Here is a 118400-nt window from a genome sequence, read left to right on the forward strand (position 1 = left end):
GTAGGGCTGTTCGATTTTGCCCAAAAATAAAATCTCGATTTTTTTCTCTCAAAATCCGATTTTCGATTACGATTACGATTATTTTGTGAATTGACAAAAGGCAAAGCAATTATTTCAAATATGCTGTTTTTTTATTGAACATTTGCCCCATTGGGCTTTAAGTGCAAACTTTGCTCTTATTAAACCAAAAATGAATGAATAAAGTGCAAAAATCTGTAAAATAAGTTGAAAAAAAGTTTAAAAAAATATAATAAAATATAAAGTTTTATCTCTGAAAAAAAAATCAGCAAATCAGCACTTGCAAACATACAGTAAGTTATATTTCCAATTAAATAAAACAAGACATTTTCTAATTAAACTAAACTGGGTCTTTGCATGCTAAATAATAATGCAACCCATGAAGGAGGTAGAGGTGTGTAATGTCAGTCATTACATTTGTTGTTCACATTTGCAAGTTTTTTGCAAGGAACACGAGCCGGTCTACCGCATCTGGCTTGAGGGATGCCCGGTGGCATGTTACAACGCCTCCTCCTACACTAAAGAGCCTCTCCCATGGGGCACTTGTCGCAGGTATTGAGAGGTATTTCCATCAATCATTAATATGTGTGCAGACAAGGTTAATAAAAAAAAAAAAAAAAAAAAGAAAAGTGAAAAATCGATTTTCCGATTTTCACGTTTTAACATCGTTCTAATTACATAATCGCGATTACGATTTAAAATCGATTAATCGAACAGCCCTAGTTGGCGGTTTTGGCATGGATCTTGATTACCTGTGTTTTTGCTATATTGGGGTTGAGACCAAGTTTTATTGCAGTTTGTGAGAGTCTGTCCGTTTTCTCTTGCATCTGTGTGTGTGTGTATGTGAAAGGAGAGCTATGTAATCCGCAAAATCAAGATCATCCAGCTGATCCCTCATTGTCCACTGGATTCCATTTCTCCTGCCTGCAGTTGTTTCCCTCATGATCCAGTCGATTGCCAGGAGGAACAGGAATGGTGAAAGCAGGCATCCCTGCTACAAGCCCGTCTTGACCTCGTAGCTCTGAGAAAGCTGGCCTGCATGCATAACTTTGCATGAGGTTCCCTCCTATGAGTTCTTGATTAGGTTTATGATCTTGGTGGAGATACCATAGTGGTTCCATATGTTTCTGTGTATTTTAGAGGGGATGTAAAGCAGCGAGAACTAATAACTACATTGAAGTGAATGTTTCCAGCAATGGTGTCGCACTTGAAATGAACGTTTAACTTCTGTGAACCACACTTGAGGGCATTTTGGTTGTTCTAATTTTAGAAAGAGAGATACTGTATCAAACAATCAGTGTTTGCAGAGGCAACATGTGGGCCTTCCAGGAGGTGATGGGGTGGAATGTTTCTGCAGCTGACGGCTCGTACTGAGCAGCTGGGGCTTATCTGGCTGCTGTTGTCACAGTGGGAACATCCCGCCACCAAACATCTCTACAACATGTTTCTTTCCTGCTATGAATGTACAAGGACAAAAAAAAGGGATGAAAAAAAAAAACGCTGAAAGGTTCCACAATGCTCTCCTATTCTTCTATTCTCCACCATGTGGGTGCCGTGGTTTCATGTTTACCTCAAGCGACACAATACATTAACATTTAGCTGAGGCCAGAGTGAACAAAATATGGGCTATTTTTGAAGATGCAAATATGAGATTGTTCAGCCCAAAAAACTATTTTATTTACTGTCGAGGGAAAATTACCAACCTGATTTTTCCATGTAAGACAACATTATTTGCGTCATTGCATATATGAAATGCTGTATAATCACCTTTGGTCAATCATATGTGTAATCACTTTGACTTAATCAGGTCTACAATCATTTTTAGTTAGTTATTTGTACAATTATCCCTAGTTCATTTTGACAGGTCATATTGAATTATAAGAGGATGGGAGCAGAGGAGGAATCTATCTCTGCATACAGGCTATCCCCGAGGATGTGACCTTGCAGGTTGTCTCTGTCTCCCTGGGAACAGGTTGGAGCCTCTTCTCCAAACATAGATAGGACTCAGGCGCCGAGGCCCACCCAGGTCTGGCCTTCAGATAACCATATGAACTGCTATGTTTTAGGTACGGGGGAAAGCTCTGATGAAAAACCTATAACTTGTTTTCACTGCGCCAATATTTATTCAATAAAAATAAGGAACAAATAATAAAAAAGAAAAAAATATATGTGTGGGTAACATAAACTAGCCCTAACTGCTTCCACAGGAGTCTACCAGGGCAGGCTGGAGCCCGTTGGTGTTGATCATCAGCTCCTAATGGACTGATCATCAGCAGGTGTGCCGACCTCAATAAAGCAGATGTTTTCTGCTCTGGTGCATTCAGGTTAGGGTTGCCACCTGTCCCGTAAAATACGGAATTGTCCTTTATTTGAGAAAAAAATGTTGCGTCCCGTATTGAACTAATACGGGACACGATTTGTACCGTATTTTCATTAACTTTTACACCATATTCTAGTTGAATTATTGAAATAAATTAACTTTTACACCATATTCTAGTTGAATTATTGAAATAAATTAACTTTTACACCATATTCTAGTTGAATTATTGAAATAAATTAACTTTTACACCATATTCTAGTTGAATTATTGAAATAAATTAACCTTTACACCATATTCTAGTTGAATTATTGAAATAAATTAACCTTTACACCATATTCTAGTTGAATTATTGAAATAAATTAACTTTTACACCATATTCTAGTTGAATTATTGAAATAAGTTAACTTTTACACCATATTCTAGTTGAATTATTGAAATAAATTAACTTTTACACCATATTCTAGTTGAATTATTGAAATAAGTTAACTTTTACACCATATTCTTTTTTTCAGGGCGTCCCTTATTTCTATTTCTGAAAGGTGGCAACCCTAATTCAGGTGTGTGTTAACACAATGCCAAGACAGAAAGACATTCGCCAGGGTTGTCCAAGCCCAGTACTGGAGGGCAGCTGCCCTGCAAGTTTCCCTGAAACATCTAAAACCTGATTCAGGCCCCGTTTAAACATAGCAAAAACCGTGGTGTTTTCATGCGTTTTGGCCGTTCGTTTACACGAAAACGAAGCTCAAAGTCACCAAAAACAATAATTTCTGAAAACTCCAGCCAAAGTGGAGATTTGCAAAAACTCTGTCTTCACGTTTGCTTGTAAACAGAGGGAAACGGACATTTAGGCTTCAAAACGTCACATTATTCGACAGAAACGTCACCAACGCCATGTGTGCGACCTGTGTTTACAATTTGTTTGGCCACCGTCAATATTTTCTTGAATTTTACTTGTTTTATATTCTAACGTCACACTTAAAAGTAACTCCACTCCTCTGTCACTCCAAACGAAAGACTCCACCTCCATCTTGGAAGTAACTGGAAGTTACTCGTGTCATTTGTTGATATTTTTTTCCAGGATTCTGATTGGCTAGCATGACTTTATGCTTCTCGTTACACTGCCCCCTGTAGGTCTGGCTGCTCATAGCCCCTTAACAGCATGGGAAACAGGGGGAAATATCCGTTTTTGTAAATACCGGGCTATGTGTAAACATGGCCTCAGTTAAATGTGTCTTTGCAGGCTCGTGTCATTATTCTCAATGACAAGTTGATGACGATTGGTTTGAATCAGGTGTGTAGAAGCAGGGGAACATTTTAAACATGCAGGATGTAAAAAGTCTTGGTGCACATCTGTTATAGCTTTTCTCCAAAAAAGTTTTTAAAGCCATTTCCAAAAAGCTCCACAGTGAGTGACTATTTCTACGGGAACCTGTTGCCGGTCCTACCAGTAGTAGACATCGAGATCAGATTGTGAAGTTGTCAGAGAAATGCAAAAAAAAAAAAAAAACTAGTTCATTTCACACTCTACCCGCCTTCATTGAACTATTAAATGTTTAAGTATGGTTCATTGAAAAGGTTACCAGGAGAAAGCCTCTGAATATGGAAGCATAACTGAGGTTCACAAAACTGCCCCTGAACTAACTACTTGTGGAACAATATCACATGAACAGATGAGACCAAGGTTGAGTTGTTTGGCCTTAATGTTTCCCGTCTGCTGAAAACCAAATACAGCCCCTTATAGCCACTGATAAGCACAGTGGTGGAGGGATGATTATTTGTGGCTGCAACTTACAGGCATGAAGTCAACCACAAACTCCTCTGTGCATCAGAACATTCTGGAGGCGGACGTGAGGCCATCTGTCCAACACATGAAGTCTGATTAGGATCCCGAGCGCAGCAGCAAAACTACATCAGAGTAGAGCTGGGTATCATCACTGACCTCCCGATACGATACGATTCCAATACACTAGGTCCCAGACGATACGATTTCCGATACGATACGATACGATTCGATATCGATATTCTGGTTACAATAAGGGAATAACATGATCCTTCCACGCGCCACGTCCGGCCAGAGAAACCCCACCCTGCCTGGTGAAAAGAAGCAACCTGCTCACTCCTCAAGTAAGGAGGAGACTTGAGCTCATTGCAGGGCCTCCCGGGGTTGGTAGATGGAGCAATGCCCAGGATTGACTTAGGTAGGAGCACTGGGTGATTAAAATGGGGGAAAAAATCGGGATTTAAAAAAAAAAAAAAAAATTTTTTTTTTTTTTTTTTTTAATCGATACTTGGATTTATGTATCGATAATCGTTCCTACACATGCATATCGATAAAATATCGATATATCGATATTTTTAACCCACCCCTACATCAGAGTGGCTGAAAATAAAAGACTAAAGTTTTTGAATGACCCTGTCAAAGTCCAGACTGCAACCCACATGAAATGCTGATCCTCCACAACTGTGTGAGTGACTGATCAATACATACAGGAAAAAAAACTTCCTCCTTGTTCAAGTTGGACCTACAAGCTCCCGGGTCTTGAGGTTTCTTAGTACTGCCTGCATATTTGTTTTCTTTTGGCTGCTTTTTTTGCTTTGTGTGAAATCTTAGAAATAATATCACAATGTGATAGAAAAATGTGTATAATGATTGTTTAAGTGCCTCGTGTGAAGAACTGGTCCTTGTGTTATCCGTATACGATCAGGCCTTGGGCTGGACATTTGTCGAGTTCATTATCACAGCTAGAGCTTTTATTGCACAGCGAGACGAATATGAAAATTGCTTGATGATAGCACTGTCTGTGTGAGAAGAGGTTTAAGGAGAATCCTGATGTACGTCAGCTCACTCTCATGCATGTAACTGCTTGCTTGCTGCAATCATTAAAACCTGCACCTTATAAAATCTGTAGCGCTCCTGAGATTGTTACATTTTTCTAACCCAATGGAAAAATGTAAATGTAGTTGTTTGTCTGAGATTGTATTTGCCTTCAAAAACCCACTGCAGGTACATTTTTTTTTTTTTACAATGATCTTACACAAAAAAACAAAAGTTTGGTAAATCAAAATACATTTCTGTTGTATTTGTTAACGTCAACACAGTGGTGTTTTTTTGGTGTAAAAATGTAATTTTACTTTGTTAAGTAAACGTGCCGAGTAGATACTTTTCTGCATCTATTCTGCCGAGGTTTAAGCGGCTGAATCGGCTGCATCTGACATCATCACACTACAGGCCACTGATTGGTCGGGGGGTTGGAGTCAGACGTCTGAGTCAGAATGTGACATCAGAGAAAGAGCAACTCTGACGGCGGCTTCTCGTTCATTTTATTCAACCAGCAATAGCAGCAAAAGTCTGCTTCATGATCCAACTCTGAGGTACAGATGTTTATAAACCTGGTGGCTGAGGAGAGAATTAAAAAGGGATCTAGACGGGCGATAAGGAACGACCAGATCCACCAGGAGCTCTGTCACTTCATAGCTGCTCGCGGCTCCCAGCTGACTTTATAGCAGTGCCGAGACAAATTAAAAAAATTTAAAAGTGCCGCCAATTGAAGCTTCTCCCACTCTCATTTTTTAACTTGATATTGAACACAAGCCACAGACCCAGCAGCACATACATCATCTCCTCCAGGTTCTACATCTTTAGTGTTGTTGTTTTCTCCGTTTAGATCACACAATCAAATAATTCACAGCAGCTTCGCTCCAACCTCCTACTTCTGATCTGAGTATCGAAAAGAAACGAGGGGAAGGCGAGCCAAGTCGGACTGAGTAGGTAACTAGTGTAAAAGCGCCATAAGAGTTTCATTTTTTAAATGTTCCACCTCACCTTGGAAATATAAAAACATTTGAGTTGCAGGTCAAGACTGGCCCAGAGAGCCGGACCCAGATCAGGAGACCTCTGGCTGGACCAGGAAACGTCGCTATGATTAGACTCTCCAGTGTTTGTAATTATTCCAGGAGTTAATGATCCTGATTAGACAGATCCAGATCAGTTCCATTCCAGTGGACTGTATTCCCCTGCTAACCTATAGCCACCTTGCTGCCCCTAACAACAGTTTACTTTTACACAAGATAATGTTCATTTAAACACCCCTGCTTTTAAGCAATTTTTACAAAACATATTTACATCCTGGTTCACAAAACATTCTGGTTTTATCGTTTAATTTCTCTTCAGCCGACTGGGGTCAATGGCTAATAATCATCACTTCATAATCAGCAGTTTCTACTAAACCGGTGGGAGTGAAGCGGGATATTCTGCTGTGAATGCAGCTCCTACCATGTTGGTGAGGTGAAGGAGCTCCCATTACAATTGCCAGAAGCTATTGTTGACTAGGAATGGGTGATATTTTACCGTTCACGATAAACCGTCAAAAAAATTCCCCACGGTAAGAATTCGTCATCTCGCTGTAAAAACGATAAATTCCTGTTGATGACGTTTTTATGTAAAACTGATTTATGATTCTGTGTTAAATCCACGCACAACGTATGGGAAGGAAGGAAGGAAGGAAGGAAGGAAGGAAGGAAGGAAGGAAGGAAGGAAGGAAGGAAGGAAGGAAGGAAGGAAGGAAGGAAGGAAGGAAGGAAGGAAGGAAGGAAGGAAGGAAGGAAGGAAGGAAAGGGGAGAAGGAAGGGATATAACAAGGAAAGAAGGAAGGAAGGAAGAAAAGAGGAAGGGAAGAAGGAAGGAGAGAGCAGGAGGAAAGAAGGAAGGAAGGGAAAAAAGAAGTAAGGAAGGAAGGAATAAAACAAGGAAAGAAGGAAGGAAGGGAGAAAAGAGGGAAGAAAGGAAGGAAGGAAATGAGCCTGAAAGAAAGAAAGAAAGAAAGAAAGAAAGAAAGAAAGAAAGAAAGAAAGAAAGAAAGAAAGAAAGAAAGAAAGAAAGAAAGAAAGAAAGAAAGAAAGAAAGAAAGAAAGAAAGAAAGAAAGAAAGAAAGAAAGAAAAACGGATAAATTCCCGTTGATACGTTTTTGTGTAACAAACATGGTGGATCTGAGAGCGAGATAGATTTATAGTTAAAAAGGTGGAGTTGAATTGGTATTTTTTTATCGTCATTTTTATCGTTATTGGGATAAATGCCAGAAATGATCGTGATACATTTTTTAGTCCATACCGCCCATCCCTATTGTTGACGTGTAGAGAAACTAAAAGTGGTGTCCTCCTTGGCATCCAGACAGTCCACAGCTTCATATATGACCATAAACCCCCCCCAACCCCCACCCCAGACGGAGCGCTCCTCCGCTGCTGTATGCTACTCTAAAATATGCATCATCACCATTTATTTATTTTGAACAGTACATTTTGGGCAAACCATGCAAGTGCACATAAACATGAGCATACCGAAAGTGAAAACAAAGAATGTGTTTTCCAGGTACCCAGCAATAAAAATAACGGCACGTCTGGAACTATAAAGCTCAAGCATGCTTTTACATGATGAAAAACCCTACCAAAAACTCCCAACATGTAACCACAACCACAAGGTCCCCCTGCCTCCCACCACACCCCCGGCCACAGACAGACCAGAGACCCCAGAACGGAACAGATGTCCCTCTAATGCTGTCCAGCTTTGATGGTCTCAGAAAATAGCCCTGTGACCAGCAGAGGGGAGGCTCCCCCACCAGAGAGATAAATAGCCACTGGAGCTCCAGAAAACACTCTGCTTGCTGGATGACCTGACTCTGGACAATGCTGGCAGATGTTGAGCAGAGCTCCACTGTGGTGGGTGGAGCTGATTTGGACTCTACTGCCAACGCTCCAATAACAGACTAATTCCGTGTATGTACAAGTCTGGACCAAAGAAGCCATCTGTATTTTTAAGGGGCAGTAATTAAACTGGACTTTTTTTCCTCTTTTTTTTTTCAAACACAATTTGCTGAGGCATTAAATGTCTGTATCATGATTTGGTCAAAATAACATGAAGACAGTTTAGTATAAAAGCAGCATTTTTAGTCATGATCTTTCAAACATTGATGTCTTTTCCCAAAGCAGCTGGTCTTAGAAAATTAGACACACCAATCCATCCTCCTCCACCCTTGGATCAATTGAATATGTGTTAAATCATAAACAATATATTTGGACTGCAAGTAACTGGACTACCCTGCACTTATTCACTTTCAGTGTCAAGCACCCTTGAAATATTTTTACTGGGAACTATCACTCCACAAATAAAGTGAACTGGTTTCTATTGAGTCCTCCTTGAAGTGTGCAGCCTTTCAAATCAAACCTTACAGCTTTGCACTAACTTGTTCTGAGGCAGCCTGCAGCGAGTGCAGCAGGACATGAAGTCAGGCATGGGAACCTTTTGAGTTCATTATCATTTCTGCCAAACAGGTATGATCCTGAATTATTAATATTCTTTCTTAAATATATGTAGTCTTTTGAACATTTTTGGAACTTTTGGAAAATGGAACATGAGACACTTTCCAAGACAAAACATTGGAATTTATGGAGTTTTGCAAAACTATAGTTAGCCTATAGCAGTGGTTCCCAAGGCTTTTCTGGTGGGCCCCCCTTTGGTTTCTAAGAAAAACTCCATACTGTGTAATGGTATTCAACATTGCTATCAATACTTTTTATCTTCCAAAAAAGGCGTCTCTGTCCAAAATGTGTTTAAAAACTTAAAAATTAGGCAACAAACTGTCACAATTTTGGGTACAACTTTTTTATTTACATACAAATGTTTATCATTACGAATACGAATAGTTATAACTTGGAAGTAGGAATGGGCGATATTTTACCGTTCACGATAAACCGTCAAAAAAATTCCTCACGATAAGAATTCGTCATCTCGCGGTAAAAACGATAAATTCCCGTTGATGACGTTTTTGTGTAAAGCTGATTTTTGGAAGGAAGGAAGGAAGGAAGGAAGGAAGGAAGGAAGGAAGGAAGGAAGGAAGGAAGGAAGGAAGGAAGGAAGGAAGGAAGGAAGGAAGGAAGGAAGGAAGGGGAAAAAAGAAGAAAGGAAGGAAGGAAGGAAAGGGGAGAAGGAAGGGAGAAAAGAGGATGGGAAGAAAGAAGGAGAGAGCAGGAGGAAAGAAGGAAGGAAGGGAAAAAAGAAGAAAGAAAGAAAGAAAGAAAGAAAGAAAGAAAGAAAGAAAGAAAGAAAGAAAGAAAGAAAGAAAGAAAGAAAGAAAGAAAGAAAGATTCCCGTTGATGATGTTTTTGTGTAACAAACATGGTGGATCTGAGAGCGAGATAGATTTATAGTTAAAAAGATGGAGTTGAATTGTTATTTTTTTTATTGTCATTTTTATCGTTATCGGGATAAATGCCAGAAATTATTGTGATAAATTTTTTAGTCCATACCGCCCATCCCTACTTGGAAGCATCTTTTTGAAAGCTATCTTACTCCATACTCCAGGCTGATCTGCTGCTGGGGTCTGGGTCAGACACTGGCTTATGTTGCTGTAAATCTCTCCCGAATGCAGACCAATAAAACTCTCAATGGTGTGGTCTTAAATGTTAAGGGATGCAGGATCCATATAAGTATAAGTATAAAGTATTAAAGTATAACTGACTTCAAAACAGTGACATGGTTGTATAGATATAACGCTTAACAGTGTTAAGTTAATATTTGCAGAGAGTCAGTGACAATAGTTCCATTTACAAAAAAGTGGGGAAATCTTGTCATTAGAACCGCTGCAAACCAAATCAGGAACAAGGAAGGAGGCAGAGAGAATGGCAGACATTGTGAGTCAAGAGAAAACAAGCTGAAAATGCCAAGAGGAAACGCCTATTATAGCAAAATGACCAGCTGCTTGCTATATTAGTCTCCGCATCCAAGTTAGGCTGCTTCTGCGAATGTTTGTGGTTTCTGGGTGCAAGTATGGTTTGTGTTCAGCCACTGACTGAAACTGAAACACAGTTGGCAGACATTCATCTCTGTGATGATGAAAGTTTTCCCCCTAAAGGCGACAACTGCAGTCAGATGAGCAACAGCCTGTTGGTCGCTACATCTGCCCAGACGGACGGTAGTGTGCTTCACGCTACAAGGTAACTCTAAATGTCACATATGTCATTTTCTGAACAAAACAGCTGATCTGTTCAGGACTTTGGCTCCTTCATGCACCTCATTGAAGTGCAGCGGTATCAGCAGGAAACCCCCACTGATCTCAGAGCCCTCGATGATGATTAGGGGTGGGCAAAAATATCGATATGGCAATATATCGCAATACTTTTCCAGCCGATTCAATATCGATATTAAAAATTTGAATATCGATTTTTTTTTTTTTTTTTTTTTTTTTTTATTTATTTTTTTTTTTTACTCCCTATTTTTTTCCCATTATATCACCCAGTGCTGCTACCTAAGTGACAGTCCTGGGCATTGCCACTCTCTACCAACCCTGGAAGGGCCCTGCACTGAGCTCAGGTTTTATTTCACGTTTTATTTCATTTTATAATGTATTTTTTATATAACACAATTGCCTGTCCTTAAAAAATGAAAAATAATGGACAGAGGTTTATTTATTTATGGATTTATATCTATACTGACTGATCACTGTGCCTGTCCTTGGTTTTAGTACCCATCTTTCTTGTGTTTATTATCATTTGCCACATAATTAAAGCAACTCATACTAAATTTAATGTTAATTTCATATGATGTAAATAATATGAAAAACATATACAAATAAGTTGTAACTTTAGCTTGTATAGTTATAATAAAACATATATACAACTTGGATTTTAAGATGTGTAATGCATTTTTAAATTTTTCGGTGAACTATGTAGAATATAATAATCGGGATATCGCATAATCGGGATATCGCAATGTGTATCGTATCGTGGCTCAAGTATCGTGATGCGTATCGTATCATGAGGTCCTTCCCAATACCCACCCCTAATGATGATGATGATGATGATGATGATGAGAGATATCTCACAATCCAAAATCCATCCTATCACTATCAGTGATCACTCTGGTGAAGAAGGGGATCATGGGATCATGCCACCTTCCAGAAATTGGAGGTTTAATACATCTTTACCTGAAGACCCCGAATTCATTCATTTAAAAAAAAAAAGAGAATGGGACATATATTTGTAAAACAACGACCAACCTCAACCATCAGCGAATGTTCTTTTGGAAGCAGGAAAAGCAGTAATGCGAAGCAAAATAATTTCCTTTTCTTCAAATAAGAAAAAAGAAAATGTATAAATAAGAGAATTAGAATGTGAAATTAAAGCATTGGAGGAACACATTCTTAAGAGAATAAGAAAAGCTTAAATAAAATAAAATAATTGATACAAAAACAGTTTCTAATACAAAGGCTTCGTCTAGAGAACTTTGAACATGCCAATAGATCAGGGAGATATCTGGCCAATCAATTAAAAGCAAACAGAGAAAAAGCAACTATAACATCCATTAAGTATCAATCAGGGAATATCTCCCATGACCCCTGTTCAATAAACTCAGTCTTCAGAGATTTTTACACAGAGCCCGTGGTACATGCTATCAGCAGCAGAGGTTTGTGTCTCTGGTTTCCAGGTCAGATGGGAAGTTCTTGTAAGGTTCATGAGGCTGTTGTCACCTGCAGAGTTCAGGGAACAGAAATCCCATGAGAACCCTTATGAAATCAACTGGTTCTCTGCATTCATTTGCTGTAAAAGGTGATCTGATCTTCATCTTAGTCACTAGTTTGCAAGCCAAAACTCCGTTTTTTTTAAATGAGTTAGGACTTGTGTTTAAGAGCTTCATTGGTTGATGAAAGACATCAAAACATTTTAGGTTTGTGCTTTATATGAAGCGCTGCTGATGTGAACCAGGCTTCACAACAAGGAGGTCTCTGAAGACACACACTCAAGAGCAGTTGAGCTGTATAAGGCTGGACAACACACTCAATGACATAAAGAGGAGCCCAGGAAAACAGCTAAAGGCTTGTACACATCATTGGAAAAAAATCTCTGTTCATGAGTCTACTTTAGAATAGGCATCCATGGCACACCAGACATTTTGACAACCAGCACCACTGTAATCTGCAACACTGCTGTAAAACATTTTTGTAGACAAAAATGTGACTGTTTGGGAAAACACTCAGCACTGTGCATAATGCATAAAGGGGCAAAGCTTAACAACATCAAGACACCATCCCAAGGGTGATGGATGGCTGTGGGAGCGTCATGGTTTGGGGCTTGCTCTGCTGCCTCAGGGCCACTCGACCACTTGGCAACTTCCCAGGAGTAGTACAATGACCCTTAACATGACAGCTATGATTTATGATTCGCCATTGATTTTTATGATTTTTTATGACTTTTTTACATTTTAGATGATACTGCTGCTTTGTGTTGATTTTCTTGCCTTGAATGTTGTAGCACTTTGAGATTAATTGAATGTAAAGTGCATTATAAATTAAATTCATTATTATTATTAGTTAATTCATCTCAAGTGTTCGTTTTGTCAGTCTTAGTTATTAACTCTCAAAAGGCACCCAAGAACTTGGTACAATCACACCAGTTTCTGGATGGATGGATGGATGGATGGATGGATGGATGGATGGATGGATGGATGGATGGATGGATGGATGGATGGATGGATGGATGGATGGATGGATGGATGGATGGATGGATGGATGGATGGATGGAGCAGCTCCATGAACAAACAAGCCACTGACATCACCTCTGGGCTTCTTCAAACTTCACTTCAAACTTGCACTACAAAGTTGCTGAGGAGCGTAAGACAATTTATACACGTCAAAAAATACATAAATAAATTGAGTGTTTTTTCCACAGCCAGTGTCAGAATAATGAAAGTCCAGAGTCAATCAGTGCATTAACAGCACCAAGCAGAGAAGCTAAATTCAGCAGGCATAAACTCATAAAAGAATTGTATGGATCATACAAGAAGTTTGTTTTTTAGTTTGACTTTTTCCCTGGAAAAGCAAATCCTTCTGCTTGGATATCCTAGTGATGTAATGGAGAGAGAGAGGACCCATATGCTCTCTCATTTCATCGACAGAAGATTAACAGACAGGGACGAGGCAGCTGGCAAGAGAGTCCAGGGATCTATAAAACGTCCACACTGAGGCTCAGGGAGAGACTGCTGTTACTCCAGGCACCGGGAATATTTGGACAAACACTTCAGGTGCAAAGTGATAATTGGGACATAGCAGCCAGTGATCTTATGATCTCTCTGTTAGTAATGATGGAGCTGAGTCAGCATTGGCTCTGCGTGGGACCGGGATGTCTACCAGTACTGCAGTCCCTGCTACAGGAAGATGATCAAAGAAAGACTTACTGAGGGACAAATCCAGACAAACTGCTCTTACGTAACACAAAAGCTTGCAGTCTACTCACACAGTCCTTTCTTTGCCAAAAAAAAAAACAACAACAAAAAACACTTCATCAACAATAGCAATGTCAACGAGAGTGGGGCAGTGGAAAATCGTATAAACCCAAACTAAGTGAAACACCTGACCTGGGAAAAAGCATACCAAAAAAAGGTCAGAATACAAAAGATCCAGATGAACTGAAAATGGGATGTTGAGGCAGCTGAGCTGGAGCAAAACAATGACCAAGGAAGATCAAGAAGTTGAAATCATTTCTTCTCTGGACTGTCATGGAGAACGTGAGATTAGGTGCATGAGAGGGAAGAGCTTGGAGTCTTGATGAAGAAACCTTGGATATCAGAGATCAAACAGCAGCTTGCAAGTGCGTGGTTCCTGCACACATTACTGTGAAGGAGCATCCAGGCACCCTGGACACGGAGCCGATGACTTCCAGATCAACATCCATGTTGATTATTAAGAGAATTCCGGCAAGATTCCTCCAGATTTTTTGAATCATTTGATGACAGCATGCACTTGAAGGAAAACCATGGAAATTCGAGGGATATTCTTAAAAATTGGAATGCTTTTGTCATATATTATTTGATGAAGTGGTGACTTCATGAATGCTGCTTTGCTCTGAATCGCTACAGCAGTCACCAAAGTGAAGTTGATTGAAAAAAAAAAACAGCACAAAGGAACTCCTGATGTTTTTGGCCCAGAATTACCTGCCACAATGGCGGTTTACATGTTTACTTGGAAATAGTAATTCCGAATTGAGGTTTACATGGAAAACATGTTTGATTGGCTTTATCCAATTCCGCTTACGGTCTGGGGGTTGGGAAGGGTTCTGATTGGATAGGGGGGCGGACGTCTTAACGTATTTACGTCTAGAAGAAAGAAAACAAACTTACTCGATTAGCAACAACATTGAGGACCACATTATTAGCATCCTTTTTGGATTTGTTTTGATTGTATTTTTGAAGCAGCAGCACAACATCATGTCGATGATTTTCTTTCGTGTGCGGAGGAAGAGGGAGTGCCAGAGAGAGCTATTTGCCAGAGCTTTGGCAAATAGCAGAAACCGGTCAGTTCAACGATTGCTTTACCTCAGCCCACTGCCGCATCCAGCTCGCAATGCCAGACGGCAGTGGATGAAAGTGCGAAGCAAGGACTGGTGGAACCGAATTGTCCTGACCGAATTCACGGATGTTGAGTGGAAAGAGAACTTTCGGTTGACCCGCGCATCGTTTGTGAAACTGTGTGGCCTGGTGCAGGGCTTCATGTCCCCCAAACAATTTCACAATTTTGATGTTTCCTGCCATCTGTTCTTTTAATTAATTCCAGGTCCTCCAAGCTATTTATTAAATAAATCGTCTCTGCTTTTGACCACCGTTTACTGCGTGCTGCCATCTTGAAACTTTGTTTTGAAAACAAGCCCAGCGTGGAATATAAGCGTCATGGCGACAGACGGGCGAGGGAACGAGCAGCGCAGAAAGACCGGAATTAATTTAAAGCAGAATGAGTGTATACATGATCGCAGAATTATTCTATTCGGATTTAAAATCGGAATAAACCAGCCACTTACTTCGGAACTAAGTTTAATTCGGAATGGACATTTTCATTCGGAATTAGGTGTTTACATGGTAATTTTTACTCATTTTAAATCGGATTTAATTTTAATTCTGAATTAAACTTCCCATGTAAACACACTAAATGTCCGAGCCACAGGGGCAACTCAATGTGCAACATGCGCATCATAAAAACAAACTAATCTGTCACAATAGGGGACCAGAACGGGAGTCCAAATGTTTTTCTATTAATAACACGGATGAAAGAGAGTAACATTTGGACAATGTTCCCAGAAAGTAATCAGACTCCCTCAGATTTACACTGAAAACATCTTTGGATTTTCCTTAAATTAATCAGGACAATTTCAGACTGATGACTAGATGAGTGTCATTTTGACTTGGCATAAGCAACGAATATATTTCGCCACTTGCAGGTCCACTAGGTGATTTGTGAATGAGAAGTGCAGCTGACGGGCCGTCTGCCTGACCGGCTGCTCTCTCTCAGGGGGGTGGCAGGAATCCGAGGTCCTGCCACCTCATCCATACGCTGGCCTGCGGGGTCCCTGACAGCATCCCAACCCTTCCAGCAGAGGGCTGCAGCTCGGCCAATAGCCCCGCGGCTCCCGGCGGGAACACACACGAGTCCTGAGCATCTCCAGCACCGGCACCGCACGGAAATATGTCCCATCCCACCTGAGCGGGAAGCCTTCACAAAGAGCACTGGGGAGCTTTTCTCCCAACACGTTTTCCTGTGCACAAGGCACACGGAAGACGACACGTAGGCAAGGATTGAAACACACACACACACACACACACACACAAAGTGTGAGCATATCCTTTCATTAACAAAAAAAGAGAGTCAATTTCCGCTCCTGTCCTCTTTGGCCGCCTGCCAACTGAGAGGAAGTCTGTTTGCTATACAGCACAATCGGACATACAAGCCTGTGTCTCTGTGGCTGGGAAAGTCCTGCCGATGAACAACCAGGACCATCCGGGGATCTCCGACCACCTGATTACCTGGAATACTGTCACTATCTACGCGTGAAAGTGTGCGTGCACCGGAAACGCACTTTGGTAGCACTTCTTAAACCAGAAATATGAAGGCTTTGCAGGACTATTCTGATATTCAACATACCAGAATTTTAAAAACAAAAAAAAAGAAGGATTTGTGTTGTCGCAGCAAGGCCATGGAGTTAAAGGACATGTTGCCGGACACTTGTTCCAGGAAGTATAAAGACTGCAGCTACTGTGCAGAGTGGTGAACTCCTACTTTCTTCTTTTTGGTGGTTATTTGAAAGTAGTTGTGCCAATTACATTCTTATAGGAGACACTCTTAAAGTATTTTTGGCACAACTTTCTATTAATTAAACATCTGTGACATATTTTAATTTAAATATCACACAGATGCCAAACAGCCTTTCCATCCATGTCTTTCCGTCTCTAATTACAGCTAGTGTTCGGGGCTGGAGTCATCCACTCCACCCATCTCTTCTGCAAAAGGTCGGACTATTTGAAATCAAATAGTCACAGTAACTTCCCGACTTCCTGTTACACAGATACACGGATAAGGAAGCCGCATAATACTTCTGTGATGCCTGCTATCTGATTCTTTGAGTTGCAGCCCCATCCGACAGCAAAATATGTGCTCTCTCACAGAAGATTTATGACGCTCATTTTTATTCATCATATGATTGACATGGTGGCCGTGTTCCAGACGGTTTCCTATGCAACATGTCGCTGCGCATTATAAGAAAAAAAAGGCTTCAAAAGTGCTCTTCTTATAACTGTAAATGTATAATAAATAAATAATAATAATAATAATAATAATTTGTCACGCACACTGCAAAAAAGCCCCTCTAGAAATAAGCCCATTATCCTACATTTTCAAATTATCTTTCATTAAGCAGAAACATAAAGTAACAATTTATTTCTTGACTAGAATTCTTTAAACAGTCGTAGGACACTTTTTTTTTTAAAGTTATTTCATTCAACTGAAATCTATCTGTAAATTGACGGTTCTAGCAAAAAGTATTTAAAAAAAGAAAAACAAAAGAAAAAAGTTTGTTTTTAGCATACATAAGTCTGGTCGGGTCGGGTCTTTGTCGCCAGCTGGATGTTTTCCGGGTTTTCCTTCCCAGTGGGGAGCTGGAAATGTGGACATTTTAAAAACGTAGACTAAAAACTCATCTCTTTGGTCTGGCTTTTATGTAGCATCACATTTTATAGTTTTAGTTTTATTCCGTTTAAAATTTTTTTAAAGGTATCTGTTTTATTTATTTATCTATCTCTTATAATGTTTTTATTATTTTCATTGTTGTGGACTGATTTTTTTTTTTTTAGCCTTAATCTTTGAACCTTTATCTTTTTATAAAGTTATATATTTTATATTGTATGTCAGGGTGCATTGGTCTCCCAGTTTTTATCTTTTTGGTCTCCCAGTTTTTATTTGTTTATTATGCTTATTTTTCAATCAAAATGTCAAAGCACCTTGTATTTCATGTACCTGGACGAAAGGTGCTATATAAATAAAATTTGATTGATTGATGATTGATTGAGTGTGTGGGTTTTAACTACGAGTGCTGTTCGTCCCAGGAGCGAAGTGCATCACCTCTGTGCTTGACTATGGTCGGCAAACAGATATGGTTGACAATATTCGTCACAATCATTAGTTTCTTGTCGTGTTAATATCATGCTGAATAATTGTGACCGATCGGTTGGCCTAACGAGTGACATCCTCCATTCTTAGATAGGTGCGGTTCCAGCCGCATTCACTCAACTGTTGCTTCAGCAGTTCCAATGATGTTGTCCCTGATTTCATCAAAGACGAGGAACTTCCTATTTCTGCATCTCCCCAATTCTGTATTGTTTAATTATTTAGAGCGAAGAATGATGCACGGTGTAGACTCTTCTTCCCTATGCAAGTGCTGCACACTAGGAATGTGCAATATTTTACCGTTCACGATAAACCATCAAAAAAATTCCCCACGATAAGAATTTGTCATCTCGCGGTAAAAACGATAAATTCCCGTTGATGACGTTTTTGTGTGAAGCTGATTTGTGGTTCTGCGTTAAATCGACGCAGAAGGATGGAAGGAAATGAGACAGAAAGAAAGAAAGAAAGAAAGAAAGAAAGAAAGAAAGAAAGAAAGAAAGAAAGAAAGAAAGAAAGAAAGAAAGAAAGAAAGAAAGAAAGAAAGAAAGGAGTCTGAAAGAAAGAAAGAAAGAAAGAAAGAAAGAAAGAAAGAAAGAAAGAAATGAGCCTGAAAGAAAGAAAGAAAGACAGAAATGAGCCTGAAATAAAGAAAGAAAGAAAGAAATGAGACAGAAAGAAAGAAAGAAATAAAGAAAGAAAGAAAGAAAGAAAGAAAGAAAGAAAGAAAGAAAGAAAGAAAGAAAGAAATGAGCCTGAAATAAAGAAAGAAAGAAAGAAATGAGACAGAAAGAAAGAAAGAAAGAAAGAAAGAAAGAAAGAAAGAAAGAAAGAAAGAAAGAAAGAAAGAAAGAAAGAAAGAAAGAAAGAAAGAAAGAAAGAAAGAAAGAAAGAAAGAAAGAAAGAAAGAAAGAAAGAAAGAAAGAAAGAAAGAAAGAAAGAACAGGATAAATTCCCGTTGATGATGTTTTTGTGTAACAAACATGGCGGATCTGAGAGCGAGATAGATTTATAGTTACAAAGGTGGAGTTGAAATGGTATTTTTTTATCGTCATTTTTATCGTTATCAGGATAAATGCCAGAAATTATCGTGATACATTTTTTAGTCCATACCGCCCATCCCTACCGCACACGTACATCAGGAAGTTGTTAAATTGTCACACTTCTCACTCAGTTATGGGATGGGGGCTGATGTCCCTCACATACACAACCGGTCTCTCCCTTGTTAAGCCTTTTCGTCTACCCCAGGAGGTGAAACAAGGAGGTGATCGGATTTCATGCCCTTCCAGAAAGTGGCTCTTACATACAAGCACCGACACCGGCAAAATGGGGGAAATGTTCCGTAAAGACGAACCCGTATGTGAACGCCTACAGACTCACAGGCAGTAATGACTGCATGCAATACTGCCTTGCACTATTCCTGACCTTTGCTCTCTCCTGCTGCTTGACATGTTTTTTAGCATCAAAGCAAAAGAAGAAGACATGAGATGAAACACAATGTCAGACTTTGGAGTCCTACTAAAGCTCAGAGGTTGAACAGCTTGTCTCGTGGTCATCTAATTAAAAAGGAAAGTGAAAGGCATTCTTTTTTTAAACATCTTTAGGTCACACACTCGGACTGAGACTACACAGTTGTGCACGATGATTCCACATTTCTCACGGGTCAATAAACATGTTGCACTTGCTCACCTGATGTTTCAAACTTCTGACAGCTTGTTTACTTGGCTTTTTTTTTTTTTTTTTTTTTACTTCTGGTAAGTGGCTGGAAGAGTGCTGTGGACAGCATGAGTGAAGCCTCAGAGAAACAGATGTCCTCACATTTCACCTGCTACCAAGGACACTGGGATGACTGACAGATGAGGGATGAGGCACCAACCGGTGACTTCATAAGAGCAAGCTGCATGAATATCAATGTTGTCCTCCCGGGCCACGCCACCCTCAGCTGAACACAGGAACCTTTGACGGGGCCCCGTGGCAAAAAAAAGTGAGTGTGAAGATATTTCATAAAGCAGCAGCACTCCATGGTGCTTCAGGACACGCTGGGAGACTCTGTGCAGCACATGAATGTTTACCAGAGCACCACTGAACGTGTCGTGAGCTGGGTAAGGCTCACACTGGTGTACCTTTGAGATGTGCTGCTCATGTTGGGGGGGAAGAACCAGACATTCTGTGGCCATATAGAGGGTATGCATTGACGTCACTTTCCCACTGGATGAAGCCCCTTTACTCGCACCGAGTGGCAAAACATTAGCAAAAATGGCTGCAACTAGTGGAGAAGACGGGATAACAGCCGATTATCGGCTTAAATTAAAGGCAGTTGGACTTGACAGTGACCCGTACAGTTACTCAAAGAACCAATCGTCCATGGACATTAATATTTGGCCATGAATCCAGTTTACTGATATTTATATGTACTTAATTTCTACGCTGGGGAAATACACGAAGCAAAGCTTGAAGGCATACAAAAGTCTTGACGCTTGGTCCGACTACAAGGCAGGATTTGTCGGCGAAATTAAAGTGATGAGGACACCGAACTCTATGATTTGACCATTTAACGTTAGCTATCCCAAAATCCAACATTACCTGATACAAAATCGGAAACCGCAAATCCACGTTTCGGTGCCTGGAATCCAGTTGTTTCTGCGAATTGCAGCGATGCATTTGTCTCTCTTAAGCGTATTTTTCGGCAGTCTGTAAAATGATAACTCCGATTTCTTGCTCAATATACGAGTACAGTCGATCCCACAACAGCTCTTTCTCATTTTAGATGTTTTCAAGTTGCTCAAACTGAAGATTTACGCTGCCACTCAGTCTTTCTGCCACTCAGTGGGCGAAACCCGCTGTGAAGTTGCATCTGTGACGTCGTGCGCATTCCGCATTCCCTCTATAGGCAAACGTGGTGGAAGACATCTGGGCTTGAAGGTTATTGGAGCCAGAGTAAGATCATTATGTTCCACCCAAGCGTTAAGGGTGATCAGAGGAGCCCTGCACTCCAGGGTCTAGTGTGATGATGAGTTTGTTGATGCTTTCAGCGGTTGCAACAATATTGTCTGTGCTGGATCTACATCCATGTTTACACTCACGGTTCTGCTGGATCACCAAGCTTCTACTGGGTGATGTCTGGGTGCTTGTCCACCAGCTGAAGCTAGCTGGTGGACAAGCACCCAGAAATCACCTTGGGGGTGATTTTGGTCAACTTGGGGAATTAATTTCCATATACTCCCTCCTCCACACTTCACCAGTGGGAGGGTGTCTATGGGCAGAAATATGTGCCACTAGAAACTGAATTTGAATTCTTTGTATCTGCACTCGATTGCTGTTCCTCCAGAAGACCCGGATGTCTGGCACAGTAGAATTGAAATTGAATTTCAAGAACTGAATTTGAATTGTGAGAGCTGAATGTAGATTCAGTTTTTCGGAATGTAGATTCAGTTTTTCAATGCAATGATTCAAATTAAACAATACAAATTCAAATTATGTGATTCAGATTCAGTTTTTTAATGCAATGACTCAAATTAAACAATACAAATTCAAATTATGTGATTCAGATTCAGTTTTTTAATGCAATAATTCAAGTTGAGCAATTCAAATTCAAATATAAATGATTCAAATTCAGTTTCTAGTGCACATATTTCTGCCCATAGGTGTCTTTATGCTGGGCAGCTGTGGCCTTTCCTGCCAATGACATGATGCCAAATGTTCTTCCTGCAAACATTCCAGCAGTAGTGCAGGTGGATAACCAAGGTACTCTTCAGGTACCTAAAGGTACTGCATTTCTTGCATTTTTTTTATTTATTTATTTTTTGTTTAATCTCATGTCTGTCTTTCTTTAATTTTATATTCTGCTTTTAAACCATTTTGCTGTTTAATGTAAAGCACTTTGAATTGCCTTGTACATGAAATGTGCTACACAAATAAAACGTGCCTTGCCTTCAGGCACCAGCAGCAATTAATTATTTACTTATTTATTTCCTTGAGAACAACAGCTTAATATGTGTGCTAACTAAAGAAATACGCACAAACACAAGGAAAATGTTGTCAGCTGAAGCACATCATGTTTCTCTGATGCTGAGGCTTTGATGAAGATCTGATCAAACTTTCTGGTTAATTAATGCAGAAGAGCAGTTCATTCACACGGATTCAAGCACTTTTTCTTGATCTTGTATCAACGTCTCGTGCCTTAATATGAAACAATGAAAATTCAAACTATTCAGCTTCTTTTGTGGGGGAAAAAATCTATTAAATATTAAATAAAAACATAATTCTATTATTGGCAATTTCTTGTTATATGCAGCGAGAACCTATTTAAGAGACAAGAAACTCTTTTGGCTGCCAGTTTATCTGAAGGAAATATAGAAGCAACTGAGTTTTGATCATTTTCACATCATTTTGTCCAGGTCTTTCATACAGTCTCTTCTTCCAGCGGATATTTAATCAAACACTTGTATTTCTCCTTCTGTGGGGTCATTTGCTCTGAACTTACAGCACTGACCACTTTTTTTCACAATATTTTTTTTCTATCCATCAGTTCATTTTCTGTTCATGCATCCCAAAATGAGACACCAAACCCTTCACTGATGTGTCAGTTTCATGTTGAATAAAACTGTTCACCTTCTTTGTCATTTCTTTCATTCTCTTCCTTATCTTTTGTGCCTAATGACAGTTAGATAGCCAAACATTCAGTGTGCTTGTCTCTTTGGATTCACATGTTGAAAACCCAAACACGTGTCACCCTTTAGGTTTGAGGACGGATTTTTTAAAGAAAAAGGTTTAAAAAAGCATTTCATTGGCTCATTTCTGGTACATTTCGGCATATCTGTGCTCCTGAGGTCTTTCAGGTACCAAACCATAAAGGTTGTTATGTTTGATATATTTCTCATTAAGCATATTCATCTCATTCAAATAATAACTGTTTGCACCAGTGTGTTGTCCTCAGTATGTGCGCTATGCACCAGCAGGTGGAGCACTCGGCGAGCTGGAGGAGATTCTACAGGAAGTCCTTTGGGGTCAATGATCTCTCACTGAAATCTTCACAGGCAAAAGAATCAGTGTGCACTTTTCAAATATGCTAACTACACACCTTATCATACAAGAACAGAGAGAAGCTTGTCTCCAAGATACTGGTAGGGACTGTTTTCCTGCTCCCAACAACGGAAACGATTTGAGAGTTCAAAAAGAATTTTGATCTCTCACAGACATTAGGAGAGATCTTTGAGGATTTTTTTTTACTATAATACAGTTTATGAAAACAATCAAAGTTTAGCCTGTATTCAGAGATGGCTTCTAGAAAGTGAAGTTATTTTACTGCTGGGTCTGAGTTTTAACCCTGTTGTGGTGCTTTTTTCACCAATCTCATCTGATAGCAACTAAAAAGCTAGAGGCTAACGCCGGTTCTCTGTGGTACGCTGTATTTTCATCTGTTTACAATGGGTTAACCTGGTGGCAGAGAGCTGGAATTATGTTGGTTTAGATGTAAATAGTCTCCACACAACAAAAGCTGAAATACTTCCCCTATTAACTGGTGTACTGTAGAGTATGTGTATATTGTAGGGATGGGAGGTATGGACTAAAAAATTTATCACAATAATTTCTGGCATTTATCCCGATAATGATAAAAATGACGATAAAAAAAATACCAATTCAACTCCATCTTTTTAACTATAAATCTATCTCTCTCTCAGATCCGCCATGTTTGTTACACAAAAACATCATCAACGGGAATTTATCTTTCTTTCTTTCTTTCTTTCTTTCTTTCTTTCTTTCTTTCTTTCTTTCTTTCTTTCTTTCTTTCTTTCTTTCTTTCTTTCTTTCTTTCTTTCTTTCTTTCTTTCTTTCTTTCTTTCTTTCTTTCTTTCTTTCTTTCTTTCTTTCTTTCTTTCTTTCTTTCTTTCCTTCCTTCTTTCCTCCTTCCTTCCTTCCTCCTGCTCTCTCCTTCTTTCTTCCCATCCTCTTTTCTCCCTTCCCTCTCCCCTTTCCTTCCTTTCTTCTTTTTTCCCCTTCCTTCCTTCCTTCCTTCCTTCCTTCCTTCCTTCCTTCCTTCCTTCCTTCCTTCCTTCCTTCCTTCCTTCCTTCCTTCCTTCCTTCCTTCCTTCCTTCCTTCCTTCCTTCCTTCCTTCCTTCCTTCCTTCCTTCTTTCCTTCCTTCCTTCCTTCCTTCCTTCCTTCCAAAAATCAGCTTTCCACAAAAACATAATCAACGGGAATTTAGCATTTTTACCGCGAGATGACGAATTCTTATCGTGAGGAATTTTTTTGACGGTTTATCGTAAACAGTAAAATATCGCCCATTCCTAGTATATTGTACCATGTTTTATGAGGAAAAAAAAGTGGTTTGAATGATCAAGCAACTTCCAGATACTTTCCATCTTTAGAGTTTACTTCCTGGATAACCTACATGGATACTGTGGTAAGTAAATAAAAATGTAAAATACTGGAGTATAATGAATAACTGGTGGATACACTGGATCATGGACATAACTGTGTATCCAGACTAGAATACTAGACGATACCTTTTATTTCTAAATGTTGCATTTTGTTTTTAACGGACATATACATTTTTCCCAACCAGCTGTTCCACGACAACAAGTGACAGAGAGCTGCCCAGTAATTCATGTTCAGGATGACAGACTGATGCAGATAGAAACCCACCCAGCCGGGGGTTGTTACGTCTCCCGTGAATCCTTCCTCAGGCCGAGAGCGGCTTTGGGAAAAGAGACGATGATAATAAACACAGTCTCAGTTGTTGGCCTTTCCACTGAGCCGTCAGACGAAAGAAATTCCCCCTTCAAGAGCGCAGTCTGACAAGAGGATGGCAAAAATGTGAGGCCGACACTCCGAGAGAGACATGACACGCTCTGAGGCCTCAGGTCTGAGATGAATGATGTGGAACAAGACCGGCTGGAAAACAGCAACGAGAGAGCCAATATTCCCCCTCGGGCTCGACTCCTCAGACACTCAAACACATGGGAGTAACATGTGGTACGACCATCAAACACGTCTGCTGTTGCACTAAACCAGCTAAAAATACCAGTTCCAGGAAAGTTGGGACTCTGTGTAATATGTAAATAAAAACTGTACACAATGTTTGCATCATATTCTCACCACAACTGGACATAAAAGCATAAATATTTAAAATGAGAAAGTGTGCCATCTTAAGATGATCGGTTCAGCACCTGCTGCTTCTGTAAAGTATTTACGCAGCTATTTAGTTTTTAGTATTGTCTTGCTGAAAGGTGCAAGACTTTCCCTGAAGAGCACATCTGGATGGGAACTGGATGTTGCTCTCTGTATAAATCTGGTTCCTCGCCTCTTTTGTCCAGTGGATGAGGCATCCATGGTTTCCAAAGAGGATTTTAAATCTGATCTAGCCAAAGTGTTTATTGACATAGATCTACAGACGGTGAAAAACGTCAGCCTTAGTTTTACTGGATCTCAGTGCTGCAATTGATGCAGTTGACCACAATATTTTACTCAAACAAATGGAGAACTGGGCGGGTCTTTCCCTAACTGTATTAAACTGGATCAAACATACTTAGAGAACAGGATGTACTTTGTGTCAATAAGTAACTCTACATCTGAGAGGACAAGAATTACATCTGGAGTTCCCCAAGGTTCCATCCTGGGACTTCTTCTGTTTAATATCTACATGCTCCCACTGGCACAGATTATAAACAACAACAAAATAAACTACCACAGCTATGCAGATGACACACAAACATATATTACAATGTCACCACGACGGAGGCCCTGTACAGGCTCTTGGTAAATGTATTGAGGAGATTAATAACTGGATGTCCCACAATTTTCTCCAGCTAAACAAAAACAAAACTGAGGTAATTTTCTTTGGAGCCAAAGAGAAACAACTACAGTTCACCACAGCTTCAATATATACACCTAAAAAACACCAACCAGGCCAGAAACCTGGGTGTAGTGATGGACTCAGACCTACATTTGGAAAAACACATTAAGGTAATAACAAAGTCAGCCTACTATCACCTTAAGAATATATCAAGGTTAAAATATCTGATGTCTCAGCAGGACCTGGGAAAACTAGTCCAGCATTCGTCTTTAGTAGCTTGATTATTGTAACAGCATCTTTACAGTTCACCTTAAAAAGTTACTTAGACAACTGCAGCACAGTCAGACGTCTGCTGCTCCAGTCCTCCTTCCAGACACCTCAGGTCATCTGCATCTGGTTTTTATCAGTTCCCAGAGTCAGAACCAGAACAAACTCCCAGAAAGCCTCAGATCAGCTGAAACACTCAGTTTATTTAAGTCCAGGTTGAAGACTCACCTTTTTCAGATGCATTCGTGTAATGCTCTATATGCACTGGTACTTTTCAAAACTTTTAACTACTGATTTCATATTATTTTTATCTATTGTTCTTATTTCTTGGTTTTTTGTTTACATTTTAAATCTGGGACCTGGGAAAACCAGGTGATGGAGTTGTCTGGTAAAGAACCAAAGCAGCTCAACAGTCCTGGCTCTATAATATTATACATTTCATGATGAGCCAGATGTTTTCAGTTGGTGAAAGATCTAGACTGCAGGCAGATCGATTCAGGACCCGCTGCTTCTGTAAAGGATTTATTTAAAGCCGTAGAGAATTGTCTTGCTGAAAGGTGCAAGACCTTCCCTGAAGAAAACATCTGGATGGGAACTGCATGTTGCTCTCTGACCGGTATAAATCTGGCTGCTTTCCTCTTTAGTCCAGTGGACGTGGCGTCCCTGGTCTCCAAAAAGAATTTTAAAACTCAATCCATCTGACTGAGGCACAGTTTTCCACATTGGCCCCCAGTCCATTTCAACTGAGCTTTGACCCAGAGAAGACGGTCGGGCTCACATTCTGGTTCTCCTTGACACAGCTTTAACTTGTAGTTGTAGATGCAGATGTGGTATTAAAATACCCATGTGTTAATCAGTGATTTCTGGAAGTGTTCCATAGTCCCAGCACTGATACAGAATCCGGTCTGTTTTATGGCAGTGTTGCCTGATGGCCTCCAGATCCCCACCTCCCAATGACGGTCGTCTTATCCAGACAGAGATTTCTCCAGATTCTCTGATTATGCTCCGTCCATGAGGAGATATTCATTCAATTCTATTTTATTTAAATAGCGTCTATTACAACAGAAGTTGTCTGTAGGATCTTTCCAGAGACCCAGAACATGACCCCCAAGCAATTATTACATAAACATAACATAAACAATGGCAGGTAAAAACTCCCCTAGTGGGAGAAAAACCTTAAACCAAACAGTGGTGAGAAAAACTCCCCTTTAGGAGGGAAGATATTAGAGTCTATGCAGATTTTATACTGATGAACTATGTTCTGACATTGTTTTACATGGTTTTGTATATTAGCAGACACTGCTTTTAGCCGTTATGTGAACCTCTGCCTGACTTTATTTCCGACAGACTGTCTTCCCTAAAATATTTTACACCAATTGTGCCATTGAGACTCTTGACTTAATTAATATCAAGATTAATCCTCCAGGTCTTTTTAGAAACACTTTAAATTTGTCATATCATGAATAGAGTCACTGATTGTAAAAGTATACAACTTTTGCAGAGCAAAAGCAGCCCTCTGCCAGCTGATGCTTCAGGGATGCAGTTGATTTGTATTTCTGTTCTTACTTCATTGCTGCCACTATCCCCTTCTCCTCTACTGGTCATTTGAACAACATTAGTGGTTTTCTCTTGTCTTTTTTCTCCATGTTTTACCCTTCCCCTGTCCTTAGTCACCTTTTCTGTAATTGTCTTCAACTTCGTTGAAATAGTATAAAAAAATAAAATAAATCACACTGCTCACACAACATCAGTCAACTATACATATTGCTGTTATTTGTCGTCTCTTTCTTCATCATCTCTCTAGGTTGCATCAATGTATTTAATCTTTTTAGTGCCTCCTCCTTCTCAGCTTCATCTCTTTCCAGAGAAACTTTTAAAATGATCATAAAAATCTTTTTTTTTTTTTTTTTTTTTTTTAATCATAAAAATCTAAACGACCACACATCATCAGTAGGGTATGGAAGCATATGAGGGACTATATTCAAATTAAAATGCATTTGCGGAAATGCTTTTTCATTTTAAGAATGTGCCCGCATTATTTGAGTCAAAAATGAAATTGATAATATATAATCCGATTTGCATTTTCATTTTCGTATTCAACACTGCTTATTCTTGTACTTAATTCAAATTAAAAAGAAAAAGACGTTTGAGATTTAATTTTCAAATCATGCCTCAGCAAATAGTTCCCAATATTCAATTTTAAATCTAAAATTTGAAAATTAAAATGCATTTGCAGAAATGCTTTTTCATTTTAAGAATGTAGCTGCATTATTTGAGTCAAAAATAAAATTGATAATATATAATCCGAATTGCATTTTAATTTTCGTATTCAACACTGCTCATTCTTGTACTTAATTCAAATTAAAAAGAAAAAGACGTTTGAGATTTAATTTTCAAATCATGCCTCAGCAAATAGTTCACAATATTCAATTTTAAATCTAAAATTTGAAAATTAAAATGCATTTGCAGAAATGCTTTTTCATTTTAAGAATGTAGCTGCATTATTTGAGTCAAAACTAAAATTGATAATATATAATCCGAATTGCATTTTAATTTTCGTATTCAACACTGCTTATTCTTGTACTTAATTCAAATTAAAAAGAAAAAGACGTTTGAGATTTAATTTTCAAATCATGCCTCAGCAAATAGTTCACAATATTCAGTTTTAAATCTAAAATTTGAAAATTAAAATGCATTTGCAGAAATGCTTTTTCATTTTAAGAATGTAGCTGCATTATTTGAGTCAAAAATAAAATTGATAATATATAATCCGAATTGCATTTTAATTTTATTCTTTACGCTGCACATTTTACGTCATAATCAAAAAGAAAACAAAGAAGACATTGCTTTTTCTTTTTCATGCTCTGCCCGCAAAAAAGTGTACAATATTCAAAATGAATTCGCAATCCCAGCGGCGCAGGAGAGTGACGTCACGGCTACTCCTGTTCTCCAGCTGCAGCCCAGAAACCCTGGAAAATGCTCACGTTTTTTAAGGTGACATCGTATTTTGCCGATTTCCCAAAGTCTGTTAGAAAAGGTCTGATTTCCTACAACTCTAACAGAGTTCTAGATGTCAACATGAGACACAGACAGCAGCGTTTCTCTACACGGAGCGCTGGTGCCGGGCTGACTCCTCCTATTCAGACACGTGTGTTTGTTTACAACCTATGGAGCACGAAATGCAAAGAGGAGCAACGTCGACCGACAAGGTACAGTAATATTACCGGATTTTGCCACAAAAATGACTTTACTAGCATTTTTGCTTGTTTTTAGCATAATGTTTGCATGTTGAGCATGTTATTTATTCCAGCTTTGTACATAGACGAGTTGCATCAAGTCCAGGCAAGGGACACGCAGAAATTCTACCCCTGTCGTTGTCCAGCGTGACAGTCTGACCGTCAACGGTATTTTTTCATACAGTAAAGTTGTCACTTCTCAAAAGTACACTTCATTGCATGGTCAGATGTGATTATTATTGTTTTCTGAATTTGGAGAGCAGAGTTTGGCATACAGGCATACCACTGACTGAGGAGCCAGAAAATGTTTTAGAGTCCAGGTACATTTTTATGGCTAAATATTTACTCTAATCTAAATTGTATGTTTGGGTCCTGGTTATAGCATGCATTTCCTGAAAATTACTGCTGAGGAGCAGCATGAGTCTCCAGATGAGGAGGAGATCAATTATTTGAGAAAAACAATGTAAGTGAATGTTTGTGAGTCTTTTTGTCTTGTTTTGTTTTACTCGTGTGTAATTGGCAAAGTATTCAAGGCACTTGCAATGTCAATGTCAATGTCAATTTTATTTATAAAGCACATTTAAAAACGACCGAGGTCGACCAAAGTGCTGTACAGCATACAAGAAAATAAAACAATACCAAAAGAAAAACACAGTACACAGTGTAGAAACAATAAAATCACTAACATACTAAAATGATCAATAAAATAGTAATAAAAAACATAACAGTAGACATACAGTGCACAATCACTTCACACAGATGTGGGGAACTAAGTTGTCACACACTAAAAGCCAAAGAAAATAAATAAGTTTTCAAAGAAGACTTAAAAACCACTAGGGTCTGGGCAGATCTAACATTTAGTGGCAAACTATTCCACAGCTTAGGGCCGGCCACCGCAAAAGCTCGGTCACCTCTAGTTTTGAGCCTAGATTTCAGGTACGCTTCATTTTGTGGTTGATTCAAAATTAAATGTACCTGCGAATGCCTTGAATTGTTTGCCAGAAACACACTGAAGAAGGGGGATACGAAAACGTGTGACGATAAATATATATATATATATATATATATATATATATATATATATATATATATATATTTTCTTTTTCATTTTTTAATTTTTTTATTGTATTTTTATATTTTCAGCCACAAAAAGAGGGGTATACCTTAAATACATAGAACACAAACCCCCACAACTCAATTTCCAAAAAAAAAAAAGTCAAAGTCCATACATACCAAAACATATTTCATAGTGCTATAATCATGCCAAATATACTAACCAAAAATTCTACTCAATGCACTAATTGAGAATACCAGATAGTACTACCCTATCTGTTCTATCAATGACTCTGAAATAATAATTAAATAGTTAAATAATATCCCTACCTACTTCTTGATGAAGGGGACTTATAAAAAAAAAAAAAAAAAAAAAGTAGGAAACACTTAATGTCATTACTTTCTTATCCTAAGTTGGGGCTGGTCCGTTAAAGAACCAAAATGATATCCAAATATATACCCTCAAAACACAACGAAAACAAAACCAAAAAAACCTAACAAAACAAAACAGACATAAACGGTGGGAAAACCCAAACACGACAACAAAACAATACAAACCATTACACTCAGGTCTTATCATTGTCACTATGCCTTACAATTACCTACGGATTTCTTAAAATCAAATTCTGTATGAGATTGCCATATTTTTAAAAAGTCTGAGGATTTGCCTTTACTCTTGTAGTAAATATCATCAAGTGTAAGGAGCGTGAGAGTTCGTTCCACCAATGGGCTAATACTGGGGGTTTAGATTCTTTCCAATTTAAGGTTATACATTTCCTGGCTGCCAACATAGCAAGATAAATATATTTTTACACTTGGAATTGCTGTTCCTTTTATCCTTTTGAGCTATACTTTATTAGGAATTCAGCACACAGTTGAGTGCATTGTCTCCTATTTATTTTACTGGTGTGTAATTCCATTCTTATGTGTTTATGTATGCTCATCGATGATCCTGGTCAGAGGTTCAGGAAAAGGAGACGGCTCTGATGAGGAATATATTCCTCACCTTTGTTTATGGTATGCTTTACTTATTGGTTGTATATCAAGTATTTAGAAAATGTATAAAAGTACATATGTATTATGATATATACATATCATATACATATACTGTAATATGTATAGTACAGATTTTATTTGAAATGATAAAATACTATTAACACTATATGATATAAAAGTGAGTAATGTGACAGTAACAGAGCTGTTGTTTTTTTCTCAACTAACAGGACAACTTCAGACTTCGAGAACTTCCAAAATCACATCCTGATGTTTGCAGGAAATCATTTTGGCTTTAGCCCACCTGTATACACAGCTCAGACGTTGCTTGTAACACTTGGTTACAACCACCGCCTCCCTGCACGAAACCGTGATGGGACACAAGATGTAAGTTGTTGGGGTTTTTTATATCATAGTTGTCTGACACCCCAATAGATTCTTAGCACTGTTACCATATCTCGTTGTGAAATTGTTTTAAATTATGTTGTTGTTTTTTCCCAAGTTACCGATGGTTCTACAATAAAAACATGAAGAGCTGAAGTGTGTATACCCTGAAAGAGAAAAAGGACTATGGCTACTGTACATCCCTGAACTACAGAAGGCCACTCTTTCAAAGAGGCTTCAGAGTGGAAAGGGTCTTCCCAGGAGACAGAGTCTGAGGCCTGGAGATCCAAGGCCCCTGGGTCTGCTGCCATATCACAGCCACCTCCTACACATGGACTGGTAAAAACTAAGGTGTCATGTGGAGATGCAGGTCCTCATGATGACAGCTAAAACTTTGATTGCCTGTTGTTATATCTGTCTCAATACTCGGGAGCAAAGCTCCAGGATTTCAGGACAGAGTAAAATAATTCACTGACATAATTTCTTGTTCATGTCTTGTCACAATCCCTAAATAAATGTAGCTGTAATTGCAAATGATCTGATTATCATAACCTATTTTCTCATAACTTCTCACTTGAATCAAAATCTCTGGGAGATTCTCTGCATTTGGTGTTTTTCACAATGAATATAATTCGGAATCGGAAAGATATATATATTTTTTATTCTGTAAACAAGGACAGAACTCAACATTTCTGACTTGTACATAATAAAATGTATAAAAATAAAAACTATTTACATTGAAAGTGTAACCCAGCTAAACACTGTTATTCACACCAGCCAGTGCAAAAGAAATCCGGTGTACTGGTTGTTTGGAAGATTACAGATAGGTTTCCTGACCCAAACTACACAGCTTGGGATGACAACCTGATTTCCTTCCGCATGCCGCAACTCTCAGCTCCACTCCAGGCTTCTGGTGGTCATCGTGGCGAAGATGTTGTTCCAGGCAGCCCGGGCCGGCCACAAAACCCCCCTCTTCTAATATAAAATACTGCATGTGTGCCATATGATTACTTATGCAGAGCTTCTCCAGGTCTGTGGGCATGTCCCTGCAGTTTGTGCAGCTGGGGTTCATCTGGACCACCTGGACTTGGACGCTCAAGTAACGCCATCACATCAAATACCAGGCCTGGCAGCCTGGTCACGACCTGCCCCAGAAAGGTTTTCATCTGTGGTGGAGTCAGGGCTGTGAGGTTATCCTACACATAAAGCATTTATTTGATATTTTATGTTATTGTACGAGATAGCATTACGAGATTTCCTGGATGACATGAGTTATCTAACCCAGCTAACAAATAAATAAATGTTACGCCAGAGAGTTGCCTTTGTAATTGTCTTTCCACAGCCAAACCTTATTTTTTGACCCTTAGAAACACGTTAATAAATTACCCTCTCGATTGTAAATGCAGTGATGTAAGTTAGATGTGATCTGCACACATCAAGCCAACATTTCTTTATAAAATAACATGCTCAACATGCAAACATTATGCTAAAAACAAGCGAAAATGCTAGTAAAGTCATTTTTGTGGCAAAATCCGGTAATATTACTGTACCTTGTCGGTCGACGTTGCTCCTCTTTGCATTTCGTGCTCCATAGGTTGTAAACAAACACACGTGTCTGAATAGGAGGAGTCAGCCCGGCACCAGCGCTCCGTGTAGAGAAACGCTGCTGTCTGTGTCTCATGTTGACATCTAGAACTCTGTTAGAGTTGTAGGAAATCAGACCGTTTCTAACAGACTTTGGGAAATCGGCAAAATACGATGTCACCTTAAAAAACGTGAGCATTTTCCAGGGTTTCTGGGCTGCAGCTGGAGAACAGGAGAAGCCGTGACGTCACTCTCCTGCGCCGCTGGGATTGCGAATTCATTTTGAATATTGTACACTTTTTTGCGGGCAGAGCATGAAAAAGAAAAAGCAATGTCTTCTTTGTTTTCTTTTTGATTATGACATAAAATGTGCAGCGTAAAGAATAAAATTAAAATGCAATTCGGATTATATAGTATCAATTTTATTTTTGACTCAAATAATGCAGCTACATTCTTAAAATGAAAAAGCATTTCTGCAAATGCATTTTAATTTTCAAATTTTAGATTTAAAATTGAATATTGTGAACTATTTGCTGAGGCATGATTTGAAAATTAAATCTCAAACGTCTTTTTCTTTTTAATTTGAATTAAGTACAAGAATAAGCAGTGTTGAATACGAAAATTAAAATGCAATTCGGATTATATATTATCAATTTTAGTTTTGACTCAAATAATGCAGCTACATTCTTAAAATGAAAAAGCATTTCTGAAAATGCATTTTAATTTTCAAATTTTAGATTTAAAATTGAATATTGTGAACTATTTGCTGAGGCATGATTTTAAAATTAAATCTCAAACATCTTTTTCTTTTTAATTTGAATTAAGTACAAGAATGAGCAGTGTTGAATACGAAAATTAAAATGCAATTCGGATTATATATTATCAATTTTATTTTTGACTCAAATAATGCAGCTACATTCTTAAAATGAAAAAGCATTTCTGCAAATGCATTTTAATTTTCAAATTTTAGATTTAAAATTGAATATTGTGAACTATTTGCTGAGGCATGATTTGAAAATTAAATCTCAAACGTCTTTTTCTTTTTAATTTGAATTAAGTACAAGAATAAGTAGTGTTGAATACGAAAATTAAAATGCAAATCGGATTATATATTATCAATTTCATTTTTGACTCAAATAATGCGGGCACATTCTTAAAATGAAAAAGCATTTCCGCAAATGCATTTTAATTTGAATATAGTCCCTCATATGCTTCCATAGTAGGGTGGGAATTGTTAAGCATTTAGCAATTTCAGTTCCATTATTGATATCGCTTATCCTTTGGTTCCTTATCAGTTCTCTTATAAAACAATAAACAAAAACAAAAAAATCCTGCAATGATAGCAAAGAGAAAACCTAAGAAAAGCAAACAATAACCACACATGCATCCCGCTCATCCTCTGCATCGACATCCGAGTGGAGCCACTGATTCCAGCTCAGCTGTGGTTATGTAATGTTATGGGAGACCTCATCCTGCAGGACTGTTGCTGTTTCTCATGCATGATGTCATGTTGGATTTCTCCCAGCAGTTATGCGGAAACGCACAAGCAGCAGGGAGGCAGCTTTGTGTTGCATGTGCACCAACAACTCTTACTAGATCCACTGCCCTTCCGAAAAAAATTAAAAAAGAGGGGGGGGGACTGAGCAGGGGGAATACACGGAAAGGAAAAAAAAAAAAAAAAAAGGTGTTTTAAGGTAGAATACGTTTTTTAAGCCGTGTCCAGTCATATTCTTTTCGGGGATATCAAGCTTATATATAAATATGAATTTGCCAGATTGTTTCTTTTTTTTTTTTTTGAATGGATGCTCGCTGGTACAAAGGATGCTGCGCATCGAGCCGCTGGAGCTGGAGCCGCCTGCATCAGCAGCGAAGCTACGTTCAGGTTGGCGTTAACAGCCACTCCGCTCGTTGTTGCAGTATTCTGTCAATCGCGTCAAAACCACGTGACTTCGTCCCGTCCAAACTAAAGCCTGAATTATGGTTAGGCTGCGTTAAATCGACGCGGAGCTTACGCCGCAAGGTACGGCGTAGGGTACGCGGCAATGCGCACCTTTTAGGGTGTGCGTCGCCGCGTACCCTACGCCATATGCTCTGCGTTGGTGTAACGCGGAACCATAAATCAGCCTTGAGCCCAACTGTAGAACCACAACAGACCAATGAGACTAAGTAAATGTTCAGACATGTATTATTATTCTGTTCCTTATGTGATAAATCATGTACGATACAAATGTAACCTGCATTCATGGCTGGGCCAGGGATCAAAGAGGTGACTGGGAAATTACATTTTTGAGTTTAGGATATTAGGAGGCTAGTTTAATTTAATTATGCCTTGATCTTTGTTTGTTAATTGTTTCTGTTTTATTTTTTTATTATGTTGACTTTTCTTTCTTTTCTTATTTCATTTAAAATTTTATATTTTTTCTATGGCATATGATATGATATTGTGAGGAAGGAAACTGACTAAATAAGCGTTCTGCTTATTTTGCTGTTGTTCTTTATTTCTGGATGAGATTGTTGAATTGTTTTGCTTCTTTTTGATATTTTGACACTTTTAATTTGATGGTGATTTGTTGTTGTTCGAGACAAAGCCAACAATAAACAATAAAAAATAGTAGCCACTAAACTGCTAAAGCCTGTAACTCCAGAAGATACACTAAATGCTTTTTTTAATGCATTTTATTTTAACTTCTTTCTAAAGCTCAACATCTATTCTATTCAACATCTATTATTGTACAATTAATTTCACTTGTGGAGTTACTGTGTCATGTGTTTGTTACATATGCTGTTAAAAAGAAAAAGAAAAACTACATGACATCCATATTCTATTTCCTTTTAGTTATATTTTACTACTAGAGCGGTTTATCTTGTCTTGGAGTTTGAAGTTTTATGTCATAGTCTGGAAACCATTGAAAACTGTATGTGGAAACAAGTAGAAAGAAAAAACTCCCACAGAACTGTTAATACAATATAAAAGAACTTCTCAAAAACCAAAAAGAAGTGCATCATATTTGTCTCTTGTAGCTCTACAAGCAGTGGCGTCAATTCAGTGGAAGCTAAGGTATGGCAAGGTTACGAGTCACAGAACTTAACTAGAGTATCAATCAACACGTCCAGCAAATACTCATCACAGAAGTCTGCTATGTAGCGTATCTGTGTGGTCAAGAAAATTGAAACTTTTCCAAATGCAGTCTCGCTCACTGCAAAAACTCAAAATCTTACCAGGAATATTTGTCTTATTTCTAGTTAAAATGTCTCATTTTTAGTCAAAAAATCTCATTACACTTAAAACAAGAGTCATCACCAGAAAAATAACTTGTTATTTGACCATTTTCACCTGTTTCAAGTAAATTTTCACTTGAAATAAGTAGAAAAATCTGCCAGTGGGACAAGATTTATCTTCTCATTACAAGCAAAAAAATCTTGTTCCATTGGCAGATTTTTCTACTTATTTTAAGTGAAAATCTACTTGAAACAGGTGAAAATGGTTGTTTTTGAGTCTTGTCTTAAATGTAATGAGATTTTCTTTGACTAAAAATTAGACATTTTAACTAGAAATAAGACAAATATTCTTGTTAAGATTTTGAGTTTTTGCAGTGTAATAACTAGTGAAATCGATCATGTTGTTCTGATTTGCATTTGTAGTTATTCTATATGTATTAAGTAATAGAATAATCAATAGAAATAGACACAGAGTAATTCCATAAATGTATTTAAAAAACAAACATTTACATTTTCCCTTGAAGCCAAGGTGTGGCGGCTGCCATACCTTGCCATACCCAATTGACGCCCCTGCCGCAGGGTACGGCGTAGGGTACGCGGCGACGCACACCGTGTAACGCGGAACTATAAATCCGCCTGAGTCCAACTGTAGAACCACAACAGACCAATGAGACACGCCTGCTTTCATGCGCTGGATGGCCCTCTCTGGTTTATATTTTATGAATTTAAAAAGAAATGACAGTAAATGTTCAGACATGTATTCTGTTCCTTATGTGATAAATCATATATGATACAAATGTAACCTGCACTCATGGCTGGGTCAGGGATCATCAAAGAAGGGACTGGGAAATTACATTTTTGAGTTTAGGATATTGTAGGAGGCTAGTTTAATTATGCCTTGATCTTTGTTTGTTAATTGTTTGTGTTGTATATATTTTTTTATTATGTTGACTTTTCTTTCTTTTCTTATCTTATTTAAATTTTAAATTTTTATATTTTTTCTATGGCATATGATATGATATTGTGAGGAAGGAAACTGACTAAATAAGCGTTCTGCTTATTTTGCTGTTGTTCTTTATTTCTGGATGAGATTGTTGAATTGTTTTGCTTCTTTTTGATATTTTGACACTTTTAATTTTATGGTGATTTGTTGTTGTTCGAGACAAAGCCAACAATAAACAATACAAAATAGTAGCCACTAAACTGCTAAACCCTGTAACTCCAGAAGATACACTAAATACTTTTTTTTAATGCATTTTATTTTAACTTCTTTCTAAAACTCAACATCTATTCTATTCAACATCTATTATTGTACAATTAATTTCCCTTGTGGAGTTACTGTGTCATGTGTTTGTTACATATGCTGTTAAAAAGAAAAAGAAAAACTACATGACATCCAGTTTCTATTTCCTTTTAGTTATATTTTACTACTAGAGCAGTTTATCTTGTCTTGGAGTTTGAAGTTTTACGTCATAGTGTGGAAACCATTGAAAACTGTATGTGGAAACAAGTAGAGAGAAAAATACTTTTTTAAATGCATTTTATTTTAACTTCTTCATCTACATCTATTCTGAAGGTCTATTTTATTGTACAATTAATTTCCCTTGTGGAGTTACTGTGTCATGTGTTTGTTACTGCTGTTAAAAAGAAAAAGAAAAACTACATGACATCCAGTTTCTATTTCCTTTTAGTTATATTTTAGTACTAGAGCGGTTTATCTTGTCTTGGAGTTTGAAGTTGTATGCCATAGTGTGGAAACCATTGAAAACTGTATGTGGAAACAAGTAGAAAGAAAAACTCCCACAGAACTGTTAATATAATATAAAAGAACGTCTCAAAAACCAAAAAGAAGTGCATCATATTTGTCTCTTGTAGCTCTACAAGTCAACTTTTAATTCCAGTCAGTGGGTCACGTGATTTAGGAAACCTCTTCACATCCAACGTGAAACCAACTTCACCACGTATCTGCATCGGCCAATAACCACAAGCCATGACCAACGATACACACCTGTGTCCAAAAAACATATTTGGGGATGTTAAAAAGAAAAAATAACTATCTAAGTATATGCCCCTATGTGGTTTTCAATAATAACTGTAACTATAAAGCAATCCAATGCAGTGCACACAAAACAAGCAGTTTTTCTTCATAAAACCACGGACTGAACTGCGTTAAGCTACTGTTTGGTGTGGAGTAACAGGAAATAAGTATCCAAACTAGTTCCTTCAAAATAAAATCCCCCCACGAATTAACTTGTCTACTCGTTTGTGCCACATTAGTAGGGATGGGCGGTATGGACTAAAAAATTATCACAATAATTTCTGGCATTTATCCCGATAACGATAAAAATGACGATAAAAAAATACCAATTCAACTCCACCTTTTTAAATATAAATCTATCTCGCTCTCAGATCCACCATGTTTGTTACACAAAAACGTATCAACGGGAATTTATCTTTCTTTCTTTCTTTCTTTCTTTCTTTCTTTCTTCTTCTTTCTTTCTTTCTTTCTTTCTTTCTTTCCTTCTTTCCTCCTTCCTTCTTTTTTCCTCCTGCTCTCTCCTTCTTTCTTCCCATCCTCTTTTCTCCCTTACTTCTCCCCTTTCCTTCCTTCCTTTCTTCTTTTTTCCCCTTCCTTCCTTCTTTTTTCCCCTTCCTTCCTTCTTTCCTCCTTCCTTCCTTCCTTCCTTCCTTCCTTCCTTCCTTCCTTCCTTCCTTCCTTCCTTCCTTCCTTCCTTCCAAAAATCAGCTTTACACAAAAACATCATCAACGGGAATTTTTCTTTCTTTCTTTCTTTCTTTCTTTCTTTCTTTCTTTCTTTCTTTCTTTCTTTCTTTCTTTCTTTCTTTCTTTCTTTCTTTCTTTCTTTCTTTCTTTCCTTCTTTTTTCCCTTCCTTCCTTCTTTCCTCCTGCTCTCTCCTTTCTTCCCATCCTCTTTTCTCCCTTACTTCTCCCCTTTCCTTCCTTCCTTTCTTCTTTTTTCCCCTTCCTTCCTTCCTTCCTTCCTTCCTTCCTTCCTTCCTTCCTTCCTTCCTTCCTTCCTTCCTTCCTTCCTTCCTTCCAAAAATCAGCTTTACACAAAAACATCAACAGGAATTTTTCTTTCTTTTTTTCTTTCCTTCCTTCCTTCTTTTTTCCCTTCCTTCCTTCTTTCCTCCTGCTCTCTCCTTCTTTCTTCCCATCCTCTTTTCTCTCTTCCTTCTCCCCTTTCCTCCCTTTCTTCCTTTTTCCCCTTCCTTCCTTCTTTCCTCCTGCTCTCTCCTTCCTTCCTTCCTTCCTTCCTTCCTTCCTTCCTTCCTTCCTTCCTTCCTTCCTTCCTTCCTTCCTTCCTTCCTTCCTTCCTTCCTTCCTTCCTTCCTCCTTCCAAAAATCAGCTTTACACAAAAACATAATCAACGGGAATTTATCGTTTTTACAGCGAGATGACAATTCTTATCGTGAGGAATTTTTTTGACGGTTTATCGTAAACGGTAAAATATCGCCCATTCCTACACATTAGCATTTTTTTTTTTTTAAAGAGGGATTTTTAACACTACTGTGGACGCACCAACACACCCAATTAATCGCCAAAAAAAAAAAAACACACACACACAACAGATCTCCGAGCACTTTTGTCCTGAAAAGGACTCGTTTCCGGGTCGCCTGTGCTCAGTTTGGGCGACTTGTCGCAGCTCAACGCCACCTCCTTCTCACAGACAATGAATGAAGCCTGTTTCAGGGAAATGCACAAGCCAGAAAACAGCTCCGGCAGCCCGGCTGCCTTCCAGCGTGTTTGGTAAAGAGAAAACAGATGACAGCGTCTCATGCCAGGTCTGGTCCCGCTATCCACTCAGCGCTAGACGTCATTTTATCTTTCCGTTCACAGCAAAATAGCGACACATACTGCATAATTACTACCTGTACAGCAACACCTGGTGTGATTTTGTTATCAATTATAGCGCATTAAATGAATGGCAGAGCCTGGCCGAGGTTACCTGCAGGATGCTGAAGTTCACTTCTCTGCTGCGGCCGCGGACCAGCTGCGTCAAGCCCGACCACGTCACATGAAGCTAAACCGGAACTTAAAGTGCCGACCTTTCAAATTAAAAACGGAGCTTTTCTTCTCCTTACACTTTGTCAAAACTTGATATCAACGCGAACTCATTCTTCTTCTTGGCTTAAACAGCAAATATGTAGTTCAACATTTTTTAAAGCAAGAATGAAGCTAAAACGATATGAGACATGTTATATTATAGATATAGAGCAGAGTAGTTAATAGAGACAGTATAGTGTAAATAAGTATATTTATATAAATATTTATATGGGCATGTGTGTACAAATATATAGAATTATTCAATTAGGTATGTGTGTGAGTATATAATAATAATAATAATAATAATAATAATAATAATAATAATAATAATAATAATAATAATGTTATTTAGCAGTGTGAGTACAGTGTGTGCTTATTTATAAATACGGGTTAAATGATTAGTGAATGGGGGTAGGATTAAATAAGTTTACACTACTCCCTACTCCTTTTTGCACATGTAAATTAAGATATCAAGTGTTAAAGTATGAAATTCTTTGTTTTGTTGTTTTGTTTTCTTATCTTCTCTTGAATTGTTGTTTTTTACATGTACAAAAAATAAATAAAATAAATAAAATAAAATACAATCAAATCTAATCAAATCTAACCCACCCGAACAAGACTTTTATACGACTTTTATAGAAAGAAAGCAGGAAATAAAGCACTTTTACATATATTCACACTACTTGTCTGGTTCAAATGATGAGATGGTAGACAAAGAAATTTGAAAGCCAACGCTCTGATTGACATTATCTCTGTTTTAGTGTTTATTATATATTTTCTAAAGATAAATTTGAACATAGTTAAGCAAAGAAGATTTGATTTGATTTGATTTATTTTTATTTTTGAACATGTAAAAGAAAAACCACACTTCATGAGAAGTTTAAGAAAACAAAACAAAAAACAACAACAAATAATTTCATCCTTTAAAACTTGTTATCTTGATTTACATGTGGCAAAAAAGGAGTAGGAAGAAGTGTAAACTTATTTAGTCCTACCCCCATTCACTGATCATTTAACCTGTATTTATAAATATTCACACACTGTGCTCACACTGTTAAATAACAGTATTATTATTATTATTATTATTATTATTATTATTATTATTATTATTATTATTATTATTAGTTTTAAAAGCAAGTAAGTCAATTTTCAGATATTCCTTGTTTTAAAATATATTAAATTATTATATTAAAAATACATAAATAAATAAATTGAAAACTGTGGTCCTCTTATTTTGGCGGGCCTGCCTCTCTAGTTCCGGTGTGTGTTTCTGTGTAAGTGATGTCACCTTGACACGCGGCTGCAACCCGCAACATCTGGAGCGGGTGCGACACACGCGCGGTGCTTCAGTCCAACAGCAGCGTCTCGACGGTACCAGACACAGGTACCCGGTACCAGACACAGGTACCCGGTACCAGAGACAGGTACCCGGTACCAGAGACAGTTACCCGGTACCAGAGACAGTTACCCGGTACCAGACACAGGTACCCGGTACCAGACACAGGTACCCGGTACCAGACACAGGTACCAGGTACCAGACACAGGTACCCGGTACCAGACACAGGTACCCGGTACCAGACACAGGTACCCGGTACCAGAGACAGGTACCCGGTACCAGAGACAGTTACCCGGTACCAGAGACAGTTACCCGGTACCAGACACAGGTACCCGGTACCAGACACAGGTACCCGGTACCAGACACAGGTACCCGGTACCAGACACAGGTACCCGGTACCAGACACAGGTACCCGGTACCAGACACAGGTACCCGGTACCAGAGACAGGTACCCGGTACCAGAGACAGTTACCCGGTACCAGAGACAGTTACCCGGTACCAGACACAGGTACCCGGTACCAGACACAGGTACCCGGTACCAGACACAGGTACCAGGTACCAGACACAGGTACCCGGTACCAGACACGGGTACCCGGTACCAGACACGGGTACCCGGTACCAGACACGGGTACCAGGTACCAGACACGGGTACCAGGTACCAGACACGGGTACCAGGTACCAGACACGGGTACCAGGTACCAGACACGGGTACCAGGTACCAGACACGGGTACCTGGTACCAGACACGGGTACCCGGTACCAGACACAGGTACCCGGTACCAGACACAGGTACCCGGTACCAGACACAGGTACCAGGTACCAGACACGGGTACCAGGTACCAGACACGGGTACCTGGTACCAGACACGGGTACCAGGTACCAGACACGGGTACCTGGTACCAGACACGGGTACCTGGTACCAGACACAGGTACCTGGTACCAGACACAGGTACCAGGTACCAGACACGGGTACCTGGTACCAGACACGGGTACCAGGTACCAGACACGGGTACCAGGTACCAGACACGGGTACCTGGTACCAGACACGGGTACCAGGTACCAGACACAGGTACCAGGTACCAGACACGGGTACCTGGTACCAGACACAGGTACCAGGTACCAGACACGGGTACCTGGTACCTGGTACCAGACACTGGTACCAGACACAGCTCGTACCAGCACACATCACACACACCACACACAGGCGCGTTCATTGAAGACATGTAAATGAGCTGGTCATTCAATTTCAAGTTGTCTCTAGGCGCTTTCCAGAGACCAGAACATGACCCCCAAGCAATTATTACATAAACATAACATAAACAATGGCAGGTAAAAACTCCCCTAGTGGGAGAAAAACCTTAGGCCAAACAGTGGCAAGAAAAACTCCCCTTTAGGAGGGAAGAAACCTGGACCAGGACCTGGATCATAAGGGGGGACCCTCCTGCTGAAGACCAGACTAGGCTGGTCGGGGGGGCGGCAGGCCAGGATGTCAGCAAGCATTTAGCAGACATCCACACAGGCAGGTGGAAGCAGCAGTGGGATGATCAGAGGGGGGGACTGCAGGTCAGCATGCAGCTCCCGAAGCTCCGGCCTGCAAACATACACAAAAGAGAAAAAAGGGGGCCAGCACAAGAAACTACAGGAACGATGGACAAAAATGATGGCAATGAGATACTTATAATAAATAAAAAATGGAAGAGGAGAAGAGAAGGGAAGAGGATATTCATATATTTGTATTACAATGACACCATGTGTTTCCTGGTGACATTTTGGAAACACAAAGTAGGGACTTTGTCTGCAGAAGCTCTTTAAACCTAATTTGTGTTTAAAATAGATGAAAGAAGGAGAAGGCAATGTCCTCTCGTGGAATTCAGTTGCTGTTTATCCTATACATTTCTTTGAAAACTGAAACTGAAAAAGGCAAAAACCATTTCATCAGCAGTTTATTTGTTTAGGTTTGTGGGACCTACCCTGACATTGTTCTGCCCTCAAAGCCTTTGAAATGAATATGATCATCCTGCTTTCTGATGAAGACTACTGGGGCATCTTCTTCCCAAACCGACACCTTGCTTGTGTGTGTTTGTGTTTGAGGTGTGTTGCTTGGAGATGGGGCTCCTCGGGTGCGGTTGCGGAGGGCAGCAGCCCCGACGCCGGTCCTGTGGGGGGGCAGCTGAGACAGGAGAGCCCCGCTGCAGCCTGATCCCTAACCGGCTTATGCAACCGATGGCGCTTCACTCTGCCTTACATAACAATGCTAGGCTGCCTGCTGCTCACAGCTGGGCCGGATCACTTTCACACAAATGTGGGTCAAAAATGACCACTATAGTCAAGGATAAATATTCAACACAAACTAATGGGACAAAAATATTTATGCACGGTACTTTTTTTTCCCATTAAGAAACCAAATAATACCCTGGGGTTCCCATTTCATGCTTTCTACAGGGCTTTTTTCTAGTTTTGGGAAGGGGGGGGGGTCCTTTCCATGATTGTATTTGAGGTTTTCTTATTTAGAAAATTAAAGTACATTGGGGAGCTCAAACCCTTTCTGATGATACGTGGTGATGCATTAAGGCCTGGTTCTGGACAAGCCCCTTCTGATGTCTCCAACAGCTTTTCTAGCCTCTGTACTGTTTCTCTGCATGATTAGTGGTGGGGAAAAAAATTGATATTGCAATATATTGTTGCGCTCTCTGTCGCAATAAATAATCAATAAACTGACAGCAAATATCGATATTTTATTACAACACACATAAAGTATTTACGCGGTTGTCACCGCACTATTGTTCATGCACTTTAATTTGTCCAGCTGTACAAACTATGAGGCATAATTCTCATATTACGACTTTACTCTCGTAATAATACAACTTTATTCTTGTAATAATACGACTTTATTCTCGCAACATTATGAGTTTATTCTCGTAATTTTACGACTTTATTTTCGTAATTTCTGATTTTTGTTGTTGTCTTAGTTTGGCCCCAATACTCTGTCGTAGTTTCTCAGAGTATTTGATGTGAGGAATCTTTCCCGCTGTAAAAGTAGTTTGGAAATGGTTTTCTATCTATGTTGTATTTATGCGAACTTTTTAGGAAATGTCTTGTCTATCTGTTGTGCCTGCGCACTTCATATGTTTCACCGAGGGAAGTGGGAAACGTCCTCTCGATTCCTTGTATGTCTTGACATGTAAAGAATTGACAATAAAGCTACTTTGACTTTGATCTCTGTTCAAACTGATGTGCAGCAACAACTGCTTATCAAGTCTAATGTTTTTCTTGTTTCCTCTTAACATTGTAAACACACACACCTGCATGGTTCATGTGTACAAAATGTCAAAACATCTGCTTTTATACAAGTCTGAACACCTGTGGATCATCAGTTCGTCCAGAGCTGAGGATGAGGAGAAGCCAACTGGCATTTGTTTTTCTTAAATCCCATGGAGGTGGTGAGGGAAGAACTTAGCGTTGCCCACAGTTTTATTGTTTTGGCTTCTTTCTAGTGAAATAAATAAAGGTACAGTGAAGTCATATGGTGTTGTTCTGAGGTTATTATTAGACGAAGAGTAATACCCGCTGCATTCATATGATTTAGACAGACTAAATGTTTTAAAGGAGGAAGTTTGGCACCTGAACACATCAGGTTTGTGTTCACACTGGCTTATTTCTATCTTGTGTCTGGATTTTAGGAAAACAGGATTAAATGGGACAATCTTGTTCAGCAATCAACTTAACTATCTCTCATAAAACTAAAGTATATGTATACAGATGTGATGATGTGCCTTGTTGTTGTACAGCATGAGTCACTGTCTCAAAGATTGAATGTATCAACAGCCATTGTTTGCATAGTGTGGGTTTAACGTTGACATCATTGCACCAAAAGAAAAAAGCACTATCATCAAATCTGATTTAAAAAACAGAGGAATGTGTGGAGATGAGCTCAGCGTGAAGAAAACCCCATTTTACATGGACCTTCTGTAGGTATTTGCCAAAGTATGTTTTCTGGAGTGTCACGCAGGTGATCGGTTCCATGCAGCACTTATTCAGCTGGACGGCAGTCTCTTACACCCAAACTCCACTTTATCAAGAAATAACACAAGTTTACTTACAAAAGCATCTTTGCATCATTGCTGGAGTACAGACAAAATAGCAAGTAACAGTATGTTACCCCCTTGAAACGAAATAGTTTGGTGCATTCATTTGCTATGTCACCTTAATTGTGTCTTGCCGCTTTTAATGTTGATGCAAAGCACTTTGACTTACCTTGTGTTGAATTGTGCTAAACAAATAAACTTGCCTTGCCTTTAACTTAATGAAGACATAACCATCACACTGAGACACCAGTTAAACATTCAGTGCTTGAAGAAAAAGTAAGTGAACCTACAGAGCAACTAATGTGGAGTCCAACGAATGTGGTTCAGAGCTACTTGGACTGATAATACACATTTGAAGTTTGCTGTTAATGAGAAGCATCTTCTAACTTGAAAACAAAAAAGATCTGACGAGATGAGATCAGGAAAAGTTGATCTTGGTGAAGCGTGAAAGGGATACACAGTTCAAGAACCCGTCTCGAAACGCAGAAGCTTCATTACTGCCGTTATTCTTCCATGAAGATTAAGCAGTTAATATTTATTGGAAGGTTCAATTCATTGTGTTCAATGAAGGAATGAGTGATTGTGGAAGTTTGGCATTATGGCTTCAACATGAAGGATCCAGGTTCAGATCAATGCTGGTTAGGAAAATGGAACATTCATTTTCTCCAAGTCAAGTTAGTTCTACTCATCCATCTTTGACAGATCTTGGTCACTAATTAACTCACTAAGTAATTAACATCTGACTGAAAATAAAACTCTGAGGCTCGGGGGTTGACAAAGAAAGAAAGAAGTATTTATTGAAGATAGGAGGGACCACTAGCAGATACAGTCTCACAGGCAGCTTCCCCTGAGTCAACGTATACACCGGCTGGTTATACAAACGCCTCATGGGTTTGGTCTTCAGGATTATGGTCAAAGTGACATAAGATCATTGTAATCAGTGAGTTACCTCATAAAACTTGGGACTTTTGGACAAAAACAGCTTTACAGACTGTAAATAAACCATACTCTTCAATATGTCAAATGTTTGTTTGGTGGTTTTCAGAGGTTGAATCATGTAAAAAGGACTTTATGAAGCGCAGACTTGACAGTGAAAGCAGAACAGGATGGTCTGTGCAATAGTTTACCACCAGAGGAGCTCTGGTGTTCCTCCTCAGCGGTGAAGTCAAGTCTGGACCTCTGCCAGGTCCAAACATGACTTCACCGCTGAGGAAGAACATGGTTGTTCCTCTTCAGCTGGAGCTGACCTCACCAACCACAAGCACATTCCTCCTGCATTATTGCTTCACTGGGGAATTCTTCACAATAAATCCCATTTCAGCAGGATCATGTGACTAATGGAGGGGGGGGGGAAGAAGCTGGGGACACCTGTTCCCAGATTCTATACAAATCAGAGACTACACTTAGAAAGAGAAGGACTTGAAAAGGCACGTTTGGACAATAGCAGACAACAGCACCACCTGCAGGACAGATTCAATCCTTCCAAAGGAGGCCTGTTAGAGATTCCTGCTTGAAAATGACATCCCTAATTTAAAATGAGTGCATTTGAATAATTCTTTATAAAAATAAAAGCAAGACATGTGAGAACACAGCAGTGTACAAATATGTTTACATGAAAAAAAGTGCATCTCTCTTTGGATCAGGGGAAGACCTGAACACCTCTCACCATTAACTCCACCAAGCTGGACTGGTCTGCTGATTGTTTGAAGAGGAATGTTCAGACCCGATTTGGTTTGATACGTCAATAAAAATGGGACTGAGAGTGATTGATACCTACACGCAATTTTTACAGTCATAGATGACGGGGAGTTTGTTCTCCTTTAATGAGGACAAAGAAAAGACCTGAGGGATCAGGAGATGGTTTAGTCTCTCATCGAAGATTACGATGTATCATAACAGTCTGCGATTAAAATTGAGTTTGATGTGTCACAGAGACTTGGGACTGAATGAGTCTAATGGAGTGTTTGTTTCACTGGAACAGGATTCATGAGCTCAGAGTTGGACTGTAGAAAGTAAAGAGTTTTTTACGTGTTCACTGATCCGCTGGATGACTCTTCAAGCTTAGAATTCACCACAAAGCAACTTGGTGAATATAATCACTTAAATGGTTCCTCTGAACTGCTAAAGTGTGAAATATGATAAAGTATTTGATACAAAACTAGAGACCTGGATAAACATACAGTGAAGAGTAGTAATGGCACAACTGGCAAAAGTAGATCCCAGATATAACAAAAACAGCAACGTGGGATATAAAGAACAATAACAGCTTGAGCTTGGAACGATCATTTCAGATTAACTTCATCTTCTTCTACTGAGGTGTGTAGTGCTCTGAGGCATTTCAGTAACTGAAGTTTAAAATGAAAATGACCAGAGGTGAGCATTTGGAATGTGATCAAAGTTAAACCATCCCCTTTCTGCAAAGACACAAACTTCCCCCGCACAGAAACAAACATTTATAGAACTAGATACCTTCTGTAAAGCATATTACCATTTTCAAATAGAGTTGTAGGAATCTGAATGGTGAAAGCGGAATGATTTCAGGCTGAAGCGGGTTTTAACGCAGGTGCTGGAGGGACTTCAGCATGTTCAGTTGAAGTCTCGGTCCGGCAGCACCAGCGGAGCCACCAGGGTCCACAGGTACAGGGCCAGGCCGATCCAGCTGGAGCTGATCTTCACCCACACGGCGGGCATGGCGTCTAGGTCCGTGTTGGGCCTGCCGGGTCAGAGGAGGAGTCTGTCAGAGGAGAGTGGTGTGGAGGGAGTCCACAAAGAGCAGCGACGGTCAGACACTTACTTGTACCAGTTGGTGAGGGTCATCATGATGTAGAGAGAAGCCAGCAGGAGGCTGAAGTGGAAGAAGGAGTAGCTGTAGGTCACGCCCTCTTCTTCGTTGTCCACGGCACGATGAACCCCGTCTTCTCCAGACGCTCCATCGTAGTCGGTGGTCAGATCCCGGCCTTCCTCAGTCTGCATGAGTTTATTCACCTGAGCGTTGTTGGAGGAGCGGATGCTGGGGAGCGCAACAAGGAAACGTGACCAAACTGCACAGATTAACAACTAATCAATTCAACTTAAAACCACGACTTGAAATAGTTAAATAAAAAAGGCTGCAGTTATAGAGGGTATGCATTGACGTCACTTTCCCACTGGACCACGTCCCATTACTCGCACTGAGTGGCAAAAACAGCTGCAACTAGTGGAGAAGACGGGATAACAGACGATTATGGGCTTAAATTAAAGACAGTTGGACTTGACAGTGACCCGTACAGTTACCCCAAGAACCAGTGGTCCATGGACATTAATATTTGGCCACGAATCCAGTTTCCTGATATTTATATGTACTTAATTTCTACGCCGGGGAAATACACGAAGCAAAGCTTGAAGGCATACAAAAGTCTTGACGCTTGGTCCGACTTCAAGGCAGGATTTGTTGGCGAAATTAAAGTGATGAGGAAACCGAACTTTATGATTCGACCGTTTAACGTTAGCTACCCAAAAATCCAACATTACCTGATACAAAATAGGAACCGCAAATCCACGTTTCGGTGTCTGGAATCCAGTTGTTTCTGCGAATTGCAGCGATCCATTTGTCTCTCTTAAGCTTATTTTTCGGCAGTCTGTAAAACGATAACTCCGATTTCTTGCTAAATCTATGAGTACAGTCGATCGCACAACAGCTCTTTCCCATTTTAGATGTTTTCCAGTTGCTCAAACTGAAAGTCTACACTGCCACTCAGTCTTTCTGACACTCAGTCTTTCTGCCACTCAGTGGGCGAAACCCGCCGTGAAGTTGCATCTGTGACGTCATGCGCATTCCCTCAATTATACTATGCATCATTTAACACGTGTGACAAAGGCTTTGAGCATCGTGTGTGAGCGTCAGGCCCAGCTACGAGAAGCACTATCTCCTGGCCTACTAGCAGGGCTGCACAAGCTCTTTTGGCTCTTTTTTCTTTGAATTGAGAGCGTATTGTCAAGGCAACAACAGCCCTCGGGTGGGTTGAGGAGCATTTGAGAAATGCAGAATTATTTTCAATCGGCAAAAAGATTGTAATTTTTACACAATTAATTGTGCAGTCCTACACACTACTCATGAAAACAGCACCAGTTCAGACATGTGGTAGCAGAACATTTAACTGTAATCTTCAGGGAACAGATGAACAATCAGTCCCAAAGAAACACAGGACTTCTGTTGGAAGGAAGGATTTTAGATAGTAACCCAAAGGACTAACTTTTTCTATCTTGATATTGATGCCTGGGGTCTGGGTATTAATCATTACATATTACTGAATAAAAGACTAAAGGTATCAAGCTTGACGTTAACATTTCTTTCCAAACAACACATAACCTCCCAAAAACAAAATAATAGATATAAATGCAATTTACTCGTTGCAATAAACACAAACATGCAACAGAAACAACCAACTATGCACCATTTGAAATCAAAAGTTGAATAAAAACTGTCCCAGCTGAAACTGAACATACATAAACACAAACTCAACGCACGGATGGATCAGTTTAAGGCCACGTTTACACATAGCCGGGTATTTACAAAAACTGATATTTTCCCCTCTACGTTTTCAAAAATATCCTCGTTTACACGAACCCACATGAAAACGCTGTAAAAACGCATGAAATCGCCGCGTACCCTACGCCGCAGGCTCTGCGTTGGTGTAACGTGGAACCATAAATCAGCCTTGACTGCCAGTTACTTCCAAGATGGAACGAGAGTCTTTTGTTTGGAGTGACAGAGAAGTGGAGTTACTTTTAAGTGTGACTTTAGAATTTAAAACAGGTAAAATAAAAGAAAATATTGACGGTGGCCAAACTAATTGTAAACACAGGTCGTACAAATGATGCTGGTGACGTTTCTGTTGCATAATGTGACGTTCTGAGCCTGAAATCTCCGTTTTCCTCCGTTTTCCTCCGTTAACAAGCAAACGTGAAAAGGTTTTTGAAAATCTCCACTTTGGCCGGAGTTTTCAGAAATGATCGTTTATGGGGGCTTTGAGCTCCGTTTTCGTGTAAACGAACGGCCAAAACGCATGAAAACGCCTCAGTTTTTGCTCCGTGTAAACGGGGCTTAAGTTTCCGATCAGTGATCTGCACATTTTTGCCAATGTCGGAATCAGAACCCGACACCAATGTGGGATTGGTGCATCCATCATTTGGGATTTAATAACATGCAGATCCTGCTTAGAACTATTGTTCCATCTAATGCAACAGGAATTTCACCGACATTATGACACCTTACACTGTTGTGCTTCTGCTCTTAATCTAACAAAAGCTTGTTACTCTTGAACATTTCACAGCTGACCTTTTTTGGATTGTTGTTTTTGTGGTAGCTTCTCATTCAGAGTAATGCCTAAATCAAGTTTTGTTGAGTGGATGAATGAAGGTGAAATGTTGCAGTGAGAAGGATCTGAACGTCAGCGACTGCACTCCAGCTGAAGGAAACTTGGCAGCTTTTAGAAATCCCTTCCCTCCCGGTTAAACAAATACAACCAATGTCTGTTTACATTTCAAAATAAAATCTTCTGTAAGCTGCCATTTATGCCATTATCAACTGAAGTTTCCTTCTTTTGTAACATTAATAAAATACCTGGCGTAAAGCGTGCAGAACACGAAAATGATCAAGCCCATGATGCCCTGTGCATCCCACCACTGCACGTTTTGTGGGGGAGCAGGAGTAGCAGGACCTGGTGCTGGAGTGGGACTGTTCGGCTGGACCAGACTCAGCAGACTGGGGTTACAATGCCGGTCTGAGGACAGAAAACATCTCAACATGTCACATGACACTCATTTCAGCCGCCGTTGATGTGCTACTAAAGCCAGGGTGGATGAACCTCAGTCACTGGACTTACTGGGGTTGTTGGTCATGGCCGACCAGGTGATATACATGGTGTAGAGGGAGATGAGGGAGGCCTGCAGCAGGCCGGAGCTGGGCTGAGCTTCCTGTGGAGAGATTGACTCAGTTATAGAGGGAATGCATTGACGTCACCACCCCACTGGACCACGCCCCATTACTCACACTGAGGGGCAAAAACAGCTGCAGTAGTGGAGAAGACGGGATAACAGACGATTATCAGCTTAAATTAAAGGCAGTTGGACTTGACAGTGACCTGTACAGTTACCCCAAGAACCAGTGGTCCATGGACATTAATATTTGGCCACGAATCCAGTTTCCTGATATTTATATGTACTTCATTTCTACGCCGGGGAAATACACGAAGCAAAGCTTGAAGGCATACAAAAGACTTGACGCTTGGTCTTACTTCAAGGCAGGATTTATTGGAGAAATTAAAGTGATGAGGACACCGAACTTTATGATTTGACCGTTTAACGTTAGCTACCCAAAAATCCAACATTACCTGATACAAAATGGGAACCGCAAATCCACGTTTCGGTGCCTGGAATCCAGTTGTTTCTGCGAATGTCAGCGATCCATTTGTCTCTCTTAAGCTTATTTTTCGGCAGTCTGTAAAACGATAACTCCGATTTCTAGCTAAATCTATGAATACAGTCGATCGCACAACAGCTCTTTCCCATTTTAGATGTTTTTTCAGTTGCTCAAACTGAAAGTTTACGCTGCCACTCTTTCTGCCACTCAGTGGGCGAAACCCGCTGTGAAGTCGCATCTGTGACGTCATGCACATTCCCTCTATTTACTTCAAACACAATCTTTCACTACAGAGTAAATACAATGCTTTTGTGCTAATGCAATGTACATTTTCAGCACTGAATAATGAGAGAATATGTAAAAATTGAAGTTTAAGGAAAAAAACAACAACCCTAACCAATGAAGTCAACCTGAAGGAAAAAATAACACAGATACAACAGATACTGTTCCATATTAGCTGATATTCTCAATGTTGTCACCAATTGTTCTTTTAAAAAGTCATCAACACAGAGCAGGACTGGGAGACTAAATATTAACATTCAGGAGCTAAACATCCACCTGTGTTACCTGAACTTTTGGCAGAATGGACACGACGGACACGATGATGCAGAACAGGAAGTTGAGGCTGATGAAGACCTTGTGTTCGGTGCAGCCGTCAGGTTGAGTGTAAAACACGTAGAAGAGCACGACGGCAATGAAAGCCAGGATATAGTGGATGCCGGTGAAGGAGAGCAGAGCTGTGACACACACACACGCACAATAATCCACTTAAATGATTCAATATTTAACAATAGATATTTCCTAAATTAGATGAATTGATTGGAAAGAAAAAAACCCATTGGGGTTCAAACTGATCCTCAAAAACAGAAACTCCTAGTTGCATGGCTTTACAACTAATACATGGCTTATATTTGCTTGTGGAAAGAAAGAATCAGTATCCTCGTTTTCCCTTGAGCTAACGGCTAACACTAGGAAAAGGGTAATCGAGTAAATTCAAAAGTAAATAAGGTTTTTATACATACATTTTCAGTAAAGTACGAAAAAGTGGATTTTGTTTTCCATAATCTGTATGTAATACGTTTTTTTTGATAACTTTACTGGATTCAAAGTGAGCATGCCTTTCTTGTACCTGCAAACCAGCACTTGGAGTTTCCCTCTTCAGCCTTTTCCAGCCAGGACTGATTCCAGGAGTGAGCAAAGTCCACCAGGAGAATGAGCTGGATGATGATGAAGATGAAAGATCCCACTGCTCCAAAGTAGTACCACACTGAAAACATGCAGAAAATGGTTACAGACATGGTTTTACATTGCAGTCAGAAGTTTACCCACACAAAACAGAAATCGTTGAATGCTCAACAGAACACGTGGCGTTAAGGATCAAATGTGATCAGTTCTAGTTGTTATATAAGTCGAAGTTCAGTTCATCTCTGAATAGTGAACCTCAGAGTTTACTTCTAAAGCTTAAAAGTTCTCCCACATTGCTGTCAAAAATCACATATAGTGATGGTTACCATGCTCAAAATAATCACTATAACTCTAATTTCCAACCCAAACATTTTCAAATGTAAAGGAAGTGTGATGGACGATAATGATTTGAAACTGTTTGAATAAGAAAAGCTTAGTTTACGGTGGCACAGGTACCAAATAAACACACACAGCTGGTAAATAATACAGACAAAGACAAACATCTAAGTTCATACCTGTATTAAAAGTGCCATCTGGAATAAAGAAAGCTCCCACAGTGATGCCAACCAGCAACAGAAACTTGAAAAACCAGAAACTGAAAAAACAAAAGCAAAAAAACAATTGAATTATTCTCTGCTGCACATAAAAACAAAAATGCCCCTTTCCTCAGTGTAAGGACTTTTTTTAAGTGCAATGTCCATGTTTGACAAGCAGAGAGCGCTGTGCCAACATCAGCTGGAGCACAGACCCGTTCTGGATGGCGGCTCGGGGGTCCTTGCTGCTGCGCACTCGGATCATCAGGATGGAGAAGAGGAAGAAGAAGCAGGCCATGGAGAAGCACATTCGGTACACGGACTTGTAGCCCACGATGACGTCACAGTTCACCTTGTTTAAGCCAGGTAAGGTTGAGCCACCGTCACAGAAACCTGGAATCTGACAATGTGAAAGCAAGAGGAAATAACTTATCTAAAACAAACAAAGTGTGTCCACAAGACTGCTTCTTAAGATTTTGCCATCTTATAGTGGCCACGGTTACATGATGTTTTTTAATTCGGAATTCATTATTCTGAATTAAATCATTCAGACTAACTATTTTCCTTCGAGTTTACATGGAAATAATAATTCCGAATTGAGGTTTACATGGAAAACACGTTTGATCAGAAGTTACGTCTACCGGAAGACAACAAACAAACAAACTTAGCCGCTTAGCCACTAGAACTTTGAAAAGCTCACAATTTTTATGTTTCCTGCCATCTGTTCTTTTAATTATTTCCAGGTCCTCCAAGCTATTTATCAAATAAATCGTCTCTGCTCTTGAACACCGTTTACTGCGTGCTGCCATCTTGAAACTTTGTTTGGAAAACACGGCCAGTGCGGAATATAAGCGTCATGGTGACAGACGGGCAAGGGAACGAGCAGCGCAGAAAGACTGGAATTAATTTAAAGTGGAATGAGTGTATACATGATCGCGGAATTATTCTATTCAGATTTAAAATCGGAATAAACCAGCCACTTACTTTGGAATTAAGTTTAATTCAGAATGGCCATTTTCATTTGGAATTAGGTGTTTACATGGTAATTTTTAATCGGATTAGTTAAACTTCCCATGTAAACGCACTCAATATGTAGCTCATTTTAACTTTCCTCTTGGGGATGGCATGAGGGTTGAGGGAAGTGAATAACACTTTATACCTTTTTAAGGTGTTCCTCCATGCCAGGGAGAATCATGATGATGGACACCAGCGTCCCGAGCATCAGCATGAAGGAAAAGGCCAGCCGGCTGATTGTGGAGTTGTTGGTTGAAGGGCAGCATGAGGACAGGAGGCAGGATGCCGAGCCACACAAGCAGGATGCCTGGAGGAGGAACGAGAAAGGGAGTTATATGGATATTCAAACCGCTTCATGCTTTACCAAACTCGGGACAGGCGCTCCAGGATGTGGGATAATCAGGATAATGCATGCATGACTTATGAATACAGTTACTGGCAGAATAGACAAAAAAAAACATTCTGCATCTGCCACAAGGACAACCACGTCTGACTTTATTCTCCAAGCTATCAGTCGAGCAAAGACAATTATTTACGGTAGCTGTAATCATGCCTGTGACTGGAGCTGCCATCGGAACAAATCTCCTGGTCTGCGTTTCTTTTCAAGCGCAGTGAACCGGAAGACTGAGGACTCTTGCATGATTCAGAGGCCAGACTGCTGAGAACTCAGAGGTACTAATGACACTGGCTGAGATCAGCCATCCTTAACCTAATATGAGCGTGCACAAGCCCTGGGTACGACGCTGCAGCTGAAACCAGAACAATTCACTTTCCATGGCTCAACCATATTTTGACCTGGCAACACATTTCCCTTAAAATATCAACAACCCTCAAACAATTAAGACAAGAACCACAATTTATTTTACTCATTGAGGAATTTCCTCGGCCTCGAAGGCATTTTTAATTAAAGGAGCTGTATGTAAGAGCAATAATAAAACGAATCATAAAATGACCCCGATATGTCAACAGACATTTAAAAATCATGTTCATTTCAAATACTTATGTCACTGACAACAGCACTCAAGCCCGGATATTCCAGTTTAAAAAGAGGAGTTGCAGCCCTCAACTGATGTTTATGTTGTCATTTTTTGTTTTGGCCTGAAGCTCCACCCTCCACCTATCTCCCAATCACCAAGTCAGTATTGTTTCTGAAGCTCCACCCTCCACCTATCTCCCAATCACCAAGTCAGTATTGTTTCTGAAGCTCCACCCTACACCTATCTCCCAATCACCAAGTCAGTATTGTTTCGGCATCCGGGTTGCCAGCTCGGCTCTAATTATCGCAGCCATGGCAGCCTACGTTCCTGCTGCATTCTGCAGCCTACCTGGCAACCTCTGGTCGGGGGGAGGAGGGGGAGGGTACACGCCGCTCAACAATATTTTGAAAGTGACTGCAGTACCAGTTTTGGCCATTTCTTACAGACGGCTCCTTTAAAAAAATAAATTTAAAGCCCATGTTTTGCACGGATTATTTTTAGTGTGACAACACAAACATCCCTCCTTCCCTCATAAAGGGGTTTTTCTTGTCATTGTTTATGTTGTTGTTGGGCGTCATGTTCTGGTCTCTGGAAAGCGCCTAGAGAAAAGACGCGATATAAATAAAATTGAATTAAATTGAATTACTGGTACACGCATAGATATATATAATAAAGGCAACATTTATTTATTTATTTACATGCCTTTATTATGTACATCTATAGGTATGCATCCCCTATGAAGCAGAACAAGCCAACGGTGCACTTTTCGTAACGTGTGTGTACAGTTTTGCTGTATAGACGCCGGCGCAGAACCGAAAACAGTGACAGCAACGATGAGAAAACGCAGCAAAGCGAAAGTAAAGGCTGAATTATGCTTCTGCGTCAAAATGGCACCGTGCCTACGGCGTGTGGTTTGGGTCGACGCAGACCACACGCCGTCACCTGCGCCGTCACTGACGTGCACCTCCCGAAAATTGTAACTACGCGTCGAGGAGACGCAGACCACACGCAGACGAGAGGGCTGTGATTGGTTCACTTGGAAGCGAAGCATTTCCGGTTTCCGGTTTGAATCAGTAGTGAACTTCCAGGGCTCTTTTCTTCGTTTATATGTGATTTTTTTTGTTTTGGTTTTTTTCACAATAGTTGTCCTTATCTCTTTGATTTACTGTGACCGGAAAAAGTAGGATAAACCATTCAGAAAAAGATCGCTAACTAGCGGCCGCGGGGGGTACTGCACCGCGACCAAATGGAGTGACGGAGAAGGTGTGGTGGTGTTGGTGTGACGCAGAACCATATTTCAGCCTTAATAAGAGGACAAAACAGAAGATGGTGTGGAATCATTTTAAATTAAGAATGAATGTCACGGTCCACAGTCAAGCATTTCTGTTTAAATATATTGGTTCTGAATGTGAAGTTGAACCAATTAAAGGTAATTTAATTTATTTTTCAGTTTACTAGTTTGCACAATATGTAAATAGATGTCAATTTCTCTTATAAAGGAAACAAATTGGTTGATTTTTATTAAGTGATCTGTCTTGTTTTCTATGGTATATTTATAATTAGGCTTTAATTAAGCAAAAGTAAGTTTTATCCGATTACTCTATTAATCGTTGGAATATTCAATAACCAAAATATTCGATAGCTGCAGCCCTAGCGGTAACACAAGGTTTTTAAAAACACTACATTTGAAGCTCATAAAAAGCAAGGCTGCACATTGTAACATACAGACCTTTAATCCAATATTCTTTTTGTGTGTAAAAACATTTTATAATGTTTTGCAAATGCGACCATAGACAATCAATAAACATACACGCACTGCCCCCTCCATGCCACTACTTAATTACCAAAATGAAGAATCATGACACCCAAAAGAAAAATAAAATAAAATAAATGCACAATCCTAAGTAGCCTTAAGAGGGTAGGTTTCAGTCAGGTGTTGCAGATCATCAATCCATCATCAGCAGGTGTGCAGACCTTTACAAAAACTGTTTCCTGGGGCCTCATGAACAAAGAGTGCGGCGCACAAAAAACCTACGTACGCCACTTTCTACGCTCACAGTCGGATGTTCAAAAAGTGATTTGAACGTGGAAAGTTGCGGTCCTTCACACACACATCAAGTCTGGCGTACGCACTTTTCTGAGGTTTTGTCCGTTGGCGACACTCACTGGTGATGCAGTGAAGTGCAGAATATGAGGAAACGTGACGTCAACAATAAGTTCAGGACCACGCGTGAACAACACGACAGTCCCGACATCACCAGATAAGTTACACACGAGTGGAGCTGCAACAATCTCACAATCAACCGCATGATCTGAACAAACAACTAAAGGCAGGAGCTCAACGATGGAACCCGCAAATCCCGATGGCAGCTTTGGCTCCATTAGAGGAACCTGCTGATGCATCAGATCACACTGATCTGCTGGTCCAGGATGAAGACAGGATCATCTGCTGGTTTAGGTACCAACAGGATCCTTCTGGATCTCTGCCTTGAACTGGACCAGCTGCTCCGGTTCGGACCAACATGATGCTTTCAGCTGGAGCAGCTGACAGGTCCGACATCTCTCAGTCGCCGTATTGGACGCCTACTCGAGATAAAAGCCAGGTCCTAAAATATCCCATAACTGTGTCCGAACAGAAAAACATTAAAACCCATTTTGCAGCGAAGAACCGGTTCTGTAAAGTTGTCTTTTAAAATAAAACTAACATGTAACTGATGTGACTCAGCAATGAATGAATAAAGTTGTTATTGAATGTTTAGGCGACTTTCAGAGTCTTATATCGAGTCGGCTGCAGGACTCCAGAAAGTGTTTCTCCGGTGATGGAGGCCGGGACTCGGACCGGTCTCTCCTCCCGGTGATGGAGGCCGGGACTTTTTTATTTGCCCAGCTGACCTCCGGCAGGAGGGTCCCCCCTTATGATCCAGGTCCTGCTCAAGGTTTCTTCCCTCCGAAAGGGTAGTTTTTCCTTGCCACTGTTTGGCTTAAGGTTTTTGGCTTAAAGGGGACCTATTATGGCATCTAATCCCTATTTAAACAAGCCTTGAATGTCTTAAAAACAAGCTTTTGATTGTTTTTGCTAAATAAATTAGAAATTCAGCCTCTGAGCCATGTCTTTATCTTCCCATTCTCTAACCTCATTCTCTATGCAGGATTCTGAGTGGGCGGGGAGGCTGATAATGAGGCTCTGTGCTGATTGACTACGAAAAAATGGTGTAATCTCCAGCTGGCGGAGTTACCGTGTCCTAACACCATGTCATAACTGCATGCGATGCGAGCGAGCGTCAGCACCAACATCAATTTCATTGCTTTATTTTCTATTGGACTGTCCTAACTGGCCGCAGCGACGCAGCGCTGTGCAGCGCGGTGCGCCGTTTTGAGCTGGCTGTTTCCTGCCGCTCGCGTTGAAAGCCGGTTGAAAGCGCTGTAGGAAACAGTCATGGATGAGGAACGGCTGATCCAGTTAGTTGAAATGAGAAGTTATCTCTATGATACCTCCTCATTCACTACAAAAACCTCAATAAAGTGGCAGCTGGCTGGAGGGAGATGGACAGAGAGCGTCCGATGTCACGCAGTGCGATGCGATAGTCGGACGCTCGCATGCAGTTACACGGTTTTATAGTTGTGGGCGTGGTTTGCATTTTGGTTACGTAACGAAAATCAGCAGAATCTGAACGGCTCATAGAAGTCACATCAGACTGGATGGCTCATCCGGGCGGCTGTACAGACACTGCAGAATTTGGTTGCTTTCCTCCTTCTCTGAGTTGGCAGGCTGAGGGGAGACCACTTTATATATGTTAAAGCAAGAAAAAACGTGTTTTTCATAATAGGTCCCCTTTAAGGTTTTTCTCCCACTAGGGGAGTTTTTACCTGCGATTGTTTATGTTAGGTTTATGTAATAATTGCTTGGGGGTCATGTTCTGGTCCCTGGAAAGATCCTAGAGACAGCTTCTGTTGTAATAGAGGCTATATCACATGATGCTTTGCACTTCATTATTCCACGTGTTCGCACTGAGCTGGGAAAAAGAGCTTTTAAATTTGCTGCCCCCTTTGCTTGGAACTCCTTTCAGAAAGACTTGAAACTGACGGACCTGATATCCTTCAATGACTTTGGTTCGATCTTGAAGGACCAAAGCGTGAAAGCATTAGTGTCTCTGTACCTGATCGTAGTTATGTCTTCCTCAACATCTGCACTTTATATGATTGCTGTGGTTACCTACTGTTAACTGGCTGTGACCTCCTATGCACCTGCACTTTATAAGACATGGTTTTATCATTTTATTGCTACTTTGTTCCTCTGTTATTGTCTTGTATTCTGTCTTTTAACCTTGTGATTTTATTTGTTTTGACGTGCGCTACTGCCTTCCTGGCCAGGTCACCCTTGTGAAAGAGATCCTTGATCTCAATGGGCTACTACCTGGTTAAATAAAAAATAAAAAAAAAAATATATATATATATATATATATGTATATATATATATATATAACATTGAAAATTGAATTGAATTGGTGAAGTCATGGGGGAACTTAGCACCCACACGGCCCCGGTCAGAATTGAACCCAGGACTTTCTAGCTGTGAGATGGCTGCACTGCCAGCTGAGCCACCAATCTTTGACGGTTTCAACAGATGTGCGGGCTCTAAAGTGAGAAGTCAAAGTTTCTCGTTTTCTCTAGAAAAGTAAGCGTTAAATATGTGTCAATAAATGTCTTTATGCAGCGCTTTTATTAAGCAACTTTCAAGTTGTCTTCTTGTTTTTCTTTTTAATAAAAATAAACTAAAATCTGTGTTTAAAGTCGTTTTCCGTAGTCCATGGGAACTACAATCTGGCGGTGTTACATCGATTTCCGTGACCCATCGTACCTCGATGTACGATGGGTCACAATGTTTTGCCAAAAAGTGATTGGCTGCCAGAATCTGATTTCTTTACATTTCTTCTTACATTTCGCGCACAGCAGCCCGTTGAACGATAGCGCTAAAACGTCAGATTTTCAGATTTATGAACCTCAAGAATGAGATCAAATCATATTTAGGCAGAAACAACTTTTCATTAACTGCATTTGGCCTTCAATCAATTTTTGGCAGGTGAAAATGCCTATTTTGTGTTGTAATGGTCCTTTAAAAGAGTTAAAAGCAATCATGTGAGCTCTAGTGTTTATATTATGAAGCTCAAGAATGAGATCAAATATTTAGGTAGAAACCACCTTTAATTAACTGTATTTGGTCTTCAATCAATTTTTGGCAGGTAAAAAGACCCATTTTCAGGGGAGAAATGAGATTCTGGCAGGCAATCACTTTTTGGCACGACACCGGCTTGTGTGCACCCCTGTCAATAAATGTCTTTATGCAGCGCTTTTATTAAGCAACTTTCAAGTTGTCTTCTTGTTTTTCTTTTTAATAAAAATAAACTAAAATCTGTGTTTAAAGTCGTTTTCCTGAAGTCCATGGGAACTACAATCTTGCGGGGTTACATCGAATTCCGTGACCCATCGTACATCGTACGTGAAGCAGATAAAGCGGTACATGGTACGATGGGTCACGGAATTCGATGTAACACCTATTCTGCCAATTTCTGCTGCTTTGCCAAAAAATGCTACCTAATGGTTTTCTACCTTTGTAGAGCTACCATTTTACTGTGTTTTACTACCTAAACCACTTCCTTTTTCCCCAAGTGGTCCTTGTCGCTTGCCAGGCCGTCATTGTAAATAAGAATGTTCTTAATGACCTGCCTGGTTAAATAAAGGCGAATGACTGATTGACTATCAAATAAAGTTTTTTTTCCTCTTTATTGTATAATGTTCACAAAGTGTAATGCAATTCATGTCATGGGTAGTGTATTTTGAAGGATCAAATACTCAACATCCCATGTTATCAATTTTACATGGTGCAAGAAATGATGGGCGTGGCAAACAAACTTTGAAAATCGACTGTGCGCATGCGCAGAACCACAAAGTAGCATTTCTCGGCAGGGAGCAAGGATTGGCAGAACACCGTAAAAGCAGTTCCAACATTTACTTCTATTAATGTTTTACCAGAGCAAATGGAAACGATAAACAACCAGTTCGCCCGGTAATTAACGAAAACTGATAATAATGCAAGCCGAGCATTCAAAGCAACCCACATTCGTGGGTACGTTCACGTTATTTACGTTCACAAATACAGTAAAGTACAGTATGTCAGGAAAAAAAAACAATAAATGATCAACTATTTTGAATAATTATAATTCTACATATTCATTGACAAGGCTAAAATGACGTTTCGTGTATCATATTTCTGTGACAGTGTGTAGTGGGTAAAAGTGCGTAGTTTCAGTCATACTTGTGTCGACACCCTTTAGGGTCTGGCAAGCAAAACAACACAAAACACTTCTTTAAATTAGTCATTAGATATAACAAGGTGTTCATACACAAAAAACATTGAAACATTAACGTATACTCACACAACTTGCCAGGGAACCCAGTGCCAAACACGCACCCATTGTTAGTTAACTTCTTAGAAATCTGGGGGAAAATCGTCAACTATGAAGTGAAACTTCAGGAAGAAACAAACACAAAATGGCGACGTCAAGTTACTTGAAAGGAATAGACGGTTTCCCACTGCATCCTTCAAAATAAAACAACAGGACGATATCCTCCAGCCTCTTTCAAAATAAAAAAAGACAAATAGCCCTCAGCCCCTAGAAATCATGTAGGCAAACAAAAATCCTATGATGTTATTCTTTGGTTTCTGTAGTGAAACTGCAAGACAAACATTCTCATATGGAAACGGTAAAAAAAGTATAATACAGAGGGACTTCCGGCGTCTCAAGAACCTTCATGAGAAAATGAACTGGGTTCAGTGGAGCTAGAACCCAAACATTTGTTGTTTTGTCTTTTTGTTCTGGCATGACAAACTGTGTTACATATATTGTATGATTTGGTTTGATAGGATTAGTAATTACCCAGTGGATTCATGACTTCGTCTCCTGGAAAGACGAGTAATTGATAATACAGGATCAATACAGTAGCCAATACAGCATCAGTTGCGTATCAGAACTGCACTGAAAGTGTAATTCTTAAAAGGAGGTGAATTTAAGTAGTTTCAGCTTAGAATGAAATATGTTTGAACTTAAAAAAAAACTAAACAAAAAAACAACAATTACACTTTCAGTTCCAAGACACAGTTGATGTTGTACTCACCAAAACTTACAAAAATGTATTGAAAAAAATAACTGAAAAAAGAGCTAATTTAAGAATTTTATATGTATGAAAGTGTAATTATTGATTTTAGCCATTAAGCTTCATTGAGGACTATCTTGTGAGCCCCTACCTGGTGAACTGCTGACTTTCAGCGCACTGGGATTAATAGGAAGTGAACAGACTGTCCATAACAAGGTCTGAGTGAAGCCCAGCAGCCCCCATACATCTAAGACCATCTCAACACTTAATGTCTTATATATGTGAGCTTACCATATATCATTCTTAAATGCTTCCTTAAAAGCTACTGGTCATTAGATCAGGATTACAGGTCTGTGAGAGCAGTGGCTTGGAACTCTCCTTATTTTACATCTGTTCAGAATAGTATAGCTGACATTTGATAGTTGGCAATACCTACTAAGTACAAAGAGCCTTTATACATATACTGTATATATGTATATACAACTAACAAAGAGCATGTGCAATGTTTAGAGGTTATATCGTTAACACAGAACTTTTTTTTTTGTTAAATCTGAAATCCACACATCCAGTAAAAGACTTTCCCATCTGAGAATTATAGCAGCAATCACATTTCTAAAATGTTCCATAATTCTCTTTTCAGGAATCTTCATCTTTCATCATTGAGTTGGTGAAAGCCGCTATGCTCTGTTAGATAAAAAATGTGACAACAAAACAATCAGCTTGGTTTTTTAGCTGAACAACTGGGCAGATTTGAACTCTTGCTATGTCCGCGATAATATACAAATCCCCTTAAGAAAAGGTTCCTTCTCTTTTTACGTTGGTATATCGTTACCAATTTCCCCTAAAGTCAAGGAAACCCACTTTAAAATAGCATCAGCTATATATCCTGTTAATGATTTGTTACACAGAAGGTTCAAATTGGAAGTTAATCCTTGCATATTTTGTTCTTCTGAGGCCGAGACCATTGAACATCTTTTGTTCAATTGCTCTTTTACAAAGTCCTTTTGGTCTGACATTCATAATTGGTTATCTTTAAAAAAAAAAGATGAAATTCCTGTTTTTACTTACAATGATGCTATTTATTATATGGAGAACTTGGATCCTAAATATTATCAACCTGGTGATTAGTTTGGGTAAATATCATATTCACACTTGTAATTGAAATACTCACATTTTTTTACCAACTACTTTAAATCTATGAAAAATATTGATAATATGAATAGGGTTGCCAATAAACTGTACTCATCCATAACTCAGTCCTTGCTCTTTAGATTTTGATTGTACCTTGCTGTTCTTGTGCTTTTTGTGTGTTTTGTTTGTTTTTGTTTCTTGTGTGAATCTGTTATCTTCACCATTGTTGCTGTAATTATTTCCTAATTTTAGGATATACATGACTGGCTTCACCCAAAGGTTTTTGATCTGCAAGACTTCTCACGAAAAGCTATTATTTTTGGACTTTCAATGGACAATACCAATGATGACTTTCTGATTAATAATATCATAATTCTGGGTAAATTCCATATCCACAAAACCAAGTACACGAAAGTGAAACCTTGATTTTGTGTTTTCTACTACGAATTCCTTCAATTTTCTAAAGCCCTTAAACTCATGACAAAAAGAAATGCAATACAACAAGATGTGAGCCCATTGAAGTGGGATGCAGAGGGTTCGCAGGCCAGTCCCTCTGCAGGGCCTACAATATGCTGGGCATCACCGGGGCCAGTAAGAGAAGGGCCATCAAGGAGGCCACAGAGGCAGAAGAGGTTGCCTCACGTTGGCTGTGGATCAGGAGAGGAGATCCGTGGGTAGGGTAGCGCTACCTGGACACAAGCTGGGGGATTGATCACCCCCCGCTGGGTCGCCTGGAAGAGAGTGTATGATGTTGAAATGACCCGAAACACTCAATGACCCCAGGTAACATCACTGATGATGTGTCCAGGTTTCATCACTAGTTGATGTATGTTACAAAGCAAAAACAAAACCCATTATATTAAAAGATCTCAATTAGTTTAAGATTATGAGAATGGTGGCATTAAAGCTTTAGATTTTGAATCAATGGTGGAACTTTTAAGATTAAATGGTTGAAAACATATTTGTCACAGCCAGAGTCCATGTGGTTCCATATTCCCAGATCCTTGTTTGAAACAACAGGAGGGCTCGAATTCTTCCTAAATGTGATTTTGAGCTACACAAGGTTCCCGTTAAGCTATCTAATTTCCACAAACAAATTGTTCAATACTGGAAAATGATATTCACTCATAATTTCTCCCCACGTGGATCTGTTTTATGGAATAATAGAGTAATCATAGTAAATAGAAAATCAATATTTAAGAGAGACTGGTATGAGAAAGGCATTTTGTTTGTAAAGGATATTATGGATTCTGATGGAGGTCTATTGGACTACAGGGCTTGGTTAGAAAAATATAAAATAAATTGTACTCAGAGGGAATATAATAAGATTTGTAAAGCAATTCCCGTCCCACTCCTTCAATTAATCAAAAATACTGTTATATTCAAGTGTTAAATCGATACTACCAAAATTGGCAATTAACGAGTGTAACTTGAATGATAATAAGTGTAATAACAAAGTGATTAATGCTGCCTGGAAATCAATAGTATTTTATGATTATAACTGAGGATTTAAACCTCAAGAGAATGAGAAAATAACTGTGTCTATGTTGATAAAAGCTCATTCTAAATATATTAGATGGCTCATTTCGCCAAAGATTAAGGAAACTCACTTTAAAATATTGTATATACTGTAGTGTACCCGGTTGCAGAATTCCTTAAAAAAAGATTCAAGTACGAAGTTGATCAATGTGCTTTCTGTAATGTAGCTGATGAAACTTTAGAATGTTTTTCCTGTGTCCTGTGTCCAGAAACTTCTGGTTAGAATTAAGAAACTGGTTACTACTTAGAATAGAGGACATACCAGTCTTTGATATCTCTCATATTTTTTTCTATATAGATAACTTGAAGTCGAATGTATCTGACATAATAAATATAGTTATTCTCATGGGTAAATATCATATTCATTGTAGTAAGTGGAGGAATAGCAAACCCTCCTTTGATTGGTTTTTAAATTATTTTATATTATTCTTCTTATCCCTAAGAAAAATAGACTCCAACAAAATGTCTAAAAAGATTTGTGACGGTATGTCTTGTTTTCTGCTTTTTTGATGCATGCCTCAGTCCTTGCTCCCCTTTTGGCACTTTTGTTTGCCTGATTTTAAATACTGTGATACTTTTATAGTTTGCACTTCATAAAAAACCCTGTTTGTCTTTTATTTCAATATATAGTTAATTGTTTTTTCTATATAGTGTGAGAAACAAATAAAATAGGGAAACGGGTATATTACACTTGCTTAAGATATGTTTAGATATTTATGTGGATCTTTATGTAGTATATATTATATGTTGAGAGGGATAGTTATAATTATGTAATATATGTTATATATTAATAAGGTATGTAGCATATATATATATATATATATATATATATATATATATATATATATATATATATATATATATATATATTTATAGGGATATTTATGAAGTTTATATAGGGTATATTTATATAGATTTATATAATATCTGTATTTTCTATATATTGATAATATTTATCTTTTCTATATACTTGTGTAATAGGCATGTTTACGTAGTATTTATATAGACTATATTATATGGATATTGTGTAGATATAATAATAATAATGTAAATTCATGGAGTTATAAAGGGGTAGGAACTAGGAAAAAATGTATACTTCTTCCTATTCCTTTTTTCAAACATATGTGAATATGAAGATGTTACTGTTTTTTTTAATTATTTTTTTATATACATGTTCGAAATAAAAAAAATCATTCATTCATTCATTCATTCATTCATTCATTCATTCATTCATTCATTCATTCATTTACAGGACTGTCTCAGAAAATTTGAATATTGTGATAAAGTTCTTTATTTTCTGTAATGCAATTAAAAAAAAACAAAAATATCATACATTCTGGATTCATTACAAATCAACTGAAATATTTGCAAGCCTTTTATTATTTTAATATTGCTGATTATGGCTTACAGTTTAAGATTAAGATTCCCAGAATATTCTAATTTTTTTAGATAGGATATTTGAGTTTTCTTAAGCTGTAAGATGATGTAAGATGATCAGCAATATTAAAATAATAAAAGGTTTGCAATATTTCAGTTGATTTGTAATGAATCGAGAATGTTTGCATTACAGAAAATAAAGGACTTTATCACAGTATTCTAATTTTCTGAGACAGTCCTGTATATAGCTCTGTATTTGACAGCATCTCATATTATGTCTACTACGTATACTATCATCCTTACGAGAAAATATTTAATTACTGTTCTATGTTGTTTTATTGTGTTCAATAAAGGAAAAAAAAAAAAAAGAGACAGTGAGAGCGCGTGAACGTTGCCGCTCGTCCGTGTTGCGGCGCGCGCAGGAGCGGGTGCGCGCAGCGGCGTCGCGCAGGAGCGGTGCGGTGTCCACGCAGCCGCGGGGGGACGGCCAGGTGAGACGGACGTCCCTGAGGCGGCTCGCTGCTTCGTCCCTGCGGAGAGGATGCTATTCTAGTTCCGACCTCGGACTCGTTTGGGCTTTGAAGGTGTTTTCTGATTCTTTCTTCCTTTTTTTTTCCTTTTTTGACTCCACGACGCGCAGCTGAATCGGTGAGTGAGCGTCCGCCGTCGCGCACGAACACAGTCACCTGTTCTGCTCCACAGGTAGGACGGACAGACAGACCGACTGTCTCCAGCACGACGACAGCGGCGGCTGGCGGAGAAAAAGGCTGCTGTCAGGGGGAATTACAGGCGCGCGGAGAGGAATCAATAAAAACATGCTGGAGCCATTATCTGCAATGAAACTGATAGGCCTGTTTAAATAAGACCAACACAGCAGCAACAGCTTAGACACAAACACGGCGGCGTTACGTGACAAGAGCTGCGGGTTTTGAGGGAAATGCATGTGACCCTCAGGATAAACCTTCAGCTGCAGCTTCCAGGAGCCTGTCACCTGCTGGAGCTTCCAGAAGCCTCGTCCAGGAGCCCCCAGGAGCCTCCAGGGGCCTCCAGGGGCCCCCAGGGGCCTCGTCCAGGAGCCTACCTGTCACCTCCAGGGGCCTCCAGGAGCCTTCAGGAGCCTCCTGTAGCCCACCTGTCACCTCCATATGAGCTCCCATGGAAATTCCACAGGCTCCCAACTAGTGTCTGACCGATCAGCCTTTTTTCGATTATTTCGATCACCGATTAGGGGGAAATCAAAAAGACCGATAGCCGATATCAGCCGATACGATTATTACCCTTTTTTTTTTACCTTTTTGGGAGAAAACAAATTTCAATACAAGAATTCATTTAAATGAATGGTGAGCAATTTATTGCTTTAACTAGGAAGGACAGCAATATTCACTTTGCACGGCTCACACATCAAAAGTGCAAATTATGGAACATCAAACAAAACAAGCAGCATTTCAGTTATTAAAAATAACATTAAGTGAATTTTCTCTTTACATAAAATAAAAAAGCTGCCTATAAAAAAATAACAAATTAAGAGGGATAACAGCCTCAATTTTAGAACAGTCAGGCACAATACTCCCAATTCCCAGACCCAAACCACAGCAAGTGCCTACTTGTAGGTAGTAACAGTAAGCTAACTAGTACACATGACAAACAACCAAACAGTACAGGTTGTGAAAATGGCTACACAGGTTGTTTTTTTAAGTGCAAATATTTATTTAAGTTTACTTAAGTTTGAGCATGTTGAACATTCTTAATACAAAAAGAAAATGCAGTATTTCAGTAAATTTCTTAATTTTTCTTTAAAAAATATTTATTTTCGATTTTTTTTTTGGGGGGGCCGATACCGATTATGAATATCGAATTCGATAATCGGCCACGGCCGATTATCGGTCGCCCACTACTCCCAACAGCGAGTTCCATGGCAGCTGGATTATCTGCTCTGGTTTATTAAAAGATGTTCAATCCGTGACCTTCACATGATGAAGTGAAACTGGAAATCATTTATTACAGATCTTAAATGTGAAAAATTAACAAAGAAGGAATAATTACTATCACAATATATAAACAGTGATCAGTGGCAGTTGGAAAGCTGGGACACGTGTCAGTTTTAGATCAGTGAAGTATGGATTTAAAACCTACTGAAGGAACCCGGTTTTTGGGAAAATAAAGTATATCTCAAGTATATCTCAGCAAATCCAAGATCTAGCTGAATAAATCTTTCATCAAATGAAGTGTGATTACAGCAGTAGTCTAAAATGAACACAGCAAAAATCAAATGTCAGAATCAGAATCAGAAAAGGGTTTATTGCCAAGTTTGTTAACACACACAAGGAATTTGTTGTGGTGATTGGTGCAATACAATAAATATAAAAACAAACAAATATATAGAGATAAAATAAGAGATAGAATAAAATAAAATGTATAAACAGAAATGTACAATATGAGGTTTTAAAGTGCCGGATATGAGTCTTTACAAAAAGTGACGTAGGACCTCCATGTCTCAACCCATACTGTTTTCAAAGTACATATCTACTTGGATTCCTGTGGTGAAATCCTAAACACCTTAGACCTGTTTCACCATACCAGTATTTAATGGACCTAAACTGTTTTTTTTAAATGTTTTTTCTCTGTTGAGAGTCTTTAGTCAAGTCAATGCTGATTTTAATAGCCCATTTAAACCGACTTCAGTTGACCACGGCGGCTTCAAACTAAGACGGAAAGCTTTGAGATGTTGTTCAAGAGGGCTGTTTAGGCAAACTTTCCTGATTAGCTAGTTTTGCACATATAAACATACCTGCACTGGTGGGTTTTTTTCAGTTACCACACTTTAAAAAGTGTTTTATTTGATATATATCCCACTAAATGCATTATTCCTTTTGAAATACTATTTGGCATGTGCGCTATGTGCTGCGAGGTGGAGCACCTGGTGAGTGGGGAGTATTTACACAAGGCCATATCTGAGTTTTCTGCATGGATTTGGATCAGAGGCCCGTCTTTGAAATAATCACAGCCAATAAAATTGATGGAAACTTCACAGATCCATCAACCTCAGACATTGTCCAATCAGTGCGAAGAGAAGATTGTGTGTTTCCATGGCTGGAATATGATTTATGATGGTGAAACGCCAAAAGGAAAGACTGAATTAAGAATTGGGCTGTAGAGAGTGAAGCTGTCTTTATTTGTATGTTTTCAGCTGCTGCTTCAGTACGGTGTTTGCAGAGTGATCATCCTGACACAGTTGCATCTGTGGAGTCTTTCGCTTTTCTGTGCCATGTCACAAACTAGTCATGTTACGATGTCTTCACCTAAACGCTTTGGTTAGATGAATATGGTCATTATAGCATTCAATCTGAGCCTTTTCTTGTATGACTGTTGTGCTGCATGTGTATATTTATCAAATATGTGATCAAAAATGGCTTGAATGATCTTTGTGTCATCTCCTCTTAGTCCTGATATTGTGAGACTTGAAGAAACCTAAACCTTCTATGATAATGTAATTTACTACGCCATACCAGCGGCTATATTAAACCATAGTGATTGCTAGAAATCTCCGAGGACCTGAGGGCGTCTGTGTTTGAGGTCACTACCAGCTCAAAAAGTCTCACATGTGACAACACTTCCTTTGTTTGAACAGTCCTTGGTTTCAAATTTCTCAGTCGGTGCACTTACATTAAAAGAAAAGGAAGACTTGTTTATTATTCTCTCTGAAATTGTAGTTGTAAAATGCCTGTACACATGTTCGTCCGAAGTTGAGCCAAATGGAACTTTTCATTGTGGGATTTAGGCACTCAGGTGTGTTAATGCAGTTGGAAGTCGAGCTAATCCTGGAACATCCAACTCCAATGAAACTGACCTATGAGCAGCAAGTCCCTGATGTTTATTAAAAGCTTTGCAAAAGGTGCCACGTTTTGAAAAAGATCATAATACATCTCCTTAAAATCTACAAACTACTTAATTGTTCTATTCATGTTTATATTCTTGGCCCAGCATCTCTTCTCCTGGATATGACCCATGTCCACAGAGCCCCACTGAACAAGCCCCAGTCTCTTAAGAGTTCCAGAAATCTGTTTGCTAAAAATATTCATCTCAAGACGATTTCTCTTCAGGCCCAGTCCAGCCGTCAGTCTTTGTCTTGTCTTCTTGAATGACCTCCTTAGTGAGTCATTTGTTACGCAATGTGAGGTAAGGAAGCTGAAGACTGGGTCATCTGCATTATCAGCAGCTCCTGCTTGTTTCCACAGGCACTTCTCTTAATGTTGTGGTTTCGTGTTAATTGATTTCCCATGAGGTCATAATCAATCTCAGTTCTTGAACTTGCCTATTTTTCTTTTTTTTTGTCAGTCAGTGTGAGCTATACTTTGACATTGTTTAGCTTCTTCTTGCTGCTGATGTATTTATGTCTAACAACAAATTGTTTGACTTGGCTTGTATTCCAGTGCCTCTTCTTCTGGTTTGGTTTAATGGCATGCACAAACAACTGTCACCACTGGTGGATTTGTCCCAAGACAGATATGCGAGGCAAATAATGTATTAAAGGTATGTTTTGGTGCCATAGGGAAAGCAACACACTTCTCATTTATTGTTAGAAAAGTTGAGCTTGTTGTGTGTCCATCTGTCACAGCAGCCGACTATGTTGGCATGTTCCTCCGCAGGCTCTGGTAACACGGCAGCTTCACTGATAAGAATCATTCCTTCTGAAGCAGAATCCAGCTAGACCAGTGCATTCTGTGTAATGTTGGATAAGATAAGATAAGATTGTCCTTTATTTCTCCCTCAATGGGGAAATTCACTTTGTGCAGCAGCAGTACACTTAACACACACATGTAGAGAAAGGGTAAAAAATATATAATTACAAAAAATAAACACTATATACATTGGAATGAAAAATAAAAAGTAGTCTAGTATGGGAAAAGAAAGAAAAACAGTGCAAAAAAAGCAGGTAGGATGTGCGTGAGGTAGACAGATATTGCACATCTTGTTATTGCACATGTTAATAATAATAATAATAATAATAATAAACTTTATTAAGGACACAAGGTCCATAGCACAACAGACAACATACAAAGGGTACAAAAAATAAAGATAAAATCCACAGTAATCACATATCACATGACATTTACATATAGGCTTATACGCCAATGATTCCAGATTCTGGAGAAGAACCTGACTGAGCTCTGTGCAGGGTTGGTCAGTGTGAAAATGATATTGTTCCCAGAGTCCGACAACCTGCACATACATCTGTGCATAAGGTTACGCAGTACAGCAGTGCAGGTAGGCACTGTTATTATTGTCCAACTGCCCAAATTATAGATTTCTAACCTAACTGAACACATTTTATGTTTTTAAACCTAACCTAGTCTGGTCAAATGTCTTTGCTGCCTAAACCTAACCGATTGTCTTTGTGCCTAAATCTAAGAAATGTTTGTGCTGAAATCAAAATAAACTAAATGCATTTTTTGTGCCTAAATCTAATCCAGTATCTTTTGTTCCCACATCTGATTAAGTGCCTTTGGTTTCTTTTTTTGTTTTTTTGTTGACCTAATCAAATAGTTTTTGTGTCTAAACCCGAGTATTCTCTTTTTCCTTACCATTTATCTTTTGTGTCTAAATTTGAGTAACTTTTGTGCTAAAACATTACTTTGGTGTCCAAACGTAACAGAATGATTATTGTCCTAAATCTAAAACAGTTAGATTGAATTTGAAGGAAGACCAGCCTTTGAAAACGAAATAATCACAAAAATCAGAGAAGCACAACAGAATGGATTAAAGGAACCATCAATCCTATCATAACTAATTTGGTGCTACAGCCTTTGCTGTGTCATGTTTCTCTTCTCCATTAAGCCACCCTTTCTCTAAATGCAGTTAGGTATTCATACTTGGCTGAAAAAGCATGTATCCACTCTGACAAACCAGTTCCTTAACTTCCTGCTAGAATTGTTTCCATGGTGGCAGCATGTCATTTTTAAATTTGCTGCTAAAGCCGCCCAGCTTATTTCCCAGAAGGCTGTTAGATCAGCGTGTTTTTGTGCAGCATCTGTTCACATAGTAGTTGTTGCAGTTATTGTTAAAAAGACATGGCTGTTTTTTCTTTGGCTATATTACAAACTGGATAAAAAAGTAACTATGGGTAAATAATGACTAATGACTAATATAAACACACAGAGAGGGGAAATCTTATTCATATATGATATAGCGCCACGTTTGGTTCTTGGGCTTGTCCAGAGGCCGGGTTGAGCTCTGAGCTCGGACAGAATGGGAAGGTGTATTGCTACAACGGAGTATTAGGGCCAAACTAAGAACTAAATTGGAAATTAAGAGAATAATGTCGTAATATTGCGAGAATAATGTCGTAATATTGCGAGAATAATGTCGTAATATTACGAGAATAAAGTCGTAATATTGTGAGAACTCTAACAGGAAGAGCACATAGAGGAGAGGAGCTGTCTGGTAGTGGTCGACTGCAAGGCTATCGGTGGTAACATCTGCGTGCCAAGTATTTCCTTATTTGTGAAACCGATACCAAAATATAACTTCACAAGATGCTCAATATTCCTCATTTTAACACAGGGAGAAAACTGCTCTTCCTGTTAGGGGGTTCTCATAAATTACAACTTTATTCTCATAATATTACAACTTTATTCTCATAATATTACGACTTTATTCTCGTTATATTAAGACTTTATTTTTGCAACGTTATGACTTTATTCTTGTAATTTTACGACTTTATTCTCATAATGTTATGACTTTATTCTCGTAATTTCCACATTTTTTTTGTCTTAGCTTGGCCCTAATACTCGTAGTATTGCAGCCAGATCAATCTGTTTTTTATTTTAAATTTTTTCCACTGTAGCTGCCAATTTTGACTTCACGAATAATCTTTTTATGTATTGATGACTAAAATAGTATAATTCATGCAGTTTAATGTTGTCCATAAATACTGTATGGTAGAAACAGAGTTGTCTGGGAGATTTGCGAGGCCCTGTGCGAAATGGTCGGGGGGGGGGACGGGGGGGGGGGGGCCCTCGCTCAATTCTTGGGTTTTTTGGGTTGGATCGGGTGTCTATATGCGCAATTTTAACTCTCCAATTAGCAAAATACTGGATACCTTCCCCTGCCTCATCATCATCTCGGCTTGCCTCGACGCGGGGCCCCACGGCTGCTTGAGACCCGGTCGGATCGGTGATTTTTGTAACAAATTTATCAAACGAGCCTTTCAGAGAGGCATTAAACTCTTCCATTTTCTTTAGTTTTTTTCTTTTTTCATTCCTTGATGGAAATTTCCTGAATCTGTCTCATTCTCTCAACATTGTGTGACAGTGTCGATCAGAGCACCTTGTGTCAATGCGCTTGGTCTGACGCAGTTGTATTGAACAACAGTCACGCGCAGCTGCGCAGCGACATCAATCAGCAAGCACATCATTGCACATATATTTATTGATATGCACAGACTAGTACACATTTAGGTCTGTAATGGAACGTGACTGTTGATATTTATAAGGGAAAAAAGGAAAAAAAAAAAAAAAGTCCCATAGCGCGAGGCCCTCGGGCGCGAGGCCCCGTGCGGTCGCACGGTTCGCACACCCCTTGCGGCGGCCCTGGGTAAAAATGTAGATAGGATAGGATCTGAACTGAACAGCCATCTAAATAGCTGTATTTAGATGCACATATAAGGGGAAATACTAAAGGTACTTCAAGGTACTTCATGCCTCAGAAGTGAGGTGAAGAGCCATTTTCAATTCAGTCATCCTTGGGTGAATCATCCTGACCTTATCTCAGCCCTTTCTCCTTCTGCATTCTGCACTTTCCTGGAAAATCGGCCCTCATCTTGTCACTGTGTGTTAGCGCAGAAGAAGGTTTAGAGAAATGATGTCATTGCTCATGTGTCCTCCTGCCATCCGCTCTGATTCCGGAGTCCCAGCACGGCCAGACATGGCTGGCTGTTCAGGCTTCATCACCAACGTGCTAAATTTAGTTTAGTTTAGTTTTTAGTTTAGTTTATTGGTCCTTTCAAGTTCCACAACATAAATAATCCAAAGTACAGGTGTAAATCGTCAGTGTTATACAAAAAGATATATATAATTTTTGGTATATATATACAATTTTATACAATTTTAACTAAAAACCAAGGACCAAAAGGTGTAGACTGAAGCCTAAGCTTATGACGCCTACCCTTTTCACAAAAAAAATGTTAGCTTTTATAAAATAGTGCAATGTAATTAATAAATATCATTCCATACATTATTTATATAGGCAATAATACAATAGTACATACACATACACATACATGCATACATGCATACATGCATACATGCATACATGCATACATACATACATACATACATACATACATACATACATACATACATACATACATACATACATACATACATACATACATACATACATACGTCCATAGGTACATGCCTATGTGTATTATACCTTTGTTTTATATGTATTAATCATTTTGTATTTATAGGAGCTTTTTTAATTGTAATAACATGCTCCACATTTTCGTTTCTGTATCTTAGCTGTTCCACAGATTAACTGCTGTCACTGAGATGCTTCGTTGTTTAACGTTGGTTCTTGCCTTTGTTTTCTTGAACATATATGTTCCCCCTAAATAACCCCTCTGAGCCTTGGAACGCGAGGAACAAAGGCTGCGTCTGTAATCAGTAAACAGGTAACTGCCTCATATAAACACGGTCTAATCTTCAGTGGCCTCGTCATTGCTGAGCAGCTTATCTTCATCTCCCTCCCAACACTTTTAAAGAGCCAAGAGGAACAGATGATTATTTTTATTTACAGTAAGGGAGGCTGTTCCTGACGTAAGTTGCTGGATATCTAAATAATGGCACCAATTCAAAACAAGAATGGTCTCACAAATATTTGTTTTCATGGAGGTTTTGGACTTTAATGTCAAGCATTTCAGTTTGAAAAGCATGACGTTGTTGCTGTTGCAGTGAGGCTGCAGCTGTTCGGGAGAAGCAGTGACTGGTGTTTTCAATTTAAAGGATTGCATGCACAGTTAAACCCAAAAGTATTTGGAGTTTGGATGATTCTTTCTTTATTCACCATCTCAGTGGGTTTAAAAAAAAGTCAGTCAAGGTGTGGTCAAAGTAAACTTTCAGCTGTAATTTAAGACGTTTCACAAAAATATGCCATTATCTATTTCTTAGTTCTGTGTTATACAAAAAATATATATATAATTTTTGGTATATATATATATATATATATATATATATATATATATATATATATATATATATATATATATATATATATATATATATATATATATATATATATATATATATATGTATGTATGTATGTATGTATGTATGTATGTGTATGTATACAATTTTATTTCAAAGTCACGACTGTCAGTTGCTTCACCTCATCTTTCATCTGTATGTGGAAACTATTTGAGTGTTTCAAAGTCATCAAACAGCTGTCAAGTATAAAGTGATTGAGACGAGTTGAGGAGAATCATTTCTCTACGTGTTACAGCTCCTCAAATACAGAGCTTTATCTGAATGAAGTATCTTTACTTCACTTTGAGTTTTTTATGGCCACAGACTGTCGTCATAGAGATAAAGGACGCTTGTTGATCCACATTATCAACTTCATTCTGATTTTCTTTTTTTCCCACAATATCTTTATTTGAGTTTTATAGCAGCACAAGATAATCACAGTACAAACAATCATGACATGTATTGCCTAGCCATGGCCGTATGTCATTTCTTATAGATTAGCTGCCAAATATAGCAAAAACACAGTTTAAAACAAAACAATCACAATAGAAACACAGAATTGAACAATATGCTTCTCTTGTTATTAGACAGATTATGAACACAATGTAATGGATTGTGAAATAATAGTAATAATGATAAGCTACGGGCTTAAAAGTAACAGAAACAATATATATATATATATATATATATATATATAAGGATAATAATAATAATAACTGTAATAGCGAAAAAAAGTCATTAACATTCACAATTTTGGAAATTACCATACCCACAGTTAGTCATCAGTTTGGTTTGACATATTCAATAAAGGGCTTCCATATACCTTCAAAATACATGCTGTTTGGCTTTTAGAATATAAGTAATTCTTTCCAAGGGTAGGCTTGATAACATTTGTTTTAACCATTGACTGGTACTTGGTTGATGGGTTCTTTTCCATAGTATTGCAATACATTTTTTGACATTTAACAAGCTTAAATCTATAAGTTCTTTTTCATACTTACTGAAGTTATGTTTCTCTGGATAAAGGCCCAGCAGGAAAAGTTTAGGATCCAATGATATTGATCTGGAAACAATCTTTTCGATTATTACTCTTATATCTTCCCAGCATGTAATAACTATTCTACACTGCCAAAGGCAGTAAAATAGTGTTCCTCTATCTTCTGTACATTTTGTGCATACTGTATGTCTGGTATATTCAGGTCATATCTATTCAATTCCATCGGTGTCACATACATCCGCATTTACCATTTATATTGTATTATTCTAAGGCGTGCATTTATGGATCCAGAATGAGCGTTGGTTCACGCGGCTTCCCACTCTTCCTCGGTAATATCTGTTTGTATGTTTTCCCTTTAAATGTACTTTTTACTTTGTGTTTAAAGTACAATTACTCATTTAGTCCTGTTATTTTTAAGATTAGGCACACATCTTATTTTCTGACTTCAGTAACTTTTACCGAATCATAATCGTGTTGTTGAAACCTCAGTAAAAAGCCAGTTCAGCTGCCAGTGTCAAGTTGGTCCTCCATGTCACAGGGGGAGCTTCTTCTGATCTGCGTCCACATGGGTATTTGTCAGAACAGATCTCCATCCACGTTCCACCTCTGGAGAAGCCGTAAGAGGCACTGAGCATCCATATGCAAGTGATGCACATTCAACTGAAAACAGGCTGGAAAACTGCTGATTTTGTTGTTGCGTTGTTGCTGATTTCTTCTGCAATGACTTTTCTGCTGTGCATGTGGGCAGTAGGCAGGCAAGGTCAGGCAAGGCAAGTTTATTTGTATAGCACATTTCATGTTCAAGACAATTCAAAGTGCTTTACACAAAAAAGATCTTAAAAATGCATTAAAAAGTAAAAAGTTTAAAAGCAGAAATTAAAGACAGACAGACAGACATAAGTTAAAAATAATAGAACAAAAGAGATGAGAAATAAACGTAGTGCATTGTGGGAGATTACTGAAATGCAACAGTAAATGGGTTTTCAGCCTTGACTTAAAGCAATTGAAAGTTTCAGCAGCCCTGATGCATTCTGGGAGTTTGTCCCACAGGTGAAGAGCATAAAATGCCTCACCATGTTCGGTTCTAATAACTCTGGGTACAGAAGGTAGGCGTGTCCCCGACAACATGAGGGTTCTGGTTGGTTCATGGACCATGAGACCAGAGATCAGAGAGGCTCTAGTCTAGAGCATTCAGAGATGTTTAAACCAACAGCAGGATTTGAACATCTATTCTGTGACAGACGGTGGAATGTTATCAAACCCAGACTGTGTTTGCATAACAGCAGATACCAAGAACAGTCAAGTCAAAAGTGTTTTACTCAACACTGTAGGTCAAATTGTTGTTGCGGTACATCAGCATGTTATCTCCCAGTGATGGACAGATGACGTAAGTCGGCGTATCAGGGAAGGAAGCGTGCTGACCCAGAAAGCAGATCAGGAGGCAAATGCGTGCGACTACGTCATTGTTTCTAAAGGCTTGTGTCTCTGTCCATCCTGCAACAGCAGCATGTGTTGACTGAAACGGATCAAATGTGTTCCGTGTTTGAATGTCATGGCGAAACCAAAGCAAAAGTCTTCAAATGTGCCTTTGTCATGTTGTTATTTGTCCATCACACAATGGGAGGAGGGTTTGGCAGGGTTGACTTAGCTTTCTGTAATCTGCAACTTTCCCCTCCAGATGTCACTTAATTCTTCACCCTGCTCCTTAACTCACCCTGCCCAGTGAGGTTGGGGTGCGTGTGTGCGCGTGTGCGCGTGCGTGTGCGTGTGCGCGTGTGCGTGTGTGCGCGTGTGTGCGTGTTTGTGTGCGTGTGTGTGTGTGTGTGTGTGTGCGTGTGCGATCAACTTGATCTGTCCTCCATCAAATTGCTTTTAAAGGCAAGAAAAACCGTCCATCAGCGTCTGAGCTGCGTCTGTGCAACGAGAAAAAAAGGGCAGCTAAGTGTCGCCTGTCACTTACAATTTTACCAAAAGGCATTGAATTGAATTCCCATTGATTGTGGACTTTACCACTTGGAGGGTGGAGCTGGTAATTTGCCAGTCTAAATGCTAGCCATTCATTATTCCTCTCTATTGATCAGTGACCTATAACAATGTAGGTCTAAAAATGTTTCATAGGGGGGCAAGATGTGGCCACTTAAATTCTTGGGGTGGAAACCAAAACTAAAAGCCATCATTACAGGATTTTATTATACTGTTGTAGTATACAGGCTCAGAAATACTTAAAGAAACGCCTACTGATATTAGGGGTGGGTTAAAAATATCGATATTTTATCTATATACATGTGTAGGAATGATTATCGATACATAAATCCAAGTATCAATTTAAAAAAAATATATATATTTTTTTTTTATTCCAAATTTTTCCCCATTTTTACCACCCCGTGCTCCTACCTAGGTCAGTCCTGGGCATTGTCCCTCTACCAACCCCGGGAGGCCCTGCACTGAGCTCAGGTCTCCTCCTTAACCTGAGGAGTGAACAGCTTCTCTTCACCTGACAGGGTGGGGCTTCTCCGGCCGGACGTAGCGCGTGGAAGGATCACGTTATTCCGGCCAGATCCTCCCGAACCCATCTGGTGCCCTGGCTGGCCAGAGGGGGCATGTATAGCCCAGGACTGTGTGCATGTTTTTGTGAGGGTAGCTCACATTAGCTACCCAGGGGAACACGGGGAGAACATGCAAACTCCACACAGAAAGGCCCTTTCGCCAACCCCACCCAGGGTTCTGGTCCTGGGGGAATTGAACCCAGGACCTTCTTGCTGTGAGACGGCTGCACTACCTGCCCCTCTTTTTTCTTTTTTCCCCTTCCATTGCCAAAGCAAAATTGGAATTGTAAATAGAATATCGATATCGAATAGTATTGAATCGTATCGGAAATCGTATCGACTTGGGACCTAGTGTATCGGAATCGTATCGTATCGGGAGGTCAGTGATGATACCCAGCTCTAACTGATATGCATTTGGCCCAAATGATTTGAGATGAAACACATAACTGACAATAGAATCTATGTGACCGGCAAGAGGTTTTTCTTTCTTTATTTATTTATTGAGGCAAGTGGGGTGGCCACCCCCTGGTGGCGCCACTGGGGCCAAGCTGCTGCTTCTCCAAAACCCTTTGCCCTTTTCTTTGACCTATGTTCTGGCTGCCATTTGGCTGCTGCTACTTTTATCTCTCTGCCATTGAGACATGCCCGGCAGTTCTCTCCCCACCTGGCTGCAGAGGACGTGACAGACGGCAGGTGCTAGCTTTTTATTCATGGAGCTGCAGAGGACAGATGATGATGATAATGGGAAAAAAGAGAACCTGTTTCCTCTAAGAAATTATGTTTGACTGTTAGAGAGAGTTAGTGGGGTTGCAGTGTACCTCAAGACTTTCCCCAGATGCTGTCTGTAAGGACTGTGGTCTCCCAGGATCAACAGTCCTGCTGCCACACTCTTCATGCTGATTAGATGGGAAGGGAACAGGGGGTGACATGGGATAGTTCTTTTATGGAGACAAAGGGTTTACTGTAATTCCCAAGTCATCCATCCAATCAGCAGATCAGCATCCATTACTGCATCACAACATATGATAGAAGCAACTGCTTGGCCTCTCCTATATTTACCCCTCTAGCCTGGAAACAGATGACGTCAGACGTCCGCCATGACGGACTCATCCTGCTGATTGGCAAATGGAGGGTGAGAGATGCACTTAGTGTTTCAATTTCTTTTTTTAAAATGCACAATCAAGAAAGGTTTTCATTGACAATATGTTCCCGTGGGTGCAGTTATGTATGAACAGTCTCAAGCAAATTTCACTTATAGCATTCTTGTGCAGCAGGTGTTGATTTCAAAGTAAAACCTCCTAAAAGACACTTTTTATCACCTGCTAAGCAGCAATCTGCAACCCTTAGCAGCTGCATCCTGCACTTGCTGGAGCTCACAGCAGATAAAAAAGCCAGAGCTTTCAGTCTGGAATTTTAAAGATCAAATCAGAGCGAAAAGAGAACATTCCAGATTACAGACAATGTAGCCTCATAACACCAATTTCTCTGTTATCTCATCCTGATCGAGCCTGCTCTTGAGGTTTCTGATCAGAAGTGACACCCCTCATTTAAAATGAGTGTATCTGGGCGACTACAAGGTGCGTTTTAATACAAAGGTAACGTATGTGAGATTGTAGCAAAGGTGTAAAAACAAGGATATAAATGATCAGGCCAGTGTAAAATGTTGTAGAACAATAAAAGACAAAGGAAAAGTTATCCGTCTGACAAAGTATTACACTTTCACAGTGGGTGTCTCTTCAGATTTATATTGTAAAAGACCAAAAAACTTTAGGAAAAAATGAATCACAATTTCAGTTCAATTCAATTTTATTTTTGTAGCTTCTATTACAACAGACGTCTCTAGGATCTTCCCAGAGACCCAGAACATGACCCCCGAGCAATTATTACATAAACATAAAATAAAAAATGGCAGGTATAAACTCCCCTAGTGGGAGAAAAACCTTAAACCAAACAGTGGCAAGAAAAACTCCCCTTTAGGAGGGAAGAAACCTGGACCAGGACCTGGATCATAAGGGGGGGACCTCCTGCTGAAGACCAGCTGGGCAGAGCAGGAAGAGAGAAAACAGACAGAGAGAATGAAGAACAGAGAAAGGAGAGACATAGACACAATGGCTAACTGGTGCACTACAGGAATGACTATATAAGCAGATGTAGACAGCAGACACTGAGGTGGTCAGAGGGGGGGGGGTGCAAGTCAGGATGCCATCCACAAAGTCAGGTGGAGAAAGCAGTGGGATGATCCGAGGGTGGAATCACGATACAGTTTTTGTGAAGCAGTTTCTTTCAGCACTACAACGCAGAGAGATTTGCTGTTGTTGCTTTTGAAGATGCTCTAAAAATGTCTAGAAATAAAAATAAACGCAAGAATCCACTCTTGCATGTTCTCCCCTTTCCTTGACAAATGTTTGTCTAAATCTACCTCAAATATGGTGAATAATGTATTGCCGGAGACCCAAGTGTCTGCAGGGCCCATTTTGAGGCAGTATGGATGAGCAGTTCTCAAAAGGAACCTATCATGAGGAAAAAAAGCCTGGTTCAGCAACTGTCACGTTTGTTTAGTTTGGTTCAGTCTCTGCTTGTTGCCTCATTCACAACTGAGCTCAGCGGATCGTTTCAGTAAGCAATGCAGCTCAGTTTATTGGCCAAAAATATATTTTTATGAGTTGTGATCCAGACGCACTACAGATATCCTCATTAAAATTGGAAATCGATGTGCTGTTTCTACCATAATGCAATATTATGTGTTTCCTTCACCTTCACTTGACAGTCTATGCTATTTTGTTGACCCCTAAAAAAGCTGATTCTGTCCAAGGGGACTAAAATCACAGTGCAACACGAAAGAGCAGGAAAGAGAAGACAGGACTGGCTAGACATTAACGATCAAAAGTGGACCCTCTAACTATTATTGAAGTATTTATATAAAACCTGACCAGTTATTTTTGCATCCTGGTCTTGAACTTGTTTCTCACACTTAGGGCCTGATTTACTAAAGGTTTGCGTGTGTAAAAACGTGTGCAAACTTGACATCACCCGCAAACCAATGTGCAAGCTGATCTACTAACAGCGTGCAAAGAGGACTGCGCCTCTCAAATGAGCAAAATAGCACACGCTATTCATTTAGTACTTTTGCCCTGATGAATAATCAATATGGGGCGTACCCGCCAGAAATCGCTAAATACTGGGAGGGGAAAATGCAAATATCTCCATTTACCACGCGCAATGAGATTTACCAAGCCTGAAAGTTTTTGCGGGGATTGTGATTGCGTCTGTATTTAATACGTTCGAAAGGAAGGTGCTAATCTCCACATGCAAAAGGAGAAATATTTTATTTGAATGTTAAATCGAGTATTATTCAGCAAAAGGTTGCCACAGGAGGCACATTCATTTTTTTATTTGTGATAATAAATAAATCATGTGTTTTCATGGAGAAAAAAGTGTTTCTTATTGTGCGCCTATACTTGTTCTGCAGTTGTGCCGTATTCAGCACCCCTGCCGTGAAAAGAACCCCCTCGTCTGACAAAAATGATATTCTCATTCCGTGTCACATTCTGTTTAGAATCCAGTTTTGTGTTAATGATTCATGTTTAAATGCGCTCATGGATTCCACAATAGTCATACTTTCCCACAATCACAGTCACAGATAACAAAATCGGGTAAATGGTTATTGATGTCATTAATTAATAGCCTGCTTACTGTGTTGTCTTCCATAATATTTGTAAATATATATAATATAAACTCCTAAGTATGTGTTTGTGTGAGTGTGTATATATAAATATATTGAAGTGTCAGTGTGTTGTTTTTTTTCTTGGTCTACTTATCATTGAATATACGAGGGGGTGTTTTTCACGGCAGGGGTGCTGAATACGGCACAACAATTTGCCTCTTCCACTAATATCTCTAACTCCAACTCGTCAAATTTCATGTTGCGCTTGCGACTATATCCTGCTTTCCATCCAGACTCTCCATGGCGCAAAGTTTGCGCCGCAAACCGCAAGATGCGCAACACCTCATTTAAATACTGCTGTTTGCACCTGTTATCAATTGCGCACTCAATCTTAGTTGATCACCCGCAAAACACACAACAACAGCACGCGCAAACTTTTTCAGTGCACACGCAATTTAGTACTCTTTATTTAGGATCTTAGTAAATCGGGCCCTTAGTCTCTCATATCATTCACAAGCACATTTCTGACACGTGTCTTGGTCTAGTCTGGGCTGATTTGGGGGTGAGTGATTTCTGGGAAAGGTAAAATGAAGACTTGGATTGATGGATTGATGGATTGATGGATTGATGGATGGATGGAAATCCCTGGGTTTATACCTCAGGATTTCTGTCTCATTTAAAGATAAAATCCTCTTCTGTTGCTGTGCCTTTTTTTTTTTTATCCCCATTCCCAAGTGCAGCTGTAGTCACAAATCTAAATCCCACACAAGAGCTGATGCAGGGTGGCCGTGCGGTTGTGTGTGTGGCTTGATAGAATTGTTTGGATTGTAAGCCGATGCCCTATTTGCCTGCGTCGTTGCGGGCTAACTGCTGGAAGGCTGTGGGTGGTGGCTTAAAGCAGCCGCTTGGGCTGCATCGTTTCTGACACAAAGGTCTACTTCTGAGACTGTCTGAGGTCCTGAGTGGCACTGCTTATGCTCATCCAAACAACAGGCTGGATGCTGAAATATGGATGTGATGGCAACTCGCATTGTCCTACCAGTGTCACAAATATGTTGCATGCAGCAGATTTATTTTGGGGGTTCAATTGTAGATACAAAGGTCCAGTAGTAAAGGTTTTGTGCAGAATAGAGGGTATGCATTGACGTCACTTCCCCACAGGACCACGCCCCCTTACTCGCACTGAGTGGCAAAACATCATCAAAAATGGCTGCAACTAGTGGAGAATATGGGATAACAGATGATTATGGGCTTAAATTAAAGGCAGTTGGACTTGACAGTGACCCGTACAGTTACCCCAAGAACCAGTGGTCCATGGACAATAATATTTGGCCACAAATCCAGTTTCCTGATATTTATATGTACTTAATTTCTACGCCGGGGAAATACACGAAGCAAAGCTTGAAGGCATACAAAAGTCTTGACGCTTGGTCCTACTTCAAGGCAGGATTTGTTGTAGAAATTAAAGTGATGAGGACACCGAACTTTATAATTTGACCATTTAACGTTAGCTACCCAAAAATCCAACATTACCTGATACAAAATGGGAACCGCAAATCCACGTTTCGGTGCCTGGAATCCAGTTGTTTCTAAGAATTGCAGCGATCCATTTGTCTCTCTTAAGCTTATTTTTTGACAGTCTGTAAAACGATAACTCCGATTTCTTGCTAAATCTATGAGTACCGTCGATCGCACAACAGCTCTTTCCCATTTTATATGTTTGCGAGTGCTCAAACTGAAAGTTTACGCTGCCACTCAGTCTTTCTGCCACTCAGTGGGCGTAACCCGCTGTGAAGTCGCATCTGGGACCTTCATGTGCATTCCCTCTATAACAAACAAACAAAATGTGGCTAAGCTAATAGTCACATGCATGGAAGGGAAGAGGAAGTGAAGTTAAAGTTGATAACTGCTCAAGCCTCCGTCGACGGCAATGACGTCAAGCAAGCATTTGAGACCTGCACAAGGTTCAGGAGAAGGTGAGCGTTCCTGTTTCCAGGACTGCTCACAAGACGTGCCACGTCTGGTTGAACGGGTCTCTCTTTACGGGGTTTAGGGTCCTGGGGCCTCGGATTGTGTGGATTCCATCGTGAATCCTTGAGCAGAAAAAAAAAAGATGTTCATAACTGTGCGTTTGCCTAAATCCACGCATGTTTCATTTGAACATCATGACCAATGTGAAATTGAACGGGGATGTGGGAGCACGACACTACTCCCTATCTCCTCCCTCAAGTAGATCCATTAGAATATGATGATGATAAATATCCATGAAAAAGGAATTTGCAAAAGCAAGTGATAAAACATCAGCCGTGAGCTGGAGACACTCCTGTTAGAAGCAATTTATTTGATGGTATTTCCTCTGATTTAAGCCGTGGAAGAAAACAGTATAGCCTGCTGTGATTGTGTTGACCGCGTTGCGTTATGGGTGTCGTTCCTTGTTTTGTGTTGGGTTCCCTGAAGAGTTTTTGGGTTTGTACAGGTTTGTGAATGTTAATATTTAGTGTTAATGCATCATTACACTCTTGTTGTTTGAATTTTAAGAATCGACACCATAACTTAAGTTGGTGGGACAAAAAACGGCTCCCCATTCCATTTTGTTGACACGTGTATTATATAACTAGAATTGGCCTAATATACACGTGTTTTGAGTTCTACAACTTGCAGGGGACGTGTCTGCGATCACCTCTCTTATAAGTAAAACAATGTGACGAACATGAACATCTGATTTAATAAAGCTCTGACAGCTCTCAGGAAGACACTGAGCAACTGTTCTCACAGGTTGTGGAGAGGTCTGATGTAGAAAGAACTGGATTTGATACATTTGCTATGGATCACTAGTAAAGAACTGTTGAAACTGCTCATACAAACAGACACCTTTTTAATTAGACGCACAAAATAGATCAGAGGCATATTAGGTACGTCTTGGGTCTGGAGCAGACGACAGGCATGTCTGTTTAATAAAAGAGCTGGAATGCTCATTTTTCTGACCTTACCTGTGATTTTTGTATATTGGGTACTAGGGCTGTTCGATTTTGCCCAAAAATAAAATCTCGATTTTTTTCTCTCAAAATCCGATTTTCGATTACGATTACGATTATTTTGTGAATTGACAAAAGGCAAAGAAATGATTTCAAATATGCTGTTTTTTTATTGAACATTTGCCCCATTGGACTTTAAGTGCAAACTTTGCTCTTATTAAACCAAAAAGGAATGAATAAAGTGCAAAACTCTGTAAAATAAGTTGAAAAAAAGTTTAAAAAAATATAATAAAATATAAAGTTTTATCTCTGGAAAAAAAAAATCAAGGAACACGAGCCGGTCTACCCGGTGGCATGTTCCGACGCCCCCTCCTACACTAAAGAGCCTCTCCCATGGGGCACTTGTCGCAGGTATCAAGAGGTATTTCCATCAATCATTAATATGGTATCAATCATTAATATGTGTGCAGACAAGGTAAAAAAAAAAGTGAAAAATCGATTTTACGATTTTCACGTTTTAACATCGTTCTAATTACATAATCGCGATTACGATTTAAAATCGATTAATCGAACAGCCCTATTGGGTACCACTTGTAGATGCACTGTTTATTTTGTTGTTGTTTTTAACAATGACTGTCCATCGCTTGTCCCTGAAGGACTCAATATTTCATGAAACCTGCGTTTGTACAAAATCATTATTCAATTACCTATTCAAAAAACATGTTTTTCAACCTTCCTACTAGCGTTAAATTGCAACAATACATTTTTTAGTTTTTTTTGTATCTATATATAAATGATATGAAGTTGATGACAAACCATGATGTATCTGTTCATAGTGTTTGTAAAGACATAAAAGTAAATGTAAGATTTAGCTTTCCTCTGTATTGTTACACATTTCTCGAATGTAAAGGTTGCATAATTGTGTCCCGTATGACCTTTCTAATGCGGGGAAAGTATTTGCATATGTTCGGGATTAGCTGATAAAGTTATCTAAGTGAGAACATGGAGTACAGAGCTCACACGTCTCCAGAAACAGACTGTTGGATTGTCATCTTCTCTTATTCATCCCGGGGCCTCCGCCATTTCCACCTGCCAGCCAGTCTAAGTGGCTCTCTGTCAAGTGTGCTGATGGCTGGAAATAACTCATCGCTCACTTGTTGTGGTTGACCCTTGTGAAAAGCATCTCAATTTGACTCCTATTTGGTAACGTCTGTTCATTTATCAGCCTCATCTCGTGTAATGGCTTGTTGCTGTAATTGCTCATAAAGGCTGTTGTGCCGGGGGCGGTTTACACTCAGGCACCACTGAGGGGACAAACAGAGCCACCTTATTATTTTGATATCAGTTTTCATTGTTTTTTAAATGAAAAACACATGACAGAATTGACCCTTTTCATTTCCCCTCTGTGTAAAACATACCCTTCCAGTCATAATTCAGTTCAATTCAATTCAATTTTATCTATATAGCGTCTATTACAACAGAAGTTGTCTCTAGCATCTTTCCAGAGACCAGAACATGACCCCCGAGCAACTATTACATAAACATAACATAAACAATGGCAGGTAAAAAATCCCCTAGTGGGAGAAAAATCTTAAACCAAACAGTGGCAAGAAAAACTCCCTTTAGGAGGGAAGAAACCTTGATCATAAAGGTGGACCCTCCTGCTGGAGGCCAGCTGGGCAGAGCAGGAAAAGAGAAAACAGACAGAGAATGAAGACCAGAGAAAGGACACACAGACACAATGGCTAACATCATAACTAAATCCCTGACATTGTGTATGTCAATTTTGTGCTGCTCACACAGATCTAAAAAATCTCCAAGAGTTAAAAAAAAGAACAAGATGATCTGGCCAGTGATACGCCAGCATAGACAACCACGGACATGGAGATCAGAAGGTGTCTTTCCCAGCAGCTCAGTGGAACCATGTAGCAGCTCTGTTATTGACCACAGACGTGAAGGCATTCGCTTTTATGTGACTTTTATGTGGCTTTCCATCCTCTGTGTGCTCATAGGTTGTATTCAAACGAGACGATCTACAAATCTCAACTGCTTTTAAAACTCAAGAGACCAACTTTACACCAGCAGGAACCGTTTCACAGCGATAACTTCACATGATCTTGCCAAAAGTTTGGTAAAACAACATATATGGCCATCTTGAATATCATACATGACGCGCCACAAAAGCATGTATGATTTCACCCCGTTTCTACAACTTGGTCTTCTTTCTCTATGTTCTGTTTTGTGTTGTGTTCACCGCTAGGGGTGGGTTAAAAATATCGATATATCGATATTTTATCGATATACATGTGTAGGAACGATTATCGATACTTAAAACCAAATATTGATTTAAAGGGGACATATTATGGCATTTAATGTATATTTTAAACAGGCCTTGAATGTCTTAAAAACAATCTAAAGCTTGTTTTTTCTACATAAATCAGAAATTCAGTCTCTGGGCCATGTTTTTATTTTTTCCGCTTCTAAAGACTTTTTCTGTGGTTCATTTTCAGGGCGGGGGGGGCTATGATAATGAGGCTCTGCGCTGATTGGCTGCTTGAATGACGTGTAGCAGGGGAGGAGACAAAGCGTCACTCCGGGGAGAAGAGCAGCGGCTGCATAGCAAAGCGTGTCCGCGGTTCTGCGTTAAATCGACACGTACCCTACGCCGTAGGCTCTGCGTTGGTGTAACACGGAACCATAAATCAGCCTTTAGTCACCTCGTCTTCACACAGGAAGATTGAATTTAATTCTAAACAGGTACACCACGGTTATTTACTCCAATTCCTCATCATTTCACTTCTTATGTTACAAGACAAATGAATCATGTTAACTGTAAAGAAATCACAACACTGAATTTTCACAAATGGCAACTTTATTGTTAAAATATATAAATAAAATGTATGCACTATTGCTGGCTCAAGGAAGGACCGCGCGTCTTCTGAATGTGAACAGCTCCAGGTGCTTGAAAGATCTGAAACCACAGAAGAAAAATGTATTACGGTACTAATAGAGCCCCAAGCCCGGAGCCCCCGGGTTCGGAGCTCCGGAACCCGGGGCTCCTCGACGGTCCGGTCCGTATGCGGCGCCGGGGCTCCGGAGCTAAGCTAAATACTTAGCCCATGCAAAGATCATACAAATAAGATTAAAAAAAAAAAAGGAACTTACCGCTGACTCGTGCGCAGTTGCCGGGTCCGTGCTGTTGGAACTGATCCTTTTATGAGGGTAAATGTCGATGCAAAATCTAATTTTTACTCTCCCTCGCTGTGGAAACAGCCACCGCTTGTAAACAATGGCGGACGCTCAAGCCGACGGAGAGACCTGGTTGTGAGCGTGGTTTCAGCAGAGGAGGCCGAACCTCTGCGCCTCGGGTGACGTCACCCTAGGCGCAGATTTTAATCGGCTCAAAAAAAATCACGTGACACTGGGGGATTCTGTAAGGCGGGGGTCACAGACCTTGCAGAAATTCATGGTATTTTGTCTCCCCTCTGCTGGCAGGGTGAGGGGAGACCACTTTATATATGTTAAAACAAGAAAAAACCTGTTTTTCATAATATGTCCCCTTTAAAGAAAAAAAAAGAAAAAAAAAAAAATATATATATATATATATATATATATACACAGGACTTTCTCAGAAAATTAGCATATTGTGATAAAGTTCTTTATTTTCTGTAATGGGGTCATACATTCTGGATTCATTACAAATCAACTGAAATATTGCAAGCCTTTTATTTTAATATTACTGATTATGGCTTATAGTTTAAGATTAAGATTCCCAGAATATTCAAATTTCAGCTTTAATATAAGCTGTAAGCCATGATCAGCAATATTAAAATAATAAAAGGCTTGCAATATTTCAGCTGATTTGTAATGAATCCAGAATGTATGACATTTTTGTTTTTGTAATTGCATTACAGAAAATCACAATATTCAAATTTTCTGAGACAGTCCTGTGTTTGTATATATTTATATATATATATATATATATATATATATATATATATATATATATATACATATATATATATATATATTTTATCCCGATTTTTTTTTTTCCCCCCGCATTATATCACCCAGTGCTCCTACCTAAGTCAGTCCTGGGCATTGCTCCGTCTACCAACCCCAGGAGGCCCTACACTGAGCTCAAGTCTCCTCCTTACTTGAGGAGTGAGCAGGCCGCTTCTTTTCACCAGACAGGGTGGGGCTCCTCCGGCCGGACGTAGTGCGTGGAAGGATCACGTTATTCCGGGCGCGTAAAAAAAGAGTTCGCGGAGCACAAGGCTCGCCGAGTACCTTCAAGTAGTGCTGAATAGGCAACAAAACTTCAAATTGAATTTGAACTTGTATGTGAATTTATGGGCCGCCGTGCCAATTTTATTACACTACTGTCATTAGTTGAAGTGGATGTCAGATGGTGATTTCAGAGAGATCTGGTGGCTATCCGTGGTGCTGAACTCCTACAAATGTGTTGAATTTGTGTCTGAAATCTATTCGTTTTAGGCTATGTTTTTGTTGTTTTTGTGGTTTGTTGGACTATGTTGTTGTGTAAAGTCAATCCAACCTGTTACAGTACAGTATAAACCTGGTTATGTCTCAGCCAATCAGGGGGCTGGTAGTTAGTATGTAGGGATCCGGATGTGTTGTCATTGCTTACTGTTGTTAAGGATGTTGAAGTAAACGGTTAACAGCAAGTCACTCTCTCTATCTCGTTATTTTAAGAGATTTAAGCTTAGAGTAACGTAACATGGTGTCAGAATGAAACTAAAAGCACCTTGAAAAGGGATGAGCCTCCAAAAGTGAAGTGGTCCGGACGAACGGGAGACGATGTTAGTGCTATTTAACTGGCTCCAGGCTGCAGAGGCCCGGCGCGATCTGACATGTTCCGCTACTGACTGTTGGATAGTTAAAAATAAAACAGCTGTAATTGGGGTGAATAATTATAAGTGAAATATATTTAGTTTTACAGTTTGATACTAAGACTAAGATCAAATTGTACCTGACGTATAGATCTTCCCAAACTGGATGCTAACATTTTTTAGCATATCATTTTGCAGTTACCCATCAATTCAATTCAATTTCATTTTATTCATCAGTTATTACTTTATTGATTGGTAAAATAATTGGGCTCCTATCTTATGGTTTAAAGGTTGTTTTCACTTGAAGCATTTTCTTTTTGGTTTCAGACAAAGATGTATGTTTTCTACTGTGTTCTAGGTGAATTTACTCTGAATAGTAATCTTCATTCTGACACTTTTGTTGTAATTTCACATGTTTTAGCTTTCTTTTGAGACCATGGCAATATATTCACCTCTTCTACTTGTGAAGATACTGTATACTCAAGATATTTTGGGAAAGTCATGTTGGACAGGAGGCAGAAAAAATAGGCCTAGCAATAAATTCACTTCTGATAGATGAAATGTTAGTGATACTAAAAGTTAAGTCATCATGTTGATAACAGGGAAATAATCGATTCTTTGGCTGTAAAGGTTGGGGCAGGTTTCCTTCCTTCTTGTTGCTTTTTTGCTATATTTTAATAGATTTTTTTAATTATTTGTCACCAGACATTTGTATACCAAATTTCTTGAAATAATTTTTCTCTGTATCACATTTGATACATTTTAAATTGGGTTTCACTTATTGCTGTTGCTTAGCACCAATTCTAATTTCCGGAAAGATGATTTCTTGAAATACAGTGATTAAACACGTCTGTGTGAAGAGAAAAAAACAAAAATAATAAAACAGTCTGCTTCCTGGTTGGCTCTCCTCCTCCGATATATAGCTGACTTTATAACAATGGTGCCGTTTCCATGGCAGCTAGAGCATGTTAAGCTGTAGGATAACAGAGCAAATAGAGGGGAAAAGGACAGAGAATAATCACAGGGTAAGAAGGACTAAAAATGGCCAAGGACTTAATCCCAGGCATTATTTATTCATCTGAAACTTCTGGTGTCAGTGCCAGCTGTGTAAACCGAGTTTCTTTTGCAGCTCCTCGTTGGGCGAGCAGGCGCTTTTCTGGCCTCAACCCCCACAGTCTTTCTAGACTGACTAATACTGCGTTTGCAGGAGAGGAGGGGGATGTGTCGTAACACAAAGACACCGTGGATGTCTGTGTTGTATAGGGGTTGTGTTTGCTGAAGAGAAGCTTTTTGGAGAAGCCTCTGGAGTCATCTGTTTGTTGTCCTGTTTCCTCTAAAAGCATGAGGCTACTTAACAGTGCCACATGCATTTGTCAGTGAATGACATCAACAAAGACAGTTGGCTAATGCTTAAATTAAGCGGTTACATTAATGATGCTACAAATGGCCAGAAAATGAGATCCTGTCAGCTTGTATGTTATATTTAGATTATAAAGAAGCTGCAGTTTGTGGCATCACTCTGTGGGAGTTGGACTGATGAGATGCAGGCGAGAGGTCAGCCTCGGGCTCAGGCAGCATCCAGCCTGCTTAGCTCACAGAACCCATCCCCATTGTGTCTTGTTCAGAGGGAAACCCACTTTAACTGATGGAGCTTTTTAAAACCAAGTACCACTGCTTATATTTAGGGATGCCCCGATACCGATACTGCTCTCATATACTCGTACTCGCAAAAATTCTCTGATACCACTTCATTGTTGTTGTAGTTACTGATTAGTGACTCTAGGGGGAGATGTTGAGCTGCCCCGCGGCTCCCCGGGTGAGTGTGCAGCCTGGCGGCGGAGCAGCCGCCGAGCCTGTGAGGTAGGGCTGGGCGATATGGACCAAAAGTCATATCTCGATATTTTCTAGCTAAATGGCGATACTCGATATATATCTCGATATTTTTTCTGTGCCTTAATTGGGGTTTCCCCCAAAGCATTATAGCATAGCATCTCTGTTAGCTTAATTTTTTTCTGAGGCAAACCCTTAAAAAAACAGTCAGTTTTAATACAAAGCCTCGTGCCAAATGTCACACAGGTACCTTTATTAACAGAGGTCTGCACAATATCAAAATGTATAAAACAAATGAAATAAAAATAAACTGCCTGCATATGTAGAATAAAAATGCTTCTTGAATAAAATAAAACAAATATCCCTTTCCTGCATAATAATTAAATTAAAATACACTGTGCAATTAATACAATGTGTAACAGGCAGACTTTTCCACTGAGGTTGACAGTTGTGCAAATAACAAAACATTTGTGCAAATCTCAAATAAAACATTCAAGTCAATTTGTCACAAAATAAGCTATATCAAAATCATAAAAAATAAAAAAAAATGTAAAAAAAAAAAAAATTTTTATTTTTTTTTAAAATCGATATAAACGATATTGTCTCGTACCATATCGTGTTTGAAAATATATCGATATATATTAAAATCTCGATATATCGCCCAGCCCTACTGTGAGGCAACAGTGTAAAGCCTGAATTATGGTTCTGTGTTAAACCAACGCAGAGCATACGCCGTTGCTGTGACGCCATCGTGAACCCTTCGGACTTCTCTGTCACTCCATTTCGCCGCGGTGCAATACTCCCCCAGAGCGCTAGGGGGTTGTGCAATTTTATTTTTTGTCATCTCTAGTTGTTTCTTTGTTTAGCTTCCGTCTTTTCCAGTCACAGTGAACAATGGCGACCGAGAGAGAACCGGAACCGGAAATGCGTTGCTACCAAGCAAACCAATCACAGCCCTCTCGGTCTGCGTTGGGTCCGCGTCGCCTCGACGCGTAGTTACATTTTTTGGGAGGTGCACGTCAGGCTACGGCGTAGGCTACGGAGATCCTCCCGTGTAGCCACGTACCCTACGGCGTAGGTTTAACGCAGAACCATAATTCAGCCTAAAACCATGAAGCATTGATCTACTGCAGAGTACATCCTGACGGCCTCCAGGGGTGCTGTCATTTAAATCAGGTTTGTTGAAGGTTTGTTCTTTTTTACATGAATTGATTTATGGTTTATGGTCACAATACAGTGAGTCAAGAGTTCATAGATGATGAGTTGATGGATTTTCCGAGAGCTGTGGACAAGCTTTAGGCACAAATGGATTGAATAAATGTGGAGCTCCAGTATACCTTTTACTGTTCTCTGACATGTCACAGGCACAATGATTCAGAATATTGACAATTGACTAGAGCTCTCATCTAAATGATTAAAAAGCGTCTGGCATAAGCAGATTCAATAAATTACCCCAAATTGTCAAGTTTATGTTTGTTCTGTCCTACAAGAATGCCAGAGCAGAGCGTTTATTTTGGATGGCGTTGGATGAACGCGTGTCCTCGGTAGTGACAGTAAAGGTGGCAGCAGGCCTCGAGCCACAGAGCTTTGGAAAGAAACCTCCCTCTGCTGTTTATCGGGCTTCACCCAGTAGACACACACCAACACTTATTTAAAGCATGTTCTCCGACAGAAGCAACATTTTTAGATATGTATACTTGCCTGAATCTGTTAGATTTGGTGATTGTTTTCATTTGTACATGCAATGGTCAGAGATGGGCCTAAAGAACAGTTGAGCTGTCTGAAATGACCCCCTGTGTGGTGTAGTAACCACGTGTGTTGTGCTGCCCAACAGGGCGTGTTTCTATTAGCAGAGTTCCAGGTAGATCTTTTGGGGCTCCATCGTTGGCACGTGTCTCTATTACTAGGAACGACCCTGCAAAAGTGGCATTCAGAAACCTTTACAGGGCAAAAACTGTTCCTTTGAGTCTGTCGTGTCCACAGTGACGTGCAGGTACGCAGATGGGAGATCTGACAAGTTTTAACAAATGTTTAACATTTGTTAAAACTTGAGAGTCCAGATAATATCATGAAACCAGGGCTGCCGATTACATTTTTGTATTGCGATTAATCGAAATATTTTCATAGTTAACTAGCAATTTATCCTGATTAATCGCACAAATGCTTTTCAAAATGTTCTGTTTCACCTTAAAAGCATATTTTCAAAATTGCTATAATAGCCTTCACGAGCAAAGAGTTATCCTGAGCTGTTGTATTTATATAATATGTAAGTTTTAAAGCATAGCAATGTGAAACAGATTGCAACTTTTATAGCCAGACATAAAACCTCACTTTACTTTGTCGCCAGATGAAAGGCAAATGACTTCCTGGATAGGTTGTCAGTCCGTCGCATGACTGAACTGAAATAATTTCATTTTACTTCTTAAGGCGTGTTATCCAGATTATATCTCCACACTTTGGTGGTCATTGATCTGGAAGATGATGAATGATTAAAATGCATATGTTGCAAAGTCAAGTCCAACACTGCTTTAAGAATAGCCCAGATTAGTTTCTTTTTTCTTCATAGAGAACTGTGGCATGTGTTGAATCACACTTCTCTAATCTGCCAGGAACTCCTGACAGTAAACGCTCCAATCAGAGCACTTGTAGAACAATAACCTGGTTGTGTAACACACCTGCAGTCTTCCTGACTGAGCTGGCACGGATCTCAGAGGATGTAGGTCAATTTACTCGACAAGATAATCCCATTTAACCTGTTGGTGGATTATACACTAAAATAAACCTGTTCACATTATTGGTCACTGCCAGTTCAATGTATAATCCGGCAGTTTAATCAAAGTTAACAGATGTTGTAATTAGAACGATACTAACTTTTTTTTCCTACTGCCGAAATTAACGCTGACGTTTGAGGATTGCGGCCACTGTAGGACTGTAGGACAGTGTTTTGCACTCTAAATGTAAGCCTAATTAGTTTGCAGTATAAAACCTTCAAGCTGTGCCAGAAATTATTCACAACAGATTGTGTTCCATACTTGGAATAAAGCTTTGACGTGATAGTGAGTTGGTGCATCAGCCACAGTCAACTTTTGCTTATCCAGATTAACAGACAACAGAGGATTTTTATTGATAATCAGTTGCTCCATTTGCTCAGCATGTCAGCCAAGGAGGGCTGAGCCAGGCAGAATCAGACACCTATTGTTTGAATCCTGGCCTGTGATCCAGGACAAAGAGCAGCTTTGACATGTGGGCGTGAGAGAGAAATGCAGAATAATATTCTGGATTCCTTGGACACCTACAATCATACTGTAGCCATGAGTAGCTGGCATTAAGCGGTCAACACGGACAACCGAGCAGGAAAGGATGTGGAGTAATCATATTGAGTGACATGGAAACTGATGCTATTCTACATTTGGTCAATTAGCAGTTTGCATCTCAATGGAATGCAGATTTTAACCCAAATTTCCAGAAAATAGAGACAGGAATGAGCATGTGGTTCCCTCCATGCAAAGACAAAATCAGAGGATCAAAGCAAATAACGTTTTAAGATAAGACGGTGGGGATTGCAGCAGAGAACAAGAAAGATAAAAAAGAGCTGTGTACATAAACGGGTAGACAAACATTTGTGTGGACTAAACACAGTGTGAACCCTGTCTTACACATAATCATTGTACAGCATACTATATGTACACATCATAGGCATGCACATTCATTAGTCATAGCATTGGAATAAATAATACTGCATTGTGAAATATATTACAATAATGCACATAATAATTACACAGATATGAGAGATAAAACCAAAGAGCTGCTATAGATGAATGATCATTAACTCCAGTAAAAGTCAAAACAGGCCAAGAGCACAAGAAGTACAACAGATACCTGATGAAAGCAGTGGTGAGGGAAGTACGGAAGTGTTTATGGATTACTGAGCATCAAAACCAAGATAAAGCAACAAACATCAGATTCAGATTCAGAAAAACTTTATTTATCCCCGAGGGGCAATTGCAAGAACAACTGAGCAGCAAGACTTTGAAAGTACTAAATAGAATAATAGAATAAAACAAAAGCAGATAAATGAGGCATGTTTCGTAGGTCCCAGGACCAGCATCAGGAAGATAGCCCCCAGCGATTAACTGCTGAACTGCTGGGTGAAGGTCTGCAGCAGCATCCCATAAGGAGGAAGAAGAGATGGCGGAGAAACCATTATGGGAAGCCGCCATGTATGAGAGACAGACGACGTGGCTGACAAAAAGAAATCAGAAGCTGGAAATGGCTGGTCTGAAGACAGAATGGAGGTATTAATCATGAAAACACAAGGACAGGCCTTGAGCAGAGAGTGATAGAGGCCAGGATCACACCAGACCAGACCCCAGCTGCAGACTGTGCAAAGATGCCCCAGAGATAATCCAGCATATAATAACGGGATGCAAGTAGGCCTGTCCCCTTGAAGTCGTATTTTTAGGGAGGGGGGGGGGCAGGTTTAAACATGGTGAGTAAGAAATCAAAAGTTTGGAAACATTTCGAAGTTAAAATGCTTAAAACAATGTTCATATTACTGTTGCATGCACTGTATGTTCACATGGTTTAAACAGCACTTGGGAAAAGAGCCAAATTGATACGGGGGGGGGGGGGGGGTACTTAAAAAAAACAGCCGTTGACGCGTCTGTATTAAACTCCCCGACTTGAGTCGACCAGCTAAATCCTGCGTCGGGGACAGCCCTAGATGCAAGATGCTGGCAGGTAAAGCATACATGGAACGGCACAACCAAATGGCAGTTATAGAGGGTCTGCATTGATGTCACTTTCCCACTGGAAACGCCCCCTTACTCGCACTGAGTGGCAAAAACAGCTGCAACTAGTGGAGAAGACGGGATAACAGCCGATTATCAGCTTAAATTAAAGGCAGTTGGACTTGACAGTGACCCGTACAGTTACCCCAAGAACCAGAGGTCCATAGACATTAATATTTGGCCACAAATCCAGTTTCCTAATATTTATATGTACTTCATTTCAACGCCGAGGAAATACACGAAGCAAAGCTTGAAGGCTTACAAAAGTCTTGACACTTGGTCCTACTTCAAGGCAGAATTTGTTGGCAAAATTAAAGTGATGAGGACACCGAACTTTATGATTTGACCGTTTAACGTTAGCTACCCAAAAATCCAACATTACCTGATACAAAATGGGAACCGCAAATCCAGGTTTGCCTGGAATCCAGTTGTTTCTGTGAATTGCAGTGATCCATTTGTCTCTCTTAAAGGAGCTTGAGGCCGGATTGTGGCAGGATTTATGAAAAAAATCTGTATACATTTCAAGTTTTCTAGTAATAATGTCAGATGAAGCGTTCCAAACCCAAAAGAATGAGCCCTCTAGTGTATCTCTTCTTTGCCTTGAACAGGCTGTGTGCTGCAAAATGTGCTGCAATTCGGTCCCGAATTTCCCGCGCTGGGCTGCGGATGTGACGTCAAATGATGCTGCATGCACGTTCTCCCCGTTCTCCCGTGCCGGCTTCGCTGTTGGCTGCAGTACCCCCAACGGCCGTCGTGGTGAAGGGTGGCGCTAGAGATTCTCATTTCTTAAAAGGAGCCTCAAGCTCCTTTAAGCTTATTTGTCAGCAGTCTGTAAAACGATAACTCCAATTTCTTGCTAAATCTATGAGTAAAGTCGATCGCACAACAGCTCTTTCCCATTTAAGATGTTTTCCCGTTGCTCAAACTGAACGTTTACGCTGCCACTCAGTCTTTCTGCCACTCAGTGGACGTAACCCGCTGTGAAGTCGCATCTGTGACATCATGCGCATTCCCTCTATAGTGCACAGAAACACCTGCCCTGCATATGGGCTGGAAGTCCCGATCCCAGGACCAACATCAGAGATCTGTGCCAGAAGAATGTAGTCCTAGGACCAGCAAAAATACTGCACAGAACCCTCAACCTTTCAGGACTTGTAGAGGTCTTGAGCTTGCAGAAGGGCAACCGGGCACACCGGAATGTGCGAGTGTGGAGTTACTACCTTATGCATATATGGCAGAAAGCTTTGAGGTGTCTTACAGCTTATTATCCTGCTGCATAATGAATCCATCTGTACAAAGATATAAATCAAATGGTGCAGCGTTACTTGAGAATAGAGTGCTGCTTCCATGCAGCCATGATTTAACACCGAGAAGGACTCTCTTAACTTGAATTCTAGCACTTTTAATTATTTCTGAGGCCACATCGTCAGTAACTAAGCAGTGAAAGAAAATTGGAAGTTGAATTAGAGAACGAGCCTCTGAGCCAATCAAATCCATCTGAAATCTGAATCCTGCTCCAGCCGAAGGATTAAACTCATTCAACTCTGACCTTTTCCTCAAAGGACTTTAATTGGTCAGTGCTGCTAATCTGCTGCGATTTCTGCTCTGCCAACATAAAAATAGGCTTGAACATAAAATATATTATTTCAGAATACAACTCTAAATCAGTAAAATTTAGCATGGTATAGTAAAAGCTTGATTTTTTTTATTTTTTTTAGGCAGTGATTCTTACATTCTTACTATTATTTCTTTGCAGACAATATAAACCTATAAACTATGAGAAAATTATTGCATTTTTTAAATAAAACAGATTTCAAAAAACGTTTGTTAGTATTCCAGATGTGCTTCAGACCGAAGGGGCTCTCCAGACTATAAGCAATCATTTACAAGTCCAAACCTACTAAAACTACTGCTGCTGCAGCTATCTTAAGATCATGTTATAACTGCGTGACACCATTTAGCCCTCACTTAATCAGTGCAACATTGATCACTGTCATATAGCATGTTCATCATGTGAAAGAGAGCTAACTAAAGCGTTAGTGATGCATGACCCGACTCATGTGGTTAAGAATATGACAACACTATCTGCAAAAAAAAACAATGAAAATCCAGTTGCTTATTGTAAAACACAAAAGCCACATCGTTTTATTAGTTTCATTTTTCTTCAAATAATAATCCTTCTTCCCTGTTGTCACAATGTCAGCATGTGATTAAAGAAAGGACTTGGTGAAAAATATTAATGCTAATGGAGTCATGAGCTCATCTTTTTTAGGTTGCACATCGCAGATGTTTTGGTTTTTTTATGCTCCCAGGTGTATGAGGTCATTGTTTTAAGACACATGGTCTTGCATGTCATTCCTTTGTTGAAAAGGATCAACTGGAAATAATGGTTTTACTGCACAGAATGGTATGGTTATTTTAAAACCAGACAACGAAGCAAAAGGATACCGCTAAGAGAAAATGTGATAATGGGAGAAAATATTTGACTCCAACATGCTTACCTGCTAGCTGTGCTTTTTCTGTAGTGTTTCCATGGCAACAGTGATAGGCTGTATCTGTGTGTGTGTGTGTGTGTGTGTGTGCCTGGATGTGCGCTGGTGTGAGTGTGTGAGGAGGGATGTAATTCTCCTTGTCACCAGAGCAGCCTCGAGCTGGTTCTCCAGCTGCCGGTTGCCATGAGACCAGACAGACACATCCTCCTCTTCAATGATAAATCATTTCTCTAGATGCTCGAGTCGCTTTACAGTTTATGTACATTTTGTTTTCTGAGAAATGTCAACATAAGTTTCACTGTTAGACCTTGAAAGATACAAAACATGGTGATGTCATTAAATTGAGTATAAAATGAGATATCAGCTCAGAGAAGAGTAACAGGCTCATTAGTTAATCTTAAATGTACTTGGACTGGAACTTGGTTACTGTCCTCTTGGCTTACAGGGGTTCCCCACTTATATCACATGTCTAGAGAAGGAAAGCAGAAAGATTAACTTGATGATGACAGAAGTACGACTTCAAACCTTGGTTGTTCTTGATTAGGGAACAACGTTGTATCTTTATCTGTGAAAGAGGCCTGCTATTTCCTGTTCCTTAAAGTGGCAATTTTGTGCTAATGTCCTGACATCTTATTTTAATCTTTGGTAACTCTGGACTGGTCTTGCATCCAGCTTAAATCTTAACAACACTTACAAGTAGAGACTTCAGAAAACGAGAGGTTTCAGTCATGGTGAGCATCAGATTACTTATTTACTGCCGTTTTCTGTATCATCTAGGGTACGTCCACATTACCGTTGCTCCTTTCCTTCTGGGAGGCCATGACTTTGGTCGTTCTCCAACATGAGTGTCAACGGTTTGATCCCCATTCCCTCCGAAGCCCGCATTGCCCCAGATCCGTTCCTGAAGGAATATTATATTGTCTAAGCTCTGTAGTATGAGTGTCTTTGTGTAAATGGGTAATGGCTGCGATGCTTCATGGAGTGTTAAGGCTGAATTATGGTTCTGCGTTAAACCTACGCCGTGGGGTACACGCCTACGCGGAAGTCTCTCCGTAGCCTACGCCGTAGCCTGACGTGCACCTCTCAAAAAATTTAACTACGCGTCGAGGCGACGCAGACCCAACGCAGACCGAGAGGACTGTGATTGGTTTGCTTGGTAGCAACGCTTTTCCGTTTCCGGTTCGTGAAGCAGTAACTTTCAGCACTCTTTTCTTCGTGTCTGTGTGATTTTATAATTTTTTTGGGGTTGTTTTGTTTTTTTGCACAGTAGTTGTCCTTATCTCTTTGATTCACTGTGACCGGAAAAGCCGGAAGCTAAACAAAGCATCAACTAGCACTCTGGGGGGGTATTGCACCGCGGCGAAATGGAGTGACGGTCCGAAGGGTTCACGACGGCGTCACGGCAACGGCGTAGGCTCTGCGTTGGTTTAACGCAGAACCATAAATCAGGCTTTAGTGTCAGGTCACCTCCAAACCAGCCACAATCGGTTCTGAACTATGGAAGTTGTCCACTGGAGGATCTGCATCAACAAATATGTGCTGCGTAGGGCTGTGTGATATGACCTCAAATCAATATCACGATAAATTGGGCAGTTTTACCTCGATAATGAGAAATGCACGATAAACGCAATGGTATGGTACCTTTTGTCGCTACTTTCATGAGGTGTTTAAACCCTGTGCGCGGAATGTCTCCCTCCCAGTGTCCAATCGACCTTCTTCAGAAGGAACAAATTTGACGATATCAAATAGACTGTTTTATTTATTCTATAACAAAGAACAACACTGTAGTGGCTATTGTCTATTCACAATGTTCATGATATATTGAATAATTTGTCTTGGTGCTGTATTCATTATTATGGGCATGGCAAGTGGTGGCATAAACCATATTGCAATTGTCCAAAACAGCCCAAAGGGCAATGTTGCTAGCATTTTGCTAACAAGCTAAAGTCGCTAAAATCCCACTGAGGATGAAGCTGTACAAGACTATCTGAATCCGAGACGTCACAAAAACCTGCGACTCAAAATGACTCAGTGATTATCTCATACAAGCAGCGTTTTAGTTTTTAGCCTAGTGTCCCTATCTTTGTGTTTTAGAGTTTTTAGTGTTTTAATTGTTTTTATTGCTTGCTTTGAGCCAGTGGCAACGAAATTTCATTCCACTTGTACTTGGACTTTTGGTATGACAAAGTGAACCTTGAATATAGTTTCTGAGATGGGACTTAAACGCTCAAATACATTTACTCCAGGTCTTCTCAAGCTGATTCATTTAATTCAGTTTAGTGAAAACAGAATTATATGGGTACCAACCAGGCAAAAATTAATGACAACACTTTAAAAAAAAAAAAGCATTTATGGAGGACATAAGTAGGAAACTGAATCTTAGGGTGCTTTCACACCTGTCCCGTTTGGAGCAGTTGTTCCGGAAAAGGGAGCATTTCCCCCTAAAGATCGGATATTTGGTATATGTGAACACAGCAATCGCACTCGGATGCGGCACAAAACAAGCAAGCCAAGATCCTAGGAGAGGTGGTCTCGGCTCGATTCCATTCGAGAGCTGGAGCGGTTCGTTTTTTTTTTATTTGGAGTGAGAACATAATCCACACAGCAACCGACACAACTCCATTCATGTATATGTGCGACCGCGGTGCAAGGAGAAGAGTCGGTGCAGCCCCCACCACCTTCTCTCCTATTGGACGTGCCGAGATGTCATCCCAGCGCGGCACGGTGAAATTAAAAAATGTTCAATTCGGGCAGGGTTTGCGCCTCTCGCCGGCCGGTAGCACATAAATGAATGGGAAAGCCGTCGGCAGGCTGCGCTTTTCGCCCTCTCTGTGAAAGGGGCTTGTTATTTTTCCCGGGGTACGGAAGAGGAAACTCCTTCCGCGTTCATTTCTGACCAGTGAGAGAACAGTTGGTTCACACATGGCATTTGTTAACAGCTTTGAACCGCTACAGACGGTTGCTGTATCGATTTAGCCCCTGAATCGCAACAAAACAAACGGGCCACAGGTGTGAAAGCACCCTTAAACATTTTGTGTTAAAGGGGGAGTTTTATGTCCAAAAACAGCAATTCTTTGCTGGGCTTGTTTCTTGGGCTCCTGGACTTCTTTACATGGAGATCCAGACTTTAGAAAGCGCTCTGTCATTAATCAGTAAAGAAAACAAACCATCAATACTGAGACACATTCATGTCACAGCTCATGACTTCAGTTTACTTTGAAGTTTCTGTTGCCTCCATTTTTAATTTAGTTTGCTTTTTTTTCCAACTGCAGCACTGTGTTTTAATCTTATTTACATGCTTTGATGTTATTATGAACCAAGGAAGACTGACTACCACAATTCACTTTCTATGTTGTTGTGCATCAGGCCAAGGTTGTAGTTTTGAACGCCATCCCTTTTTTCCCTCATAAAGTGGCCCAGAGATGACGGAAGTGGAGCCGGTGCTGGACTTTGCCACCTCCGGCCGCTCCGGGAGGAGAAACGCTCTGCCTGACATCCTGGGGTCTCCAGCAGGAATGAACCCCGGTGACCTGCCGCTGAAGCTCGGTGAGCTGACGCTCGAAGGTAAACTTTTTCAACTCGATCAACACAAAGGAATTTGTAACTGGCTTAGATAATTCATTTATCGAAGTGCAAATCTTGATTTATTATGGGGTGTGACAAGATGTTGTGTCACGAGATCTCATGAAATACATCTTTTTTTGACTTGTTGCGTGAAAAACTGTGTCAGGAATCGGCCTGTAGGAGGAACAGATGGCCCTCGCTACAGCCTGTACAGGAACAGCCCATCAGTGTCGCCTATAACTTAACCACTTCAGAATCAGAATCAGAATCAGAAAAGGGTTTATTGCCAAGTTTTCACATGAGGAATTTGTTATGGGGATTGGTGCAACACAATACAAATATAAAAACAAATATATAAGAGATAAAATAAAATGAAATGTATAAACAATAAAAAGTATAAACAGTAAAATAAAATAAAATGTAGACCGGAAATGTACAAAATGCACTTTACGCCATTTTCAGCACCACTGAATAAGTAAGGGATAATGCCCGACGAGGTGTCCATTAACATAAATATATGGACGACACGGGGGCGTGAACCGTCCCATAAGGTCCTTATGCAATGGACACAGTGTTGACTTCTCCAGTAACTAGGACGGACCTGAGATATGACTTAGCAACGGGAGATATTCTAGTCTGCTCAGCTCCGCTCGGCTATTTTCTTCTCTCTCCTCTTCTGCATCCCATTAATCAAAATTGTTAAATTCACCAAATAAATTAAAATAAATTACAAAATCACTCATGTCGCCGTCCTGCGGTAGCCGGCTCTTCTTCTCTGAATCTCCGTTGCCGTGGTTACCACCTGGCAGTTGATCCAGCGCAATGATATTAAAGATATCAGGCAATTTAACCAACGTTTTTCTAGGTGTAGATTATCACTTTTAATGTACACCTGCCAGCCAATCAGAATCGAGTATTCACACAGACTGTGGTATAATGATTGTTAACATATAATTACTTTAATTATTATAGTCATTATTCAGTGGTGCTGCATATATAGTCAGGATCCAGCAAGGTTGGAATTGGGACAAAAAATTGACAAAAGAAAGTTCATTTGTGGTTTTAAACATTTTCGGGTGTTTTTTTTACTTCCCCCGTTTCCCATTTATATCTCTTTATACATCATCCATTACACGGACATACAAACTGTAAATTATGCAAATTAGATGATGGGGTAAATTAGCAACTTTTTGGATGGCCAATAGCTACTTTTCTTTCTGAGGAGTTCAGTGTTACAGCCAACGCAACATCTGTGTCCGATAAGACCGACATAGATGTCCTCACCTTTAAACATTTCACTTGTTTGTGTGGCAGCGTTTTAGACATGTGGTGGACATAAAAAATGGTGGAGACAGATATAATGTCTTACCAGGGCCTCAACTGCTGCCTGAAAATGTAAACAGTTCAAATTTAATTTAATGAACAATTCTGGCATGAAAACAAGCTCCAGTAGGCCATGAAGGCCACAAACCACTTGAGAATTGGCTTTAACTGACCTTTTTAAAGCCAGAACCATCCAGCCTTTCATGAACATGAATCTACCAGAGGTCTGGCAACCGGTCCTGCCCAAGAATAATTTTTCCATTCTACTGAATAAAACGTGACACAGTAATTTATTTCAACCTGTTCCTCTCACGCAGACGAGTCTCAAATTTCAGAGACTCTTCAATAGAAACTCAGCAAAAGGTCCTTTTTTACCTTTTAAAGGGGACACAAGATATTACAAATATATACACAGCATAAACTTGGGTGTCTGAAGTGAAATTCTGAGATTGGCACAACTTTTTTTAGGACCATCAAAATCTGAAAACGTGTCATTCAGATTTGCTGGGTGCTGTGACATAATAGAGAGTAATCCAGTCTCCATATCTTTATGTTCACCCAGCTTTACAGTACATCAGCTTGCACCACTGAAATAAGAGGAGGAAAGCTGTAATACCAATATGGAACAAAGGAGGAGATGTGGAGTTAGTTTGTTGGCCCCACCCAGTGGCGAAACAACTCAGCACCGGGCCCCGATGCAAGATCATTAAACCGGGCCCTGCCCATCACAATGCAAAACAGACACGCTGTGATTGACGCAATCTCACAGCCGATGCATCACCATTTAAATGACAACGGGCACTACTGACAGCTTTAACCCTTAACACAACCACAGCGCAGATAGATAGCCTATGTTTAAAAAAAAATCCACATCAATAACACAAGCACATTGCAATTTGGTGACACGGCAGAACACCACATAAAAACAATCATAGCGCATAAACACAACAAAAAGCACATATAACCAACAGCATAACGCACACAGTGCGCCGGTGTGGGACAGAACACCGGCAGTGCCAACAGCTGAGAATAAACCCACACAGCGCACAGATTGAAATTTGGTGGCACGGCGGCACACCACAAATAAAAACATCATAAACACGCATAAACACAAACAAACTAGTGATACACTATCACTATAACAAATATTAATAATAATGGGTCATTACTTACAATTACAGTTTGACTTTCCGGGCCTTCCGCTGGGCAAAGTCATTAATTAATTCCTGACAACAGTTCAACTCTCAAGCCTGAGAGTACGGCGCGCGTCGCCGCGTACCCTACGCCGTAATCTGCGTTGGTGTAACGCCGAACCATAAATCAGCCTTAACTCCTTTCCTCTCCTCACTCGCCAACTCTTCCTCTACGCAAATATGGGTTACACATGCGCACTACACCGGCAGCCTCCGAGATCATCTATAAATTTAAATTTTTATTTAAACAAGATATATCTTTATAACCAGCCCATAACATTGATGTAAACACAAAAAAAAAAAAAGTCCAAGCCCGCACGTCCCCAGGTCCTGCGCGTGCGGGCCCTGGACACGTGCGGGCCCATATGCAGTCGCATTGTCTGCATATATGGTAGTTTCGCCACTGGCCCCACCCCATAACAGAGCAGTAATGACATGGTCTAAAGGCTGAATTATGGTTCTGCGTAAAATCAACGCAGAGCCTACGCTGTAGGCTACGCAGCTACGCAGGAGTCTCTCCGTAGCCTACGCCGTAGCCTGACGTGCACCTCCCAAAAAATGTAACTACGCGTCGAGGCGACGCAGACCCAACGCAGACCGAGAGGACTGTGATTGGTTGGCTTGGTAGCAACGCATTTCCGGTTCCGGTTTCTCTCTTGGTCGCCATTGTTCACTGTGACCGGAAAAGAATCAACTAGAGACGACGATAAAAATAAAGTTATTGTAATTCAGCAACATTTGAGGGTTTTCGAGCATGAATCGCCTTTTCTTTTCTCCGGAAAAGAACGCAACCCCCTAGCGCTCTGGGGGGGTATTGCACCGCGGCGAAATGGAGTGACAGAGAAGTCTGAAGGGTTCACCACGGCGTCACGGCAACGGCGTAGGCTCTGCGTTGGTGTAACGCAGAACCATAAATCGGGTTTAAGATGGAGCTGTGTTGTGCTTTTAATACTTGGCAAGTTAATTCTTCTTGTTTGCACAGATGGTCCAGGAGGAGCTCAGTCTCCCACAGCAGGGGAGCCTCCTGCACCGCCGGAGGGCTCAGAGGGGAAGGAGGGCTCGTAGGGACTCGTTTCATTTCCCTCCCCAGAGCCTTGCAGAGAAACCTGAGAGACGGGATGAAGGAACGAGACGGAGTGCTGATCTGTGCAGAGCCAGCAGCTCAGCCACGGAGGGAGAGTGACGGAGCGACTCCTGATGGACTGGAGCCACCAGCTCAGGACGGTTTCACTCTTTGCACCATCTGAAAAGATTTCGACGTCCCTTTGATCAGAATCTGCGAGCGTGCATCTGCGTACGGGTGACCTGCACGGTCACTGTGGCCACGACAGACTCAAAGGGACTGAGACAGAATGTACACTGCTATTTTTGTATGATTTATTTAAAACTAAAGAAAAAACCGTCACTGCTGGGTCAAACTGTAATTTACACTTTTCTGTCATTTCCTGCTCCTTTACGATCTGTAATGATGTGCGTTATTTTACTATGACAGTAGAAGGAGTTTGACAACACCTTGTAGTGGCTTACAGCTTTTTCTGCTGGATGACGAAAGGAAGTTCTGAAATCTTTGTGCTGTGTTTTTGCTTTCCCACTAATCGTCTGTTATCCCCTGTATGTATTAGAGTGTGTCTACACTGCAGGTGTACAGTTTATACCCTTCATAACCAGACTGTTCGATGACCAGGGATTCAGTGCTTTTTTTTTAGGTGTCCACATGGTACAGCACAACAACATGGAATCCATCAACTTGGACTCCATACCTTGAGACATTCTTCCAGAGAGAAGTGTCCCACTGCCAGCATAGCCACACGGATTCATTCAAATACAGAGGGACTTCAACATTTCCCCTTTTTATTTTTTGCTGAAACTCTGTTTTCCAAAGTTCTGAAGATGTGCCTGTCGGCAGTTTTCAGCTGAGAGCAGTTGTTGGCTAGAAAGCACTAATGATGTTTCCTCAGATTCACCAGGAGGTGTTGCTATCACTGCTTGAACTGTAAATGCAAGATGAAAATATCATTATTCTACTATCTGACTGGAGAAATACTGTTTTGCATCCTTTTTTTCCCCATTTGTGGTGACGCCCACACATGCCCCACCTCTGACTACACGACCAAGCATTAAACTTCACCACCACCAACACGCCGTGTGTTTGACGTGCTGTTAACGGCGCCATTCTCGCCTTCTGCCCATCCACCCGGAAAACAGTCTGTTCACTCATAAACAGATCAGCTGAGCTGTGAATAGGCTGCAGGACGGAGTGTCAGACCAGCCAGAGAGAGCACTGTTGCCCAGCTTTTTGCTCCCTGCTACTGTATGTATATATATATATATACATGTATATACTGTACTGTAGTAAAACTGTTTGTCATACATGCCACCTGTATGGTTGCCAGACTATATTTGCATAATGTACCCAAAAAAAGAAATAATTTACTGTAAGTGTCTCTATTTGAAGATGTGTTGGTGGTGGCTGTGTCTTTTTAATATGGTTGTATTTCACAAATGCAACAAGCAAAGTTTTCATGGCCTCTCTGAGGCCATTTGATTTAAATCAGGAGTGTATTTTGTAGTGTCCTGATCTCTCAAGTAACATTTTACTTAGCTGCTCTGAATCCTTTATGTTGATTCTATCTGGTGGTGAAATTTGTCATATTAAACCCCCAAGCTTTACAGATTCCACCGTGTGTTGACGAGTTTTGCTTTATTGGAAGGTACTGTACATGGTGAACAAAATCTCATTCATCTTTCACAAGATTTAGATTAAAAATAAAGCTTTATACAAACTAGGGATGCCCCGATACCGATACTGGTATCGGGGCTGATACTGCTCTCATATACTCGTACTCGCAAACATTTTCCGATACCACGCGCCGATACCACTTCATTGTTGTTGTAGTTACTGGTTAGCGACAATTAATGCAAGCGGGATGTCAGCAGTGTGGACATATTTCAAAATAAGGGATGACAACAGAAGCAATGAAGACTGCGGGCTGTCGGTGCGGAGTGTGGCCGCGGGGGCTGCGCGCTCCCAGCGCGACCGGGCCGCAGAGGAAAGCCCAGCCGGCTGAGTTTTGTTTAAAATAGTTATGCTATTCATTTCATTTATTTTTATTGAATTTATCTGTTGCAAATAAAACCTGTCTTCCAATTCATCGCATTTTTAGCCTAGCTAGTTATTTTTGTGGTAGAAGTATCGTTCGTATTGGTACTTGGTATCGGCAGGTACACAAATTAAAATACTCGTACTCTGTGTGAAAAAAATGGTATGGGGCATCCCTAATACAAAAACTACCAGGGGTCTGGATACCAGTCCGGCTGAGGAAGAAACATCTCGGTAGCAAGCTAGCTAGCATCATTATGGCTGGTCGCTTAAATGTGCTCAAATTCCAAGATTCCAAGTTTAGACTAGAGGACACAGCACTGAGTAGCTGCACTTGCACTATCTCTATGGAAAACTTACGGGGGACACTATAGGGGGTTTGTCCCGTTCTTTTTAGACAGTAGATGGTTGCTGCAGTGCTCCTGTGGGAATCCACACAGTCTCACTCATATTTAATTTATTTAAAGCAGCAAATGTACAGTGTAGTTTTTTTTTACTGCTGTAAACATGCCTGGGTTTATAAAAAGAATTGGTAAAGCAAAAAATACTACAGGGGAGAGTTTAGTCATGATTTGGTTAAAGTGGTACCTATTTGCAAATTGAGCACATTTGTTCCAGTCATTTGATTATTTTAAAGTTTTTAATTGGTACTTTTTTTATCTAACATCTTCTGGAGTGTAGGAGCTTAAAAAGAGCTCATGAATGCATAAGGCCAGACATGAACTCCATCCTGTTACGTAACGCAGCGCTTCCTCTGGACGTCCAGCAGATGGCGACATCCGACAGTTATCGTTTACCACATAACGTCTGCACGGATGGAACAAGTTCTTTGTTATGTCTACCATGGAGAAAATGGCTGAAAGGCAGTTTTTGCAATCATCTTTGAAAAGGCTTCATGCATCCCAGAAACATGAAGCACAAATCTGTGATAATTTCTGGTTTTGACTTTCCTGAACACATTTTTCATCCTTTATCTCACTGAAGACTGACAGACCCAGCGTTGGTTCGATGCTCGTCTGGACAGGGGGAGGGGTCAACAACATGTTTTACTTTTTTTCTTTGTTTTGTTGATGCTGCTGCCCACCGATGGAGGTGGATCATGTTGTGTGTATGTGTATTTGTACGTAGAGATGCTGACACACTGATGAGACTGTCTGGATGTCTCCCAGCATCCCTGCTGACAGGAGCTGGGAGTGTACACACATGTGGAACACCCAAGGGCATCCTGCCCTTCTGCAGACAACAGAGAGAAGAACAGAAACACGTGAAAATGTCAGACATCATAATAGTGTTGCTAACGCTGTAGTCGACAGCGGATCTCAGTGACATTATTTGCTAAACACGCAACAAATTTTCAACTGCAATCGGTATGATAACGGATCATTTAATGAAGCAAAAATGTGGATCCACTTGTCTTGCTTAAACATCCTCTTTTGTCTCCACATCCATTGTCAGACATCCTCGTCCATACTGTCTTACCCAGACTGCTGCCACGTCTTGTGTTGCTACGGCAACCTAGTCTTGAGAGAATCTCGGACGTTATTGCATTATGTGCAACACATGCTCCTTTTTTAGCTTGATGAAAGGATGTGAGTTTATCTGAATATTTTGAGGACAGGTGGCATTTGTGTTAAAGTGCATGCAAGTTTTATGTATCAGGGAATAACAATGATAATGAAAATGGTCATAAATTGAAGACCCACAAAGACCCAGATATACATACTGTATATAAGAAATATATGTCAAGATGCAGAAACAGGTCCTGCTAGTCAAATATGTTTAATTATTGATCATTTCTAGCATTTTCACATCTCAGACACAAAGATTGGGAACATCCTCTCCCAGAGTTATGCGGAAAAATTAATTTGCACGTTTGTATCTTCTAGACTAGATTACTGTAATGTGTTATTAGCAGGATGTCCAGGTAATTCTCTGAATATCCTCCAGATGATACAAACTGCAGCAGCGCGAGTGCTGACAGGAATCAACAAGAGAGTGCACATCTCTCCAGTGTTAGCCTCACTCCATTAATTTCCCATAAAAATGTACAATCCAATTAAACATTTTATTACTTGCATATAAAGTATTAAATGACCAAACTCCGGGTTACCTACCAGACCTGATAGTACCTCATGTTCCTAACAGAGCTCTCTGTTCTCAGAGTGCAGGTTTACTCGTAGTTCCTAGAGTATCCAAATATATATATATATATATATATATATATATATATATATATATATATATATATATATATATATATATATATATGTGTCTTCTGCTATCAGGAACCGTTACTATGGAACCAACTTCCAATCTGGGTTAAAGAGGCTGACACCACCTCCACCTTTTAAAACCAAACTTAAACCTTTCTGTTTAGTAAAGTTAGTGTAAACTCTAGTGCTCAATCCCCAGTTACTAATTAGAGTCCCGTGCAGGGCTCTATTTTGGAGTTCAAAGTAAATGGAACGTGACACTGACGACACTGACGACACTGACGACGTGTACATGTGACTACGGAATTGGAAAAAACAGTACATTACAACTGTTAAACATGGTTTACCAGGAGAAAGTGTCTCCTCTTTAAAAAGAACATGGGAGCACAGGCTTGGCTTGAGAAACTGGAACAATGTTTTTGGAGAAACAAGACCTAAGTGGAAAGATTTGTACTCATACCAGCAGTAACATGTTTGTTGAATACCCAAAAGAGTGCGTCAACACAGGCATGTGACACCACCAGTTAAACATGGTAGAGGAGGAGGGATGATGTGGTGTTGCTTTGCAGCCTTGCAGTTAGTTGGTGTTTAAAATATTCACTTCCATCTAGCGTATGATATCCATAAACATTAACAACACAGCAGGTGTCCCTGTATCTCCAACCTGAGATGTTTTCAGGGTTTACTGACAATAGGAATAAACCTGCCAGCTCTGTGATAAGTCCTGTTGATGTGATGGTGACTGAAACTAAATGAAACACTGCCACATTTAAGATTTTCTTTCATGTCTTCCACCTCTTCCTTCCAGATCCATCTTTCCTTCTGAGCTTTATGTGTGTTGGAAATGGCACGTTGACTTCCATGTGAAGGCTTTGTTATTCGCTGGGCCGGCTGCCCGCCTGCCACCCAAGACTGCATGGCCCCAATGCCGCTCTAATCACCTGCTCTTTTCCTCTTCATTCTCTCGCTGCGTCTCTTCTGATACATCTCTCTCATACTCCCTGTCTCCCCACAGTGGTTTCATCCCTCTTTGGTCATAGGGGATGAGAGATGCTCATGCAATGATGGAGGTGATGGAAGAGAGAGACGTGGGCTACCTTAAAGGCTGCTGCTGTTCATTCACTTAGGTTCGAATGATAATGGAGGGTTTTGCTCTAATGTGTCTGAGGTGAAACGCAACGCTCTATGTAAAGCAACTGAATAAAGATTTCCTCAAGCAAAGCCAGCGAACCACTTATGAAGCACCGTTCAATTATGTAAGAAGACTGAGAGCTTTTCTCTCTGCTGCTGCTCTGCTGCATAAGTAAACACTATGTCTAGTTATTTTAGATTTGTACAACTATGTAAAATCTGCTGGGTCATAACAGGTTTGTGCTGGTCACCAAAGCTAAAAAGTCAAATATGGACACACCTCTTACACATCAGGGTATAATAGTATCTTAGTCCTTAGTCCTCAAATGAGCTAATGAAACATGAGAAAGTGTAGCTGCTCGAAAAGCTATTACCAAGAAGTGGCTTAAGCCAGATGCTCCTTCATTAGATGATTGGTACGACATCATTTACGATATCTTTGTAATGGAGAGGATAAGGTTCTCTATGAGGCTGCAACAATCCAAATTTGAAGGAATCTGGGAAGATTGCAAAAGTTATATTTCCCTGAGACGCCCTGCTTTTGTTTGAGATGTATTTCATTTACCCATTTGTCTTCACATGAAGTTTTTTGTTTTTCTATTGATCTTAATGAAAACACCCCTAGTTTACGTTTTTGTTCTTTTTTCTGCTTGAAAGAAAAAGAAAAAAAAGAAAAATGGATTGCAGTAGAGATATAATGTTGGTATGCTTATTTTATGCTGCTGTAATGCTCGTGTGATTCAGAATAATAAAAAAAAAAGAAAGAAAGAAAGATGAGAAAGGCATCAATATCTTATACATGAACTAAGTACGGGAGTGGTAGCCTAGTGGTTGCAGAGGGGGGGCTGGGTCTGGAGGTCTCAGGTATAAACCCCTGGATTGCATCCGAGGATAATCACTTTCACACCCTGAGCAAGGCCCCTTACAGTAGAAATGGCAGCCCACTGCTCCCTGTTTGACTAGAGATGGGTTAAATGCAGAGAAAGCATTTTCCCATTGTGGGACTAATAAAGAAATAGAAAAATAAATGCATTAACTTGAAGTGAAGTCATCTTTGTAGTCGACAAATACAGCAGCATACAAACTTTTTCACTATACAGTTATTTAGTTCACATAAATGAAACCAAAATGTAAGTAAATCAGTAAAAAAGTGTTTTTGGGCAAAACCAAGTAAGCTGTTACGACTGCTGATCATCAGCCCTGGAGAACATGCAGGTAGATTGCTGAGTCAAATCAAATCAAATCAAATCAAAGACCAAAATACAAAGAAAGTCTCAGTTAAAACTGTGGTTTAAATAAATAGTTGTTTGATGGAGATTTGACATAAAACAGTTGAGCATATAGTAAGGGATTGGACTTTTCTTGCGGTATCTGTTGAATGCAAAAGTCCTCAAAAGGAGATTATCTTATTTTTCAATTGCCATTTTTTTCTCCTAAATTTGGATTCCATCTTCCTGGTTTCCTGCTGAGCTCAGCTTTGACTTCATCGTTCTCTATTTAGGGATTGATCACAAGACTATACACACACACACACACACACACACACACACACACACACACACACACACACACACACACACACACACACACACACACACACACACACGTCTCCAACACAAAAAACATATGACATCATCCAAGCAGTGAGGGGCGGAGACTGGCAGAGTAAGCCTGGCATCCTGCACACACACACACACACACACACACACACACACACACACACACACACACACACACACACACACACACACACACACACACACACACACACACACACACACACACACACACACACACACACACACACACACACAAAGGAGGATAATAAACCTCCTCACCCTTTGTAAGCTTTCCATCAGACAGCTCAGCTTGGCATCTCTCTTTCCAAATCAGTTGAAACAAACATGAGCCTGACCCCATTCTCATGGAGACTACACTCCGCAGCAACGTTTCACGTTGTCATTCCTGCCGTCTGACATGTCTGGCCTCTCCTAAAGACTCATGTCTGCCCTTTTATCCAGCAGAACACCCGCCCCCCCGAATCTTAACCTTTCCACTGCTACATACATGAAGTCCTTTCTTAATTAGACTCTGTCTCATCAATATTTTTCCTGTTTTTTCAGTGTCAGACATGAAGCAATCTATAGACATTTGGTGACCAGACAATATTATGACCTTTCTTCAAATGTTGTCTCAGTTACTGGTGTTGTAAATGAAGTGTCTTCAAACATGTTCTGGTCGCAGAAGCATGGAAAAGAGCACTTGATCAAATTACCTGAAATGAGTCTGAAAGCGACTTCTCTTTTAAAATGTTCAGTGTTTTGGTAGAAATAAGCAAACGTATATACAAAATGTATATTTACTAGTGTTGGCATATATCATATAGCATAGCTAGATATAACAAGCATTGCACGTGTATGGGGATTCATTTTTGTGTACTTGTATGTACCTCAGTTAAATATGTATGAAACCATACATTTATGTATAATTATGAGTTTTTTTGACTTGTTTGGTTTATACCTGTTTTTTTAAGTGATAGCTGCATTGTGATAACAGGTGGCTGTTACCACTTTACTCGGTCAGCACTCAGTGAACTGAGCGGTGAATAGATCTCAGAGAGCTACTCATTCTTATTCTGAAGATAATATGGCATGATAATTGTACTGAAAGACTGCTATGAAGGGCGTGGCATACTGCCTTTGACTCACTGCTGGATTCATGAATACTGGAATGCTTGGAGCTACAACATCAATAGAACACTGACAAGCTTCACCAAGAACTGGATGGGACTGTGGAGGAATACTCTAGGGGCCAACTCAAAGCTAATTAAATAAAAAAAAAACGTCTTCACCTCAAGGAGGTAATTAAAGCAGGCGCGTAGAGCATACATAAAATACAATTTCAGACAAGAAAAAATAAGGAGTAAAGGAATATTCATTAATTTGGGGTAGTATGGGGTGTGAATGTAAATGTGTTGGTATGGGGGGGTGAGTGTGTGTGTATGTATTGGCGCTTCTCCACCAGGGGTCTAACGTGCCGAGTTGATACTTTTTCTGTATCTACTCTGCCGAGGTTCTAAGCGTCTGAGTCGGCTGTATCTGAGATCATCACACTACAGGCCACTGATTGGTCGGGGTGTCAGACGTCTGAGTCAGGAGGCAGAAATCAGCGAAAGAGCGACCTGCGGCTTCTTCATTTTATTCGACAGGCAACGGCAGCAAAAGTCTATTTCGTGATCCAACCCTGAGGTGCAGATGTTCATAAACCTGGTGGCTGAGGAGAGAATTAAAAAGGGATCTAGACCAGGGGTCGGCAACCCAAAATGTTGAAAGAGCCATATTGGACCAAAAACACAAAAAACAAATATGTCTGGAGCCGCAAAAAATGAAAAGTCTTGTATAAGCCTTACAATGAAGGCAACACATGCTGCATGTTTTCTATATTAGTGGGGGAAGATTTTTTTTTTTATTATGCACTTCGAGAAAAAAGTACAAATGTTGAGAAAAAAGTACAAATGTTGAGAAAAAAGTAAAAATTTCAAGAAAAAAGTCTAAATGTTGAGAAAAAAATCGAAATGTTGAGAAAAAAGTAGAAATGTCAAGATTAATGTTGAAGTACAATCTTGAGAAAAAAGTCGAAATGTCGAAAAAAAAGTCGAAATGTTGAGAAAAAAGTCAAAAATTTCGAGAAGAAAGTCGAAATATTGACAAAAAAGTCGAAATGTCGAGGAAATAGTCAAAATTTCATGAAAAATTCTAAATGTTGAGAAAAACATCGAAATGTTGAGAAAAAAGTCGAAATGTCAAGATTAAAAAGGAAAGGAAAAAGGAAGAAAAAAAGAGGAAAAAAGGGAAAAAGAAGAAAAAAGAAAAAAAAGGAAAAAAAGAAGAAGAAAAAAGAAAAAAAGAGAAAAAAAGGAAAAAAGAGAAAAAAGAAGAAAGGAAAGAAAAAGGTCAAACATATTTGAAAAAGCTCCAGGAGCCACTAGGGCGGCGCTAAAGAGCCGCATGCGGCTCTAGTGCCGCGGGTTGCCGACCCCTGATCTAGACGAACGATAAGGAACAACCAGATCTACCGGGAGCTCTGTCACTTCAGCTCGTGGCTCCAGCTGACTTTTCAGCAGGACCAAGACAAACAAACGAAAAAAAAAGTGTTGAAGCTTCTTTCACTCTCATTTTTGAACTTGATATCCAACACAAGCCACAGACCCAGCAGCACATATATCATCTACTCCATGTTCTACATCTTTAGTGTTGTTGTCTTCTTAGTTTAGATCACACAATCAAATTCGTCACAGCAGCTTCGCTCCAACCTCCTACTTCTGATCTGGGTGTCTCAAAAGAAACAAGGGCAAGGCGAGTGGAGGCGAGTCGAGTCGCGCTGAGTAGGTACTAGTATAAAAGCGCCATTTGAGTGTAAGGAGGGGGACTATGAGTTTAGGAGGTGGACAGCCCTTGATATAATGGTAGCCCTTCTCCTCTGTGTCCTGCAGGCAGGGCGAAGCCGACGACCCGATGGATGAATATTTTGGCACCATCAATGCCTCTACGCATGCAATAAGCGAGTTGGAGAGGATCGATCAGAGTTTGTTTCTCGGATGACAAGCTATTTAACCACTCTTTCCATAGCTTTCATCACAAGGGAGGTGAGGAAAACAGGTCTAAAGTTGTCGAGTTCATTGGTGGTACTCCAATTAAGGATGGGGATGACTTTGGAATGTTTCCATATCTGGGGAACTATATAGCTGTCGAAGGATTTTTGGAAGAGGATCTGGAACACTTTCAACCTTTCAGCACAGTACCTTAAAATGCGTACAAAGAGGGCGCCGCACAAAAAATGTGTGTACGCCACTTTTCACGGTCACAGTCTGATGTTCAAAAAGTGAAATCACACACACATCAAGGTTGGCATACACACATTTCTAAGGTTTTGTCCGTTGGTGACACTCACCGGTGCATACTGTACCTGTCAAGTCTCCTGTTTTGGCCGGGAAACTACCATATTTTCCCCGTCTTTCCCCCCGTCCTCCTGTATTAGTATTGTCCCCTAAATTTCCCGTGATATTATTATATATATATTTTTTAAAGCATTGCCGTTTCTCTCAAAACTGAATTGTCACTAGCCTCGCGAGAACCGCCCATTGCTGAGTCAGTGAATCCCAGAGAGACACATTAGTCAAAACGACAAATTAAAATAAAAAGTAAATGTTTCACTTGAAGACAAGCAATCTGTAAATAAACTGAAAATATGTAAAATAAATAAATGTGCTTTAATTCCTTTTTGTGTTTTCATTTAGGCTCTATGATATGAATTACATGCACAGGAACATCCACAGCAATTCAGT

General features: G+C 39.9%; 2 protein-coding genes and 1 long non-coding RNA gene across 4 annotated transcripts; 2 read left to right on the plus strand and 1 right to left on the minus strand.

Moving 5' to 3' along the window:
• Positions 1 to 28804: 28804 nt before the first annotated feature.
• On the plus strand, positions 28805 to 31140 carry LOC133460574 (uncharacterized). Of its 2 annotated transcripts, none has more exons than XR_009784136.1 (4): positions 28805 to 29082; positions 29184 to 29277; positions 29492 to 29572; positions 31123 to 31140. It is a non-coding gene; the product is annotated as an uncharacterized LOC133460574 (long non-coding RNA). The 2 variants fall into 2 exon arrangements; XR_009784135.1 differs by having other exon boundaries at positions 29184 to 29292; positions 31123 to 31132.
• A 16752-nt stretch (positions 31141 to 47892) lies between these two features.
• On the minus strand, positions 47893 to 62505 carry serinc2 (serine incorporator 2). Its single transcript, XM_061741201.1, has 10 exons — positions 62376 to 62505; positions 55110 to 55271; positions 54166 to 54350; positions 53933 to 54012; positions 53362 to 53499; positions 52800 to 52969; positions 51697 to 51787; positions 51435 to 51594; positions 48627 to 48842; positions 47893 to 48545 (listed from the first exon to the last, which is right to left on the minus strand). The coding sequence occupies exons 1-10, from the start codon at positions 62412 to 62414 to the stop codon at positions 48419 to 48421; spliced, it is 1368 nt and encodes a 455-aa protein (XP_061597185.1). The 5' UTR covers positions 62415 to 62505; the 3' UTR covers positions 47893 to 48418.
• A 5074-nt stretch (positions 62506 to 67579) lies between these two features.
• pkib (protein kinase (cAMP-dependent, catalytic) inhibitor beta) lies at positions 67580 to 109657 on the plus strand. Its single transcript, XM_061741209.1, has 3 exons — positions 67580 to 67788; positions 103945 to 104096; positions 107595 to 109657. The coding sequence occupies exons 2-3, from the start codon at positions 103955 to 103957 to the stop codon at positions 107675 to 107677; spliced, it is 225 nt and encodes a 74-aa protein (XP_061597193.1). The 5' UTR covers positions 67580 to 67788; positions 103945 to 103954; the 3' UTR covers positions 107678 to 109657.
• The last annotated feature ends 8743 nt before the right edge of the window (positions 109658 to 118400 follow it).

Source organism: Cololabis saira, chromosome 15, assembly GCF_033807715.1.
Source record: "Cololabis saira isolate AMF1-May2022 chromosome 15, fColSai1.1, whole genome shotgun sequence".
NCBI classification, from domain to species: domain Eukaryota; kingdom Metazoa; phylum Chordata; class Actinopteri; order Beloniformes; family Belonidae; genus Cololabis; species Cololabis saira.

Excerpts from the sequence above, each read along its gene's own strand:
- serinc2 (XM_061741201.1), bottom strand. The coding sequence starts at position 62,414 with ATGGGTGCGTGTTTGGCACTGGGTTCCCTGGCAAGTTGT. Across the intron at positions 54,013-54,165 it reads CGAGCCGCCATCCAGAACGG|TTTCTGGTTTTTCAAGTTTC; the intron begins GTCTGTGCTCCA and ends TTGTTTTTTCAG. Across the intron at positions 48,843-51,434 it reads TTCTGCACGCTTTACGCCAG|CATCCGCTCCTCCAACAACG; the intron begins GTATTTTATTAA and ends TGCGCTCCCCAG.
- pkib (XM_061741209.1), top strand. The coding sequence starts at position 103,955 with ATGACGGAAGTGGAGCCGGTGCTGGACTTTGCCACCTCCGGCCGCTCC. Across the intron at positions 104,097-107,594 it reads CGGTGAGCTGACGCTCGAAG|ATGGTCCAGGAGGAGCTCAG; the intron begins GTAAACTTTTTC and ends TTGTTTGCACAG.